We start from the raw sequence: 144179 nt of genomic DNA, 5'->3' as shown, positions 1-144179 counted from the left end.
TAAATGTTTATGAAAAATACATACCTGCATACATATATGCATACAATATATCAAGCTTTAAAGAGCTGGGATATAGCAATGATCTAAACACACATATTTTGTTCCCATGTAGCATATATTCCAGGCAGACAGAGGCAGACAATAAACAAATAATTAGATAATAGCTCATGTGTGATAAATGTTCTCAGGAAGAATAAAGGAGATAAAAGTACACAGAGAATGATGGTAGGACACTATTTTTTACAGAAAGGATGCTGTAGAATACAATATTTATGTAAAGATAAGAAAAATATGCAGAAGCCAGCCATGCTGATGAAGAATTGGGCTTCTAGGTAATGGAAAACAAATACAGAGGTCCCAAGGCAGGGGCATACTTGAAGCATTTGAAGAAGAACAATAAAGCCAAAGGATCTGGAGAAAAGTAAGCACAATGAAGAATGGGAGGAGAGGAAGAGACAGGAATAGCAGGGTCTTATGGTCATAAAAGGCTTTGTAGCCAATGGTAAAGGATTGGCTTTTACTCAGATTTGACTGAAAGGTCTAGCAGGGTTTACAGCCATACCACCCTGAACGTACAGATCTTATCTGAAAGATCTTGCAGGACTTTGAGCAGAGGATGGATATTATTTAATACAGATTTGTAAAGGTTCCCTCCAGCTGCTCTGTAGGAAATAAATCATAACAGAGGGGCAAAGATTGCTAAAAGGAGACCAAAGTGATATATACTGCAATATCCAGGTAGATGGACCCCAGAGAAATACTTGCATATATGTACAAAAAGGTATGAACTTAGCTGTTCATTCTAGTATTGTAACAAGGAAAATTTAGAAACAACCCAGTTATCTGTCTATGAGGAAGTAGTTAAATAAATTGTGATATACAAAATGTCACATATTATCTATTAATAGTATATTAATAAATCAAATACCATGCCTTCAATAAGAGTAGGCAGTGGAGGTGATAAAAAAAAAAAAAAAATTGGTGTAATTCTGGATATATTTCCAAAATGTAGCCCACAGAATTTGCCATTGGAGTGGTTGTGGGAAGTAAAAGAAATAAAGGAGTAAAGATGACTCCAGGGTTTTCTGTCCTGAGCCAGCAAGGATGCAGTTGCTCTACTGAGTTTGTGAACACTAGGGGAGAAGCAGAGGATTCCTGGGGGAGTGGGAGGGGATGTGGTTCAAGAATTCAGCCTTGGACATGTTAAATTTGACATCAGAGAGTATGGATATAGGAGACGGAAGTTCAGAAGAGCAATATGGGCAAGAGGTGAATGTTTGAGACCCATGGTGTATTCATGGTATTGAAGGCCATGGGTTTGGATAAGATGAACCAGTGCAGTGGTTCTCAAACCCAGCTGTGCACTAGATTTTTTTTTTTTTTTTTTTTTTTTTTGAGACGGAGTCTCGCTCTGTCACCCAGGCTGGAGTACAGTGGCCGGATCTCAGCTCACTGCAAGCTCTGCCTCCCGGGTTCACGCCATTCTCCTGCCTCTGCCTCCCGAGTAGCTGGGACTACAGGCCCCCGCCACCACGCCCGGCTAATTTTTTGTATTTTTTTTTTAGTAGAGACGGGGTTTCACCGTGTTAGCCCGGATGGTCTCGATCTCCTGACCTCATGATCCGCCCGTCTCGGCCTCCCAAAGTGCTGGGATTACAGGCTTGAGCCACCGCGCCCAGCCGCTGTGCACTAGATTTTTGATCAACTAAGTCAGAATCACAGGAGTGGGACCTAGGCATTGTATACTTCAAAATCCTTTGGGTTGAGAATCAATGACTTTAGGAAACAGCATAAAAAGAAAAGAAACGGAAAAAATTGAAGAGAAAATGCCCCAAATAGAAAATACTATGGGTTGGAGGGGCACAGTGGCTCACACCTGTAATCCCAGCACTTTGGAAGGCCGATGGGGGTGGATTACTCGAGGTCAGGAGTTCAAGACCAGATTGGCCAACGTGATGAAACCCTGTCTCTACTAAAAATACAAAAATTAGCCTGGCATGGTGGCATATGCCTGTAATTCCAGCTACCAGGGAGGCTGAAGCAGAAGAACAGCCTGAAACCAGGAGGCAGAGGTTGCAGTGAGCCAAGATCACACCACTGCAGTCCAGCCTGGGCAACAGAGTAAGTGAGACTTCGTCTCCAATGAAAGAAAAAGGAAAATACTATAGGTCAACAAATTTGAACAGTAAATTGTCAATACTAAAGTTGAAGATGCACATACTTTTGGCTCAAGAATTTACTTTTAGGTTTATAACCTTAGAGAAATGCTTGCATATATGCACAAAAAGATACAAACTTGGCTCTTCGCTATGGTATTGTAATGGGAAAATTTAGGTACGGTCCAAATATCTGTCTATAAGGAAGTAGCTGAATAAATTGTGATAACTTAAATACTATACATTATATATTAATAGCATGTAAATGCAATATAATTCCATATAGCAATTAAAAATGAATGAATTTGATATATATGTATCAATATAGATTGATATTGAAATCATAGAATGAAGAAATCTAGCTAAAAAACATATAGATATGTTTAATATATTATATAGCTTATATATAAAATATGTAGATTTTTATATATTTAATATATATTAAATTATATTTATATAATTTACATAATTGTGTTTACTATATAAATATATTAAATATGTAATATTTAATACAGATTTTAAATCTATATATTTTATATATTTATAGACATTTTATATTTTACAAATAAAATATATCTTTACATAGGGATATGGCCACTCAGAATTTTTTTCATTTGCTTTAGTTGGATTTTTCAGTTTAGTTTTTTTAGTCAGGTTTACTGAGATATAATTTACATACAGTAAAATTCACATCTTTAATTGTACAGTACAATGAGGTTTAAGAAATGTGTACAGTCATGTAACCATCACCAAAAACAAGTGTAATAGTTTGATCACTCCAAAAGTTTTCCTTGGGTTTCTGTGTAGTGAATCCCCTTACCCAACTCCACCCCTGAAAACCACTGATCTGATTATTTCTCTATTGTTTTTTTTTCAGCATGTTATATAAATGGAATTATATAGTATGCAAGATTTTGTGTTTACTTCCTTTTTTAATTTTTATTTCAGTAGCTTTTGGGGTACACATGGTTTTTTTACATGGATGAATTATATAGTGGTGAATTGTGAGGTTTTATTGCATCTGTCACCTGAGTAGTGTACATTGTACCTAATGTGTAGCTTTTTTATTCCTACCCCCACCACTCTCACCCTTCTGAATCCCCAAAGTCCATTATGTCACTCTATGCCTTTGCATACTCATAGCTTATTTCCCACTTATAAGTGAGAACATACACTTTTTGGTTTTTCCACTCCTGTGTTACTTCACTTAGGATAATGGCCTCGTGCTTCATTGAAGTTGCTGCAAAAGACATTATTTCATTCCTTTTTATGGCTTGTGTTTACTTCTTTTACCTAGTAAATGTCTTTGAGATATATCTGTATTGTCTCAATAATTTATTTCTTTTTATTACTGAGTAGTGTCCACTAAATGCTTGTAGCACAATTTGTTTACTTATTCACCAGTTAATGGACATTTGTGTTCTTTCAAATTTGGGGCCCTCATGAATAAAGCTGCTGTAAACATTCAAGTACCAATTTCTCTGTGGACATATGTTTTCATTTCTTATTTCTAATATAATAATATAAATATTAACTTTATACCAAATAATTTTTTTTCTTTTCTTTTTTTTTTTTTTTGCAAAGGATCTGTCATGTTCCACAGAATTCTTTGGGAATGAAGTAGTCTGACTTCTGACCTGGCAAGCATAGGGCCCAAAAGGAATCTCTCGATACATTATGAAAATAGATTTTAAATACCAAATGGGCATTGTCTTTGGGCTAAATATACAATATCCATGACATATACCTACTACTATTTTCAAGCATAACAATTTTTGTGTTTTTTTTTTTTTTTGAGACCGAGTCTCGCTCTGTCGCCCAGGCTGGAGTGCAGTGGCGTGATCTCCTGTTCACGCCATTCTCCTGCCTCAGCCTCCCGAGTAGCTGGGACTACAGGGGCCCGCCACCACGCCTGGCTAATTCTTTTTTTTGTATTTTTAGTAGAGACGGGGTTTCACTGTGTTAGCCAGGATGGTCTCAATCTCCTGACCTCGTGATCCGCCCGCCTCGGCCTCCCAAAGTGCTGGGATTACAGGCGTGAGCCACCATGCCCGGCCTCAAGCATAACTATTATACTGAACTAAAAGATATAAATTTATTTCAAAGCATTAATACATTCAGGGCAACTTTGCCATTATGTGTTTCCAAATCAATGGATATGAAAAGCATAACCACTATCATATTTGAGTCTACAAATCTTTTTTACTTTATTAATATTTAAAAAGATAGGGAATAAAACCTAGAGCAGAAATGGGTTGCTTCAGAATCACCTAAGGTACTGGTTCTCAGCCTCCACACCGACCTACTGAATCAGAATCTAATATAAAGCAATTATAATAATAGCTACCTTCTATTGAGCACTTACTACTTCTAACAAGGTGCTAATTGGTTTACATAATGCCCTTCATTCCATCCCCACAACAACCCAGTGAGTCAGGTGGTATTATTACTCCTGTGATTCAGGTGAGAACACTGATCCCTCTTGACTCAACGTTAAGTAATTTACCCATGGTTGCAGAGTTTGTAAAAATCCCTATTTTTATTCATCTATCTCTGCCTTTTAAAAAAAATCAGTAGTAAAACCTTTACAATGATGCAAGACTATGAGTAGAACTGAGGAAATTACTTTTTAATCCTTAGATAAGGAATCAATTATGAGTAAAAAAAAAAATGAGTGAAAAATATCAGCTAAATAATGGAAATGAAAACAAAGAGCAAAATCTTCTTCCAATCTTTGTTTCCAAAATAAACTGAAAAGTGAGATTAGGAGGATGCAGCTGACATTGGGTCCACAGGCAAAAAGAAGCTATGCAACTGTGTCCAGTGCAAGAGACCACCAATCAATCGGGAACGTGTTTCAACCTGACAATATCACAGCGGTTATTTCTGTATTCTAACTTATGGAGGTTCCAAGAAAAGAGAGTTGAGAAAGATGGAAGAAGGAGAAGTTGGTCAGGGAAGGGGAAACAAGAGAGATGAGCTCTCAGGCACCATCTGTTCAGATTCCAGTCCAAAAGATCCTTGGGCATTGATGGAAGCGTCTGCTGCAGCCCCAAGGACTAAGTAAACCAAATTGCCCACGGTACCAAGGCAATCACCTTCTATTCTTTGATAAGCTTACTTCCACCCCCAAACCTGATCTTGCTTAACCAAATCCACTTACTCCAATCACTCATAGTTGCATAAGGAAAGAAGACTCACATTAGACTTTGCTTAATGTAGTTTCTTTGTTATGAGTCATGGCACTAATTAAAACTTAACTAAGAATTTTTAAAATATGAATTAATGTAGTGTGAAGCAAGCCATTTCAAGTGTTATTCTCAGGGATAGTTAATCATTTGCATGTGAAGTCTACAGATGAAACAAATGACTTGAGTCATTTACAGGGAGTAATTCCAACAAAAGTGCCTCATCGTGATCAAAGTGATACCTGTTTTTAATCATTAGTATCCCTTGGTAAGGCACTTAAGCATTCTCAACCCTCAGTTTTCTCATCTTAAAAATTAGTCCAGTTAATCTCTAAATAATTCTTTAATTTTAAAATTTATGAAATAACCAAAATATGAACAGTGGTCTTTAGGAACTGGGACAATCGGAAAACGTATTTTATATTTTCTACAAGTTTTAAACTTTTTCTAGTGGACAAATATCACTCTTATAACAGGAAAATCTACCTTTATTTGAATCCATGGTAGTAATTCCACGGCCAGAAAAATATCCCCCAGTCCGAGAATGCATCTTGACGTCATTGACTATTTTCCTAAAGTTTTGAAAATTCTAAATGTATTTATACGGAAAAAAAAAAAAAAAAAAAAAAAAACCTACAAAAACCAAATACTTGGTGCTGGCCTGATACTTCATTTTTTAGTCTATTTCATTGAGGCATATTTGATCATTAGGATTCTTTGTCCATTTCCAAAGTCTCTTCCTTGGTACAAAAGCCCTCCGTGCACACACCTGTGTGACCTATCTGGTTACACTCACTGCCCTAATCGCCATGCATATAGGATTGTAGAGTTTCAGAAAGTCACATATTACATACAGACAATTCATTGATCTTAAACAAGAACTAAAAGCAGTAGGAGTTTTGAGGATAGATTGGCCTGGGTAAAATTCTGATTTTGCCACTTTCTTGCTGTGTGACTTGGATAATCCACTGATTATCTTCATTTAGCTTCCAATTAGCTTCATTTCCACATGTGTAAAATGAGAATGATAATACTGACCTCATAAACTGTTGTAAGGAATAAAATGAGATAAAACATATAAAATACTTATACAATGCCTGGGACATACACAATCAACATTCCCACTACACAATTCTGATGAAATCTTTTAAACTCCCATCAGAAAACAGAAGAGCTAGCTTGGGTTGCACCTATATGATGCCAAACACAGAGGAAAATGAATAAAGTGATATAATTGTCAAAGTTTCTGAACATTTGTGTTACACAAAAAGGATTATTCAATTGTGTTGAGTTGACACAGGATGTATTTAGTGTTTTTATCTTCTGCAGTAGCAAATGGGATTTGTTACTCCTCTGAGATAATATAAAGTCCAAAAATATTTAAGAAATGATAGAATAAACTTAGCTTAACATGTATCTACATAACTTTGGGAAACTGATATACATGCGCCTTTCTCCATGTTCTCCATTCACACAGTATACTTAAAAACTATTTTTCTCCTATCCTACAAGTCAAATAGAGATATTAAAAATATAAATTTTAAATGATAAACATGAGATAATTTTTGAATACTACTGAATTCCTCAGAGATAGGCACAATATGCCTAAAACTGCACATGCTATGAACAATATTGATAACTACTGGGAGACTTTGGCTAACACTTGGCAGCTGGTGTGCTGCAAAAATACCCTCACTCTTTAAAAAATCTGTTTGTTTCTCTCCAGCAAGAAGAGGAATGCTCCTGCACCCAACAGAGGTGGGTTCCAAATTGTTTCACCTTTGACATTCCCCTTCCCCAGTCTTTCACAAATTCTCACTCTCAGCCCTAAGGGAGTGTGTTTGGGCTTGAGAGTTGGGACAGGCTCTGGAGTTGTTGGCAGAGATAAAGAGTGTTGAAACGAAGGCAAGTGAGATAAGAAGGGAAAGAAAACTAAGAAAAAAAATATATCATAGGACAGGCGAAGAAATACTCTCCACTTATCAGTTTAAGTTAATTTAAAAAAGGAAAAGGAGAACCCAAAAATAGGTTCTGAGCTGCTTCGTATGATGCAAATTAATCTCATTCACACCCCCTAATTCGCTGGGCACTTCCAAGCTTCTCCTGAAAAATTCAATATTTTTATAAGTGTTTATGAATAAGGGGCCCATTAATTTTAAATTTGACAGCATGTAGGAAGAGAAGACTCTGGTTAGCAGAATTTAAAATAGAAAGAATCAAAAGCCTAGGTCAGAGTTGTATCCTTCAAGTTTAGACAAAGTTAGCATCCAGCTTTATTTACATTTCAGTGAATACTTGGGACACCTTTTATGATGAATTTACAAGGGTCCCCAACCCCCTGGGCCACAGACTGGTACCAGGGTCTGTGGCCCATTAGCAACCATGCGGCACAGCAAGAGGTGAGTAAGCATTACCTGCTGAATCCCACCTCCTGTCAGGTCAGCAGCAGGCATTAAGTTCCCATAGGAGCACGAACCCTATTGTGAACTGCGTATGCAAGAGATCTAAGTTGCATGCTCCTTATGAGAATCTAATGCCTGACGATCTGAAGTGGAGCTGAAGTGCTGATGCTAGCACTGGGGAGCAGCTGCAAACACAGATTAACATTAGCAGCGAGGTTTGACTGCACAGAGACCATAATAAATCAACTGCTTTCAGGCTCATATCAAAACCCTATCAGTGAGTGGCAAGTGACAAATTAAGCTGCATCTGGTGGCAGGCTTTATAGTGACCAGTGAATTGATGTACTTCAATTGTACAGCTGCATCTAATGGCAGGCTTTAAGTCAGAATCAGACACATTTTAGTCCGCTCATGGCTCGCCCATTGTTTTATGTACCACTTCCATTCGTGCCCCTTTCCCACACTGCACACTTGTCTCAGTCACAGTTTTGGTAAACTCACAAGCTAACCCTAGCCACAGTGAGTAAAAAACAAACATCACTGGAGAGCTTCTTGGAAAAGGGGGTAAGACCCAATGATGAGACAGCAGAAGACGCTAAGACTGCCAACAAAAAGAAAGTTGCATTTAAAAGAAAATACCAAGACTTAAATTATGGGTTCATTCCAACAGTTGATTCACATTCTCCAACCTGGCTTTGTATATGTGGTGACTGGCTACCCAATGAAGCCATGAAACCCTCGAAACTTCTTCACCACATGGATACCAAGCACCCTGCATTAAAAGACAAAACCTTTGAGTTTTTCAAAAGAAAAATAATGTGAACATGAAGAACAGTAGCAATTATTGAAGGCCACCACTTCATCAAATGTGTCTGCGCTGAGAGCATCATTCTCAGTGGCTAACGGCATCGCTAAAGCTAAGAAACCCTTTACTATTGGTGAAGAGTTGATTCTGCCTGCTGCTAAGGACGTTTGTCATTAACTTTTAGGAGAGGCTGCAGTTAAAAAGGTGGCACGTGTTCCTCTTTGGGCCAGCACCATATCTAGATGAATTGATGAAATAGCAGAGGACACTGAGACACCACAGTTAGGATTATTGAGTCACTGTGGTATGCAATCCAAGTTGAGGAGTCTGTCAATGTTGACAACAAGGCAACAATGCTTGTTTTTGTGTGATATATTTTTTTCAGGAGAATGTGCATGAAGATATTGTCATGCGCATCCGTGTAAAGAGACCACCAAGCAGGCTTTGTGTGAGCACTAAAGCTTTTTAATCACCCGAGTGCAGGCGGGCTGAGTCCGAAAAGAGTCAGCAAAGGGAGACGGGGTGGGGCCGTTTTATGGGATTTGGGTAGGTAGTGGAAAATTACAGTCAAAGGGGTTTGTGTTGCCGCTTGGCTGCCTCTTCTCTATTATTGTACGCCTTGAAGGCGAGGTTAATTAAGTTCTGTTGTGGGGTTCGAGGGTCGGAATCTAATTTTCAGAGTTTTATTTAATGTCAGGAGCAGATTGGGTAATAAAATACATATTGAGAATAAGATGGCCTTCTGACCTTTTGCGGTCTATGGCTGTAAAGCGTCTCAGGGTTGCTGCCAAACAAGCCATGAACTGGACTGGGTTTTTATATTTGATGAAGAAGAGCCTAAACACTAATTGATTTGGGAGAGGTCGGATAAAGAAAAAGGAGCATTAACCTTGACTATGCCTTTAGCTCCAGCCACCTCTGTAAGAGGAAAGTGTTGGGCAGGTCGGGGAGGGCCAGTCGCGGAACGAAACTGTAAGCTGGTCTGGGTGTAAGGAGGGGAGGTGATGAAGGATTATAGGGTGGGGAAGCAGAGGCTGAGGAAGAATTGGAGCCTGATTCAGACTGGTGGGGAGTGACCTGAGGAGGAGCAGTCTGGGGAGGAGGGGAGAGGTCAAATGGGTTGGTAGAAAAGGAAGACTAAAAAGACTCAATGACGCATTGGGGTTGGGACTGAGGGGACAGGCGGGAGGGAAGGAAGGAGGATTACGGACAAGTCACATTGGGAACAGAGACTAGGGAGCGACCGATGTGTAAAAGAATGCCTGGACGTCAGACACCTCAGAGCAGTTGCCCATTTTATGACAAGAATTATCTAGATCTTGTAGGATGGAGAAATTGAAAGTACCATTTTTCTGACTCTTTGGAACAATTGTCAAGTTTGTATTGGGGTCAAGTGGCATTGCAGAAGAAAACAAGGCATTTAGGTTTTAGGTCAGGTGTGAGTTGACACAGGCTAAGGGAGAAGAAGGAGGAATGGAGGGTGGAAGGTTGCCCATAGTAAAGGAAGCAAGCCCAGAGAAAAGAGAGGAAAGAGACACAGAGGAGGGGAGTGGTGAGCAGCCAAAGTATGCATCCCCACAATTGACTTGCCACCAAGGGAATGTGGGTGAATGACCAAGGCAGGCATCCCTGCGGTGATCAGACACCAATGGAGTGTGGGTGAATAATCAGGCAGGCGTCCCCGCAGTGATTAAACACCAAGGGAAGACTGTCTTCCCGAGTCCGTGACCGGCGAAGAGTTTTGGGTCCACGGATAAAATGGGTCTCCTTGTCTCTACAAGAGAGGAAAAAGAACTGGAATTGGAAGGACAGGGAGATTGAAGGGTAGTGAGAGAGGGAGATTGAAGGGTAGCGAGAGAGGCTGGAGAAGAGAGTGAAAAGAGCCCGCTTACCCAATTTAAAATTGGTGAGATGTTCCTTGGGCTGGTTTGTCTGAGGACCAGAGATCATAGGTGGATCTTTCTCACGGAGCAAAGAGCAGGACGACAGGGGACTGATCTCCCAAGGGAGGTCCCCCAGTCCGAGTCATGGCACCAAATGTCACGCACATCCATGTGAAGAGACCACCAAACAGGCTTTATGTGAGCAATAAAGCTTTTTAATTACCTGGGTGCAGGCAGGGGCTGAGTCTGAAAAGAGAGTCAGCAAAGGGAGATGGGGTGGGGCCTTTTTATAGGATTTGGGTAGGTAGTGGAAAATTACAGTCAAAGGGGATTGTTCTCTGGTGGGCAGAGGCGGGGGTCACAAGGTGCTCAGTGCAGGAGCTTCTGAGCCAGGAGAAGGAATTTCACGAGGTAACGTCATCAGTTAAGGCAGGAACCTACCATTTTCACTTCTTTTGTGATTCTTCAGTTGTTTCAGGCCATCTGGATCTATACATGCTAGCTTGGGCTCAGAGGCTTGATAGATATGTTGTGTTAACTTTTGTTGCCGACCAACACCACGGCTGCAGAACTATTCAAGTCTTTATATGATTACATATCAGGAAAACTGAATTGGTCATTTTGCAATGGTATATGCATGGATGAAGTGGCTGCCATGACTGGATGGCTTTTTAGTTTCACTACCCGGACTAAAGAGGTCGCTTCTAAATGTGAGTCTATGCACTGCATCTTCCCATAGAGAAGTTCTGGCTAGCCAAAAAATGTCGTCTGAACTTAACCATGCTTTGCAGGATGTGATTAAAATGATCAACCACGTTAAAGTGCATGTCCTTAACTCACATCTGTTCATGCAGCTCTGTGAGGAGACGGATGCAGAGCACAAGCATCTTTTCTTATATACAGAAGTGAGATGGCTTTCTAAAGGTAGATCACTGAACAGACTTTCTCAGTTATGAGAGCCACTCCAGAGATTTCTTTTAGAAAAACGATCTCCACTGCTAGCACATTTCAGTGACACAGAATGGATCACAAAACTTGCTTACTTGTGTGACGCATTGAACCTGCTTAATAAACCCAACCTGCCAGTTCAGGGGAGAACAACCACCATGTTCAAGTCAGCAGATAAAGGGGCTACATTCAAAGCTAAATTGGAATTATGAGGGCAATGAGTGAACATTGGGATTTTTGACGTATTTCAAACATTAGCAGAGATTTTGAAAGAGACTGAGCCAGGGCCTTCTTTCTCCCACCTGGTTCATGATCTCCTATCTCAGCTTTTAAAAGAGTTTGAGCATTACTTCCTAACCACAAAAGACCCTCGAAATGGAAAGGAATGGATCTGCAATCCATTTGTGAATAAGCCAGGTGAACCGACTTTGTCTGTGCTAGAAGAGGATTAACTGCTTGAGATCGCAAATGGCTGTGGCCTTAGAAGTATGTTTGAGACATTAAATCTCCATACGTTCTGGATTAAAGTCAAGATGGAATATCCTGGAATTACCACAAAATCACTGAAAAGCCTGCTTCCATTTCCAACCTCCTATCTTTGTGAAGCAGGGTTTTTTTGAGTGACAGCAACCAAAATGAGATTCCAGAGTAGACAGTACATAGCGACACACTTCAGATGTTACTGTCTCCCGACAGTGTCCCATATGCCACCCCCAGATGGGACCATCTAGTTGCAGGACTATAAGCTCAAGGCTCCCACTGATTCTACCTTATGGTGAGTTGTATAATTATTTCATTATACATTACAATGTAATAATCATAGAAATAAAGCTCACAATAAACATAATGCCCTTGAATCATCCCTAAACCATCCGCCTACCTCGTTCATGGAAAAGTTGTCTTCAGTGAAACTGGTTCCTGGTGCCAAAAAGGTTGGAGATTGCTGACTTTCTGAAGTCCTTTTAACCACCATCAAATTATCCAGTTGTTGCTTGCAGGGTGTAGGATTTTTTTAAAGTTCCTTTTCTTTATTTGATCCAAGCACTACAGTTCTCATCACCTCACTTTTTACAAAGGATGAGATGCTAGAATCCTATAGTATCTTGGAAGGTAGAGCAGATATTGGATGGGAAATGCTATAATCTACATTCGTGATTAATGGTATCATTAGCCCCAGTCTGCCAATGGAGACCAGCCCAAGTCTTTAACATTAGAGTTAACAGCCTGTAAACTGGGTACTCACTCAGTGAATAAGTGCAATAAAACATAAAGGGTAGAAAGAAGAAGAAAAGTATTGATTATAATTTTAAAAGATAAAGAGGCAGACATCTAATCAAATATAGATTACAAACAGCTGTACCAAGGAAAAGATCAAATTTGGGGGAAAGGAGGAACATGATCCTCTCTGGACTGAAAGATGAGAATAGCCTCCGATGTGTCAATGTGGGAGCTCAAAATGGGTCACTGGGCCACTGTAGATCTGGGTTAACAGAGATCAGGGCTAGATCCTTAGATCCTGGAGCAATGAAAACTTTATGGTTCCCCGCTCCACCCACCTTCAAAAATACCATATCATATACTATATGAAAAAAAAAAACCATGATAATCCAATTTTCCACATAAATATTGTTTTTAATATTTTTCTTATTTTATGATGCTTGTTTTGACATAACTTAGCTTGCCTAATAGACACCTCTTCTATAAGGAGGACTTGGTCATATGCCCACAGTCAGGAGGCACTGTTAGACCCTCTGATTCTGAGGAAATTGAATACCATATATTCTCATCGAAAGTGGGAATCTAATTAGAAATCAAAGATGAATTTAAGATTTGAGCACAATTTCTGTGGCACTCACTCCCAGGGCTACTGGACCTTTTTGTTCACTTTTCAAATTGAAAATGAAAGCATGAGATGGTCATGGGGATCTCTTCCTGATAGTTTTACACAGTCATGAATCTAAGAGTACATTTGCAAAGGGTCATGAAAGGAGAGGCAAAGAACAAGATATAGAGGAGAAACAAAAAGGGGTTCTAAATATGCTTACCCATACCCTTACCCTCAAAATAGCATTTTGGCCATAAGCTCACAGTTCTCATCCTAGGGCACTGCCCCTTCACTCTTTCAGAATTCTTGCCCCAGGGCATAGGCATCCACACCTGAAGTTTATTGCAAATGAGAGTTTTAGTCATCCAGACACATCTTCTAGATCAAGTCTGTGGGGCAGAGAATGAGAAAAGTCCCATATTGGAAGTCTGAATTCACATCCCTATAGAATCATTGTTATGCCCCTGGGCTGAGTTTTCTATTATTTCATTGTGTTAAGGATTAAATAAGCATTTGGGAATATAATTTCTATTTAGGAGATTAGTTCCAAAGGAAGCTGTATTCTGAGTTCCAAAACAGTGAAGCTAAGTCACAAAGAAAATTTAAAAATTCACTTTCAGTGAATATATACAGCACAGTTTTAAATTTGAATAATATATAGGAGAGGAAGGAAACAAAGTTTTAATATGGCCCTGCCAGGGTTAGGGTGGAAGCAATGGAAATGCAAAGAAGGTGATGATGAGTCATCATAGCGGTAAATGAACCCCCCAAGACACCCAGAGTGTAGGAGGAGAAGGCAGAGGACGACTCAAAGATGACTACAACATTTAGTGTTTGGTGACTATTACCAGAAAGGGAACACGTAAGTCAGGAGGAAAGGTGTGAGCATATTTTGGACCACAGTAGATTTTAAAATATCTGGATGGAAAAGTTCAATAGGTGGTCGGACAGGAACTTGGGAGAGAAACCAGACCTTCAGGGTCATCTATGTAGTTGTGTGAGTTAAACCTGTATGAGAATGGAGGTGTCTAATACAGAAAATAGAACATCACTAGAAAGGAAGCAATGTTATGTTCCTTAAATGTCATATAATTTTTTCTTTTTTTCATCCTGACAGGATTAAAGCCTTGCTACTTCTCATTATGTGTGTGGGAGAGGACCGAAGGTAGATAATTCAGTGAAGATGTGTGAATGGGAGGCCGAAAAGACAGCACAAGTGTAGAAAAACATTTCTTTTATCATTTGCCCAGTGGCTTGTATGAGAACCTGGATTCTTCCTGAATGCAATTATGCGCAGTCTGTTACTGAAAGGAAATTTGCTTCCAGGATCCGTGGAAAATAGGTTAACATGTTTCTGAAGATGTCTCATTCCTGTGTGTGGGCAGAATATGAGAAGATAACAGAGTGGTCCTAAGGACACTGTGGGAAGAACAGGTAGGCTGAAAGCCATGATTCAGAAGACAACTAAGTCATCACTCAAGTATGGCAGGAAGATGTCACCAAAAGGCCACAGATGAAGACATAAGTGGACCAGAGTCACCTTCAATTGGGGAAAAACCCAAGGGGGAGGAAAAATATGGGGAAAATATATGGGGGTGTTACAATAGCCATGTTACCTGTTTCACAATTTTGTTGTATCATTTTATGTGAAAACATTCTAGAAAGAAGTTTGAGGAGACTGCTTTAGGGGTTGTTACTCTGATGACCACGTGAAGCCTGTCCTAATTTCTTTTTAAATGTCTATGTGATGCAGAATAAGTGAAACATTCTATGAGAATAAAAGTTAGTTGATATTGAAATCTTAGAGGGTTTGATTCCAATTATAAGTCTAATGAAGCTGAACTGAGTGAAAATATTCTATCCTTAACTCCTAGTACACCCTGGCCACTTCCTGAAAAAGAGATGAACTGAATTTAAAAAAAAAAAAGAGAGAAGTATTCTTATTTTTATATTCTTTATCTATGATTCTGCTACCCAGGTTCAGTACCAAAAGAAAGGCTAAAGTCCTTCTCTACCATTTGGGAATGAATCTGGATCCAATGAGCCCAAGCACTAATCTTCCCATTTGCCTCCCTCTACTCCCTCCCTATACCCATCAACCAATTATGTTTCTTCTCTCCATCTTTCTATAATCAGGCAATCCAGAAAATTAATCCAGAAATTCAGCTGACAGAAAATAGTGGGGAATAAGTAGTGACAGCATACTTTCTGAGAAGCGAAGCTCCATGAAACTAATGTCATTGTGAATATAAAAGAAATACCCTAGTTGACGGAGATCGTGGAAATTACTCTTTCCATCATATTATACCTCAAAATACCAAAGAAGCAGATAAAACAAGTAGAAGAATACCAAAACAATGGTTGAAAAAAAAATTACACCAAGATTTATTCAAATCTCTCCTCCAACCCCAAACTTCAATGAAATGTTTTTTTCTGAGCCTAATTTATATGTTAGGAAATTCATTTTTATATGTATAAATCTAACTTTTTCTCCCCTCCAAATGAATAACAAACCACCACTTGTTGAATAATCCAATTTCCTATTAAATGGGATGCCTCCTTTATCATTTACTTTATTTCACATATATGTTGATCAGGTTCTGAATTCTTCACTCTGTTTTCTGTTTTGCTTTCATTCAACAAACATTAATTGAGTTCCTACAATGTGCCTCGTGCTGTTTCAGGTGCCTGGATACATCAGTGAACAAAAAGATCCCTGTCCTCATTCAAGCTTATATTATGGCAGGGGAAGACAAATAATACACAATAAGCATAATAGCTAAGTAATTTACCTGATATGTTAGAAAGTGATCATTGTTATGAAATGCAAAGAAAAAAGATAATGAGAGCAAAGGAATATTGGAGGTGTTGGGGGCTGGGGAAATTGCCATCTGAAATTGAATGGTAAGCCTAGGCCTTATTAGCAAAGACTTGAAGGAGTTGAGAGAATTAACAAAGAAAATACCTGAAAAAATAGTATTCCAGGAAGAAAACATCAAGGGCAAATTTCTTAATTCTGAGTTATGCATGGTGAGTTTAAGGAATAGCAAGGAGGCCAGAGTAGTTGAAGTTGAGTGACAGCGTAAAGAAAAAGAAAGGTAATGATAGGTAAAGCAGTTTATGTGGGGTATTGTAGGACATTAAGAAGATTTTGGCTTTATTCTGGTGAAACGGGCAATTGCTACAGTGTTTTAAGCTGTAGGAATATATAGTCAGACTTACTTTTTCAATGTATCACTGTGGCTAATTATCTGAAAATAATTTTGTATGAGTACCAGGAGAGAAGTAGAGAGACCTATTAGAAAAAAATTGAAGTAACCAGGAAAGAGATGATGGTGGTACCTAGCAATCAGCAATGTAGGCAGTGAGAATTAATTCAGATCCCAGGTATATTTTGAAAGTAGGGCTACCAGGCTGTCTTAATGGATTGGATGTGGGGTATGAATAAGGAACCGTCTAAAATGACTCAAGGTTTCTTGGCTTGAGCAACTGGGATGAGCTGATAACCTGTAATTGCTCAGCTGCAATTGAAAAGGCTGCTGATACAGCAGGTTTGTGTGTGTGTGTGTGTGGGTGTGTGCGCACGCATGTGTGTGTGTGTGAGAGAGAGAGAGAGAGAGAGAAAGAGAGAAAGCAGGAGTTTGTTTAGGACATGTTGAGTTTGAGATGTCTATAAGACATTCAGTTGGAACAATTAGTTGACAGTTGAATATACGAGTTGGAGTTGGAGAAAGGAATCTGAGCCAGAGATATAAATGTGGGGGTCATTGGCAAAAAATATCTAAAGCCATGAGTGAACATAAGATCACCACAGTACATAACGTAGATACAGTTGAGAAGAGGAATAAGGGCTCAACTGCGGAGCATTCGTACACTAAAAGTATGGGAAAAGGAAAACCCTGCAAAGGAGTGAGTGGCTAGCAGAGCAAAAGAAAATTCTGGAAGCCATGTGAAGAAAACTTACCAAAGCAGTAGGAGTGATCATATGGCAAATACTGATGACAGAGTCGAGTAAGATGAAAACAAAGATTGACCACCAAGGTTAGCATCATGAAGTTACCAGTGATCTTGAAGAGAGCAGTTTCCATGCAGTGATGTCAAATACCTGTTGGCATGGTTTTAAGAGAAAAGGGAAGGAGAGAATTTGGAGACAGTGAGTACTGACAATCCTTTTAAGGAGGTATGTTGCAAAGGGAAGCAAAAAAATTGAGTGGTATTTGTTGAGGGAAGTAGAGTCAAGATAGTTTTGTGTAAGGTAATTGGAATGATCCACTAGAAAGTGAAAAAATGATAATGAAGGAAAAAGAGGAAAGAATTGCTAGAATGCTCTTTGAGTAGACAAGTAGAGATAGCAAATAATGAACAAGTAGAGAAACTGGCTTTGGATAGGAATATGGTTAGTTCATCTGAGGTAACAGGTAGGAAGGCAGAGGGAGGTACCAGTGCTTTTAAGTAAGTAGATGTTTTGATGGGCATCTGTGCAAGTTTTCTTCTGATTGCTTCCATTTCCTCCATCAGGAAGAAAGCATGGTCATCAGCTGAGCATAAGAGACATGTTGGAGTTTCAGCAAAATGGAAAAAGTCTGAAATAATCATCCTGAAGGCAAGAGACAGAGGGACTAAGGACATAGAGAAGGCTTACCTGACAGCATTAAGGGCCTACTTGAGATTCGTGATCATGAATTTCAAATGAGATTAAGAAACTTGGTTGAGTGTTTTCCTCTAGTCTCCACTTTAGGTGATCAGGTACAGGTTCAGGATAATAGAGAGCTGGACTTTACTAGAAAGTAGTAATAGTTTTGCCAAAAGAATGGTAAAAAGTGAGAGAAAGGCAAAAGAATTAAGGGTGTATGAAAAGAGAAAAACAGTGAAAAAATGGTGTGATCAGTGGAAATGAGAGTTCCAGAGGGATCAAAGTATTGCTGGGATTAGGAAGCTGGAAAGAGTGAGGTGGGAGAAGAGAAGAGATGGTGTTTAGAGTGAGAGACATGAAATTCAGGTTATACACAAGATGCAGTTATTGGTGATGATAAAAGTCATGAGGACTCATACAAGGAGCATCACTGACTGAAGGAGAAGACATCAAAGAACTGAGTAACCAGTTCTTTGTTATTGAAATCATCAACAACTAGTGACAAGAGTTGTGCTAGATTAAATTATACGATTTGAAGTTAAAAGTATAAAGAAATAAGGAGTGTTAACAATGATGAGTCATATAATTTGATTACAGGAGACTCAAAATCAGTAAGTTTAAACATTTTTTAATGTTTTTTAACAGACAAATAATAATTATACATATTCACCTAGGTTGATTCCATATCTTGCCTATTGTGAAGAGGGCTGCAATGAAAATGGGAATACAGATGTCTCTTCAATACACTAATTTCCTTTCCTGTGGATAGATTCTCAGGAGTGGGATTGCTGGATCGTATGGTAGTCCTAGTTGTATTCTTTTAAGGAAACTCCATACTGTTCCCCACAGTGGTTGTACTACTTTACATTCCCACCAACAGTGTATAAGAGTTCTCTTTTCTTCACATTCTCACCAGCACAAAATCAGCAAGTTTTTAAAAGAGGGAGAATGAAAGAAGCCACAGTGAGCAAAGAGGACAAGACCTGTCCAATTTCCAAGCTCAGTGGGAGGAAAAAATAGCCACTACTTCAGATGACTGGGCAATGTCGTCAGGGAAGAGTCATATTTTCATTAGAGCTAGGAGAAAGAATCATTTAAAAACTAGGTTGCAGACGCAGGAGATTTTACTGATAATGGGCCATAAGTTACACTGTGAATGCTGTAGAAGAGTTGCCAGAGTAGAGGAGAGGTGGAGAAGGATACAAGGAGTCTAAGAGTAATTAGAATGAGGAGGATAAGAGATGAGCTGGAAGTCTGTGGTGTTTCATGGTACATAACTATGTATAAAGAGCATAATGAGCTTAATTCTTCATTTGTCCATTCCACCTCATATCCATATTTGCCTTCCACCTGTCAGTTCTCCATTACAGAAAGTGTGATCTGATAAAAATGCAAATCTGACCACATCATTCTGCTGCTTAAACGCCTTCAACGGCTTCTATTGATCTTAGTATAAAGACCAACATCCTTGGTATAATTCACAAAAACCTGCATAGTCTGGCTACCTCTCCAGCTCAATACATGCATTTGCTTTGTACATCCGGTCATGTTGGCCTTTTTAATGTTTCTAAAGCACCAAACTTTCCCCTCTCACAGCCTTTCTACTTCCTTCTGCCTAAAATACCTTCCTCCACACACAACCCCCAGGTTTTGTCTACTTAACTCCCACTTGTCTTTGAGATCTCAACTCAAACTGTCCCCAAATAGGTCAGGTTCTCTTGTTGACCAGATCACAGGACTCTATTTTCATATACTTACACTGGCTTGTAATTATGTGTCTGTGACTATGACTCATGTATCTCAATCTCACCTAGTTTACTGAATTTACTGAATGGTAAGCTCTATGAAGTCAAAAACCACATCTGTTGTTTTTGCCATTATATGTCTAGAAACTCACTAAGTACCTGACACTTGGCATCGGGTAATAAATATTACTTGGTAATAATATTTATTAAATGACCTGATCCACAGGATATTGTCCTCATCACCACAATCAGATAAATATCCTTATTTTTTTTATTTTTCATCAATAGAGGTTTTATTACTTGACTCAAGTAAGGAGGCCATGGAGAGTATTCTCTAAAGCAGTGCCTCTCTGATGGAAAGTGACAGGAGGGTTTTCTGAGGCCATGGAGAAGGGAGAGCATGCATCATCACATGTAGAGGAGGGAGTTTCAGTGGCACACATGCACTGAGCCATTCTGCCAGAATAAGCTCCCATGAGATGGCCATGAGCTATAGCTCCTCCCTGAGTGGAGATTTTAGCATGGTCATGTCAGAGGCCTTTGAACCAGCACAACTCCCATCTTGAATAGGGGCTGGGTAAACTGAGGCTGAGACCTACGTGGCTGTATTTCCAGGAGGTTAAGTATTTTAAGTTATAAGAGGTCAGCACAGATACAAGTCATAGAGACCTTGCTGATAAAACAGGTTGTGGTTAAAGAAGCCGGCCAAATCCCACCAAAACCAAGATGGTTTTGACAAGTGACATCTGGTTGATGCAAGTGACATCTGGTTGTCCTCAATGCAGATTATACACTATTTATAATACATTAGCATGCTAAAGGACACTCCCAGGATCACCACGACACTTTACAGATGCCATGGCAATGTCAGGAAGTTACCCTATATGGTCTAAAAAGGTGAGGAACCCTCAGTTCTGGGAATTGCCCCCCCTTCCCTGGAAAACTCATGAATAATCCTCCCCTTGTTTACCATATAATCAAGAAATAACTATAAGTATCCAGGCTGGACATGGTGGCTCACACCTGTAAACCTAGAACTTTGGGAGGTCGAGGCAGGTGGATCACTTTAGGCAAGGATTTCAAGACCAGCCTAGACAACATGGCGAAACCCCATCTCTACTAAAACTACAAAAATGTAGCTGGGCATGGTGGCACACTTGTAGTCCCAGCTACTTGGGAGGCTGAGGCAGGAGGATCGCTTGAACTCAGGAGGTGGAGGTTGCAGTGAGCTGAGATCATGCCACTGCACTCCAGCCTAGGTGACAGAGTGAGACTCTGTCTCAAAAAAAAAAAAAAAAAAAAAAAAAAAAAAAGCCAGTGCCATGGCTCATGCCTGTAATCCCAGCACTTTGAGAGGCTGAGGCAGGCAGATCACTTGAGGCCAGGTGTTTGAGACCAGCCTAGCCAACATTGTGAAACTCCATTTCTACTAAAAATACAAAAAATTAGCTGGGTGTGGTGGTGCATGTCTGTAATCCCAGCTACTCGGGAGGCTGAGGCTGGAGAATTGCTTGAACCCAGGAGGCAGAGGTAGTAGTGAGCCAAGATCATGCCACTGCACTCCAGCCTGGGTGACAGAGTGAGCCTCCGTCTCAAACAAACAAACAAAGAGCTGGTTTAAAGAAAGAAGGTCACCACATTCCACCCGGGATTTGGGGAAGAACAGGCTGCCTGGTAGGAGGCTGTAAACCAGACTGATTGCTCAAGTTGATTGAATTCCTCTAATCCCGGGAGACTCTACCTGTCTGCCTACAGAGATTTGAACTCCCTCAGATAAGCAGCTGGCTGCACCCACAGTTCACAAGGAAAACTAGCATTCAGAAGGCAAAACACATTCCCAAGCTTGGAAGTCAGACTCTGACTGCTGAAATGGAGCCCCACAGTGGATCCAGCCCCATTGCCAAGGCAGGGACATGTAAGAATTTAATTCTGGGAGGTCAACATACCCACCTGTCCCTCACAGTGTGGAAATACCCCCTCCTTCAAGACTTCAAGACTTTCATTTTCACCTGAAAGTGTCTCTCACCCACAGAGTCAATTTAAGGTTTTGCCATATGAACACTGTCAAATTCATAAACCCTTTCTCCAGGAGGCAATCCAAAAAAATCTTTGTCTGAAAAACTTCACAGACTTTATATATATACACACACATATATATACACACACACACATATATATGTGTGTGTGTGTGTGTGTGTGTATATATATATATATATTTTTTTTTTTTTTTTAGAAACAGGGTCCTGCTCTGTTTCCCAGGCTGGAGTGGCAGGATCATAGCTCACTGTAGTCTTGAATTCCCAGGCCCAAGCGATCCTCTGGCCCCAGTTTCCCGAGCAGCTGGGACCACAAGCACCCACCACCACACCACACCTAGCTAATTTGTTTGCATTCCTTCATAGACATGGGGTCTTGCCATGTTGCCCAGACTGGACTCAAACTCCCAGGCTCAAGTGATCCTCCCACCTCAGCCTCCTAAAGTGCTGGGATTACAGGCGTGAGCCACCATTCCCAAGTCACAGATTTTCTTAAGGGATATGAAGACTGTGCTTCACTGTGCTGCATGTTATATATTCTGTAAAAAGACATGTAAAACATGTATCTAGGCCGGGCATGGTGGCTCATGTCTGCAATCCCAGCATCTCTGGAGGCGGAAGCGGGCAGACCACTCGAGGCCAGGAGTCTGAGACCAGCCCGACCAACATGGTGAAACTCCATCTCTACTAAAAATATAAAAATTAGCTGGGTATGGGCATGGTGGTGCACACCTGTAATCCCAGTCACCTGGGAGGCCATGGAAGGAGAATCACCTGAACTCGGGAGGCAGAGGTTTCAATGAGCCAAGTTCACACCACTGCACTCCAGCCTGGCACTGCACTCCAGCCTGGGGGACAAAGTGAGATTCCATCTCAAAAATAATAATAATAAAACATAGAGTAATTGTTAAAATTGAAAATGTTCCTGTATTTTCCAAACTACTAACATTTCCATCCAGTGTGCATTCTTCAATTTATGTCATCCATCTCCATGATACCCAGGAGTATCTTCTTATGTTAACCAGGCTGGTCTCAAACTCCTGGGCTCAGGTGATCCCCCTGCCTCAGCCTCCAAAAGCACTGTCTACGCCCAGCTAAATGAGTTTTTTCATGTTGTTGAAGGCAATTTTAAAAAGTAAAGACTTTACCACATTGTTTAGTGTCAAAGGGTTTTTCTCTAGTGTGAGTCATTTCATGTCTCCTTAGGGAATTGCCACATCCGAAGACCATATCGCACCTTTCACAGTCATATGGCTTTTCTCCACTATGAGTTTTTTCATGTCTTCGAAAACAACTGGGATAATTGAAGGTTTTACCACATTTATTACATTCACAAGGTCTCTCTCCAGTGTGAGCTCTTTCATGTGCTTGAAGGGACGTGGGACATCTAAGACTTGGTCACATTTTTGATGTTTGTAGAGTTTTCCTCCACTGTTAGACCTTTAATGTCTGCAAAGGGAACTGGAACAACTGAGTTTCTTCCCACATTCCTGACATTGGTGGGATTTCTCCAACGGGTGAGTTATGATTTCATATGTCTGAATGAAGTTGTACCACATTGCTTACATTTGTGAGGTTTTTCTCCAGTGTAACATGAGTTTGAAATAAACTGGGATGATCAAAAGGTTTTCCACAGTATTTACATTCATAGCGTTTTTCTCCAGTGTGCATTTGTCCATGTTTTCGAAAGAAAATGGAAACAGTAAAGGCTCTCATGATTTCCCTACATTTGTAGGACCTCTCTCCAGTGTGAGTTCTTTCATGAATTTGAAATAAATTAGGAGAATTAAGGGCTTTCCCACACACCCTGCATTCATAAGGTCTCTTTCAAATTGGTGTTACTGTGCGCCTTGGACCACTATTGGGGGAAATGGAGGCTTTCCCACATTGTTTCTGTTTACGGAGCTTCTCTCCCCATTCCCCATCACACTCGTATAGTTTCTGTCTGGCGTGAGCTGTCATGTGCCTGTCAGGAATGAATGAGGAAGGAAGACTTTCCCACACACGCAGTATTTGCGTGGTTTTACCCCAGTATGACTTTTCTTCTTCAGGTGACAATCAGGAATCTAGCTGAAGGGTTCACCACATTGACTCCCTTCTTTATGTCCACAGAATCTCTCACCCAGACTTTGACAGAGGCCAAGTTCCCGAGGGTTTCCAGCATCATATCTCTGTAGAGATTCTTCTGGGAAGGACTCAGCAAAGTCCACTCCTCCTGGATGAAGTTCATAGTCACATCCTCAAAGGCCACTGAGTTCATTTCTAGCTTCTGGGTGTCCTGAGTCCTCCCTGGGGCTGGAGCAGCCACAGCAGGTTCCACGTCACAGAAGCTGCGGTATCTGGACACCAGGGGCCTCCCCAAGGAACTGAAACCCGGACCCGAGTGGGGCCCACGCCTAAATATCCTTATTCTTATCCCATCTATATCACTGCTCCTCCTTCTTATTGATAGGAAAATTGGATGGTAGAAAAGCATTAGAAATAAGATTTCAGCTTTCCTTAGACACCAATATTTGTTAGTATCAGAAACTATTACAAATGAATAACAAAAATATTAACACACCAACAGAAAAATAAGCTAAGTATATGACAGATACTTCATTAAAAGAGAAATATAATTGGCCATTAAAAACACAAAAGATTAAATCCAATAGTAATCAAGGAACATGAAAACACAAAGAATACTACTACTGTAGTGATAACAACTACATTTTATTCTTCTATTTTTCTTGAAATTTGTATTTTTAAAAAATAATTGTTAACCACTAGTAAAACTTGAAAGTTTTTACACTGTAGAAATGAACAGAGAAGAAATTTCAGTGTCTAGTAATGCTGGCCCAGTAGCCAATTAAATCTCAATTTAATTTTCAGAATGTAGTCTCATTTCCTTAATTCCCAAGTTCCAGAAAGCACTTTACTACCCCCCAAACGCTGATAAAACTTCAAAGTAGCAGGGGTCTTTCCAAGATGGTGGATTGGAGGTTTTGTTAGCACATTTCACTTTCTTAGAAAGAGCAAAACAGTGTGTAGAGAGAGATTCACAATGTGAATTTTTATTCAGAAAGGAACATAGGAGCACAACAGAAAAAAATGAAAGAAACTTCAAATACTTTGAAAGCAGCCCATGCCATTCCTGATCCTAATTCATAGGGAGCCTTGCAGAAATTTGCCAGGCAACTTAAGCGGTGGTCACAGGTTGGGAGAGAATCCCAACTGGGATCAGCAATCTAAAGTGAGGACAAACCCTCATGGACAGAACTGAGAGTCAAGTGGGTAATAGGCTCTTGCTGCAGGTGCAGGAGCTGGGGATACCCTCACTTCGCAGGCCCAGACCAGCCAAAGTGTTGCCTAGGAGCCAGTTTCTGTCCAGAGCAGAGTCTTGCAGCCTGGGGCAATTTTACAAACTGAGCACAAACTGCTTGGGACTCAGATGACTTTTTCAGCTTCCTGCCAGCAATGGGCTGTTGGTGGGAGACCCACCAGGTCAAGGCCTGAAAGCTACTGGAGTCCCACTACTGCCTGCTGGGCTGTGAAGCCTGGGCTCCACTCTGTCCTCATGCAGCCTCTTTTGTGCAGCAGAGGTGATTCCATGCCTCCCTTGGAACACTGCCCCAGCAAACAGGAAACTGCCCTCACACCCCTGTTGGGGCTGCTACTGTGCTCACCATTGGGAAACCTGAATGCAGACTCGCCTGATCCAGCTTTGCCCGCCTACCCACCTTGGTGGCAGAACATGGGACAAGGACCCCTAGGAAATCCATGGCCCACGTGATATGCTGGGACTTCTGAGTACTTCTGGCTAACAAAGGTCAAGCATAAATCCCATGGCCACTGTCACAGCTGTCTCTCTCCTGCAAGTGCCACCTACTGGCCAGGAGGCCAACCTGCACAGCCCATTATAACATCTACTGACACAATCACACAAAGCTCAGGAAGAGGAAATCCTTTGTGGGACATCAGCTACCACCATTGCCCACACCTTCCTGGCTACTCAGGAGGCCTTGAGTTCATTCACCTACCTAGTACGTTACTACTATAGCTGGCATTTGAGAAAGCCACCACACTAAGGCCATTTGTAACAAAGGAAATCTCACAGAACCTACACCACTCTCTGACTACCCCAATCAGAGCTGTTGTCTGCACCTGCCATTGATGGACCTAAGAGCAAATGAGCCCAGTGTATCTTCACCCAGTTTTGCCTAGCTCTGAGAGCAGAGCCCAGGCCATTGTGGAGTCCCACAGTGTGGTCCATGGCCTGAGGCATCAAGAGAGCTCCTTCAGGTGAAAAAAGATCAAACACACACCCTACTGCTACCACTGCAGCTGACTCTTACCTGCCAGTGCCACCTACTGGCCTGGAGGTCAAACTGCACAACACAATACAAAAATCTGCTGACACCATGCACTGTGCTTGGGAATGTTGGGAATGAGATAAGTTTCTCAAGACCCTCACCTTCCCATCTCTGCAGGTGGCCAAGACTCTACTTACCTGTCCAGTACACTGTTACTACAACTAGCATTTGAGAAAACCACCACATTGAGGCTACCTATAAGCAAGGAACTCATACAGAGTATTTGCCACCTGACAGCACCCACAAGCAATAGAAATTATCATCAGAGTGAACAGGCAACCTAAAGAATGGAAGAAAATTTTTACAATCTACCCATCGGACAAAGGTCTAATATCCAGAATCAACAAGGAAACTCAAACAAATTAACAAGAAAAAAAACAAACAACCCCCTCAAAAAGTGGGCAAAGGATATGAACAGACACTTCACAAAAGAAGACATTTATGCAGCCAACAAACATATGAAAAAAAGCTCAACATCACTAATCGTTAGAGAAATGGAAATCAAAACCACAATGAGATACCACCTCATGCCAGTCAGAATGGCAATTATTAAAAAGTCAAGAAACAATAGATGCTGGTGAGGCTGTAGAGAAATAGAAATATTTTTACACTGTTGGTGGGAATGTAAATTAGTTCAACCATTGTGGAAGACATTGTGGAGATTCCTCAAGGATGTGGAACCAGAAATATCATTTGACCCAGCAATTCCATTACTGGGTATATACCCAAAGGAATATAAATCATTCTACTATAAAGACACATGCACACATATGTTTATTGCAGCACTGTTTACAATAACAAAGACATGGAACCAACTCAAATCCCATCAATGATAAACTGGATAAAGAAAACGTGGTGCCGGGCATGGTGGCTCATGCCTGTAAACCCAGCACTTTGGGAGGCCGAGGCGGGCGGATCATGAGGTCAGGAGATGGAGACCATTCTGGCTAACATGGTAAAACCCCGTCTCTACTAAAAATATTTTTAAAAAATTAGCCAGGTGTGGTGGCGAGCCTCTGTTGTCCCGGCTACTTAGGAGGCTGGGGCAGGTGAATGGTGTGAACCCGGGAGGCAGAGCTTGCAGTGAGCCAAGATTGCACCACTGCACTCCAGCCTGGGTGACAGAGCAAGACTCCGTCTCAAAAAAAAAAAAAAAAAAAAATGTGGTACATATACGCCATGGAATACTACGCAGTCATATAAAGGAATGAGATCATGTCCTTTGCAGGGACATGGATGAACCTGGAAATCATCAGCCTCAGCAAACTAACACAGGAACAGAAAACCAAACACCACATGTTCTCACTCATAAGTGGGAGCTGAACAATGAGAACACATGGACACAGGGAGGGGAATAGCACACACTGGTGCCAGTAGAGGGTTGCAGGGGAAGGGGAGGGAGAGCACTAGGACAAATAGCTATGCATGCAGGGCTTAAAACCTAGATGACAGGCTGATAGGTACAGCAAACCACCATGGCACACATATACCTATGTAACAAACCTGCACGTTCTGCACTTGTATCCTGGAACTTAAAGTAAAATAAATTAATAATAACAATAATAATAAGAGCCATCTACGTCACACACACAGCCAACATCATACTGAATGGGGAAAAGCGAAAAGCATTCCTCCTAAGCACTGGCACAAAACAAAGATGCCCACTTTCACCACTTCTATTCAACATAGTACTGGAAGTTCTAGCCAGAGCAATCAGACAAGAGAAAGAAATAAAAGACATCCAAACTGGAAAAGAAATTGAATTATTTCTGTTTGCTGACAATATAATCTTGAACCTAGAAAACCCTAACGACTGTTCCAAAAGAATCCTAGGTTTGATAAATGAATCCAGAAAAGTCTCAGGACAAAAAAATCAACACAGAAAAATAAGTAGCATTTCTATACAACAATAATGATCAAACTAAGAAACAAATCAATAACTCAATTCCGCCGGGCGTGGTGGCTCACGCCTGTAATCCCAGCACTTTGGGAGGCCGAGGCGGGCGGATCACAAGGTCAGGAGATCGAGACCATGGTGAAACCCCGTCTCTACTAAAAATACAAAAAATTAGCCGGGCGCGGTTGTGGGCGCCTGTAGTCCCAGCTACTCGGGAGGCTGAGGCAGGAGAATGGCGTGAACCCGGGAGGCGGAGCTTGCAGTGAGCCAAGATCGCGCCACTGCACTCCAGCCTGGGCGACAGAGCGAGACTCCGTCTCAAAAAAAAAAAAAAAAAAAAAAAAAAAAAAAAAAAACTCAATTCCATTTACAATAGCTACAAAAAATCCATTTAACTAAGGAGGTAGAAGATCTACACACGAACTATAAAACATTGAATTTATAGCTTCATTGTAATTCCTATCAAAATACCAATGTCATTATTCACAGAGTTAGAAAAAACAATCCTAAAGTTCATATCAAAAAAGAGCCCAAATAGCCAAAGCACTCTTAAGCAAAAAGAACAAAGTTGGAGACATCATAGTACTCGACTTCAAATTATACTACAAGGCTACAGTAGCCAAAAAAAGCATGTTATTGATATAAAAATAGACACATAGATCTATGCAACAGAATAAATAAAGCCATAAATAAAGCCACATATTGGCCGGGCGCGGTGGCTCAAGCCTGTAATCCCAGCACTTTGGGAGGCCGAGGCGGGTGGATCACGAGGTCAGGAGATCGAGACCATCCTGGCTAACATGGTGAAACCCCGTCTCTACTAAAAATACAAAAAACTAGCCGGGCGTGGTGGCGGGCGCCTGTAGTCCCAGCTACTCGGAGGCTGAGGCAGGAGAATGGCGTGAACCTGGGAGGCGGAGCTTGCAGTGAGCCGAGATCGCGCCACTGCACTCCAGCCTGGGTGACACAGCGCGAGACTTCGTCTCAAAAAATAAATAAATAAATAAATAAAGCCACATACCTACACAAAACTGATTTTCAACAAAATCAACACAAACTTAAAATGAGGGAAGGATACCCTATTCAATAAATAGTTCTCAGAAAACTGGATAGCCATGTGCGGAAGAATGAAACTAGATCCCTATCTCTCACTATACACAAAAATTAACTTAAGATGGAATAAAGACTTAAATATACTACATGAAACTATAAAAATTCTAGAAGAAAACCTAGAAAACTTTGTTTGGACATTGGCTTAGGTCAATGTAACAAAAACAAAAATAGACAAAAGGGACTTTATTAAACTAAAAAGCTGCTGCACAGCAAAAAAAAAAAAAGGTATGAACAGAGTGAACACACAACCCACGGGATGGGAGAAAATATTTGTAAACGATGCAGCCAACAAAGGACTAATATCCAGAAGCTACAGGGAACTCAAACAACTCAACAACAAAAAAGCAAATAGCCAGGCACGGTGGCCTGTAATCCCAGCACTTTGGGAGGCTGAGGCGGGCGGATCACCTGAGGTCGGGAGTTTGAGACCAGCCTGGCTAACATGGTGAAACCCCATTTCTACTGAAAATACACAAAATTAGCTGGGCATGGTGGTGTGCGACTGTACTCCTAGCTACTCAGGAGGCTGGGGCAGGAGAATCGCTTGAACCCGGGAGGCAGAGGTTGCAGTGAGCCCAGATCTCGCCATTGCACTCCAGCTTGGGCAACAAGAGTGAACCTCCCTCTCAAAAAAAAAAAAAAAAAAAAAAAAAAAAGAAAGAAAGAAAGAAAAAAAAGAAAAAAGAAAAGAAAAAAAAAAAAGAAAAAGCAAATAAAATAACCCCATTAAAAACTGGGCAAATGATATGAACTGACATTTTCCAAAGGAAGACATACACATGTCCAACAAGCATATGAAAAGATGCACATCACTAATCATCAGAGAAATGCAAATTAAAACCACAATGAGATACCATCTCACACTAGTCGAGATGGCTATTACTAAAAATCCAAAAAATAATAGACATTAGTGAGGATGCAGAGAAAAGGAAACACTTATATACTATTGGTGAAAATGTAAATTAGTACAACCTCTACGAAAAACAGTGTGGATATTTCTCGAAGTAAAAATAGAACTACCATTCAATCCAGCACTACTGCTACTGGGTATCTACACAAAGGAAATAACTAAATCCAAAAGGTATCTACATTTGTTTGTTTATCACAGCACTGTTCAAAATAGCAAAGATATGGAACTACTCTAAGTGTCCATCAATGGAGATGACTGGTTAAAGAAAATGTGCCATGTATACACCATGGAATACTACTTAGTCATAAAACAGAATGAAATGATGACTTTTGCAGCAACATGGATGAAACTGGAGGCTATTAACTTAAGTGAAATAACTCAAAAACAGTAAAATACCACATATTCTGAATTACAAGCAAGAGCTAAATAATGTGTATGTGTGGACCTAGACTGTAGAATAATAGACACTGGAGAATAGGAAGGTGGGAGGGATGAGAAATTACTTACAGAGAACAATGTACACAATTCAGGTGATGGTTACACTAAAAGACCGGATTTTACCACTAAGCGAAATATCCATGTAATAAAATCCCACTTGTATTCCTAAATCTATGTTTTAAAAAGTTGAACCTAAACTGAAATTCAGTTAATACCTTTGTTCTTTTTTTCCTTCCCTTGTCCCTTTCCCTGAAATAAGCTGTCACTAAATATGAAAAAAGGAAAAATATAAACAGTTTTTTTTTTTTTTTTTTTTTTGAGACGGAGTCTCGCTCTGTTGCCAGGCTGGAGCGCAGTGGCACGATATCGGCTCCGCAACCTCCACCTCTCGGGCTCAAGTGATTCTCCTGCCTCAGCCTCCCAAGTAGCTGGGACTACAGGCGCAGGCCACCACGCCCAGCTAATTTTTGTATTTTTAGTAGAGACGGGGTTTCACCATGTTGGCCAGGATGGTCTCCATCTCTTGACCTTGTGATCTGCCCGCGTCAGCCTCCCAAAGTTCTAGGATTACAGGCGTGAGCCACCGTGCCCGGCCATGAACAGAAATTTTTATATTGTGTTCACAACATCTAATAGTAAGTTGGGATCTCAAGTTGAAGTTGATCCTCATAAACATTTGTTCAAACTACAGGCATACCTCAGAGATATTGCAAGTTCAGTTGCAGACTACTACAGTAAAGTGAATATCAGAATAAGGTGAATCACATAATTATTTTTGGCTTTCCAGAACATACAAAAGTTATGTTTACACTATACTGCAGTCTATTAAGTGTGCAATAGAATTATGTCTAAAAAATATACATACCTTAATTAACAAATACTTTAATGCTTTAAAAAAAAAAAAAAAAAGGTCGGCCAGGCGCGGTGGCTCACGCCTATAATCTCAGGACTTTGGGAGGCCGAGGCGGGCAGATCACGAGGTGAGGATATCCAGAGCATCCTGGCTAACATGGCGAAACCCCGTCTCTACTAAAAATACAAAAAAAAAAAAAAAAAAAATAGCCGGGTGTGGTGGCAGGCACCTGTAGTCCCAGCTACTCCGGAGGCTGAGGCAGGAGAATGGCCTGACCCTGGAGGCGGAGCTTGCAGTGAGCAGAGATCGCGAGCCACTACACTCCAGCTTGGGTGACAGAGCTAGACTCCGTCTCAAAAAAAAAAAAAAAAAAAAAGGTTAGCAATCATCTAAGCCTTCAGTGAGTCAGAATCTTTTTGCTGGTGGAAGGTTTTGCATGGATGTGGACAGCTGCTGACTAATCAGTGTGATGGTCGATGAAGGTAGTAGTGGCACTGGTAATTTCTTAAAATAAGATAACAGTTAAGTTTGTGGCTCTGGCAATTTCTTAAAATAAGACAACAGTTAAGTTTATCACATCAATTGACTCTTCCTTTCACAGAAGATTTCTCTGTAGCATGCAGTGCTCTTTGCTAGTATTTTATCCACAGTAGAACTTCTTTCAAAACTGCAGTCCTTCTAAACCCTACTTCTGTTTTATCAATTAAGTTTCTGTAATATTCTCAATACTTTCTTGTCATTTCAACAATGTTCACAGCCTCTTTACCAGGAATAGATTATATCTCAAGAAACTGCTTTCTCTGTTCATCCATAAGAAGCAACTCCTCATCCATTCAAGTTTTATCATAAGTATGCAGTAAGTCACTCACATCTTCAGGATCCACTTTTAATTCTAGCTTTCTTGCTATTTCTACCACATCTGCAGTTATTTCCACCTCAGAATTCTTGAATCCTTCAATGTTGTCCATGAGGGTTGGAATCAACTGCTTCCACACTCCTGTTAATGTTGACATTTTGGCCTTCTGCAATGAATCATGAATGTTCTTAATGGCAAATAGAATGGTAAATTCTTCCTATGAGGATTTTGATTTAATTTGCCCCGTTCCATCAAAGGAATCACTTTCTATGGCAGCTATAGCTTTATAAAATTTATTTCTTAAGCTGTAAGACTTGAAAGTTGAAATTACTCCTTCATCCATTGGCTACAGAATTGGCTATGTTAGTAGGCATTAAAAAAAATTAATATCCTCGTACATCTCCATGAGAACTCTTGGGTGACCAGGTGCATTGTTAATGAGCAGGAATATTTTGAAACGAAGTTTTCTTTTTTCTGAGCAGTAGTCCAAAAGTGGATTTAAGATATTCAACAAACCATGCTGTAGACAGATGTGTTCTGTTTTCTTCCATTTCTAGAGCACAGGCATATCAGATCTAACATAATTCTTAAGATCCCTAGGATTTTTCAGAATGGTAAATGAGCATTGGCTTCAACTTACAGTCACCAGTTGCATTCACCCCTAACAAGAGAGATAGCCTGTCCTTTGAAGCTTTGAAGCCAGGCATTGACCTCTCCTGTCTAGCTATGAAAGTCCTAGATGGCATCTTCTTTCAATATAAGGCTGCTTTCTGAATTCTGCCAGAGGTAAAAAGAAGAACTGGTACTATTCCTACTGAAACTATTCCAAATAATTGAAAAGGAGGGACTCCTCCCTAACTCATTCTATGAGGCCAGCATCATCCTGAAACCAAAACCTGGCAGAGATACAAAAAAAAAAAAAAAAAAAAAAAAAAAGAAAAGAAAACTTGAAGCCAATACCTTTGATGAATATTGATGAAAAATTCTCAACAAAATATTGACAAACCAAATCCAGCAGCACATCAGAAAGCTTATCCACCACGATCTAGCAGGCTTTATCCCCAGGATGCAAGGTTGGTTCAACATACCAAATCAAACAAGTGTGATCAACAGAACTAAAGACAAAAACCACGTGATTGTCTCAACAGATGCATAAAAGGCTTTCATTGAAATTCAACACTCCTTCATGTTAAAAACTCTCAATAAACTAGATGTTAAAGGAACATACCTAAAATAGTAAGAGCTGTTTATAACAAACCCACAGCTAACATTATACTAAATGGGCAAAAGCTGGAAGCATTCCCCTTGAAAACCAGCACAAGACAAGGATGCCCTCTTCACCACTTCTACTCAACAGAGTATTGGAAGTCCTAGCCAGAGCGATCAGGCAAGAGAAAGAAATAAAGGACATCAAAATAGAACGAGGAAGTCAAAACTATTTCTGTTTGCAGATGACATGATTCTATATCTAGAAAATCCCATAGTCTCAGCCCAAAAACTCCTTCAGCTGGCAAACAACTTGAGCAAAGTTCCAGGATACAAGTCGATGTACAAAAATCACTAGCATTCCTACACACTAACAACAGGCAAACCAAGAGCCAAATCAGAAAAGCAATACCATTCACAAGTGCCACAAGAAGAAGCAAGTACTTAGGAATACAGCTAACCATGAAGGTGAAAGATCTGGCTAGCCATATGCAGAAAATTGAAGCTGGACCCCTTCCTTACACCACATATGAAATTCAACTCAAGATGGATTGAAGACTTAAATGAAAGAACCCAAAACTACAAAAACCCTAGAAGACAACCTAGGCAATACCATCCTGGACACAGGAACTGGAAAAGGCTTCATGACAATGATACCAAAAGCAATCACAACTAAAGCAAAAATTCACAAATGGGATCTAATTAAACAAGAACTTCTGCATAGCAAAAGAAATTATCAACAGAGTAGACAGACAACCTACAGAATGGGAGAAAATATTTTCAAACTATGCATCAGACAAAAGTCTAATATCCAGCATCTATAAGGAACTGAAACAAATTTACAAGAGAAAAACAGACAATCCCATTAAAAAGTGGGCAAAGGACATGAACAGACAGTTCTCAAAAGAAGAGATACATGAGGCCAACAAACATATGAAACAAAGCTCAATATCATTGATCATTAGAGAAATGCAAATCAAAATCACAATGAAATACCATCTCATGCTAGTCAGAATGGCTATTATTAAATAGTCAAAAAATAACAGATGCTGGTGACGTTGCAGAAAAAGGGGAACACTTACACACTGTTGGTGGGAGTGTAAATTAGTTCAAACATTATGGAAAGCATTTGCTCACAGAGCGAAAAGCAGAACTACCATTCGATCTAGCAATACCCAGCAAAATATAAATAATTCTATCATAAAGACAAGTGCACATGAATGATCACTGCAGTGCTATTTGCAATAGTAAAGACATGGAATCAGCCTAAATGCCCATCAATGACTGATTGGATAGAGAAAATGTGGTACATCTATACCATGGAATACCATGTAGCCATAGAAAAGAATGAGATCATGTCTTTTGCAGGAACATGTATGAAGCTGGAGGCTACTGTCCTTAGCAAACTAATGCAGAAACAGAAAACCAAATACCACATGTTCTCACTTACAAGTGGGAGCTAAATGATAAGAACTTATGAACGCAAAGAAAGAAACAACAAACACAGGGGTCTACTTGAGGGTAAAGGGTGGGAGGATGAAAGCAGAGCAGAAAATATAACTATTGGGTACTGGGCTTAATCCCTGGATGACAAAATAATCTGTAAAACAAGTCCCTGTGACACAAGTTTACCTGTGTAACAAGCTTTCACATGCACCCCTGAACCTAAACTAAAAGTTAAAAAATAAATAAATATATAAAAAATAAAAGAATGCTGTAGTCGGCTTGATCTTCTATCCAGACCACTCACATTTTCTCCATATCAGTAATAGCACTGTTTCATTTTCTTATCATTCATGTGTCCATTGGAGCAGCACTTTTAATTTCTTTCAAGATCTCTTCCTTTGCATTCAAAACTTGGCTGTTTGACACAAGAGGCCTAGCTTTCAGCCCATCTTGGCTTTTGATATGCCTGCGTTACTAAGCTTAATCATTTCTGCTTTTGGTTTAAAGTGAGAGAGATGTGATTCTTCCTTTCATTTGAACACTTAGAGGCCATTGTACAATGGTTATTAATTAGCCTAATTTCAATATTGTTGTGTCTCAGGGAATAGGGAGACCCAAGAAGAGAGAGAGACCCGTCAGTGGAGCAGTCAAAATACACACAACATTAATCAATTAAGTTTGCTGTCTTACATGGGCACGGTTCATGGCACCCCAAAACAATTACAATAGTAACATCAAAGATCACTGATCACTGATCTCCATAACAGATATAGTTGGGGGAAAGTTTGAAATAGTACAAGAATTACCAAAATGTGATACAGGGACATGAAGCGAACACATGCTGTTGGGAAAATGGCACCTGTAGACTTGCCTATTGAAGGGTAGCCACAAATCTTCAGTTTGTGAAAAACACAATATCTATGAAGTACAACAAAGTGAAGCACAGTAAAACAAGGTATGCTCATAGATGAACATTATTACATCATATGGGGACAAACTAGTCCTATTTTAGATTGTGAAATAGTCTAATACCTATTGTATTAGACTATTTTGTATTAGACTATTTAGTCCTAATACCTATTGTGTAGGGAAGTTATTCCCAGTGCACATTACAATCCCACAGGTTAAAACCTAGCCTAAAGCTGCAGAATAGATGAGAAAACATGATACAGAGCAAGATATGTCTTTTCACCCATGTAACCCAAATACATAGCATTGAGCATGACTCAGAGTAGATAATAAATACTTTTTGATTGAATGAATTAATGAATGAACAAGCAGATGTTCAGCCTATCTTCAATCTTGCCTCTTCTATTATAATAAAAGGATTCATGTGGTATTTCTAATAGTTCTTTTCTCCTGATATTTACTGATACTAAAATATATAATTCAAAACTTTTAAAATGGTAATCCTGTCACTGGGCTCCAGAATTGCCTACATTTATTTAAAGACATATCTAGAAAAGAGTTGATTTTCCTTTTTGTGAATACATTTGGAAAGACGCTATAAAGATTGTGTGTCCAGATGACTAGATACCAAGTTGCAGATGCTTGGTCAGAATAAATACTGTTTACACTAGCTTATACTCTGTATCATCTTGGAAGTTAGAATTAGCAAAAAGGATCACATCAAGACAGTAGTATAAATTACATTTATGAGCTTATGAAATTGTTATTGGAGGGAAAATAGATTCCCAAAGTTTTCTCAAAATAGCTAAGGAAATATGACAAAACTTTTCCTAAACTTCAAATGTGTTTTTAAAAAAAGTTTTATAAGCCTGATTTCTTATATTTGGATTCAACCAAAAGAGAAAAAGAGAGGTCCAAAAGACAGAGAGAGAGAGAGAGAGAGAGAGAGAGAGAGAGTCTAATACAATGAAGCTTTAATAGAGCAATATTTGTTTTAAGGTTTAGTTGTACAAACAGATGTGAAAGCCACCTGTTTGCTCTATAAGTGCTATTTGAAAATTATAACAAAGGAAAGGACAAAGTGCATTTTAGCAGATAATAGAATATAAACAAACATCACGCAATAGTTAATAGACTAGCAGGACTAGAATCCCAGGTCCCCTAAGTCCAAATCCAGTAGTCTGTTCTCCAACTTACTGCAATATAGAGTTACAACTTTAGAATAAAAGAAAATGCACAAAGTCCACTGTCTTATCTGTGAAGTTGTGTTTACCAACCTTAATAAAATTGGCAAGAAAGTACAGTTCTTAGAATGGCCGTAGAAGCTAGAGTGAGCAAGTTACTCATGGAAGATGTAATGAGGGTACTTAAGTTGGCACACCATTGTTTTAGATTACAAACATTAATTCAAGTAAATTTCTGTCTGAAATCTGAAAGGGTAAAAGGTGTTCACTGTACATGCAATGCATATAACTATTCTATGTGCCCTGAGAGAAAAACTTCTCACGTTGTATCAGTGTGCAGAGCATTCCAAACATGTAAGTTAGATATAGACTATTTCAGGCATAAGATATTAGGAAAGGTCATATTGACATTATTAGAATACAAATACTGATTCCTCATACACTGATATTACATAGGTTATAGGAAATAGTCCCCTCATCTACAGACAGTCTGAAAAACTAGGTTAAGCAGTCTCTCCAGATGTCACTAAAAGGCCAGATTAGAAAAAAATTAAAATCAAATAATTTTTTTTTTTTTTTGAGACAGAGTCTTGCTCTGTTGCACAGGCTGGAGTGCAGTGGTGCAGTCTCGGGTCACTGCAACCTCCGCCTCCCGGGTTCAAGCAATTGTCTGCCTCAGCCTCCCGAGTAGCTGGGATTACAGGCACACACCACCACTTCTGGCTAATTTTTGTATTTTTAGTAGAGACAGGGTTTCATCTTCTTGGCCAGGCTGGTCTTGAACTCCTGACCTAGTGTTCCAACTGCCTCGGCCTCCCAAAGTGCTGGCATTACAGGCGTGAACGACTGCACCCGGCCAAGTCAAATAAATTTAAACTTAAATTACAATACATTTGAAAACACTTGTTGACACAATAAAGGAAGCAGGGAAATGTCAACCAGAAAAGTGACAATTATGAAGTTTAAAATTTTGTCATTGTGTCTGTAGCAGTAGAAGCACGCAGTAACAATGTGATCAAGGAGGTGTGTAATGTAGCAGGCTTGATCTTCTATCCAGACCACTCACATTTTCTCCATATCAGTAATAGGACTGTTTAATTTTCTTATCATTCATGTGCCCACTGGAGTAGTACTTTTAATTTCTTTCAAGATCTTTTCCTTTACATTTGAAACTTGGCTGTTTGGCACAAGAGGCCTAGCTTTCAACCCATCTACAGGCAGATTTGGTTGGTGTCTTAATACAGCAAACCATGTCACAGGCTATCATAGCAAGTATCTTTAAACAACAAATAATTTCCTTCAATACAGTTCTATAGTCAACTAACCTTCTGGTCTTAATTTGGTTTCCTTGGTAAGTTTATCTACTAGGGAGACAATGTATCAATAGGCTGATAGAAATGTCTGGTCTGCTGGCAGTTATAATTGTAAAGTAAATTAATAGATTGTTTTTCAGGTGTACGTTAGTCTCCTGCAAGTTTTATTAAGTTGGCTTAACTACCCAAAGTCCTTATCGCCTTCAATGAGTATACTCAAATCATAAGCTGAAAGGGCAGATCTTGGACCTTGGTAACCTCACTTGGAGACAGCCTGGGAGGCCCAACCTGGATCGCTTGTTAGCCTCTAATCAAAATCATTATAATTACCAGCCCTCAGGGAGCCACTGGATCTCAGATCTCACAGTTACCACTTACTCTTGGCATTCCTTAATAACTTAGCAAAGGTCATCAATGTCTCCTACAAAGCTCCTAATAAATCCGGAGGTAGTTTTTTCATGTAAACACCTCCATTGTACAATTCTGTCCGTAATGAAACTTTTACCTCTAAGAATCATTTTTATGAGAAGAATGGTGGAAGTATATAAAGGAGGTGTGCAGGTGAGCATCACAAGAAATTACTATAAAGAAGAAAGGAGGGCAGGGTGCTGTGGCTGACACCTGTAACCGCAACACTTTGGGATGCTAAGGCAGGCGGATCACTTGAGGCCAGGAGTTTGAGACCAGCCCAGCAAACATGGTGAAACCCTGTCTCTACTAAAAATACAAAAATCGGCCACGGTGGTGTGCACCTGTAATCCCACCTACTCGGGAGGCTGAGGCAGGAGAATCACTTGAACCTCGGAGGCAGAGGTTGCAGTGAGCCGAGATCATGCCACTGCACTCCAGCCTGGGTGACAGAGTGAGATTCTATCTCAAAAAAAAGAAGAAAGAAGGGAAGGATGAAGAATGGAAATGGGATGGGGGGAGGAAGGAATGAAGGAATGGAGGGAGGGAAGAAGTGAAAGAGAGAAGTACAAGTAGTAGTTCAAGTTTGAATTCTAGATCTACTACTTACTAGCTGTATGAACTTGGGCAAGTCACTTATACTTTCATTTTCCTTAAAAATAAGTCACAGACATCCTTCCACGTTAATAGTCATTCATATTCTTTTCAATGACTGCCTAGTATTCCAGTACAACGTAACTAATGTACCCATTGTCTTTTGCTGTGCTTTAGTGTCCCTCATCTGAAGAAATGGGGATAATGTAACTTATTTCATATCTGTGAAGGTTGGAGTTAATGTGCAAAAGTACTTAGGACGCCGGGCATGGTGGCTCATGCCTATAATCCCAGGACTTTGGAAGGCCAAGGTGGGAGGATCATCTGAAGTTGGGAGTTCGAGACCACCCTGACCAACATGGAGAAACCCCGTCTCTACTAAAAATGCAAAATTAGCCAGGCGTAGCGGCACATGCCTGTAATCCCAGCTACTAGGGAGGCTGAGGCAGGAGAATTGCTTGAACCTGGAGGCGGAGGCTGCGGTGAGCCGAGATGGCACCCTTGCACTCCTGCCCGGGCAACAATAGCAAAACTCCATCTCAAAAGAAAAAAAAGTACTTAGGGCAATGTTTGGCACATTGCGAATAGTTTTCTATTTTATTTCTAATAACTTTTTCTAATTGATTGTTTTCGCATCTTGCTACTGAAATTGTAGAAGTCCTAAAACCAATTTTTTAAAGTCAGAAAATAAAGCACAATGCCTATTGATTATGGAGATACTTATTTCCATAAACATAACTAATGAGATTATGTTTGTCAAATTTTAATGTGCATAAATGTAATTTAATCAACTGGGCATCTTGCTAAAACGCAGATTCTGATTCCAATGGTCTGGGGTGGGACTTCAGACTCTGCATTTCTAACAAGTTCTCAGGTTATGCTCATTGCTGCTTGTCTGCACATCACCCATTGAGTACTCAGGATACAGATGGTTTGATTCAAAGGGAAAAAATACATAAAGGAAAAAAGTAGATATTATCTGTAAAATGAAGTTAATACTTACCTCATAAGATTGGTGTGAAGATAAAGTGAAATATATCTAAAACGTTAGAATAGCCATCAATGGGGAACACCCTACAATCATATTTTATTGCTTTATTGCAGGATTGCACAATAAATATATTACTCATATATGAGTATAATATGTAATATACAGAGGAGCTGTGTATTAGACATTAATTTGTCTAATGATTGTAATATGCATGTTGCATATTATGTATGACAAAATTTTATTTGTTGGCTTGCTATCTCTTTTATGGTGTCTGTTGCCTTACAGAAATTTTTAATTTTTATACAGTCAAGTATTTCTCTTCTGGGTTCTTTTGTTTTCTTTGGAGCTTAGGAAGCTTTTCCCTGTCCCTAAATAATAAAATATTCTCCCAAATTTTTTCAAATAATTTCATTGTTTTTGTTTTGTTCTGAGATAGGGTCTCACTCTCTCATCCAGGATGGAGTACAGTGGCTGATCACAACTCACTGCATTCTCAAACTCCTGGCTCAAGGGACCTTCCAGCCTCAGTCTTTTGGGTAACTGGGACTATTGGCATGTACCACCTCCATACCCAGCTAGTTATTTTATTTTTTATTTATTTTTTAAGAGACAGGGTCTTGCCATCTTGTGCACACTAGGCTTGAACTTCTGAGCTTAACCGATCGATCCTCCTGCCTTAGCCTCCCAAAGTACTAGGATTACAGGCATAAGCAACCACACCCAGCCTGTTTTAGTCTTAATGGTTATGATGGGAAGGCGGGGGAGAGTTCAAAATGTTTTTAAAAATACACCTACATGAGACTTTCTCCACTGGTTTTATGGTTTATTCAATATTCTATTATCATTGCTACAAGAATCAAAGAAACATATTACATAAAATATATGGATAAGCTAAAATGTACATAGAACAGTAGTCCTAGCCTTTTCCATATATCTTTTATTCAACCTATTTTCATATTGACACTCCAGATCAACATTCATAAACCATTTAACTATCAAACATAATTGCAAATTAATATTCTTAATTATTGCACATTGGTTCTGCCCATATGCAATCCACTTGTATAGTGCTAGTTGAGTACTAGAGAAAAAATTATCTTCATTTAGGTCTCTACTTAAAGCACATCTCATTAATAATCAAGATACATTCAAGAATTTATCTTGAAATGTTAATGTTATAGGCAACTAGGAGGATTAATTGAAAGTATTAATCTGCATATACCACCGTGGGCATTCTATCAAACCTCAGGTCCTCCCACCCTTTTCCCTACTTTATCTTTTACCATTCACACTACTATTTGCAAAGTGGTATTGTATACTTACTGTATGTCTCACCATGAGAGCTGGGGCTTTTTCCTGTTATACTACCCTCTAGCATCTAGAACAACTCAGATGTACCTCATAAGATTGGCTGAATAAATCACTGAATAGTTTCAAAAAGTTAATGTAATCAAGTCAAAACCAAAAAGTGCCCAGTATGCTAGAAGTGGTGAATCTTTACCACGTCAGCCATTGGAGTTAGGCCAGTTAACAATGTACTAAGGAACAAACTAAATAACGTGTGTCTGACTGATCTAGGAATTCATACTACTCTAAAAAAATGAAGTATTGCTCTAAAAAGATAACTATCCAGTTTGTCTATTTTAGGCATTTAGGCATAGAAGGTTTCACTTTTCTGCATTCCAGTGTGCAGTCATTGGGTGTTACAGCAGTTTCCTCATTCCTTGAACTACTGCAACATGTTCTAACATCATAGTTCCAAAAGTGGACTCCCTGACTGCTGCAAAGGTGAGCAGTTCCCTAGGTACCCCAATACTGTATGTTTAGATGGGAGTAATTTCTGGAGACTCAAGCTTGAAATCACTCCTCCAAACCTTCCAATGATTTTGTAAGAAACTATGTAATTTCAAAACTGCCAATATAAATCTGCATTCCTCTTCAAATAGCTAGAGTGGTTTGTTTCCTGAAAATTTGTATATGATCAAGTTTAAAAATAATATAAACTACACAGAACTATTTCAGACTATGGGGAGGGCAAGCAAGACTAACACACAAAAACATATGTGTACACATGAGGAAAAAGATCACTAAATACACCAAAATGTTAATGTGCTCATCCCTGTTAATAGAAATACGGTAATTTATTTTTACTTATCTGTTTTCTCTAAACGTTTTTTGAGAATACATTAAAAGCCTTTTTAAAAATTATTTCAAATAAACAAAATCCTACAGGATAAAAATATCTAAATGTATCTTGAAATGTTAATGTTAGAGGCAACCAGAAGGATTAATTAAAGTATTAATCTGCATATAACACCATAATATACACACAAATACGTATCATGGTCCTAACTAGGGAAGCAAGTCCCCGTGGTTGTGACTCCCGAGCAAATATTTGTCTATTCTAGTGGCACAGATGACTGCTGTTAGAAAAAGGGCAGCTATCTTGGGAACTAAACATATAAGGTGAGAGTAGCTAGTGCTGCAGCTGTTGGCAAGCTTTTTGTTGATAATACCAGAAGTACATCCCTTAGAACTGGTCATTTTGAAAGGCATAAAATAGAATGGAAGTGCCTTCACCTATTTTGAAAGGCATAAAATAGAATGGAAGTGCCTTCACCTACCCAATAATTAAATAAAATTTTAGAAAAGACTAAATATGAAACGAGCAAGACTTTCTATAAAATATCATTAAAAAAACTTTCCACATAGCATTTATCTATTTATGGGTTGCTCTTTATTCTTCCATTTTCTGTACCCACTAGCTTCATGACTTAGTTTCAAACCAGCAATATATGGCACCCAGACAAAGACAAGTCATACTTCTTTATTCACAGACAGAAGTAATCATGAAGTATCACAAGGGATTTGCAATCATCCAAGAAGATGCAGATAAAATAAACCATTCTTAAGCTATGGAAATTCCTATTAAGGAATTTTGTTAGATTAATATGAAAAAATCCTTATATCTATTAACATGGTCGTTTTACAAAGATATTTTTCAAATGTCATTTGATATTACTTTTGTTAACATTTTCAGTGACAATTTTGATGAGCTCTAATTTTGGATCTTTTATGGCTACTGCTTTCTGTGACTTAAGAAACCTTTGACTAACCCCCAAGTCACAAAAATAATCATCCATGTTTTCAGTTAAAAAGCTCCATATTCTTAAAATATTACATTTAGGTCTATGATTCATCTCCAAGTCATTTTTGTGAGGTAGGGGGTCATGTTCATTTTTTTCTATATGGATATTAAGCTATTCTGGCTCCATTTGTTGAAAAGACTTTCCTTCTCTGTTGAATTGTTTTGCCACCTTTGTCGAAATCAAGTGATCATATAAATGTTGATCTGTTTTCAGGCTCTCTCTTCTATTCCATTGATTTATTTGGCAATCCTAGTGCTAGTATCACACTGTATTGATTACTAAATACAACTTACCACAATAATCCTCACATTGCTTAACAAAATTTAAGCCTCAATAGGAAAGGATATACAAATTAAGCTGAAATAAATGAATGGGATCAAGATGAGCCTTCCTTAAAAATCCATTTTTAAAAATTGTATCATGGCTTTGAAAACACTCCATAATTATTACTGTATCAAGAGCAAAACATATTTACCCACAAATAACTGAGAAACTACATTTTTCATTACCTCCAACTGAAATTATGTATGAAAAATATTTCATTAGTTTTTCTATCAATTTCCCATCAGGTTTTTCTCCATTAGTTCTAAGTCCTTTAATACCACAATCACTAAGCTTAAAAACAATCCTTAAAAATTCATGTGCTGAAACTGGAAGATGGGTACACGTTCTCCCTAATAAAATATATTATGCTAAATTTATTTTACAATAAATAATGCTAAAAAGTCATGTATCAACCTCAGAAATATTCTTGATAAAGAAAAAAGTAGATTACTTCCTTTTAAAAAGAAAGTTTTATAAAGTCTTCTTTAAAGTCTGACTTGCAAAGGAAGATTAAAAGTAAGAAAATTATTACAAAGCAACTCCCAAAATCAATTTTTAAAAATCAATTGTGAGCAAATTGTATATGGCTCTTGGAAACTGCAGGCTGTATGAAATTTATTCAAATTAGCATAGAAAGATCCCCCATCACCACTACTATCTTTTTAAAAAAGCAGATAGCATGAACTGTCAAACCTCCAATTTTTTAATATACAGCTTATGAGCTTGAAAAAGTATTCCATTGAGAGTAACACCAACATTCTTTAAGATTTACAATTTCTTCTTAACCTGAAATTTTGCTTTGAAGCGTAATACTCAAGACCTTCCTGAAACAGTTCTCTACTACATAAACAAATAACCCCAAACACTTGAAGAAAAATTACTAAAATAAAATTGAGATGTTTATTACTTTTCTACTGACAGCAGTGAAAATCACTGGAAATTATACTTTTGTCCTTTTTAAATGATTTACATTTAAATCATACTTTTTCAAATAACTGGTATAGCAGATAAAATTCAGTTTTAAAATCCTCAAAACACTCAGATATCAAAGATAGAAATACTGATTTTTTTCCCATTAATGATGATAAGAAATAAGACATCCAGTTTCATTAAGATCTGACAATTGCAAATTTTAAGTATTTAAATTACAGATAAGGAGTATCATTTGTGCATTTTCTAGGTTCATATGGTAGTTACACATCCAGAAAACTAACAGTTCTCAGACTCAATGTCAAATAATGGAATTTGGGCAAGCACTCTTAATATCACTTTCATTTAATATGCACTACATGCACATGATGCAGGTAGGGAAGAAGTTTATGAATCCATGCATTAAAGACAAGACAGGCTGGCACTACCGCCAAACGTGCACTGAGCCAATTAGGATGTTGCTCAAGGTTCTTTATACATAATGATTTCCATGAAAATATGTGCAGAAGCAGAAATGTGTACACATCCCAAAACATCCTCTTCATTTGGTTTCCTGAGCTTTCTTTGCGTTCTGTTTTTCTTTTGCCTAAAAATTAAAAATAGTATGTTACAAAATTTTAAAAGTCAGTTTTAGACTATATTAAAATAAAATGTGCCTAAGAGGGTATTCTCAAGATGAAAGGTTTGAAATACATTGTTTCTAAGATTTCTAAAGCATTATGTTTTATAACTTGAGACTTATAACAAACTTTTCCTGGACAATTACATAGTTATTTGCTCTAAGAAAGGATCTTGTTTGGTTTGCAGTTCTTTCCTATCTGAAGGTAAAATGAATTATTATAATTATAATAATTTAAAAATTCCATAAAGTCAAACTCATTCATGAGTATTCCAAAACAATATATGTACACATATTTGCCTATTTCCGATTCAAATGAATATAAGAAAAATCTTACATTAGTTTCTGCAAATGTGAATAAATGAGTTTAACCTAACAGTTTAAGTGAGTTTAACAGAATGTCACTAAAGGATTATGTATCCCTGGTGTCAACCAAACTTTATTTATATGACTTAAAACCATGTTCTTCATGACAATTATATAGCTTGAACACAGTACTTCTGTCTTATTCTTTAGCAAATGAAGCCAGAGCTTATAGATGTTATCGGCCGGGCGCGGTGGCTCAAGCCTGTAATCCCAGCACTTTGGGAGGCCGAGACGGGCGGATCACGAGGTCAGGAGATCGAGACCATCCTGGCTAACACGGTGAAACCCCGTCTCTACTAAAAATACAAAAACTTAGCCGGGCGAGGTGGCAGGCGCCTGTAGTCCCAGCTACTCGGGAGGCTGAGGCAGGAGAATGGCGTAAACCCGGGAGGCGGAGCTTGCAGTGAGCTGAGATCCGGCCACTGCACTCCAGCCTGGGTGACAGAGCGAGACTCCGTCTCAAAAAAAAAAAAAAAAAAGATGTTATCAAGCTTGACCAAAGTCCCACAGCTAGTATACAGTAAGTCCTCAACACAGATCAAAGACATATGCTTTATAGCATTGCTTCTCAATGTATATACCAAAGACTTAGAGATCCTGTTAAAATACAGACTGATTTAGTAAAATGCCTGAGGTTCTGTATTTCTAACAAACTCTCAGATGATGCCAGTTCTGCTGGTATTCAGAAGACATTTCTAAAGCAAGATTTTAGAGTACTACAACACAATATTTTCCACTGTGCACTACAGAAGAGTCAATAAATTTCTACATTATACAACTTTTTAAAACTTCCTTAAATAAAAAATAGAGCAATTAAAACAATTACAATCTTTTTGTGATGTATTAGGTACTATAATTATTACTTAACAGTAAGATAAAACTTGAGTGTTGTGCCTTAGAATAAGAGCAAATAGTCTGCATGCCATATTAAACATTATAAAATTAATTGCCAACATCAATGTTTTTAGTTAACAAACATAATTTGTAATTTGGTATGTGTATCGCATCTCAAAGTTTTCTTTCCTCAAATAATAAACATAATTTGGTTTTAGGCATAATTTAAAATAAAAGTATGTGCTTCTTTCCTTATTGATCTCGGAGCATACTTAGTAGAATACTGAGAAGGATTAACAAGAAATACATTTACTGGTTTCTGATATAAACGATATAAACTTTACAATGTAATTAAATGAGTAAACATATAAGGCAGAGTGTTCATACATTTATTAAAAAGTTATCACCATTAATTGAGCATTATGGTGAGCACTAATTTATATACTTTACAGATATGATCTCATTTAATCATCAAGAATGTGAAGTAGGTATGATTCCCAGTTTACAGATGAGAAAGAGGTTATAAGAAAGTACGGGCCTAAAAGCACTAGCTAGTAAGTAACATACATAAGATTTAAATTCAAAGCCTGTATTTTGGTCTGCTTTTGTTAAAAAAAAACATATTTACAAATAGCATGGAAAAATATATACTGTTAAAAATACTTTCCTTCTATACAGTGTACCAATGATATTAAAAAGTACTGACTTAAATCAGATAATTCTGCATTAATAGATATTAATGTAGATACTGTTGTGATTAGCCTTAACTATTCTTCTACCTTATTTCTATTAAGAAATAGAAAAAGATCTGAAGCTTACTTATTAGCAATCGAATCATAAAGTCATAGTAAAATGTGGACAAAATTCAATATTGTGAAGTTTCTGTGGATTCCCCCATAGCAATGGAATTTATGATTTTATATTATGTTAAGTTATTGATAGTCAAAAACTTAAGATAATCATTCATAATTACATAATGTGTAGACAAAAATTTTTTAATCATAAATATACTCGAATAAATGGAAGTCTCACAAATATAATCTTAAATTACATAATTTTATTTTATATTTTAAGAAAGAGATTTGGTTAAAACACAATACAAGAAGTTTTACAACTATATATTTTTGGATTACCTCCTATGCAGTTTTTTAATGTGGTATATATTCAATGAATTCATTAGTTAAAAAGTCTCATATAACAAAAACACTTATAGGTCCAAGTTCATTACAGCCATGCCAAGGGAGAATCACTTTTTATTTATTATGTTGCAAATAAAAAGATTTTAGCTCAAATACTTTTATGTCATCATAGACTATAGGCAACTGCCTCAGCTATTCAAAAATCTGATCCTGTAGAATCTCGGCATATAGTAGCACTGCATGGGGTAGCCACATCTTTCCTGTTTGTTTCCTTCTATTCCTTCTCACACCTTGTTCTTTTATCCTATTTTCCCTGAAAACAAAACATAATAAGATCCACTATTCCAATTTATCTATTTCTGAATTCTATAGGTAATTTTTCTTAGAAGTATTACTATTAAGTAACCATCACTGGTCAAGATTTTATATAATTATAAAAGCTAATATTTAGCAGTATTTTAACATATTTTATTTTTAAATTTGCATTTATCTGCAGAAAATGATATTTTAATATGACAAAATAAGATGAACAAAAATATATTCTTGCAAAGGAAACTGATATATTGCTACAGATTAAGTATTCCATTCCAACCACGTATTTAGAACTTTATGGAAGTGAAATTTTAAGTGGCTATAAAGTTATTTAGCAGCTACCTTGTGCTTGCTGGGGATCTTCAGCCTGACTTTATCCTGGCATTCATCAAAATAATACTATTTAGCACAGTAACATAATTGTTCATTTATTTCTTTCCTAAATCGTATCATGAGTTGCTTAAGAGAAAATAACACATCTCAGTTATACATACATCCCTAGACCTTAACAGAGTGCCTGGAATATCCTTGCAGCTAGATAAATGTTTGATGAACAATTTAAAACATTTCAACAATTCCAATTAAATGAGTCTAAGCTCCTTCAGAACCTAGGAGAATAATAGTTATTGCATGCATACAAGAAACAAATCTATCTCAATATTGTTTCTGGAATATTAATAAAAGAACAACTTAGAGAAATAAGCCACTAGAAAGTCAATAACTACTTTCCCTAAGAAAATGAAGGCAAACACAACAGAGTTGGTGTTCCACTAACATCAGGTATTCATATGCTGCCACCTTGTGTCCAAAAAATGTGAACTAAGGAATAAAGATTCTAATGTTAAGCTGACAAGCTGTTGTTCTCTAACTATGCTCTCAAAAAAAATCTGGGGATATAGTGTAATTAAAAATCAAACAACAGTGGTCCTTTTACTTACTAATTTGCACACACAAAAAATTCCGTTCACAGATCAATTTTAATGCAAAATTTATACATTTAAAATTTGTCTAAGGGTCCTGGTCCCTAGTAACATTTATCTAACTTAAAATATGATGCATCACATATTTAGCACATTGTATAGTTATTTTAATATTTTTAACAGAAAAATATTTGATAGGGTTAATAACATATCTAGGTATTCTTGTTAATCAAGCAATTTTGAGAACCACAGGACCCTGTATTAATCTAAAACTTGGAATACAACCTGAGATGCACGAACAGAAAAAAACCTATAGTGGAAAAGAGATTTAGCAGTCTTCTACAATAATTTTTACATGTAATGCTAAAATTTGGGTCACATGTTTCAATCAATAAGGTATATACACAAAAAACTTATTAGCTCACATCTCATATTATTTAGAATGTATAACACAAAACAGCTTGGTTGAAATGTATCTTTGCTTTGTAAACTTAAAAATTAATAAGGAAAATATACCTACCATGTATTCTCGTCTTTAAGTTAATGGTCCAAAATTTTATTTGCCTAGTAGTGTCTTCTCAAAGTGTTTCTCAAACTGTGGTACACAGACCAGTTGCATTAGAATCACTTGGGGAACTTATTAAAGAATCCTTCCCCTATATCAGAATATCTGGGGAGGGGCCAGGTAACACGTATTTTAAAGAATATCCACTGATGTTCACTTTCAGAAACACTGATTGACAGTATGAACTTAAAAACAATTTAACTGCATTTTACTTACTCAACAAATATTTTATTGTTACTTATGAAAAAAATAATAATAATCAGATTTTTTCACTAACTTATGCTAGTTTTCCCTCAGTGGAACGGATGCTAGATTAGAAATAAGAAAGCCTGTTTTGTAGTACCGGCTATTTTTTTTTTAATCCAACAATGTCCATTCTACTTTTAAAGTCTGTTATATCAACTCAAATTTTTGCTAAATAGGAAAATATCTATTATTTCAAGTATTAGCATTAAAAATCTATTTTTGCCTAAAGAAAGAATAGTGTTTTAAATTTTATTTTAATATAGTACAACCTGAGGTCTTGACACTAAGAATCTGGAAGGCTAAAGCAGTGGGGTAATTCTTTATTTTTGTTTTACAGTCTCAGTTGAACTAATTCTTATAGAATATAAAACAAGAATCAAAAGCAAAAGAATAAAAATGTACAAGCTTCCAAAAATTTTACCTCTAGTCATGCAAAAAAAAAAAAAAAAATACATTTTACGTTTTTGGAGAATCTAAACCTAATTTAAGTATCTACGGATAAAATACTTACCTTTTCTACTAGTGGTATTAACTGCTGGTGTTCTGCTAAAGTCTTTAACAATTCCATAATGAAAGGCAGATAATTATGCTTCCTTCTGATATTCTCAATCTGAAAATAAAACAACATCAATCCACACTAACTACATTTCTGCTAATTTTGGTATTTTACTCTTTGCATCCAACTCAAAATAGAAATGGTATAAAATATCCACTCTCATAAGAAAATAATTTTAGAAATAATGAGACTCCACTCCCACTGAGAATAAAGATTAACACAATACAACACGTGGAGGGAGTTTCTTGGGCGGGGCTTCCTGCCCCTGACTTAGCAAATAATAGACGCCTTTAAAAGTCCAATCTAAGATTACTTATGAAAATGTCATTTATAAAAACAACTAAAGGTCTACATGCTAAATTAACATTTGCTACTTCACCTAATCAGGCAAAGTCTAATGAGACCAGCTTTATTTTGTGATCAAGCACAATCTTTCCTTCAGATTATTTTTTATCGAAAGGAGGTACATTGCAGGAAAAAATTTATACTTCAGTGGAAAACTATGGACTGTCTAGATAACATCCTCTCAAGTTATGTGATTCTAGGCTCTCACTGCCACTGAGCTGTTATATATTCTGCCTGGTAGAAGTATAATTGATTGCCCTTCTTCCATAGAAAGTTTCCATCTCTTATAAATTTATTTCAACTTCATATAAATTTGAGCTTCTCTGACTACTTCTTTAACTAGAGTTCCTTCAGTTAATTAATTAAATTAAAGCTTAACACGTTTGTTTTATAGCAGTATGAGAATCATTTGATCTTTTTTTAAACAAAGCATTCCCAAATAATAAAACAGGAAACTTTATGGAAGTTATGGAAACTCTGTGTTGTATTTTGGGCGGATATTAAAAGTTAATTACATAATAACTACATAAGTATATATAAAGATGGGTAATTTACTTTTTTAATATCATGTGAAATGGAAAATAATTGGTAAAGCTATTATTTCTTCCTTTCCTATCTCCACAAACTTGGCCCTCCCTCTTTCCTGCCTGGAATACCCTAGAGCCTGCCTGCCTGCCCTTACCACTTTCACCTGAAGAAATTCTACTAGTTTAAGGCCCATTCATTTCATTTAGCAATCATCTGCTGTCTGATAAGTATGAGGCAAAGTATCTGTTGTCTGTTAAGTATGATGCAAAACACTTTACTGACACTGTGGGGAGCAACAAAAAGGATAGTTCTTGCCTTACACTGAGGTTCAAATGAAAAACAATCCTTTTACTACCATAACACACGACAAATGACATATACATTCCACATCCAAAGTTAACACAAAATTCACTTTCCTCCACTCTTTCCGCTTTTCTGAAAAAAGGTTACCAGACGGATTGCAAGTGAAAGACAATACATTATTAAAAATAACTTTGCCTTTATATTTGATTCTGAATTATATAAATGCTTGTCATGATTAAATAAAATTAAATCAGAATTTTTAACTCTAAAAAATCTGAAAGCAAAATCAACAGGAAAAAGTTTTAAGTGAATTTAAAATACAGTGATTTGATTATATATTCAAAATAGGATATACCCTAAGGAACAAGAAAAACAAGAAAAAAACTATTCACTTGTTATTATACTATTGGCTATTATTCTGAACCTTTTTATATAGATGCATACACATATATACACAAATACGTTATATACATACTACATGTATATGGCATAAAACAAATAAGTAATTACATTAATTTTGTTAGGAACCCAAGATTTTCAACTTAATAGAAGAAATGCAAATTATTAACTTCCTTATGCACAAAGCCCTTTAATCCTAAATTTGAGTATTAATATGAATACATGATGTACTTCCTCTTCAAAAATAAAATATGAAACAAACAAAAGTGTACTTGCAGTGCTAAAAAGGCCTAGAAACAATGATCAATCAGCAGCACTGAGCCCGAGTGCCCAGATAGTGGTTTCTAAACACCATTTTGCACCAAGGGAACAAAGGGCTTATTTATGAAACGGCTGATTCTAAGCTTAAGCAAGAAATGTACAAGAAAAGTCTAAGGCAGGCATGGTAGCTCACACCTGTAATCCGAACACTCTGGGAGGCCATGGTAGGCAGATCGCTTGAGGTCAGGAGTTCGAAACCAGCCTGGACAACATGGTGAAACCCTGTCTCTACTAAAAATACAAAAATTAGCTGGGCATAGAGGCAGGCACCTGTAATCCCAGCTACTCGGGAGGCTGAGGCAGGAGAACTGCTTTAACCCAGGAGGCAGAGGTTGCAGTGAGCCAAGATAGTGCCCTGCACTACAGCCTGAGCAACAGAGCAAGACTGTGTCTCAAAAAAGAAAAAAAAAAAAAAGGGTCTGAAACATTTTATATCAGAAAGCAAGGAAGCTGGCTGGGCATAGTGGCTCACACCTGTAATTCCACCACTTTGGGAAGCCAAGGCAGGAGGATCATTTGAGGCCAGGAGTTTGAGACCAGCCTGGCTGACATAGTGAAATCCTGTCTCTACTAAAAATACAAAAATTAGCCAGGCGTGGTAGCACAGGCCTGTAACCCCAGCAACTCAGGAGGTTGAGGCAGCAGAACAGCTAACCCTGGAGGCAGAGGTTGCAGTCAGCCAAATTCGCCTTACTACACTCCAGCTTGGGCAACAAAGTGAGACTCCAACTCAAAAAAAAAAAAAAAAAAAAAAAAAAAAGCAAGGAAGCCATCAGAAACTAAGGGGGTTATGTCAAAAGGACTCACGAGACAGCCTGAAGTGGCTCCTATTGGCCAAAAATAGGATAATTTGAGCATCAATAAGAATGATAACGGGCCGAGTGCAGCGGCTCATGCCTATAATCCCAGCACTTTGGGAGGCCAAGGCAGGTGGATCACTTGAGGTCAGGAGTTCGAGATCAGCCTGGACAACATGATGAAACCCGTCTCTACTAAAAATACAAAAATTAGCCAGGCATGCAGGCAGGTGCCTATAATCCCAGCTTCTTGGGAGGCTGAGAGGGGAATTGCTTGAACCCAGGAGGAGGAGGCTGCACTAAGCCCACATCATGCCCTGCACTCCAGCCTGGGCAACACAGCAAGGCTCTGTCTCCAGAAAAAAAAAGTCTGAAATATCTTATACTACAAAGCAAAGAAGCTGGCTGGGCGTAGTGGCTCACACCTGTAATCCCAGCACTTTGGGAAGCCAAGGCGGGAGATTCATTTGAGGCCAGGAGATCGAGACCAGCCTGGACAACATGGTGAAACTCTGTCTCTACTAAAATTACAAAAATTAGCTGAGTGTGCTGGTGTGGGACCATAATCCTAGCTACTCAGGAGGCTGAGGCAGGAGAATTGCTTGAACTGGGAGGCAGAGGTTGCAGTGAGCCAAGATTGCCTCACTGCACTCCAGCTTGGGCGACAAAGTGAGACTTCATCTCAAAAAAAAAAAAAAAAAGTAAAGAAGCTATCCAGAAACTAATCAATAAGAATAATAACAGGCCGGGTGCAGTGGCTCACGCCTGTAATCCAAGCACTTTGGGAGGCTGAGGCGGGCAGATCACTTGAGGTCAGGAGTTCAAGATCAGCCTGGCCAACACGGCAAAACCCTGCCTCTACTAAAAATACAAAAATTAGCATAGCCAGGCATGGTGGCGCACACCTGTAATCCCAGCTACTTGGGAGGCTGAGGCAGGAGAATTGCTTGAACCTGGGAGGTGGAGGTTGCAGTGAGCCAAGATTGCACCACTGCATTGCAGCCCCGGCGACAGAGCGAGACTCCGTCCAAAAAAAAAAAAAAAAGAATAATAACTACAGTGAACTGAAACATCAAATAGGTTAAAATTCTGTTCCTAGTAATATTTTACAAAAATAAAAATGAAAGACATCTCACTACTTATCTTTGTAGGGTATCAGAGAATCAACATATTATTTGAAATTTGGTAAATGATAGGAGGGAAAGCCATCAGATATTCAATGTACCTTCATCTTGAAATATACTGCTCTACATTAAAACATTAAAGGAACACATTTTTAAAAACATACCTTGTATCTTTTTAATTTTTGTACTTCTTCTTCAATAAGCATCTGATTTTTGGCAACTTCTGACTGAATAGCACTTAACATACTATTACCTTGATCTGTATCCATGGGTTCCTCCTTGGGGGAAGGAAAAGAAATAGCACACCCTAATAATTGAGGCTTACATTCAGAATATTTTAAAATAATAAACACGGTATGACTATTTTTGAATTTCTACTCTTCATATTGATAGCAGCATGCCAGCCTAACAGCAGCATTAAAGGATAAAAGCTCCAAAATTGTACCTTCCATATTTCTGTTTTAATAATATGAAATTTCATCTAAAAACAACCTACATTGTAATATACTATATTGCCATATTCTCCTAATACACTATAAAATAAATTTTCTTAAATATATTCTTAAGAAAATGTGATCAAAGGATGGTAAATAAACTTTTGTCTACTAAATCTCTTCTCCAATGACATTTACTACGGAAAGATAACCATAGACTAGTAAAGACTACATGTGACTCTAAATGTACTCAGTTAACTCTTTGAGTATTAACTTGCTTAATTATATAATAAAATCACAGAAAATAGTTAAAATAGTTCATTCCTAACACTTATTTAGCATTTACCATTTGTTAGTCATTAAGTGATTTACATATAATACCTCATTTACTCCTCATGACAGTCTTATGAGGTAAATACTACTTATTACCTTTATGCTATATGAAGAAACTGAGGCACAAGGAAATATACTCAAATTCCTATATCCACTAAGTGCAAAGTGAGGAACCAAATGAATCTAGGCAGCCTGATTTCAGAGTGTGTATTCGCTTAATCACCATTCAGACCACTTGATTATATATATATATTTAAAGTAAATACTATTCCTGAGAGAATAACCAAGCTAGAACTTTGTACTTAGAAACATGGCCACGAACCTCTGCAAGTTGTCGTTGTAACTCTGCTATCTTCTGTTCATATATCATTTTTCTGTCAGACACAATGGCCATTAAATTAAATCGAATTTCACCTTCACTGTACCTAAAAGAAAATTATTTAAGTTTATAATGCAATAAAGAATTGTACAATTATTACCATTAAGATAATCCATTGTGATTCCTCTCTTGATTTTCTAGTATAAACAAAAGTATATCAATTGGCTAACAATAAAAATGGACACTTTTAAAAAGTGTCAGGCACATAGGTGTGCATCTGTGGTCCCAGCTACTTGGGAGGCTCAGAAACGGGGAGGATCCTTTGAGTTTAGAAGTTGGAGGCTGCAGTGAGCTATGATAGAGCACTATACTCCAGCCTGGGTAACAGAACAATACCCTGTCTCTTAAAAAACAAAAAACAAACAAACAAACAAAAAAAAAGCTTTCATATAGGAAAGACAACTATAGCAAAAAAAAAAAAAAAAAAAATTAGTTAAATTTCATCAATCACAAATGTTTTTCAAATGTTCTAAAATAATGTTAGTATCACTTAAAACATGTGAAATAAAAAATACTTTAATCAGTTTCCCTACCTTTATAAGAAATATGGCAACTCATTAACCTAAGAGCTCAGAAAAACACAAATGAATACTCCACATTTGTTAAATTAATTAGACTGGCATCTTGATTGGAATTAACTATGCTCCTTTATATAATTTTTCCCAAGTCATGATGAACTTTCTATTTTTAATTTACATATTTTAAATTTTATCTTATCATATGTAAATAAATATAACATATTTTATTAATATAATGTATAATTATATCATATAGTAAAACTTCCAAATGTTTGATTTTCACTACTCTGGTGTCAATGAAGCATTTCATAACATAAGCTTGTTCATGGTAGCAACTGACATTAAAAGCATTATTTGTAACACTATGTAAATGGCACTGAGATGAAAATATATAGAAAATGTAGAAAATGTAAGCCCATTTTGCATTAGTTTATCTCTAAGAGTTTCTCATACACAGCTCTATTCACTGAAAAGAACATGGCCCAATATAACTATAGTGCTTTGAACTATGTAAAAATGTTTTTAAAACACTGATTGTGGGACTTCATGTCCCTATTCCTGCCATTAAGTACAACTAAAAACCCTGGACATAATATGTTTTTTAAAAAGAGCAACCAAGAACATTCTGAAAGATAGAAAAAGGCAGACAAGGTGGGGAACTCAGGAACCAAGAATGATACAATAGTGAATTCCCTGAGGTTTTTTTCTGCCTCATATATCCCAGACTTGGAGCTGAAGAAACCAGCAACCCAGAAATACCAACAGATACAGACAAAAAAGCCCCAACAAAAGTCTGCTCTCTCTAGCCAAATAGAAAAGGTGCAGCCTCAGAAGACAGAAAACTTTTAGACAATAATCATTCTACTATAGCCAAACATGACTGAAAAATCTGTGACCTCACCCCTACTCAAAACCAGTAAAAGTAGAATAGTGAGCCTGGACTTCCAACCTTGTTTCCAACCTATAACAAGACTCCTAGGTTGGTATTAAAAAAGGCTGGGTAGGGAATGGGGACTTTCATCCCCGCCATGTGGTAATGACAACACCCATTTGTGGTATCAGAGGACACAGAATGGGAAGCTAAAATTGCCACTACCATCCAGTGGCAAAGCAGCCTCTCCCACTTCAGTATGAGTGGAAAGCAATAGCAAGGCACTTCTACCCCTCTCAGCCAGAGTGGTATCAATAGAAACCCTGCTGGGGGCTAGAACTCCTATCTCTGCCCAGCAATAACGAGAAGCCTTATTCCATTTCAGCTGTCACTGAAGGCCTAATAGGGAAGTTGGACTTCTACTCCCATCTAGCAGTAATGAGGTGGCACCCACAATTTACCCTGTCAGAGCCATGTCCATAAAAACCAGCTCACACAGAAATTTTAAATAAGATCCAAAGTTGAGGGGGGCACCCAAGATGGACGAATAGAACACCTCCAGCCTCCAGCTCCCAGCGTGAGCGACACAGAAGACGGGTGATTTCTGTATTTTCAAGTGAGGTACCGGGTTCATCTCACTGGGGCATGTCAGACAGTAGGTGCTGGTCAGCAGATGCAGCCTGACCAGCAAGAGCTGAAGCAGGGCCAGGCATCGCCTCACCTGGGAAGCGCAAGGGGGAAGGGAATTCCTTTTCCTAGCCAAGGGAAACTGAGACACACAACACCTGGAAAATCAGGTAACTCCCACCCTAATACTGTGCTTTACCAAGGGTCTTAGCAAATGGCACACCAGGAGATTACATCCCACACCTGGCCCAGAGGGTCCCATGCCCACAGAGCCTTCCTCATAGCTAGCACAGCAGTCTGAGATCTAACTGCAAGGCGGCAGTGAGGCTGGGGGAGGGGCGCCCACCATTTCGGAGGCTTAAGTAGATAAACAAAGCCTCTCGGAAGCTCAAATTGGGTGCCCACCACAGCACAAGGAGGCCTGCCTGCCTCTGTAGACTCCACCTCTGGGGACAGGACATAGCTAAACAAAAAGCAGCAGAAACCTCTGCAGATGTAAATGTCCCTGTCTGACAGCTTTGAAGAGAGCAGTGGTTCTCCCAGCACGGAGGCTGAGATCTGAGAACGGACAGACTGCCTGCTCAAGTGGGTCCCTGACCCCTGAGTAGCCTAACTGGGAGACATCCCCCAGTAGGTGCAGACCGACACATCACACCTCACACAGCTAGGTACACCTCTGAGACGAAGCTTCCAGAGCAAGAATCAGACAGCAACACTCGCAGTTCAGCAATATTCTATCTTCTGCAGCCTCCACTGCTGACACCCAGGCAAACAGGGTCTGGAGTGGACCTCAAGCAAACTCCAACAGACCTGCAGCTGAGGGTCCTGACTGTTACAAGGAAAACTAACAAACAGAAAGGACACCCACACCAAAACCCCATCAGTACATCACCATCATCAAAGACCAAAGGCACATAAAACCACAAAGATGGGGAAAAAGCAGGGCAGAAAAGATGGGAATTCAAAAAATCAGAGCACATCTCCCCCTCCAAAGGAACGCAGCTCATCGCCAGCAACGGAACAAAGCTGGAGGGAGAATGACTTTGAGGAGTTGAGAGAAGGCTTCACGCCAAACTTCTCAGAGCTAAAGGAGGAACTATGTAACCAGTGCAAAGAAACTAAAAACCTTGAAAAAAGAATGGATGAATGGATAACTAATCAATGCAGAGAAGACCATAAAAGAACTGATAGAGATGAAAGCCATGACACAAGAACTACGTGACAAATGCACAAGCTTCAGTAACCGACTCGATCAACTGGAAGAAAGAGTATCAGTGATTGAAGATCAAATGAATGAAAAGAAGCGAGAAGAGAAGTGTAGAGAAAAAAGAGAAAGCCTCCAAGTAATATGGGATTATGTGAAAAGACCAAATCTACATCTGACTGGTATGCCTGAAAGTGACGGGGACAATGGAACCAAGTTGGAAAACACTCTGCAGGATACCATCCAGGAGAACTTCCCCAACCTAGTAAGGCAGGCCAACATTCAAATTCAGGAAATACAGAGAACGCCACAAAGATACTCCTCAAGAAGAGCAACTCCAAGACACATAATTATCAGATTCACCAAAGTTGAAATGAAGGAAAAAAATGTTAGGGCAGCCAGAGAGAAAGGTTGGGTTACACACAAAGGGAAGCCTATAATACTAACAGCAGATCTCTCGGCAGAAACTCTCCAAGCCAGAAGAGAGTGGGGGCCAATATTCAACATTCTTAAAGAAAAGAATTTTCATTCAGAAATTCATATCCAGCCAAACTAAGTTTCATAAGTGAAGGAGAAATAAAATCCTTTACAGACAAGCAAATGCTTAGAGATTTTGTCACCACCAGGCCTGCCCTACAAGAGATCCTGAAGGAAGTACTAAACATGGAAAGGAAAAACAGGTCCCAGCCATTGCAAAAACATGTCAAAATGTAAAGTCCATCGATGCTAGGAAGAAATTGCATCAACTAGAGAGCAAAATAACCAGCTAATATCATAATGACAGGATCAAGTTCACACATAACAATATTAACCTTAAGTGTAAATGGACTAAATGGTCCAATTAAAAGACACAGACTGGTAAATTGGGAAAAGAGTCAAGACACATCAGTGTGCTGTATTCAGGAGACCCATCTCACATGCAGAGACACACATAGGCTCAAAACAAAGGGATGAAGGAAGATCTACCAAGAAAATGGAAAACAAAAAAAAAGCAGGGGTTGCAATCCTAGTCTCTGATAAAACAGACTTTTAAACCATCAAAGATCAAAAGAGACAAAGAAGGCCATGACATAATGGTAAAGGGATCAATTCATCAGGAAGAGCTAACTATCCTAAATATATATGCACCCAATACAGGAGCACCCAGATTCATAAAGCAAGTCCTTAGAGACTTACAAAGAGACTTAGACTCCCATACAATAATAATGGGAGACTTTAACACCTCACTGTCAACATTAGACAGATCAACAAGACAGAAAGTTAACAAGGATATCCAAGAATTGAACTCAACTCTGCACCAAGCGTACCTATTAGACAACTACACAACTCTCCGCCCCAAATCAACAGAATATACATTCTTCTCAGCACCACATCACACTTATTCCAAAATTGACCACATAGTTGGAAGTAAAGCACTCCTCAGCAAATGTAAAAGAACAGAAATTATAACAAACTGTCTCTCAGACCACAGTGCAATCAAACTAGAACTCAGGACTAAGAAACTCAATCAAAACCGCTCAACTACATGGAAACTGAACAACCTGCTCCTGAATGACTACTGGGTACATAATGAAATGAAGGCAGAAATAAAGATGTTATTTGAAACCAATGAGAACAAAGACACAACATACCAGAATCTCTGGGACACTTTTAAAGCAGTGTGTAGAGGGAAATTTATAGCACTAAATGCCCACAGGAGAAAGCAGGAAAGATCTAAAATTGACACCCTAACATCACAATTAAAAGAACTAGAGAAGCAAGAGCAAACACATTCAAAAGCTAGCAAAAGGCAAGAAGTAACTAAGATCAGAGCAGAACTGAAGGAGATAGAGACACAAAAAACCCTCCAAAAAAATCAATGAATCCAGGAGCTGGTTTTCTGAAAAGAGCAACAAAATTGATAGACCCCTAGCAAGACTAATGAAGAAGAAAAGAGAGAAGAATCAAATAGACACAATAAAAAATGATAAGGGGATATCACCACCAACCCCACAGAAATACAAACTACCATCAGAGAATACTATAAACACCTCTACGCAAATAAACTAGAAAACCTAGAAGAAATGGATAATTTCCGGGACACCTACACTCTCCCAAGACTAAACCAGGAAGAAGTTGAATCCCTGAATAGACCAATAGCAGGCTCTGAAATTGAGGCAATAATCAATAGCCTACCAACCAAAAAAAGTCCAGGACCAGATGGATTCACAGCCAAATTCTACCGAGGTACAAGGAAGAGCTGGTACCATTCCTTCTGAAACTATTCCAATCAATAGAAAAAGAGGGAATCCTCCCTAACTCATTTTATGAGGCCAACATCATCCTGATACCAAAGCCTGGCAGAGACACAATAAAAAAAAAGAATTTTAGACCAATATCCCTGATGAACAGCGACACAAAAATACTCAATAAAATACTGGCAAACCGAATCTAGCAGCACATCAAAAAGCTTATCCACCATGATCCAGTGGGCTTCATCCCTGGGATGCAAGGCTGGTTCAACATACGCAAATCAATAAACGTAATCCAGCACATAAACAGAACCAAAGACAAAAAACCACATGATTATCTCAATAGATGCAGAAAAGGCCTCTGACAAAATTCAACAGCCCTTCATGCTAAAAATTCTCAACAAATTCGGTATTGATGGAATGTATCTCAAAATAATAAGAGCTATTTATGACAAACACACAGCCAATATCATACTGAATGGGCAAAAACTGGACAAATTCCCTTTGAAAACTGGCACAAGACAGGGATGCCCTCTCTCACCACTCTTACTCAATATAGTGTTGGAAGTTCTGGCTAGGGCAACCAGGCAAGAGAAAGAAATAAAGGGTATTCAGTTAGGAAAAGAAGAAGTCAAATTGTCCCTGTTTGCAGATGACATGATTGTATATTTAGCAAACCCCATAGTCTCAGCCCAAAATCTCCTTAAGCTGATAAGCAACTTCAGCAAAGTCTCAGGATACAAAATCAATGTGCAAAAATCACAAGCCTTCTTATACACCAGTAACAGACAAACAGAGAGCCAAATCGTGAATGAACTCCCATTCACAATAGCTTCAAAGAGAATAAAATACCTAGGAATCCAACTTACAAGGGATGTAAAGGACCTCTTCAAGGAGAACTACAAACCACTGCTCAGTGAAATCAGAGACGACACAAACAAATGGCAGAACATACCATGCTCATGGATAGGAAGAATCAATATTGTGAAAATGGCCATGCTGCCCAAGGTAATTTATAGATTCAATGCCATCCCCATTAAGCTACCAACGACTTTCTTCACAGAATTGGAAAAAACTGCTTTAAAGTTCATATGGAACCAAAAAAGAGCCCGCATTGCCAAGACAATCCTAAGCCAAAAGAACAAAGCTGGAGGCATCACGCTACCTGACTTCAAACTATACTACAAGGCTATTGTAACCAAAACAGCATGGTAGTGCTACCAAAACAGAGATATAGACGAATGGAACAGAACAGAGCCCTCAGACATAATACCACACATCTACAGCCATCTGATCTTTGACAGACCTGACAAAAACAAGAAATGGGGAAAGGATTCCCCATTTAATAAACGGTGCTGGGAAAACTGGCTAGCCATAAGTAGAAAGCTGAAACTGGATCCTTTTCTTACTCCTTATACGAAAATTAATTCACGATGGATCAGACACTTAAATGTTAGACCTAAAACCATAAAAACCCTAGAAGAAAACCTAGGTAATACCATTCAGCACATAGGCCTGGACAAGGACTTCATGTCTAAAACACCAAAAGCAATGGCAACAAAAGCCAAAATTGACAAATGGGATCTAATTAAACTAAAGGGCTTCTGCACAGCAAAAGAAACTATTATCAGAGTGAACAGGCAACCTACAGAATGGGAGAAAATTTTTGCAATCTACTCATCTGACAAAGGGCTAATATCCAGAACCTACAAAGAACTCTAACAAATTTACAAGAAAAAAACAAACAACCCCATCAAAAAGTGGGCAAAGGATATGAACAGACACTTCTCAAAAGACATTCATACAGCCAACAGACACATGAAAAAATGCTCATCATCACTGGCCATCAGAGAAATGCAAATCAAAACCACAATGAGATACCATCTCACACCAGTTAGAATGGGAATCATTAAAATGTCAGGAAACAACAGGTGCTGGAGAGGATATAGAGAAATAGGAACACTTTTACACTGTTGGTGGGACTGTAAACTAGTTCAACCATTGTGGAAAACAGTGTGGCGATTCCTCAAGGATCTAGAACTAGAAATACCATTTGACCCAGCCATCCCATTACTGGGGATATACCCAAAGGATTATAAATCATGCTGCTATAAAGACACATACACACGTATGTTTATTGCAGCACTATTCACGATAGCAAAGACGTGGAATCAACCCAAATGTCCATCAGTGACGGACTGGATTAAGAAAATGTGGCACATATACACCATGGAATACTATGCAGCCATAAAAAAGGATGAGCTCGTGTCCTTTGTAGGGACATGGATGCAGCTGGAAACCATGATTCTCAGCAAACTATCGCAAGAACAGAAAACCAAATACCGCATGTTCTCACTCATAGGTGGGAACTGAACAATGAGATTGCTTGGACACAGGAAGGGGAACATCACACACCAGGGCCTATTATGGGGATGGGGTAGGGGGGAGGGATAGCATTAGGAGATATACCTAATGTAAATGACGAATTAATGGGTGCAGCACACCAACATGGCACATGTATACATACCTAACAAACCTGCATGTTGTGCATATGTACCCTAGAACTTAAAGTATGAAAAAAAAAACAAAAGATCCAAAGTCTTACTTTTATAGATATAGAGATTATAATAAAATTTATATGGGAAGGCAGAGGAACTATAATAGTTAAAACAATTTTGTAAAGAAGAATACAATGAAAGGCATCCATCTACCTGATTTCAAGACTTACAGTAATCTACACAACGTAGTACTGGCAGAGGAACAGATAAATGGAACAATGGACAGAACAGTGAGCCCAGAAATAGACCCACACAAATATGCTCCATTTTTGCAAAGGTGTAGGAGGAATTCAGTGGAGGAAGGATAGCCTTTTCAACCACTGGTGCCTGAGTAATTGAATATGTACAGGCAAAAAGAAAAAAAAAGACCCTTGACCTAAATGTCATACCATATACAAAAATTAACTCAAAATACATCATACACTTACATGTAAAACATTAAACTATAAACTTTTAAGAAAATAACACAGGAAAAAAATATATGGTCTCTACATCGAGACAAAGAATTCTTAGACTTGACAACAAAAACACAATTCATTGTGTGAAATATTGATAAACTGTACTTCATCATGATTAAGACCTTTTGCTCTGTGAAAGACCATTTTGGGAGTACGAGGGGATGGGCTACAGACTGGGAAAGAATATTTGCAGGCAATGTGTTTGATGAAGGATTAGTATCTAAATTACGTAAAGAACTTCAGGCTCAAGAGTCAAAAAAACAATCCAATCAGAAAATGAGCTAAAGGCACAAAAAGATTTTCAACGTCATTAGTCATTGGGGAAATGCAGATTAAAACCACAATGAAGTATCACTATACATCTGTCAGAATGGTTAAAATAAAAATGGTGATAACACCAAATCCTAAAAAGGATGCAGAGGAAGTAGACCATTAATATATTGCTGGTAAAATATAAAATGATACAGTCACTCTGGAAAAGAGTTTGGTAGTTCCTTAAAAAAATAAATACCCATTTACCATGCAACCCAGCAATGACACTCATAGGCATTTATCCCAGAGAAATGAAAACCTGTAGTCACAAAAAATCTGCACAAAAACATTTATTGTAGTTTTATTCGCAGTAGCCAAAAAATAGAAAACAATCCAGATGTCCTTCAATGGATGAACAGGCAAAAAAATGGTATATCCATATCACAGAATACCATTTACGAATAAAAAATGAACTACTGATACACTTAATAACTTGGATGAATCTCCAGAGAATTAAACCGAGTGAAAAAGCTAAGGCAAAAAGGTTACATATTGTAAAATTCATATATAGCTTTCTTTAAATCACAAAAATTATAGAATTAGGGATTAAGGAGTGAAGGAAAGGGAAAGGCAGTAGGGGAGACAAGTGTTTGTGCCTAAAAAGAACAACATAAGGGATCTTTGTGGAGAGCAAATTTTCTGTATCTTGACTACATCAATGCCAGTATCTTGGCTGTGATATTATACTGTAGTTTTGCAAGATGTTGCCATTGAAAGATAAAAAATACACATGATGTCTCTGTATTATTTCTTACAACTGAATGTATATAATTATCTGAAATTGAATATATAATTACCCAAAAATAAAGGGCTTAATATTAAAAATAAACCCTCAAAAACAAAACTCTATAAAATAGCTGTACAATTATCCAACAGTACAAAATATCTAGCCGGGCACAGTGGCTCATGCCTGTAATCCCAGCACTTTGGGAGGCCAAGGCTGGCAGATCACTTGAGGTCAGGAGTTTGAGACAAGCCTGGACAACATGGTGAAACCCCATCTCTACTGAAAATACAAAAATTAGCTGGGTGTGGTGGCATGTGCCCATAATCCCAGCTACTCGGGATGCTGAGACACGAGAATCGCTTGAACCCAGGAGGCAGAGGTTGCAGTAAGCCGAGACTGCACCACTGCCCTCCAGCCTGGGCAACCGAGTGAGATACTGTCTCAAAAAATAAAATAAATAAATAAATAATTATTTAACTTAATGGAAATCTGCATGTTTAACTTCTCTAAAGACAAGATGACATACTACTACATGAAATTCAGAGATTTTCTGAAATAGACTTCTTAAATGCATTAACCCAATCAAAAGTAGATGTTTGGCTGGGCACAGTGGCTCACGCCTGTAATCCTACCACTTTGGGAGGTCGAGGCATGCGGATGGCTTGAGCTCAGGAGTCTGAGACCAGCCTGGGCAACATGGTGAAAACCCGTCTCTACAAAAAATTAAAAAAAAAAAAAAAAAAAGTAGATGTTCAATGCACACTGCTAAAATAACAATAAAATACAAGTTTAAAAAATACTTAAAAAACAGAATATTATGCCAATAAGATTAGCTGAGCATTTACTTTTGTATCCTTTTTTCTATGACAGGCCTTACTGCACTGATCCAATCATCTTGATTGCATGCACCTAGAAAGAAATTTTAAAACAGTTAACACAAATAAAAATAAGAACAATCAACTTTAACATGCAAAAGTTTGGCCCCAAATATTTTTCTACAAATACTTTAACAAATTTAGAGCAGTAAAACTCTTCTTAGTATAATTATGTTGTTTCAATTCCATAAATAAATTTTTATAACAGACATAGAAAAGTAAGCATTTTTAAATATAGAGGCAGCATGTAAATCTGCATTAGATAAACTATTGATTGGTTCCACGCATGTGGAATGGCAAAAAGTACAAACAAAATGAACCCATGTTAATTTTTTTAAAATCTAAAACAGTTTTAAAATCGAACAGTTTTATGAATAGCCTGTAACATTAGATTCAACTAAAACAAGTTGTGTTGGACTTCAAACCTAATATTAAAAAAAGAAAAACAAAATTTAATGAAGTCAAAATAAGGAGTTAAAATTATTTTGTGAACCTATTATTTCAGTAATCTTTCAGAGCCACAGATTGTACCCTCAACCTTGATAAGTGTTTATCATTTTTTGCTCAGCATTAGAGATGGGGTGGGATCAGAACAAATCTATGCTTTGGCACAAAGGATAACATATTCATGCACTATTTAAAGAGAGAAGTTTTAAGAAAAATATTTTCTTGATTGCAAAACAATAAATTATACACTTCCAAATGAAAATACTTCAATACAGATGACAAGAAATGTTTGCTATCCTTTATGAATGGGTTAAAAATGACAAGAATAACTATTTAAGTTCACTAAGGGTAGTTTTTAAATGCTAAATGGAAAATAAAATATAAATTATGTAACCTATAGGTTAAAAACTAATTTTACTTGGGAAAAACTCAAAGGCCTCAAATGAACTATGGTAGTCAACATGTCCTTCCTGTATATTAATATAACATACTGAAGAGCTTAAGGCCTTCATTATTTTATGTTGCCTCATAGTCACTTTTACCTTGAAAATTTAAGCAGCACTGTGACTAAAATGAGGGTGAATACCCAACAGATTTTCCTCTGTCAAAAGTGAAACATCAGGAACAGGAACTGCATTACCTAAATCAATCGGTCCTTCTCTTAATCCATCTAATTCATACAGTCTTCCATTAACAGGAACATAACTGACAAAATGAAAAGCATCTTCTTCTTTTGCTGATGTCTTCGTATCAAATTCAAACATTTGCTGTCTATAGTAGATAAAAAAATAGTGAGACTCAAAGAAGCAAAGAAAGAAACAGTATTTATTTAACATAAAGTCTCTTTACCTGGCGAAACTGTTGTGTACTTGTCGAATCACATCTGAATTGCTCAGTGCCAAGCCTTTCATCTAAAATAATTTTTTAAAGTAGCCTATTAATACACAAACTTTCACAAATATGACATTTTAGGAATAAGAAGGTTGTACTCACAGCTGCATCAAAACTTTGTGAAAATTCTTTAAACTCTGATAATGTCTCGCCTAAATGGACATCCTGGTGGGTACAGTTCAGTAACACACTCACTATGGCTTGAGTGGCACAAGCATTATTAATTACCTAGAAAATATAAAAGTGAAGATATCAATGTGTTTAAAAAAAATAAAAAATGGTTTTTAACCGGTGACAATGATCCCAAAACATGAACAGTTTTCAAATTATATTTTATAAAGTCTCAGCATAAACAGAATAAATATGTTTAATGTCTATCTTAATCTATTTTCAGAAATTTGCTGCAATTCTGGAGTTGAAGATTCTAGGAAACCAAATGAACTCAATGAACTCATTACCAAAAACCAATCCCGTTAGGGTAACAAAACCAATCATCCTGATCGAAAACATAGCTGATTAAGCCAACAGAGCTTGTCCTCCTCTACTATTCATTTCCTCCTAGACTCATTTCTACCTATTCAAATTCAATTCGTATTTTACTACTGAGCATAAGCTTCAAGTCACCTATGTGATTTTAGAGAAATTCTGAAACAACTCACATTAGTTTCTACCCTCATTTGAATTCCCAAACAGGGTATATAATGTCCACATATTTTTTTCACTCAATCATGTACAGTCTTTACATTGCTATCATCTAGCTGTTAATTGTTCATTTAACAAATTATCTGGACCTTACATTCTAGCCAAAGGAAAAAACATTTAGATAGCATTTACTATGTGCCAGTTACTTTTCTAGGCACTTCACATGTATTATTTCTTTTAATCCTCTCAACGACTTATGAAGAAGGAGTAATATTATCATCTTCATTTTAAATTTGTAGAAGCTGAGGCACAGAAGTTAAGTGCCCAGGGGCACACAGCCAATCTGGTTCTAGAATTTGTGTACGTAGCCATCATGCTACGCTGCCTCTGCACATACATGTGGTCTCTCCAACAAGATTATAAACCACTTTATGAACAGCAGTTTCTTCCACACTGCCTAAGCACCTACAGTACTGATCATGAAGCTGGAAAGACCCTCAGATGATCAGTGTGAACACCAGCAAGGTTAATCATAGAGCTGAATAATTTTTTAAATTACAGCTTAGTCCTACTACAGTATTATGCTACTATATTGTAATTAGTCTTTCCAATAATGCTAATTAGCTTATGACTTTACATTTTAGTAAATTATCTATTTTTATCCTGCCTGATTTCAGAAGAAAAAAATTCAGTTATTTTCCTTCTTTAATTCTTATAGTTCTCTATTTCTCATGTTGGTAGAGGTTTTTAAGGTCTTATGACTATCTACCAGTTCCTGAACTGCTGACTGAAGTATATTTGAGAAATTCCTTGATAAGACTGCACTCTCCATTACAGAACAGTCTCGTACTCCTACTTCTCAATAACTATAATAACATCACCATGCTTCTATAATTCTTCTCTTTAAGTATTTTGTATTCAAAACTGTCTTAAAATTGATAAATTAGGAAAAAGTAGTAATAGATCCAGAATCCAATTAACATTGCTGCTGACTTAAACGAGTAAATATTTTGACCTGAATCACAGTTTTTTAGTAAATTTGGATGAAAACTTTAATGATGAAAGAGGACTTCATAAATGTGGTTAACTAAAACACTGTAACACTTAGTACTCCCTTATCTTAGGTCAAAATTATCTAAGATGAAATTATCTGAGGATAGCAGAGTGGGAGGAGTAAAGTTAGAAGTTACAATTTATACTTATTAACACATTCTTTCAAAATCAAGACACCTTAAAGATATATAATATATGCCCAATGCTAAACTAGGCAGTGAGGCTACAGCAAAAAAATATTATCAAACATTTCTATAATCTAAGGACTTCGAATCTGTAATCCATTATTTTAGGATTTTAAGAAGTAGAAAAAATTCTTGTGGTTACTAGGTTTTTTGATGTCAATAATAATTTACACTGTCCATGATATATTAAAGCTCATTTTGTATGTGTGTGTGAGAAGAAAAGTTACAATGTACAAGGGTATGAGAATATTGTCTTCAAGTTTTAAAATGAGTTTAGTGCCATCAAGTGGTTATGCTATACATAGTACAAAATTAATAAAAAACAGAAAAAAAAATTTTAAAGTGCATAGCCATTCATTCATTCGTTCAAATAATACTTACTGAGCAACTACTATGTGCCGGACATTGTAATAAATGCTGAATAGTGAATAAGAAAGATGTGGTCCTTGTCCTCATAAATCTCACATAAAAATAATCTTATATATAGTCAAATAAAGTTCTATTTGAAAGAACTTTAACTCATGTCACAAAAAATCTATTGCAGTATGAACTATTTAGGTAGTTCTCAACTTTAAAAATCTTTAGCTTATCCTAAGTGTCCTACTTTAACTCTCGCTTTTAAGATATTTTAAAATAAAGCAGTAGAGTTCAATAGAAATGAGGCTAGAGCACAGGGTCTCAAGGAGGACTGACCCAGAACCTTAAGAGTTTGGTTTGCATTCCTTTGCCAGGATATATAGTCTTTAGTTAATCAGGACACTTCTACTCCCTATTTCTTACACACAATCCAATTCACACATTCATGATGACAACCTGATACTGAAGGCATTTGATTTTGTAATCCCCAGACTAGAGAATAATTTCTTTTCAAAGCTTATACAAAAGAAGAGTAGATGTCTGGAGGGATAATACAAAAATAGCTTAAAGTACTGCCTATATAGATTATAGTCAATCAAAAAACAAGCAAGGAGAAAGGATTCCCTATTTAATAAATTATGTTGGGAAAGCTGGCTAGCCACATGCAGAAAACTGAAACTGGACCCCTTCCTTACACCATATACAAAAATTAACTCAAGACGGATTAAAATTTTAAGAGCAAGACCTAAAACCATAAAAACCCTAGAAGAAAACCTAGGCAATACCATTCAGGACATAGGCATGGGCAGACTTCATGACTAAAACACCAAAAGGAATTGCAGCAAAAAACAAAATTGACAAATGGGGATCCAACTAAACTGAAGAGCTTCTGCATAGCAAAAGAAACTATCATTGGAGTGAATGGGCAACCTACAGAATGGAAGAAAATTTTTGCAATCTATCCATCTGAAAAAGGGCTAATATCCAGAATATACAAGGAACTTAAACAAATGTAGAAGAAAAAAACAACCCCATCAGAAAGTGGACGAAGTATATGAACAGACACTTTTCAAAAGAAGACATTTATGTGGCCAACAAATATATGAAAGAAAGCTCATCATCACTGGTCATTAGAGACATGCAAATCAAAACCACAATGAGATACCATCTCACGCCAGTTAGAATGGTGATCATTTAAAAAGTCAGGAAACAACAGATACTGCAGAGGATGTGGAGAAATAGGAAAGCTTTTACATTGTTGGTGGGAGTGTAAATTACTTCAACCATTGTGGAAGACAGTGTGGCAATTCCTCAAGGATCTGGAACTAGAAATACCATTTGACTCACCAATCCCATTACTGGGTATATACCCAAAGCATTACAAATCATTACTATAAAGACACATGCACACATATGTTTATTGCAGCACTATTCACAATAGTAAAGACTTGGAACCAACCCAAATGTCCATCAATGTTAGACCACTTACATACCATGGACTACTATGCAGCCATAAAAAAGGATGAGTTCATGTCCTTTGTGGGGACCTGGAGGAAGCTGGAAACCATCATTCTCAGTAAACTAACACAGGAATTCTCACTAAACTAACACAGGAATAGAAAACCAAACACTGCATGTTCTCACTCGTAAGTGGGAGTTGAACACTGAGAACCACTGAGTGCGAACCACTCAGTAAGAACATTGAGGAATAGAAAACCAAACACCGCATGTTCTCACTCGTAAGTGGGAGTTGAACAATGAGAACATATGGGCACAGGGAGGCGGGTGGGGGGCTAGGGGAGGGATAGCATTAGGAGAAATACCTAATGTAGATGATGGGTTGATGAGTGCAGTAAACCACCATGGCACATGTATACCTGTGTAACAAACCTGCACATTCTGCACATGTATCCCAGAACTTAAAGTATACAAAATATATATATTAAGTTAAACACAAAAAAATTATTGTCAATCTTGAGTCATAGCTACTGCAATATAAATTCATAAATTTTTAATTTTTTTAATAGTCAAGGAAAAAGTTTGAGATTGTAACAGTAGCTTTCCCACAAGAAAGTGATACTGAAAAAAAATATAAATGTTTTGCTCATGAAGACTCTATAAAGAAAGATACACAGAAAAAAGGGATGAACACCAGAAAAATAAAATAGTAAAGGAAAAAATCATTTTATACTGGAGTATCAGAGAACGTTTTTTTACAAATGTGAAATTTTAAAAGGGGTTTGAAAGCTTGGTAGGAGCCAGAGAATAGAGAAGTAAATTCATTTTAAAAAGTGAGAACAGTTTGAACAAAAGAACAAATTAAGATGTTTGATGTGCTTGTTGTTCAAGAGACAATGAGCACATTGGTCATTTGTACTAGTGTGGTTATAGTCACAGTGGGGGTTATTCTTTACCTTGTTAAGTCACTGGCCTTGAGGAATTAGGAGTTTACCCAAAGAGTAAGACATTTTGAATACAGAAATAAAATAATCAAAACAGTGGTTCAGAAAGATTCAGTTTAAGTCAATTTACAGGAAGGACTGAAGGTGGCAAAAAGGAGAAACAAGATTAGCCAGGTTCCTACCCTAATAAAAGTATGAAATAATAAAGAGTGGTAGGCTAATATAATACATAAAACCACTATCACACAAACATGCAAGTGAGAAATCTAGGAATGAGAAATATAACTGAAAATAAAATAAGATTAAAAACAAAAGACTATTAATAACCACCATATGAAATGATTTTGAAAATTTAAGCTGAAATGAAGAAATCTTTTTAAAAAATACATCTTACCAGAACAAACTCAAGAAGAAATAAAGAACCACAATAGTCCCTTACCTATTGAACTGAAGCAGTATTTTAAAACATTCTCACAAAGAAAATACCAGGCCTACATGGATATACAGGTCAATTCTACAAAAATTTTGAAGAAATATATCACCTTAATTTTATACGAATTCTTCAAGACAATAAAAATAAGAGAAAATTCCAACTCATTTCATGAAGCCAGGATAACCTTAATACTAAAACGACTCAAAGCCATTACTCAAGAGGAAAAATTAAGATACATTTCATTCAAAAATTTAAATGCAAAAACTAAACAGAATACTACTACATTTAACCCAACAGTACATAAAAAGAGAATACACCCTGACCAAGTGGGCTTATCCCAGGTTTGGAAGAATAATTTAATATTAGAAAAATCCAAACATAATTAAATGCATTAACCTATAACAGGAAGAAAATACAGAAGATCATCTCAATAGAGGCAGAAAAAGGAATTGAAAAAATTTAATATACTTTCATAATAAACACGCTAATTAATAACAGAACATTAAAAATAAAAAAGCTGGAGTAAACATCATCCTAAATGGAGAAATGGTAAAAGGCATTCCCTTTTAAGTTGCAAATGGTTTTACTGGAGGGTCTTAGCCAGGAACTAAGACAAGAAAAATAAATTAGAGTCAAAAGGATTATAAAGGAGGAAATAAAACTAACATTATTTATACCTCATATGGTCATTTTGATAAAAACACACCCACTCAAGAAAAAAAACAAATTATTAGTGATAATAGAAAAGTTTAGTAGGATGGCTAAATATAATATTAATAGATGAAAGTGAATTGCCTGTCTTTATGGCAAAGGCAACAACCTAAAAAAATAAAACTACCCAAAGAAAACTACTCTAAGTCATATAATAATCAAACTCTCAAAAGTTAAAGACAAAGAGAGGATCCTAAAGGCAGTAAGGTAAAAATAAGCAAACAAAATATAAAGGTGCTTCAATTCATCTAGCAACGGGGTTCTCAACAGAAACCATATAGGCCAGGAGGGAGTGGGATAAAATTTTCAAATTCTAAAAGAAAAAAAAAAGGCCACTCAAGAATACTCTCTCCAGCAAAGCTATCCTTCAAATATGAAGGAGAAGTAAAGTCTTTCCCATACAAAAGCTGAGAGAAGTGGACACAAGACCTGTCTTACAAGAAATGCTAAGGGCAGTTCTTCAATCTGAACAGAAAAAAACACTAATGTGCAAAACCAAAACATTTTAAGGTCTAAAATCCACTGGTAAAAGTAAATATACAAACAAACTCAGAATAATATTGTCACTGTGGTATGCAGTCTGCTCATAACTCTGGCATAAAGCCCAAAAGACAAATAATAATACCAATATTATTTGTATATTGCTGAAACAGACAATATAAGAAATATGCATATTGACAAAACAGAAAGTCAAAATATAGGGGGTAAAAAGTTAAAGCATAGAGTTTTTTACTTTGCTTCTATTCTTCTCTTTATAATCTAAGTTGTTGTCTCTTTATAATAACATGTTATATGTATATATTTTGTAAGCTTCATGGTAAGTGCAATGCAAAAACCTGTAATAGATTCACTAAAAATAAAAAAATAACAAATTAAAACATACTACCTGAGAAAATTTCTTAACAACAAAGGAAGACTGTAAGAAAGGAAGAGACCAATTACAAAACAACCAGAAAACAAGCAACAAAATGGCAGTAATCAGTCCTCACTTATCAATAATAACACTGAATGTAAACGGGCTCAATTCTTCAATTAAAAGGCATAGAGTCTCTCAGTTCATAAGGATATAAAACCCCACAATATGGTGCCTACAAATAGTCCACTTCACCTATAAAGACATATAGACCAAAAGGGAAAGGGTGGAAGAAGATATTCCGTGCAACTGGAAACCAAAAAAAAAACAAAAACAAAAAAACAAAAAAAAAACAGGAGTACCTATCCTTGTATCAGATAAAACAGACTACAAATCAAAGACTATAAAAACAAACAGAGAAGGTCACTACATAATGATAAAGGGGTCAATCTAGCAAGAGAATATAACTATTATAAATATGTATACATGTAACACCTGAGTTCCCAAGTGTATAAAGCAAGTGTTTATAGATCTAAAGCAAATACTATCTACTCTGACAGATCATGCAGACAGAAAACCAAAAAATAAACATCAGAATTTAACTACAAACTAAACCAAATAAACCTAACTGACATTTACAGAACGTTTCACCCAGCTGCTGCAAAATACACATTATTTTCATTATTTTCATCAGCATATGGATATCCAGCATATATCCAGGATAGACCGTGTTAGTCCACAAAACAAGTCTCAATAAATCACTGAATGGTATGATTTATAGTAAAAAAAAAAAAAAATACCAAGTTTCTTTTCAGACCACGATGGAATAAAACTAGGAATCAATACAAGAAACCTTGGAAAATACACAAACAGATAGAGATTAAATAACATGCTACTGTATAATGAATAGGCCAATAAAGAAAATAAGAAAAAATTTTAAAAATGCATTGAAACAAATAAAAATGGAAATACAGCATACCAAAATCTGTGAGACACGGCAAAAGCATACTAAGAGGGAAATTCATAGCAAAAATATCAAAAAAGTAGAAAGACTCCAAATAAACCAATTAATTATATACCCCAAGGAACTAGAAAAGCAGGAACAAACCAAACCCAAAATTATTAGAAGGAAAGAAATAATAAAGATCAGAGCAGATATCAATGAAATCGAGACTTAAAAAAACAATATTAAGATCAAGGAAATGGAAAATTTTCAGGAAAGGTAAACAAAATTGACACACCTTTACCCAGGCTAAGAAAAAAGAAAGATGATCCAAATACATAAAATCAGAAACAAAACAGGACACATAACATCTGAGACCACAGAAATACAAAGAAGAATTAGAAACTATTATGAACAGCTATATACAAAAAAATTTGGAAAACCTACAAATGGATAAATTCCTAGACACACACAACCTACCAAGACTGAACCAGGAAGGGATAAAAAATCTCAACAAACTAATAAGTAATGAGATCAGAGTCATAATTAAAAGTAAAGCAAAGCCCAGGACTTGACAACTTCATTACTAAATTCTACCCAACATTTAAAGAATGAATGCTAATTTTACTCAAACTCTTCAAAAAAATTGAAGAAGGAGGAATGCTTTCAAACCCATTCTACAAAACCAGCATTATTCTGATACCAAAACCAGGCAAGGCCACAACAAAAAAACTACAGATCAATATCACTGATGATAACAGATGCAAAAATCTTCAACTGAATAGTAACAAACCAAATTAAATAGTAACAAACCAAATTCGATAGTACCACATTAAAAAGATCATTTACCATGATTAAGTAAGAGTCATCCAGGGATGCAAGATGCTTCAGTATATGCTAATCAAGAAATGTGATACCAAGAAAAAAACTACCCAATTATTTCAACAGTTGCTGAAAAAAGCATTTGATAAAATTTAACATCCCTTTATGACAAAAACCCTCAATACACTGGATATGGAAGGTACATACCTCAATACAATAAAAGCCATATAAAACAGATTCACAGCTAATATCATACCAAAAAAAAAAAAAAAAGAAAGTCTTAGGCCAGGTGTGGTGGCTCACACCTGTAATCCTAACACTTTGGAAAGCTGTGGCAGGTGGATCACGAGGTCAGGAGATCGAGACCATCCTGGCTAACACGGTGAAACCCTGTCTCCACTCAAAATACAAAAAATTAGCTGGGTGTAGTGGCGGACACCTATAGTCCCAGCTACTCAGGAGGCTAAGGCAGGAGAATGGCACGAACCAGCAAGGCAGAGCTTGCAGTGAGCTGAGATCGTGCCACTGCAGTTCAGCCTGGGTGACAGAGCAAGACTCCATCTCAAAAAAAAAAAAAAAAAAAAAAAAAAAGGAAGTCTTTTCTTTAAGATCAGGAACAAGACAAGGATGATCATTTTTACCATTTTATTCAACATAATACTCCAAGTCCTGCCTAGAGCAACCAGGCAAGAGAAGGAAATAAAGGGCATCCAAACTGGAAAGGAAGAAGTCAAATTAGCACTATTGATAGCTGACATAATCTTAGAAAAATCTAAAGACCACCAAAAAACTCTTGGAACTGATAAAAAAGTTCAGTAAAGTTGCAGGATATAACCAAGCACAGTAGCTCACACCTGTAATCCCAGCACTTTGGGAGGCTGAGGCAGGAGGAATGCTTGAGCCTAGGAGTTTAAGACCAGCTGGGCAACATAATGAGACCCTGTCTCTACAGAAAATTCTAAAAATTAGCCACGTGTGCTAGTGAACACTTGTAGTCCTAGCTACTCAGGAGGCTGAGGCAGGAGGATTGCTTGAGCCCAGGAGCACGCGGTTATAGTGAGCTATGACTGTGCTACTTTACTCCAGCCTGAATGACAGAGCAAGACCCTGTCTCAAAAACAAAAAAGTTGCAGGACATAAAGTCAGCATACAAAAATCAGCTGCTATCATATATACCAACAGTGAATCTGAAAAAGAAATTAAGAAAAAAAAATCCTATTTAAAAGACCTACAAAGAATATAAAATAGGCCAGGTGCAGTGGCTCAAGCCTATAATCCCAGTACTTTGGGAGCCCAAGGCAGGCAGATCACTTGAGGCCAGGAGTTTGAGATCAACCTGGCCAATATGGCAACATCCTGTCTCTACTAAAAATACAGAAATTAGCCTGGCATGTGGCACATGCCTGTAATCCCAGCTACTCAGGAGGCTGAGGCACGAGAATAGCTTGAACTTGGGAGGTGAGGCGGAGATGAGCCAAGATTGTGTCACTACACTCCAGCGTGGGTGATTGAGTGAGACTATGTCTCAAAAAAAAAGAAGAATATAAAATACCTAGGAATCAATTTAACCTAAGAAGTACAAGATCTACACAAGGACAAGTATAAAGTACTAATGAAGAGTTTACCAAAAACTGGATATTCCATGCCCATGAACTGGAAGAATTAATATTGTTAAAATGACAATTCTACTGAAAGCAATGGACAGATTCAATGCACTCCCTATCAAAATACCAATGGCATTCTTCACAGAAACAGAAAAAGCAATTCCAAAATTTATACGGAACACAAAAGACCCAGGATGGCCAAAGCAATCCTGAGCAAAAAGAACAAAATTGGAAGAATCACATTATCTGACTTCAAAATAGACTACAAAGCTGTAATAACCAAATCAACAGGATTGCAGCATAAATAGACACATAGACCAATGGAACAGAATAGAGAATCCAGATATAAATCCATGCATTTACAGATAAATCATTTTCAACAAAGATGCCAAGAATATACAATAGAGAAAGGGTAGCCTCTCCTATAAATGGTTCTGGGAAAACTGGATAACCATTGCAGAAAAAACAAACTAGATCCCACTACCCCACCATACACAAAAATCAAATCAAAGTGGATTAAAGACTTAAATATAAGACTTGAAACTATGAAACTACTACAAGAAAGCACTGGGGAAAATTTCCAGGACATTGGTTGGGGCAAAAAATTTTTAGTAAGACCTCAAAAAAACACAAACAACAAAATCAAAAATAAATGAATAGGATTATATCAAACTAAGAAGCTTCTGCATAACAAAGGAACCAATCAACAAAGTAAAGAGACAACCCACAGAACAGGAGAAAATATTTGCAAACTACCCATTTTACAAGGGATTAACAACCAGGATATATAAGAAGCTCAAGCAACTCAATAGGAAAATATTAAAAAATCAGATTTAAAAATGGGCAGAAAATCTGAATAGACATTTCCCAAAAGACATACAAATGGCCAGCAGGTATATAAAAAAATGCTCGGCCGGGCGCGGTGGCTCAAGCCTGTAATCCCAGCACTTTGGGAGGCCGAGACGGGTGGATCACGAGGTCAGGAGATCGAGACCATCCTGGCTAACACAGTGAAACCCCGTCTCTACTAAAAAATACAAAAAAACTAGCCGGGCGAGGTGGCGGGCGCCTGTAGTCCCAGCTACTCGGGAGGCTGAGGCAGGAGAATGGCCTGAACCCGGGAGGCGGAGCTTGCAGTGAGCTGAGATCCGGCCACTGCACTCCAGCAAGGGGGACAGAGTGAGACTCCGTCTCAAAAAAAAAAAAAAAAAAAAAAAAAAAGCTCAACAGCATTAATCATCAGAGCAATGTAAATCAAAACCACAACGTTATCATCTCACCCAAGTTAAAATGGCTTTTAACAAAAAGGGAATGACAGGTTAAGTGGTGAGGATGTGGAGAAAGGGGAACCCTCATAAACACTACTGGTAGAAATGTAAATTAGTACAGCTACCATGGAAAACTGTCTGGAGGTTATTAAAAACTAAAAAGAGAACTACTGTATAATCCAGCAATCCACTACTAGGTATACAGATCCAAAAGAAGGGAAATAAATATATCAAAGAGATATCTGCACTCCTATGTTTTTATTATGGCACTATTAGTAATAGCCAAAATATATAATCAACTTAAGTGTCCATCAATGGATGAATGGATAAAGAAAATGTAGCATATATATACACACACACACACATATATATACACACACACACACAATGTGAGATTATTCAGCCATAAAAAAGAATGAAATCCTGTTATTTGGAGCAATATGGAAATGGAGGTCATTACGTTAAATGAAATAAGCCAAGCACAGAAAGACAAATATCTCATGTTCTCACTCACATGTGAAAGCTAAAACAGCGAATCTTCAGGATAGAAAGTAGACTGATGGTTGCCAGAGGCTGGGAGGGTGGGGTGGTGAAGGGGATGAAGGGAGTTTGATTAATGGGTACAAATATACAGTTTGATAGAAGAAAGAAGACCTAGTGTTTGACAAATCAGTAGGGTGCCCATTGTTTACAATAATCTATCATATATTTCAAAATAGCTATAAGAGGATAATTTGAATGCTTCTAGCATAAAGACAAATATTTAAGGGATTGATATCCCAATTACACTAATTTGATCTTTATAAATTATATGAATGTATTAAATTATCACATGTATCCCCAAAATATGTACATCTACTATGTATCAACAAATTTTTTTTTAAAAAAAAAGCACAATTAACCCCACTGAAAAATAACATAAACAAGAATTTCACAGAGGAAATACATATTGGCCACTAAGCATATGAAGAGCATTTCAACATGATTAGATCAGGGAGACATAAGCCAAGACAAAAATGAAGTAGCATTTTGGAACCAATTAGCTGACAAAAATTTAAAAGCCTAGCAATGCCACGTGTTGTAATATGTGGCTTTGTAACAACTCTTACATATTGCCAGTGGAAGTGCAAATTTGAACAGCTACTTCAGAAAACGTTTGGATATTTCCTCCAAAAGTTGCACATTTACATATTAGATGAAATAGTCATTCTACTTCTAGGTATATACCAGGAGAAACTTGCACATGTACAAAAAATGTTTACAGCAACACAATTCACAGTAACTCAAACTGAAAACCCAAAGAACAAACTACAGAAGAGTAAGTAAACTGTAGCATGTTAGTGCAGTTGGTATCATACAGCATGCAAAATAAATTAACTATCATAATAAACTTACAGATGTATCTTAACAATATAATATTAAGTGAAAAAAGTAGGCTAGGCATAATGGTTCACATCTGTAATCCCAGTATTCTGTGAGGGCAAAGGTGGGAGAATCATTTGATTCTAGGAGTTAGAGACCAGCCTGGGTAACAAAATGAGATTCTGTCTCTACAAAAAATATAAAAAATTAGCAGGGCATAGTGGTGTGCATTCGTAATACCAGCTATTCAGAAGGCTAAAGAACGAGGTTGAGGCTACAATGAGCTGTGATCACACCATTGCACTCCAGCCTGGGTGACAGAGCAAGATCCTGTCTCCAAAAACAAACAAACAAACAAAAAACACTCCCAAAATTTATATAGAGCACGATACTTTTATCAAGTTAAAATTTTATTTACAAACACCTTTTTCAGGATTACAAAAAATATACATAAAAAGGAAATGGTAAACAGAATTCAACATAAGGGTTACTTACACTGGATGGAGAGAGGGAAGATGAGAAGTACATTGAATGATGGGTGGGACAGAAGGAAATCACATAGATAAAGTTTATTTTGGTGGTAGGTTCTTAGGTACTTACTTTGTTTCTTAAAATAATCAAATAAATAAAAGGAGATGGTGAGTAAACCAATCATATATATGTGTTATTAACCAAGGATTCTTATAATCCCATTCTGGGTACCTTAAGAGTAACTTTTTAGGAAAAAAGAAAAACAGCCATCATCATAATGTCTTCCTCCTCTGTCCTCACATCTAATCTATCACACATTAAAGGCGCTAATAGTTGATCTCTAAATATTATCCAAATCTATTCACATCTCTCTTTACTTCCAGTTTTTTGTTTACTATCACATGGACTTCTGCAAAAGCCTCCTAACTTACATCTACTCATGTCCTACACTACTTCTCAAATGTAATCCCAACACTGGAGCCAAAATGGCCTCTTCTAAATGAAAATCTGTTCATGACACTCACTTCAGTAACTTTCTATTACTCTAAAGATACAAACAAAAGTCTCAATCACAGCCTAAAATGCCCTGTAAAATCTGACCTCTGTCTGCATCTGTAGGCTAGAGTATATAAATTTTATCTAGGCTCATGACCACCTGGAATGAAGACAACTTTCTTAGTGTCTTCTACTGCTAACTCAAATGACTGAGTTTTGGCCAGAGACAAGTATGCATGTGACATGGGCAAATTCTATAAAAGGGAAGGGAGTGTGCTTTCCCCTTCCTCCTGTCTGAATACAGAATTGAGAAAGAATGGCTGAAGCTCCAGAGATCATCTTGGACCATGAGATAACCTTTGGAACAGAAAACATACACAAAGGAGCAAAACAAAAGTGCCTCGAGCCTTGACAGCTCTTAAATATTACTTTAAAAAAAACAAAACTATTTCTTATATTGTTTCTCTATGCCTATGCCTAACTGTACCTAATCCTGGCTAACATTATTTCCTGTTCTGCTTCATATCACATGACATCTCCCCTTTGCTGTGCACAGTTCAGCTACATTGGTCTTCCAGTACCTTTTACTAGTCTTATTCACTTTTGCTATAAAGCTATAATTAATCTGGAATGATCCTAAACCTCTCTCCCCTAGTTAATACCTACTTAACCTTTAGATTTCAGCTGAACTGTCACTTACTCAGAGAGGCTTTCTCTCTGACAAGGTGAAGTCCCACTTTTATGAATATAGTAAAGAAATTAACCTTGCCCAACGAGAGGTCAGGGCTTTGCCCTTGGTTTCTGCGAGATGAGCTCTAAGTCCTTGAAAAGTCATGCCTAAGAGTGTCTTTGTTTACCTGGGAGCTTTGGGCCACAATGATAGTCTAACAATGTGACTTGGGTGGGGGGGCCGTATTGGGTCAAGATTATCAGCTCAACCTCCTGTGGGGCTGGAGACTAAGGTCAGCCACATGGGTGGCCAACCAGGTCTATGTGACCAAGGCCCAATAAAAACTTTGGACACCAAGAATCGGATGAGGTTCCCTGGATGGCAATACTCTGCATATTGTCACACAGCATTGCCAGAATAGTGAGCACTGTCTGTGACACTACTGGGAGAAGACAACTGGAAGCTCTGCACATGGAACTTTCCTGAACTCTGCCCCACGTGGCTCTTCACTTGGCTAATTTAAATCTACATTCTTTTGTTGTAGTAAGCCATAATCACAAGTACAGCAGCTTTCAGTGACATCTATGAGTCTTCTAACCAATTATAGAACCTGAGGATGATCTGGGGACCCCCCCATCACAAGGCTGCAATGCTGTCAGAAGTGAAGGTGGTCCTGAGGATCCCGAACTCTACGGTTAGTGTTCAAAGTGAGGGTAGTTTCGTGGACAGTTCCTAAACTTCGTAATATAGTTCTCATTTCACTCCATTCAGCACTTAGCATCATTGTAATTTTATATTTAATTGATTAATATCAGTTGCTTCCACTAAACTTTAAGCATATTTGAGGGCAGGAATCATGGCACTTTTTCATTCTCGAAGCACCACAGTATCTGGCACATTGTAGGTATTCAATCATTCTTTTCTGAAAGACTGAACAGATGGAGTCACACAAATTCAGTACTACTGCAGCATGATTTTAAGCAAGTAAATCACACCTCAGCTCTCTCATCAGTGAAATAACAAGACTACAATATTTTGTGGAGGGAGAACAGTTATCAAAATTTCATTTCGGGATCCTTATATACAAATTGCGATTACTAGGATATATTTCTTTCCTCAATATTTTATTAACCAACGATACACAGACACACAGACACACAACCCCCTTGAATTAGAGTATATGATCAGCACAAAATACCTCTCTATATTGAGGTAATCCCATTATAAATGCCATTTAGTTAATCTGTATAACCTTATCAAATAAATATGATTTCATTAAATTTTTTCAAATTTCTGAAAATACTCCAGACATCCTGGATTGGAAATTATTACTGTTAAGTCCTTGAAACCTAAAATCAACTATTACATATTCATGTAATATATATTATAACTCTCCTAGCATAGGCTTATAGGAGGCATATACTAAAAAGACTGACAGATATTAAGAGGGAATTACTGACCTGTCAATTTAATATGAACTATTAGCAAAATAAAGTACCAACAATGATACGGGGAATCACTAATCTGACACTTTCATAAACACAACTGGAATAATACAAATAAAACACTGTAAGAGAAAAATGTAACACAGAACTAAAAAATATCAAGGGACTCCAGAAATTATAAAGTCAGACTCTACTATCATTTTTTTCTTTGTGTATAGAGTACCTTCTTATACCTTAAAAATAGCTAGGTCTCCATAAATCAGACATCATTAGTATCCCAGTGTTAGTAAATTCTAGCACTCTTTAACAATAATATTCTTAGAGATGAACAGTTTGGTCTGCATTTATTGGATACCTATCATGTACCAAGGACTGAATATAAAAACAAAATCCCTAACTCCCAGTTTTACAGTTTAGTGTGGAAGAAACACAATTAATTAATTTACTGATACAGTTTGTAAATTTGTCCCTGCCCAAACCTCATGGTGAAATGTAATCCCCAATGCTGAAGGTAGGGCCTGGTGGGAGGTGTTTGGATCAAGGGGATAGATCCCTTATGAATGGCTTAAGCCATCCCCTTGGTGTTAAGTGAGTTCTTGCTCAAAATCTGATCATTTAAAAGTGTGTCCCCCATTCTCTCTTTCTCTCTCGCTCCAGCTCAGCCATGTGAGATGTCTGTTCCTTCTTTGCCTACCACCGTGAGTAAAAGCTTCCTGAGGCCTCCCAAGAAGCTGACCAGATGCCACCACCAGGCTTCCTATAAAGCCTGGAGAACTCTAGGTCAATTAAACCTTTTCTTTATAAATAACCCAGTCTCTGGTATTTCTTTATAGCAATATAAGAATAACCTAACACAAATATACACAAACATACATGGGAAAAAAACCTGTAAAAATATAAATTGTTTTCAGTAGTTATGTCTAAAGCAGAGATTACAAGACACTTTTATTTTCTACAGCATCTATTTTATAATGTTTACAATTTTTATAATGGCATATATACTTATATACATTGAAAAAATAACAACATTTTTAAAAAGGAGAAAAATCACCTGACAGACTTTTAAACTCATCTGCCCCCTAGCTTTTCTCTACTACCTAGATCTTAAAATTCACAAACAATTGTAGATTTAAAATTATAGTTACTATATATATAATGATACATAAGTACAAAAATATTATATAAATGGACTAGTTGGACTTTTTGTTTTGTTTCTGAGACAGGTCTTGCTCTGCTCTCCAGGCTGGCGTGCAATGGCATGACCATAGCTTACTGCAGCCTCAACCTCCTGGGCTCAAGCTAGTCTGGACAGTCTCCAGACTAGCTAAGACTTGGTAGGCGTGTGTTACCAAGTCTGGTTAACTTTTTACTTTTTTTAGAGACAGGGTTGCCTATATTGCCCAGCCTGGTCTCAAACTCCTGGACTCAAGTGATCCTCCCATCTCAGCCTTCCAAAATGATAGGATTACAAACATGAGCCACCATGCCCGACCAGATTATTTAGATTAGGGAAATAATTGGAAACTCAAAATGTTGACTACTAAAAGATTAATCAAATTATAGGATATCTATATCAAGAACACTAAAGGAGGCAGTGCTGTGATAAGGTTAATAGTACAGACTTCAGAGCCACAGTGCCTGGGTTTGCACCCTAGCTCTGCCACTGACTAGCTACATAACATGATCAAGTTTCTTATCTTCTCTAGGACTTGGTTTCTACATCTGTAAAATGATGAGGAAACTGCAAAACCAGATAATTGTTGTAAGGGATCAGATTAATAATTTTAAATATTAAATATATTTAAATATAATAATTTATTTATAGAATATATAAATAATAATATAAATTTTTATATAAATTTATAATTTAAAATATATAAAAGTACTTAGTAAACCTTCAATAAATGTTAACCCATATTTATTACGTGTATTGAAATGAAACAAAGTCAAACTTTCATTACTAAGTAAAAAAAAACTCAAAATATTTTGCATAATAATCCAATTTTAGCAAACAAAATTGTAAGGAAAACATGTTAACATATGAATAGAAAACGTGGGAGGAAGTATGACATATAAAATCACAAACCTGGGTTTTATACTTGGGATTTGAGTTCTAGATCTACTAAATATTATCTGTGTGATCTCAGGCAAATAATTTTTCTAGGCCTCAATTTCTTCATTTGTGAAATAAAGACAACCTCATGGGGTTGCTGCAAAGATTAAATAATATACCTAAATTACAATATCTGGTACACAACAAGAGCAGTAAATGTTGCCTACTATTGTTGTATTATTACTATTATTATTATTATAGTTGTTGAGCATGCCTCTCTTGTCAACTATTATATATGTAGTATCTAAAACAATGCCTAGCAAAGTAGGTGCTCAATGATTACTTGTTGATTAAATGGATGAGTCAAACTGTTAAATGGTTAGTAGAGATGGGTGTGGGATTACAAGGATATTCATGTTCATCACTATGTATTTCTGTAATGTTAAGTTCTGCTATCAGAAAAAAAACCAAATGATACATTTTTAACTACACTATAAAAAAACCCTATTTTCCTTAAAGTAAAAGCAAGAAGTTCTAATTTCTCTAAGAATGCTCAATTCAAAAAAGTCAGGGGAAAATGGAAAGCAGCAATAAAATAAAAGAAAAAGGAAAACAAGCTACTTTAAGCAAAGGCTTTATCTCAAGGGCAGTAATGAGAATAAGCAGTTTTATTTTCCACCTTTCCAAAGGTTATTCAGATTATTCTAAGCAATTTTTTGGGTCTCAGAAACAAGTGCAATTTTCAAACAAATGCAATCAAAGTATTATCTATGGCTCTCTAAGAATCCCTAAGACCCTTTTCAAGGAGTTTGTGAGCTCAATATGGTTTCCACCGTAATTCTAAGATAGTTTTAACCTTTTCCTCTTCTTTTCCATCTGCACTGTTGGCACAAAAGCAACAGTGTGTAAAACTGCTGGTATTTTAGCATGAATCTAGGCAATGACATTAAACTATTTCACTGACATACATAAGAGTTTCAAAAAAAAGAAAGAAAACAAGAGCAAGTTTTACTAAAAAAAAGTCTTTGACAAAGCAGTAAAACTTATTTTTATCAAACTTTGACCTTGGAGTACAAGTCTTTAATATTCTGTGGAATGAAATAGGAAGTACAAATAAAGAACTACTGCTGTATACCAAAATATGCTAGTTATCTTGAAGAAAGTACTTCAGCAATTGATTTGTAAGCTAAATTGTTAGCTTTTTTCCTTGGAACATCATTTTTGCTTGAAAGAACAAATGAGAGACAAATGTGGTTTTCCAGACAAGGATATCTGGCAGATATTTTCTTAAAAATGAGTTAAATCAGTCTGTGGCTTTGTGAACAAACACCTAATAGTATTTGTTGTTGTTGATAAAATTTGAATTTTCAAGTGCAAATTTAAAAATTAGAATTTTGTAAAACTTAGATCTGCCACTGTGAGCTTAAAAGGTTTGCCGTAGGTAACTTAACTTCTCTGATAACATCATATCTAATGTGTCAACACTTAGACATTCACAAATCAGTAAATGTACAATGTTACAAAATCATACAGGAATAAAAGATCCATTTGAAGGGGTCCAAAGGATTTGACCATAACAAAGTACAAATTTTACATTACAACTAACCTTTGAGAAAGCAATACTTTTAAAGTTTTGACATATTGTCAAAGAATATCATATTTACCTGAAAAATACAATATTTCTCCTTTTCCAACTACACATATGTGTGAGACAGAACTTTTTTCATTGATTTCAACCAAAAGCAAAACAAAACAAAAACACTGCAACAGATTGAATGAAGAAGTATGCAGGATCCAGCTGTGGTATTAAGGCAGACATTTAAAAGATTTGCAAAAATGTAAAACAATGCAATCTTCTAGCTAACTTTTTTGGCTAACTATAGTTATTTTTTCATGAAAAAATGTGATTATATTAACATATAACAAGTTTATTATTACTTCAAATCTATTCATAGTTCTTATTTTCTTTTTTTTTTTTTGAGACAGGGTCAAGATCTGTTGCCCAGGCTGGAGTGTAGTGGTGTGAACATAGCTCACTCAGCCTCCATATCCTGGGCTCATGCAGTCCTCCCACCTCAGCCTCCCAAGTAGCTGGGACCACAGGCATGCCACCACCATGCCCAGCTAATTTATTTTTTTGTTTTTGTTTTACAGAGATGGGTCTCTTCATGTTTCCCAGGCTGGTGTCAAATTCCTGGGCTCGGCCGGTCACGGTGGCTCACGCCTGTAATCCTAGCACTTTGGGAGGCCAAGGCAGGTGGATCACCTGAGAGATCAGGAGTTTGAGACCAGCCTGGCCAACATGGTGAAACCCCGTCTCTCCAAAAATACAAAATAGCCTGGTGTGGTGGCGTGTGCCTGTAATCCTAGCTTCTTGGGAAGCTGAGGCAGGAGGACTGCTTGAACCTGGGAGGTGGAGGCTGCAGCGAGCCTTACACCACTGCACTCAAGCCTGGGCGACAGAGCAAGACTCCATCTCAGAAAAAGAAAAAACAAATTCCTGGGCTCAAGGGATCCTCCTGCCTTGGCCTCCCAAAGTGCTGGGATTACAGTTATAAGCCACCATGCCTGGCCTAAATATTAATAAAATGTTTTGGTTTTAATGTCTAATATGGCAAATATTGATAGATAATCCTAGAAACAAAAGCTCTTTTGGGATGTCAATAATTTTTAAGAGTGTAAGTGGAGATGTCAATAATTTTTAAGAGTGTAAGAGTTTGAGGACTACTATACTAGTAGCAAATAGTAGTAAACTAGAGTCTTGTTTATAAAAAGGGTTGCTCTTGAGACTTTTCAGAGTATCCAAGGACCATACCTGCTTAGCAAAAAATATCGTGTCAAGTCGGGAGTCCTGAACCACAGAGCCTGCTGGTTCTTCTCCTGGCTGCCACTTGAAAAGAAAAATTAACCCATGAACTGGCCTACAAAACAAAATACAAATTAGTGACAAACCCTGCTCCTTTCATAATACATTGTTAATCTATAAAATGTTGGCAGTTATTTAACAAATATAATGCAAATGAAGTAAATATGGGAAATTTTAAAAGATCACTATTGCCATTCATAGTCACTGGACTGTTGCCTTAGAAGACGCTAATACAAGTTAAAATTATATCAGTTAAAATAAAATTATAGTGAAAGGTTTACTTTCAAATCTGTAGACTATTCATTTCTACCCAATATCGCCTCAATTAAAAAATAAGAATATGGTAAAACCAGAAGCTGGCTGAACTCCAAAATATATAAAGTTCATGTAACATGTTTATAGATAAACGGCTGATAGCATATATTCTCTATATTAAATATAGGAAGTAACCTTCATATACTATTGGATTCATGAAAAATCCTCATATTGCAGTATGAATTGATGCTACCATCTCATACATAATGAAATCATCCACTTTCCTAAAGAAACTGTTTTTGAGCACAAAACATTAAATCACTACTTTGAAATTCCTTCTAGTCTATCTATCACAACTGCCTCCCACCCCACAAAAAAACTTTTCCTGTCCTCAGGGCTGGGCGTGGTGTCTCAAGCCTGTAATTCCAGCACTTTGGGAGGCTAAGGTGGGCAGATTACTTGAGGCCAGGAGTTTGAGACCAGCCTGGACAACATAGTGAAACCACATCTCTACTAAAAAAACAAAAACAAAACAAAGCAAAGAAATTAGCCAGGCGTGGCAAAGCGTGCCTGTAATCCCAGCTACTTGGGAGGCTGAGGCAGAAAAATCACTTGAACCCAGGCGGCAGAGGTTGCAGTGAGCTGAGATCACACCACTGCACTCCAACATAGGTGACAGAGTGAGACAGTTTAAAACAAACAAACAAACAAACAAAAAAACCCCCAAACTTCCCCCTTTTTATTTGATTCAATTTTATTTTAGACACGGGGTCTCACTATGTTGCCGGGGCTGGACTTGAGCTCCTGGGCTCAAGTGATCTCCCCGCCTCAACGTCCTGAGTAGCTACAACTACAAGCATACGCCACCATGCCTGGCTCCTATCTTTTTAAAGACAGTTCAAATGATGCATTTTTAATTCACCTTCCCTGATGTTAGCCACAAATGATCTCATTTCATCTAAAGTGATTGCTCTTTTAAGGGGAGAAGAAAGGTAGGAAGAAGAAAACTACCTATCTCCTTCTTACTATTAACAACAGTTGGCATATCCCTAAGTTCCTATTTTCCCTTTTAAAAGATTATTCCTTGACCCCATTCCAAGACTCCAAGTCTCCCAGCAGTGAAAATTCTTTTAGCCCTCCATTTGCAGACACAGGGTCAATGTTTGAGGGCATGGTGGTCAGGGGTAAGGAGAAGTTAAGAGAGGTGATTCTGGTCAGAAAGACAGGGGAAGGATAAAAGCTGTTTCTGGCATCAACATTTGGAACTTTAAATATAACCTTCCCAAGAGGCAATGTGATAGTGTGTAGGCAAGTTCTGGATTATTATAAATATACATTATGTATTAAATATGCTTTAGTACACTGACCTATTGTTCTTGCTTTTTATGTTAAATGTGTTCCATGTTCTAACACTATTGATATATGACTGAATTTTGTAAAAAAAAAAAAAAAAAAAAATCAGCCAACCAGTACTTTGTGGATATGGAACTACAGAGACTTAGGTTTGACTCCCTTGCAAGTTACCTATCAGCCTCAGGTTCTTGGTTATAAAAAGAGAATAATAATATCTATCTCACAGGATTGAACAGACTTAAAGGACATAATGTATTAAACCTAGAGTAATCCAAGTAAAATAAACAAACAAATCTGAATATCCTTTAAGTTTGCTAAAGAATATACATATTATTAACGCAACTAAAATTATACTTACTTTAATTTTTCAAAATTCTCAGGCTCTAAACTCCATATTTCTTCTACTTGGGCTCCTCGGCAACCTGAAATAATAAATTATTTTCTTCAGTAAACAGAATAATTCATTTTTTCTTTCAACATGAAATAAAATATTAACTAAAGGAAATGCAAGACATGACAAAACAAAATGGTAAAACCAACAAAGCTCACAGCCAAATCTCATTACTTCCTTTAATATATCCCAATTATTTATAGTGGGAGTATATTTATAATTTAAAGCATTTCAAGAGTTTATTTTCATTGAATTACCACTCTATGACGGTTCCTTCTCTCTCTCTCAATCTCTGGCTCCTCTATCCACTCTTTTCACTCAACTGTTCCATCTCTCCAGCTCTGTCTTTAGCCCTGTATTATTATTATTTTTTTCTTACTGTATACTTTTTTTTCTGGGAAAGTAAATAACTACCACTTAAGAGTAACTTTCAAATACATCTCTACTTCTGATCCTTATCCTGAATTCCAACTGTATATTTTCAACTACTTCAGAGTCACGTCTCCTTCTCCCCTCCCAAATGTCCTTCTAGGACAGCAGTTCTCAACTAGGGTGGTTTTGCTCCCCAGGGAACATTTGGCAATGATAGGCTTTTTTTTTTTAATTGTCATTATTTTCACTGGTGTGGGGGGTAGGGGACATGCTACTAGCATCTATTTGGTAGAGGCCAGGGATGCTGATAGATATCCTGCATTGCACAGGACAACCCCTGACAACCTTGAAAAAGAACACGATTTCTTTGAGCCTCAACTTTTGCCATGCATATATAAAACAAGGATATTTACCTGCTTCTTCCAAGGTACAAAATTTTTGCGAGGTATGTAAGATTATCAAACAGTAAACACCAAGAATCATTTAATACAGACTCCCCAATAATATATATTAAATAAAAAGTTGAGAAGGGGGGAAGGTTTTAAAACGGTATTTACCAAATATCTTTTGTGTGCCAAGCATGCTACCAGGCCCTGGCAAGGACAGAAATTAATATTGTCACAATACTTAAAAAGTCACAATCTGGTAGGAGACAAGCACATGCAATGCAAAAACTATATAGTATGCATAAATTACATATGAAGCATACATAGAACATGTTCTGGAAGTTCGGAGGTAAGAGAGATTATTACTACCTGTACTGGTTACAAAAAAAAAAAAAAAAAAAACTGTCATGGATAAATGAACTAGGTCTTTTAAAAAATGATCATATGATTTGTCATCTAAACCAGAACACTGCTCCAAAGCGAAAGGGGATGCTAACGTTAAAATGCTTTGAAATATTTATTTATTAACTAACACATCTGCATTATACCGATGGGTCTATAAAATCATTCAATTCAGAAACAAATTTCAAAAATAACTGTCTTAAAAATCAACGTGGAGCCCCAAGGAAAACGCTCGTGGAGTTCTCCCAAACTGTTGTCAATGTGTTAAATTTCACTGACTGCTAGGTATGCTATCTTCCAACAGACAGTTTTGACAATTTGTCATTCCCCTAACCTTACCGATAAATCTATCAGAAGCAGCAAGAATGGCCCCAGCTTCTGCACCTCTGCAAAAAAACACTCCCATATGTCTTCCACAACCCCACTCTCAGTCATTCCATGGTACAGATAAACTCCATTTGGCTGATGATGTGACCAAATAGGAAAAACTGGATTGACAGCACTCAGGTAGTCTCTCCTTAAACAAATACTATACCCAATTATTTTAACTAAAGTGGGAGCCCTAAATTGCAGGCACTGTTACCTTGTACCCCTAAACTTAGCTGGTACCATTTTAGGAGCCGTAACAATTGTAAGCAACACTTGCTTACAGGGGCACCATGTGCACCCCTAGACTTCTTGTGTGAAAGCCAGGCATTATCTCTCTCCTCAAAACAAGGTGAAATGTACCTTAGGAGCAGTCATAATAGAGCTTCATGTTAAGGAAACACCGTGTTGGACCCAAAAGTCATTCAAATCAGCCCTAACTCATGGGTCAGAGTTGTTATAGATGATGGAATTACTCTTCTTCCTTGCATGACAAGGTAGAGTCTGCAAAATCACTTATATATCTTGCTGTCCCGGGATTAATGCTTTGAGCCAAGAGGAAATGTCAATACAAAAATCCAAGAAAGTCATCTGGTTTTTTACTGTAAACATTATAAAGACACAAATTAAACAGATTTGGCACCAACCCTGTTGGTCAGATCATATTGAGCAGAATGGCTGAGGGAATGGCTATTTGGTGTAGAAAGAAGGCTGGATATTGTTGGAAGAATTGTCTTCCAATGGGTTTCTCCTGTTTCTGCACATCTTCTGCAAGGAATTACCAGCTTTGCTCTGGACCATCTTTTCAAGGATGTTCATACAGTAACAGAGTTGGAAGACAGAGATAGCACCTTTTTTTGAGGCAGAGGGAAGGCGGATTTGCTGCTCAGGATAATAAAGATAATGTGTCCCTAAAGGCAAAAGTTGAGCAGGTTTGCTAGCAGCTTCCTTGTAAGATTAGTTCTCTATCTCAGAGTTCCTCAGCTGTAATACAGCCTCACTACTTGTGCAGCATCTACCAGAGCCCACCTCCATCCTCATGGACTCGGAGGAAATGGGAACCAATGTGAAAATGAATCTCCTGTTGCCTACTATGCTATGAGTAATACAACCCTTATCTCTAAACCAAAAGTTGTCTGCTAGCATCTATGAAACTGGCAAGCCAACTTATTTGCTGGCAAGCAGGATAAAATCTAACACTTCATAATTCTTAATAGATGTTAGATTTTGTCAAACGCCTTTTCCATCTATTGACATAATCATATTTTTGATTTTTGATTTTTTTGGCTTATTAATATAGTACATTATATTGATTTTTAAATGTTAAACCAATCCTAAATTCCTGGTAAATTCCTGGGGTAAATCCCACTTAGTCATGATGTATTGTCCACTGAATGAAGTATTAAATTCAATTTCGTAAAATGGTTTAAAATTTGTACATTTAAGTTAATGATGGATATAGGTCTGTAATTTTCTTTTCTAGTAATATCTTTGTCTGGTTTGGTGTCAGGATAATGCTGGTCCTCAGAAAATGAATTGGGAAGCATTCCTTTCTCTCCAATTAGTTTGGAAGAGTTTGTATAGAATTGGTATTATTTATATTATTAAATATTTGATAGAATTTACCAGTGAATCCACCTTGGCTAGAATTTCTTTGTGGGAAAATTTTAAACTACAATTTCCATTTCTTTAATAAATACAGGGCATATACTGGTTATCTATTTCTTAAGTGAACACTGGTAATTTGTGTCTTTAAAGGAATTTGTACATTTCATCTAAATTGTCAAATTTATTGGCATAAAATTGTTCATATTATTTTTAGTATCTGTAGCATCTGTAGTGCTGTCACCTCTCTCATTCCTACACTGAAATACAGGAACATTTCTTTTTTCTGATCAGTCTGGCTACAGCAATTCTATTGATCTTCCCCAAAAAACAGCTCTTAGTTTCATGTATTTTCTCCATTTTTTTTCTCTTTTCTGTTCCACTAATTTCAACTCCGATTTTTATTATTTCCTGTCATCTGCTTACTTTAGGTTTAGTGTGCTCTCGTCTTCTACTTTCTTATAATAAAATGAAAGCTGGGGTCATTGGTTTGTTGTAAGAAAAATGAATCCAGTCCCCATTACTCTATCTTGACAGTAACCAAATGTTTATAACTTCTGTTTTTATTAACAGACCATCACGGTTTGTTTTGGCACACATTTGTTATTATGTATGGACCATACCAATTAAAAGTACAGTTCTGCTCCGCCAGTTTCTTAATTTAAAGATACTACATTCCACCAAACTGTATTTACATACTTACTGCATCTACAATTTATTTCCCTTTCAATGATGGAACTTTTGAAATGAATTTATGACAGCATTCACAATACAGATATTTCATTTTTGAAAGACTCAACAGCCAAAAGCTTTTTAAAATGTATAAATTGAGTGAAAAAAATGAAAATGATGGAAATAATTGGAATAAATTGATTTTCTCTTTGAAGCATCCGATGGTGACATAAAACTACCATCATTTAACTTTTTGCAGGTTCTTCTGCTAATGAAGCCAATTTATTAATAGTTACTGCTTTTTCATATGTGCATGTACAGAAGAATTTATATATCATTCTTTCATGCATGATCTCCAATTTTTCTGCACATATGAAATTGAAGGAGTAAACAAACTACCTAGTACAACATTTCTGAAAGTTAACTTTAACATATTGTTAAGGTTTTGAGGGTGAAATATATGGCTAAATCTGCAGACATGTGAAACTCAGTGTCTGTCCAAATCTGAATCCATTTTCTTGTCCATCAAGCCTGCTTTTCACTTGTAATTGTGTTTCACCAGCCACCCAGGCTAGAAACCAGGGAGTTATTTTTGCCTCTTTTTTTCCCCCAACGTCTAGTAAGCAGTCCTTTTGATTTTTTTTTCTCTCATGTAGGAGTAATATACTACCACTCAACCTCTACTGTAAGGTTGGCAGCCCTGAGAAGTCCTTTTTTAATTTAGCATGTTATGGATGTATTTCTGCTCCCAAAGGAATAAAGAGCAGACATTTCCACATGCAACTGCTGATTTAAATATAGTAAACTTATGGAATCTAACTCCTCCTTCCTAACCCACTAGTTTAGCCAGTCATCTCGGACTCCAACCATTTTAAGAGATGTCTAGCTTCCCTCACTTTATTCCAACCTGTCCTGCACACTTACAAGCACAATAAACCTTAATTATGAATGTCATTTCAGCATTAAAATATATTTGATAGGTAAATTCCCAGTCACTACAGGGTAATTCAACCTATACAACATGGGATACAATCTGGCCTCGGTTTATCTTTTTAGTTTCAGATGCAAATAAATATTCCTCCAGTCTGTTACATTACGTTCTAGTCACTTTGCTAGCTGTTCGCTAAGCCATATACTTTAACATCACTACTGTTTATGTTTTTCCTTCTGCCTGTGCTCCTCCACGACCTGTGTACTTTATAACATTTTGTACATACTCTAATACAGCAATTAACACACCATATTATAGTCTATCAATTCTTCAAAACAGCAGTTATGGTTTATTCACACGGAAATTTTCCAATCCTTGGCTGGGCGCAGAGGCTCACGCCTGTAATCTCAGCACTTTGGGAGGCCGAGTCGGGTGGATCACGAGGTCAGGAGCTCGAGACCAGCGTGGCCAGCATGGTGAAACCCTGTCTCTACTAAAAATAGAAAAAAATTACTCGGCCTGGTGGCGCGTGCCTGTAATCCCAGCTACTCGGGAGGCTGAGGTAGAAAAATCGCTTGACCCGGAGAGACGGAGTTTGCAGTGAGCCAAGATCGCGCCACTGCACTCCAGCCTGGGCGACAGAGCGAGACTCTGTCTCAAAAAAAAAGAAAAGAAAAGAAAATTTCCCAATCCTTACCACTGTGCCTGAGATACAGATGAACAACATATGCTTGATAAATGACATTCCAAATATTAAGCTATGTACAATAGGCAGTATCTCCATCAACGTTTGTTATCCCGCGTGAAAGTTTTAACATCGTAGAATCAATAATACTTGGGAAATGTAACAGATAAAAACGTACTGTCCAAAGAAGAGACTAAAGATAAACAGGGAATGATAAAAAGTCAAATGTGCTGATTATTTAGGACGGAAGGCACTAAACACAGCCAGAGAGAAACTGTGAGGAAAGCATGTGGCCTCTAGTCTAGAACACTAGCTCAAGAAAACTCACTTCACCGGAAGACAGAAATGAGCAGAGAGCGGAACCAGTGAAGTGGCCTTTCAGGCCCACGCAGTCGGCGTGTGTGGACGTCCCGAAGAGCTATTCACACATTCAGGGCGTTCTGCTTTGAGTAACCAGAATCTCGAGTTCCTGGGCGGCTTAGGCCGCAGACACCTCACCCTTGAGAAGGCACACCCTAGGGTGGCTCCTGCAGGACTAATGGCCTGAGCAATGCACTTGACCACACCAGCCCGGGATAAGGTGCGCGCCGCAGAGAAGGGGCAGTGGAAAGGACAGTATGTGCTTTAAGAGCTTGGGGAGCGAGGGTCCTCAAGTCAATTACAGGATTTGGGTGCCAGGTCCTGAGGATATAGCAGGCACAAGACAGACACGATCCTTGCCCTCGTGGTGTGGCTCTTCAAATTACTGTGGAAACGCGACTGTCTCGAGAGCAGAAAACCTACATTTCCCCCACCCGGACTCCAGGTTCCTGAAGTCACCTCTCCAGATGCGGGGCGGCGGTGGCCGCAGGGAACCACTCCATGCCCAGCTTGGGCCTCCTCCCGTGACCCCAGGCCCAGGACGGTCCCCTAGGTTCTCACCGAATCCTTTAATGAGCTCGGTGAAGACCCCGGGGTCGCTTTCCATGAGGCACCACTCCCCGGCATTGCCCGTCATGGCCCCGGCCACACACCGCCCCGATCCACCTCTCGCTCTCGGCCGCCCCCCGCACCAGCTGCCGCCAGCCACAGATCTCAGCAAACCCGCCGCCGAGCTCGTCCACCACACGTCACCCCGCCTACTTCCCGACAGCCTCCGGGCGCCGTCACCTGCAGCGCGACGGAGCGCGCGAGGACGCTCTAGCCACCCTAGAGACATCGAAACTCTTCCCAGGCCTTGCAGCACCGGTAGCGGATTCGGAAGGGCTGGGGCCTGAGAAGAAAGGGCGGAGATTCAGAGTGCCGAAGGAGGTAACATCCGGGATCCTCGCCCCAATGGGGCGGAGGCGGGGCAAAAGAAGAGGGGCGGGACTCGTTCCCGGGAACCGAACCTGGAATTCCCCGGCGGCAGTGGGGCTGTTGCTGTCGCTGTCGCTGCCTATCGGTCTGCCGTCTCTTGTCGTTTCCCAGCGCTGCGCAGGACTTCTCCTGGCGGCGCTGCGGGTCCAGGTGGGGGTCGGCTGCCAGGCACAGGTGAGGACATTGCGGGAAGCCGACTGGGAGCCTTTTGTGCTGTGTGAGCGGCCCCAGGGACGCGCAAAGTCTGACCAGTCCTCCATGTCTCTCACCCTCATCCCAGGGGCTGAGGCTGGGCAAACGCCGCGAAACTATCGCTCTTCGCCGCCTCGCTTCCGCGCCTGCCCACCCTGGGAAACGGAACCAGCATCGCGGTAGGGACATCCTCGCTAGGCCTGCCCGGACCATTCCTGAGAGTGGGCCCTTTCCGAAGCCGGGACCGCTCCTGCTTGTCGGCATCGCTCCCCGCAGGCCGACGTCGAGAGGGCCTGCTTTACTCCTCCTCTTTCTCCTCCTCCCGCGGCTTCTGCGCGGAGAGGCGTCGCCCGGGATCTGGGTTTTGGAAGAAGGATCTTTGTGGGAAGACAAGGCGAATTTGTCATAGAGGGAATAACGAGGGAGAGGAGAAAGGTCTGTCCTACAGTCCATGGGGCTGCTAGACTGGTGGAAGGGGATGCGATGCGTCAAGGGAAAATTAGGTTGAAAACAAATGTCGTGTATTAATCTAAAAACATTTGGAATGGTTCTAAAACTGGATGATGAGTTAAAACCCAATATTTACTAAATTGCCCTCATTCAACAGGCTCTCCCAGAATACTGTAGTGTTAAGATTGAAGTTTTTAAGAGTGTATTTGTTAAAGGCTTTAAGTTGCATATTCCTTAAAAGCTGCATATTCCGAGAAAGACCCTTGGCTTCCAAGGAAAAAACAAAAAAGTTTTAGTGGATAAAACTCTGACTCCTTCCTTCTCAAATAGGTGACCTGTGCCATGGAGTTAGGGAGCCTTGTGCTACGGATTATGTGAAGCCTCGAAATAAACATGGTAAATTTTATGAGGGAAGCAACAGAGCAGCTTTTGTATTAAAAGAAGCCTGAGTACTTTATGGGGTAGAAGCCAAAATTTGTATGAAGTGTTGGTTTAAAAAAAATTTTTTTGTAACTTTCTTGACGTTTATCTCCGAAAACTCTGCCCTCAACTTGGAGAGTGGGGGGATTCTGTTCAGTGTATTTCCTTGAGATACTTAATTGGAAAGGTTTAAGAGGCACAAGAGTCCAGAATGATTGGCATCAGAGCCCGAAGTAGTTTGTGGTATTTTTTTAAATCTGTAATATTGCGATGAACTTGAAACTGTTTTCTGTGCAGAATGCATCAAAACTAAAATTTATTTGATACCCAACTTAATTAACATGGTACCTATTGTAGACCAAACTGAAAATTTAGCCTTTGGCACAATCTAGAAGTAAGCAGAGGAGGGGGTTAAAATGTCTTTCATTATGTTAATATTTGATCCTGAGAGTTTCCATAAAAAGCCAGATTTCTGGATCTTTGAGAAAAATGAGATCTGGCAACTACTAGTTCCATACCACGTGGCAACCAGTTGGCAGCTCCCCTCAGACTAGCATGCTGTCATTTTTGCCACAGTTCCTTCCTCATCAGTTTTTATAGCATCACATTGATCAGTGGATTCAAATACCTGTATCATGGGTAAGCAAACCTCTATCATGGGCCCATTTTTGTAGTATTGTTTCTTTACATTTGTCGTGCACTATCATAGATTGACAAATCTTTGACTTAATTTAAAAAGGAATAATCTGCAAATGTCTTTGACTTCTTGAGATGAAAGGCAGCATTTTCAAATTATCAAGAGACTTTGGAAAGATGTTGAGATGTGTAAATTCAAGAAAAATGTAGGATTCCTTGGAAATAACATATTAGTACTGATAGAAGATACTGTACATGCTGTAGTTCTGATGATTGTGAAACAAGTGCTATTATATAATGTGTTATTAGCATTTCCTGATTTTGCATTCTAAATTAAATTTTAAAAGTAGAGAAATGAATAATGCATAAAATATCCACAACCAATTTAAAATGTGGCCATGCTTGGCCGGGCGTGGTGGCTCACACCTGTAATCCCAGCACTTTGGGAGGCCCAGGCAGGTGGATCACGAGGTCAGGAGTTCAAGACCAGCCTGGCCAACATGGTGAAACCCCGTCTCTACTAAACATACAAAAAATTAGCCAGGCACCGTGGCAGGTGCCTGTAATCCCAGCTATTGGGAGGCTGAGGCAGGAGAATCGCTTGAACTTGTAGGGCGGCGGTTACAGTGAGCCAAGATTGCGCCACTGCACATCAGCCTGGGCGACAGAGTGAGACTCTGTCTCAAAAAAACAAAAAAGAAAAATGTGGCCATGCTTTTAATATTATGGCATTGTAATATTTAACTTCTCAAGAATTTAATTTATAGAGATTTAATACATTAGTTGTATGGTGTGTTTTAAGAGCACTAGATAGATAGGTCAGGCCCATCCAAAGAATTAACTATATATTTTTTGTTGTTAATCTGGATTTACAACACTTGATTATCCAGGAATGGATTAACTGATGACCAGGTTCTGACCTCACTCACTGCCCAATTGCCTTCTAAACCACTGATAATGGAGCTTAAGCTTTGAGGCAGGAGATGATGGCAGTTGGAGAAAGAAGAAATTAAGTTGCTGTGTATGTCTGTGTGTATCTCAAATTGCTTTTAAAAGTCAAATATAAAAATTGTAAGGCTAAATATAATTTTCGTGTAATCAATTGTATTGGTGCTCTCCATTATGATATAGATAATAGCAGGGTTATTTAAGTGCTTGTTTATTTAAATAACTTTCCAAATATATTTCACCTGGCCAGTTTTTGTGTTTTTAATAATAGATTTTTAGAATATAATTCACATATCATGAAGTTTACCATTTTAAAGTATCCAGTGCATTGGTTTCTAGTATATTCACAGAGTTGTGCAGTCATCACCACTAATTTCAGAACATTTTCATCACCCAAAAAGAAATCTACCCATTAGCAGTCACTTCCCAGTGTTCCTTCTCCGTGGCCTCTGACAACCTTAGACTAATGTACTTTTTATTTCTATGAATTTACCTACTCAGGAAAATTCATATAAATGGAATTGTAATACAATATGTGGCCTCTCGTGACTGGCTTCTTTCACCTGACATAATGTTTTCAACGTTTGTTTACATTGTGTCATATATCAGTACTTCATCCCTTTTTATTGTCTAATAATAGTCCATTGTGTGGATGTACCATATTTTTTCATCCCTTCATCAGTCGATGGACATTTGGGTTGCTTCTACTTTTTGACTGTTATGAATAATGTTGATAAAAACATCTGTGTACAACTTTTGGTATAGATACATGTATTCCTTTTTCTTAGGTGTGTGGTGGAATTCCTGGGTCATATGCTAACTATATTTAACCTTTTGAGAAACTGCCAGACTGTTTCCCAAAGTGGCTGTGTTATTTTACATTCCCACCAGCAGTATATGAGCGTTTCATTTTCTCTAAATCCTCACCAACACTTATTATTATTGTTTTGATTATAGCCATCCTAGTGGTTGTGAAGTGGTATCTTATTGTGGTTTTGATTTGCATTTCCCTGATAACTAATGATGTTTATCGTCTTTTTATGTGTTTACTGGCCATTGGATAATCTTCTTTGGAAAAACACCTTTTCAGATTCTTTACCCATTTGTATGTCTTTGGAGTAATATTCACATATTTTGCCTATTTTTACTTGGGTTATTTATCATTTTATTAAGTTGTAAGTGTTCTTAGTATATTCTAGATACAAGTCCCTTATCGTATGTATGATTTGCAAATATTTTCTCTATTCTTGGATTGTCTTTTCACTTTCTTGATGGTGTTCTTGGAAATACAAGTTTTACATTTTGATAAAGTCCAGTTTATTTTTTTATTTTGTCACTTTTGCCTTTGGTGTCTACATTCCAACACTAATTCTGTAACACCAGCTGGGTGCCCCCCACTTCCGTTTAGTTCTGACACTAGCTACCCAGGGTTGGCATCAGATCCCACAAATTAAAGGACAAGGTCCCCACTAAGAATGCCGTTAATTTGGATGCCAGCTGTAAATGGGGTCCCCAGGCTACTCACACTTCTGCCCTGTGGATTACAATTTCAAGACTCCCCATAATCCCCTCAAGGCTGATAATTCACTAGAATGAGTCACATAACTCACTGAAAGTGCTTTACTTGCAATTACAAGTTCCTGATACAACTCAGGAACAGCCAAACAGGAAGTAGACACATATGGCAAGGTTTAGGGCAAGGAAAGGATGCAGAACTTCCATGCCATCCTTGTGAAATGTGGGCACATCACTTTCCCAGCACATCAGTTTTTGTTCACCAAGGATGCTCCACTGAGTATTGATGAACAGAGTTTTTATGAGGTTTCGTCACATGGGCGTGATTGATTAAATCATTAGCTGCGTGACTGAACTCGATCTCAAGTCCTCTTCCTTTCCTAGAAGGTTGGCCTGACCAGTTTATTCCTCTAAACATATGGTTGGTCTTTCTAGTGACTAGCCCCCATCCTGAAGCTACCTAGGGGCCCATGTTGCCTCATTAATGTAACAAAGACACTCCTGTTTCTCAGGAAATACCAAGGGTTTTTGAAACTTTCTGCTGGGTATTATGTACAAAGACCAGATACTCTCTTTTATAAGATGCCACAGTATCATATCACTTTGCCAAATTTTGAGTTTGTGTATCACACTCAGTGACAAGAAGGAGAGTAGCTTGGGACATGTTACTCTCTTTTCTGTTTTTTAAAATATGAATATGACCCTGGTAAATTTATACAATAAAGTAGAAAGGTGTCCTGGCTGCTAATAATGTTATCTGTTCCACTGTTTTATGTTGCACTCTGGAAAGTACAGTTGCAGAAGCATAGGAAAAGCTAAGCATTTTCTGCTGCAGAAAAACTGAAAGGGTATGTCCTTAGGGTTGTCATTTATATCATAATATGCAAAAGGAAGAGTCTGTGAATAAATAACTTGATTTCTTCTAATAGGGATTATAAGGATTACACTTAGAGATTACCTCTTAGACATCCTTTATAGATTTAGAAGTTCATTTTGCTGCTTGCTCTAGAAAAGTACTTGAATACCTAGTATTAAATATATTAGAAAAATGGAAATATTGTTCTTAGATGACATTTTTACTCAGCATTCACTACTTTTCTTTAAAACTTTGTTTTTTCTTGATTATATTCTTCACTACCTGCATATAGTACATTTATCATTCTGATTACAGAGTTTATCTTAAAGACTTGTATTATATATTGAATTACACATACTGAGGCTTTTATTCTCAAAATGTGTTATGGGAAAGAGAAACCAATTGTGCATGATTATTTGGGAAATGATTCAGAAAGTCAACTTTAATGATATTTGGCTTTAAGTATGTATTACTAATTACATAAAAGCAATACAAAAGAGGAGACAAAAATGATAAGATTTGGTTTCTACTCTCAAGGGAACCAATAATGTAGCTACATGTGGTCACAATGAATAATACAAAGAAAAGAATTTGAAGGGGAAGGGAATTTTGAGGTTTGGTTTGGGACCTTTTAAATCCCACCAGTTGGTCCTTGGTGCAGGAAAGCAGGTGTAGTAGAATTATCTGATATTAGATGTCATTTCAGTGTTACTCATCTAACAAATATAACTAATAAGTAGAAGTAGACAGGTTGAAGTGCCACCAGAGACTGTTTTTATGAAAGCTAAGGGAGAGACTAGCAGAGTCTATGCAATGTGAAGATCAGAAAAACATAGCATTTTCTACTGGAATTGGCAATTAAGGTATCAGTCTTTGTGAAGCATGTTAGTCTTCTTAAAGTGTTTTGGATCGAAAGGTAGAGATAAAAGCCAAATTGAAAAGAGGATAATAATAAATAGAAGAAGAGGCATCCACTACACCAGGAGTTCCAGCCTGTGCTGTATTCAGTAACTATAAATTTGTCCCTAATGACTAATATGATCATTACATCTCTGATACCACCTGAGACCCAGGCTTCCACTAACATAAGCAAATTTGTACTAGAATCTTTTTTGGAATATTGACACTAATATTCCCAACACAATTCAGATCACTGTACCCCTCAGTCACAGTCACATTCACAATGTGAGGTTCTCCATTCTTCCATGCACTTATCCCCCTACACCACTATGTGTTCCCCTCTCTGAGACCCAGTCTTTCATTCCTCCCATCTCTACCAAATTTCTCCACATACCATTTGGCATTCTACATCTCCTGTCAGAGGGGAATGTCTTCAATTTCCTTATCCCTCACTCCCTCAAATCTCTCTTTACGTATACTCTTCACCCTTAAAAGATAAAGGAAGTATCTCTTTTGCTGTTAGTAGGCCAGTCTCAACCTGGATGCTCTAAGCTCATTCTGTCTCATTTCTTTCAGGAATCTAATTCCTTCAGTTATCCCCCTTATCTTCACCTCTCCAAATTGAATCTTTCAATCTTAGCATCTTCCCGTTGAAAAAGGTAAAAAGATTTTTCCTCGAAGTCCCATCCTCTCTCTTACTTTCATTCATAGTTTTTGTGTCTACAAAGAGTAGTCTAGCTGTGAAGTTTCCTCACTGCATATCTTCCTGATCTCACTGTAATCAAGCTACTTCTTGTACCACTCTACTGCAGTTACTCTCACTAGTCACTCCTACTTGGTAAATCCAATGATCATTTTCTAGCCTTTTATTTACTTTTCCTCTGACCATTTGAAATTACCAACCATTCACTCCTTGAAGTTCTCTTCCTCGTGGTCCATTAGTTTTCTTCAACTCTGTGCACCTCCTTTTCTGCCTCTTTAAAAAGCCCTTCTCTCATTAGCTCTTAGTTGTTAATATTCACCAAGATTTTATCCTTAGCCTTCCTCGTAATATATAAACATGTTCAAGTAAGGATGGTCTTCAAAACAAAACTTCTTAATTACCTTGTGTTCCTCTTTAAGTTATGGCCATATCTGTCAACATGTCTGTGTGGCTCTACAGGATGCTTAGACAGTTTCTTTTCTAGAATATAAAGACAGATCAGGATTTCAGAAACCTCTTCCTGGAGCGCCTTCCCTAAACTTTATCAGTTTTTTAGTTTGCCTTCTCTCCTCAAATCTTTCTGGATTATTTAGACAGTATTATTTTATACTCCCTTGCTCACTCATAATACTTTTCTACTACAGCACTTAATTACAGTTTGCATTGTGATTCTATCTCCACAAATGAGTGTATTTCCCTGCGATCAGGAGAACAATTTTTTTTTTCAGTTTCTTTAATGGCAGAGAAATTGCCTTCATGTCTCACACATAGTATCTATTCAGTAAATGCTGGTTGAGGTTTTTGTTGGTTGTGCTGTTTTGTTTGCCATGGACAGAAGCCCAGTGCACCGAAATAACATGACAGATTGAAAGACCTCCATAAACAGTGATACTGTACTAAGAATAGTGGTGGACTGATGATGAAGTGACAATTGTTGGTCCTCCACTAGAAGGATAAAGAGGGATATTGTTTCCAGATAGCTAGTTCTAGGAGTTTTAGAGCTAATGGAAGGAGTAGAGTGAGGGTAGTTACAGATGACATAAAACAATAAACCTAAAAATGGCTTAAACAGTAAGATACATTTATGACATAATAGGAAATGTATAAGCAGGGCAGTTTCAGGTAACCCAATATCAAGGACCTAGGTACTTTCTGTTTTTTTCTATTCTGCCATCTTTATATATTGGTATGCCATTTTAAGCTGGCTTATCTCAAGGTCTCAAGATGGTTGTTACCACTCCAGGCATGACTTGCAAATGAAAATTTCAGAAGGCAGAAAAGGGAACATTTCTTTTTAAGAGCCTGAGCCCCCTTTTGAGAATGAAGAAAACCTCAAAAGTGTTCTCAGCTGATTTACGATGTCGTGCTGGCCAGAGTCATGACACATGCCCAACTCCCTATACCAGTCATGCGGCAAGGAGACCACCATGATTATTGGGCCTGGGTCGAGCAGCAGCAGCAGCAGCATCACCTGAGACTTGTGATAAGTATACATGCTTAGGCCTCACTGGAGACCTACTAAATTATGAAAGAAACTCAGGGCAGTGCCTGGGAGGGCTGACCCAGCAGTCTGTGTTTCAGTTAGAACTTCTAGTAATTTTGATGTACACTGAGTTTGAGAACCACTGGCTTAGAGCAATAAAGATCCATCCCTTGGGGCTAGGGAAAGGCCTAGCCTCCTTTGAAGGATATGAGGCCAACAAGAGGAGAAGAGAGAAGGGGGAAGAATGAATGTTAGATCGGCAACCAAAAATGTTTACACAATCCTTCAAGGAGTACGATCTTTCTTAGTACCCACTACTATTGCTTCCCTCCCTTCTTTTATTCTCCCTTCTTTTATTGTGGGCCTCAAGACGCCATACTGACCTGCCTGCTTAATCTCTGAAGCAGCACACTGTATCTCAAAAAGGTGACTCCTCAGTTGCTTCTGATTATCACACCACTGTGGCTATAATCTTGTTTGTTTGCTGTGAAGGGCTTTCAGTTTCTTTAGGTTATAAAAATAGGAATATAAAACAAAAACATTTTAAAAACTTAAGATACCGGCCGGGCACGGTGGCTCAAGCCTGTAATCCCAGCACTTTGGGAGGCCGAGACGGGCGGATCACAAGGTCAGGAGATCGAGACCATCCTGGCTAACACGGTGAAACCGCGTCTCTACTAAAAAAAATACAAAAAACTAGCCGGGCGAGGTGGTGGGCGCCTGTAGTCCCAGCTACTCGGGAGGCTGAGGCAGGAGAATGGCGTGAACCCAGGAGGCGGAGCCGAGATCCGGCCACTGCACTCCAGCCTGGGTGACAGAGCGAGACTCTGTCTCAAGAAAAAAACGAAAAAAACAAAAACAAAAAACTTAAGATATTACCAGTAGTCATTTCAAAATATTCAGATATGGTTTTTTTCTTTCATTTTCTGCCTTTCCTGATTTTTCTTCAGGACATTTATATTGATTTTGTACTAAAGGAAAAACTATCGAACTTAAAAGATGTTGTTAAAAGAGTTAATAACATTTCAGTAAACCTACATTTTGTTTTCCTTTCTTAATTTTATTGTGCCCATCTAGTTGTAATAACATTTTGCCTTTTTGATAGGTTTCCTAAAGACAAAAAAATGGAGGAATCCGTAAACCAAATGCAGCCATTGAATGAGAAGCAGATAGCCAATTCTCAGGATGGATATGTATGGCAAGTCACTGACATGAATCGACTACACCGGTTCTTATGTTTCGGTTCTGAAGGTGGGACTTATTATATCAAAGAACAGAAGTTGGGCCTTGAAAATGCTGAAGCTTTAATTAGATTGATTGAAGATGGCAGAGGATGTGAAGTGATACAAGAAATAAAGTTATTTAGTCAAGAAGGCAGAACCACAAAGCAAGAGCCTATGCTGTTTGCACTTGCCATTTGTTCCCAGTGCTCCGACATAAGCACAAAACAAGCAGCATTTAAAGCTGTTTCTGAAGTTTGCCGCATTCCTACCCATCTCTTTACTTTTATCCAGTTTAAGAAAGATCTGAAGGAAAGCATGAAATGTGGCATGTGGGGTCGTGCCCTCCGGAAGGCTATCGCGGACTGGTACAACGAGAAAGGTGGCATGGCCCTTGCTCTGGCAGTTACAAAATATAAACAGAGAAATGGCTGGTCTCACAAAGATCTATTAAGATTGTCACATCTTAAACCTTCCAGTGAAGGTAAGCATAAGATCTTCATTGGGAACAAGGGTGGATAAGGGATATCCAATAAATAGCAAATTTTTATTTAACATAAGACAAGTGTGTAATATTTTCTAGAAATAGCCTTTCTTTCTCAAAACATGCATTAATTCAAATATGTTTAATGCCTTCCTGGGATTACACACCTACCACAGGCAATCCAGACATTAATAATCAAGAATCAAATGACGGGTTTATAGATTAATAATCTGAATCTTAAAGTGCCACCGTCCTAACTGGAATGCTCACCCAAGTGATTATGGACTGCGTAAGTAGCATGGACAGATTAAAAGTTGCAATAATCCTTGGATATGGGTACGATCATTAGAAGGAACTGCTTTTGAGTTCCAGCTTTGCCAGTTACTCAGCAGATATTCAAATTTGGTCTCAGTATAATCATTTGTAAAACTTAGGTAAACTGTACACAACTATTCCATAAGATCATGTATAGAAAACTGCTCTGTAACCAATGAAATGCTAAGTAGAAAAGTAAAAAAAAAAAAAAAAAAAAAAAAAAAAAGTTGCAATAAGCAAAACAGCTCCTTGCCAGTAGGTGGCAGATGGCCATGCTGTACCCACTTCTCTAGCCCATTCTCTTTTTTTCCTCCCCATCTTCCTAGGACATGTGTTCCTTGGAACCTAAAGGGATATACCTTGTACAGTGCTGAACTTAACAATTCAGGAAGTTAATTGTTTTCAGGCAGTCAGTCAGGGGACCTGATAACTTGGGGCAGTGTTTCTGTATCTATGGAAAGAGACTTTTGAAAAGTTAGTTGACTCTATAATAATTACTAGTCCTTTTAAGGAAAGAAATAAGAAAAACTCTTGGGCAGGAGTAATTTGAAGTGTGAAGTTCCACAAAAATCAACATGTACAAAATTTGACATTTTTTTTTTTTTTTTGCACCAGAAGTGAAACTTGAAAAGACAGCCACTCAGAAGGGTGGGTTCACGTTTCAGTTCTGTGGCCTTAAGCCAAGTAACAAGCTGAGTTTCTGTACCTTCATCTAAAAAGGAGGGTAAGGAGAATAAGCTTACAATTATTGAGACTAAATGTCCCAGCACCTAACATATAGTAGAAGTATACTTTGGTTCTTTCTCCCTTCCACACATATCTTTATGTACAGAATCTCTTCAGTAATTCCTAACTTATCATTTTAATTATAAGTGGAATTTTTCAAATGAAATGTGAACAATAAATTGCAAGTATTTATATGTACAAGCATTTTATTTTGATTTTATTAGATTACATGTTTTAAAATAGTTGAGTAATATGGAAAAATATGACGCAGTCGTACTCTTCAAAAGAAATAACTGCATATCAGCAGTCCCCAATCTTTTTGGCATTAGGGACTGGTTTTGTGGAAGACAGTTTTTCCAGACAGTGGGGAGGGCAGGGTGGTTTCAGAATGAAACTGTTCCACCTCAGATCATCAGGCATTAGATTCTCATAAGGAGAGCGCAACCTAGATTCCTCACATGCACAGATCACAGTAGGGTTCGCGCTCCTATGAGACTAATGCCCAGCTACCTATCTGACAGGAGGTGGAGCTCACTTGCCTGCCGCTCACCTCCTGCTGTGCGACCCAGTTCCTAACAGGCCATGGACTGGTATCTGTGTATGGCCTTGGAGTTGAGGACTCTTGCTGTATATGATATGTTGTAATTTACTCCAGATTTTTCCTAAACATGTATTACTGTGTTTCACTAAATTTTGTTATATGCCTTCTATGTTTCAGTAAAAAGTATATTATTGCTATTGCTATTGCTATTGCTGTTTTTTTTTTAGGTCAGTTGAAATAGTTGCATGTATACCTTTGTATGACTGTAATTTATTAGCTAGTCTCTTATTGACAAGAATTTTTTCTGTTTTTTTAATACTGTTATTGACAACAGTTGTTTCTGGTTTTTTGATACTGTTACAAAAATACTACAGTGCAAACTCTTGCATAGAGTACATACTTTCATAATGGTTAAATCCACAAACAGTATGTGAAGGATCAGTGTACCCACATTTGAACACTGACTGTTGTCATTATTTTTTAATCTATTTCAGTAGAATCATGAAAGATTCTTTGAATTTACATTTTTGGGCAGAAGCTCATCTTTTCATGTGCTTATTTTTATATATATACACACACATATATTTATATATACACACCTATATATAATATATGTATACATATATGTGTGTATATATAGGTATATATATGTATGTGTATATATACCTATATATAGGTATATATATATTTTGTATTTTTATATATAAAAATATTTATTATATACATTTTGTATTTTTAGTAGAGACAGGATTTCACCATGTTGGTAATGCTGGTCTCAAACTCCTGACCTCAGTTGATCCGCCTGCCTTGGCCTCCCAAAGTGCTGGGATTACAGGCATGAACCACTGTGCCGGGCCCTCAGCAAATATTTATTGAGCACCTACTATGGATAGACACTGTTCTAAGAACTTGGGGTTCATATTACAGGAGTTGATTATTATGTACAGTGCATGCATTTTTTCTTCTTTTTTTCCTTTGTCTTTTTTTTTTTTTTTGGTTGGGGGACATTTCTGGCACACTAAAGTTTGGAATTTTAATGTAGTCAAACTTATCAGTGTCTTCATAGGTTTATGTTTTGTGTTAGGATTAGAAGGGCCTTTTCCAACCTAAAATACTTATCTGTGGTTTTTTCCTAACATTTTCATGGTTAAGAAACATTATTTTTTATATTTAAATTTTTTATCCAAATATTTGATCCAACGTAAGAAGGACTTAGGCATCCAGCTTTATTTATTTGTTTGTTGAGATGTGTCTTGGAAGTGTGGAGCAAGTACTATAGACTAAGAGAAAGACCGCCCATTACTAGTCTGATTGGACCAGTTTCTGAACTTGTGAAAATAATTATTCTGTGCTTTGTTTTTTTGGTCTATATAATGAGGAATTAGTACATGTTCCCTAAACTTACTTCCACACATAGGATTCTTTAATTTGAAACTGTTGAGGGCAGAACTCATAATTGAAACCATGTTAGTAATAGTAATATCACATTGGACATGGAGAATCCCTAGCATTTTGAAGTTTAAAAATTTGGAAAAACTGTAAGCAACAGAATTAATAGTATTTTAATATTGTAATGTGTACAATACACTGTAATGTGTATTTATAACCAATAAAACAAGTCAAAATGTGATTCAAGTAATCAGGTATGGTATTTTTATTGTGCACCCACTGTGTGGCCAGCACAATTACAGAACTGGGTAGGATAAAGCTGCTTTAAGGAATTTTTATTTTCATTGGAAAAACAAAATAGAAGATATACTCACATGAAACATTTACTCATTTAAGATGATTTTGTACCAAAATCTGGAAGATAGCAAGAGTCACAATACTTGAGAAGTTCCTGCATGTTAGTGTTAACTTTTGATCAAGTTATTTAGAATTCAAAAATAACATAATAGGCTCAATTGGCATAGAGATGTGTTTCATATGGCCTATACAATATTTTAGGGTAAAAATGAATTCTTTGTCATCATCTTTAAAAATCAGAAGACATAAAAACTCGTATTCTGGCTTCTCTTGAAAGTAATTTTTTTTTATTTTGGCAGCACGAAGTCGATACATGGCTACACCACTTGTCAGGGCACACTCTGTTCAGTCACCACACCCTCACAACTGTCTGTTACATCACCGTGGTGGTGTTTTGTTTTTTTGTGTTTTTTTGAGACAGAGTCTTATTCTGTTGCCCGGGCTGAAGTACAGTGGCGTGATCTTGGCGCACTGCAACCTCTGCCTCCTGGGTTCAAGTGATTCTCCTGCCTCAGCCTCCTGAGTAGCTGGTATTACAGGCATGCGCCACCACACCCAGCTAATTTTTTAATTTTAGTAGAGACAGAGTTTCGCCATGTTGGGCAGTCTGTTCTCGAACCCCTGACCTCAGGTGATTCACACACCTTGACCTCCCAAAGTACTAGGATTACAGGTGTGAGCCATGGCGCCCGGCCTCACCGTGGTGGTTTTATTTCTTTATTTTATTTGCCCTTCCCTCATAGACATTTTAATGTTGTAATCCAATCCCTGCTGTGTTACAGAAGTGGTGAAACTAAGACCTAGAAAGACCACCATTTATTGGCAGAGTATAGGCTAGAACCTAGAACCCAGATTTTCTCACTCCCGATCCAAGGCTCTTTTCTCTTTCTTCTATTGGAAGAAATTATGGAGGGAATCAACAAGTTACTGTTTTCTTCTTCTTCTTTTTTTTTCTTTGGATCAGTAATACTTCTCAGCTATTAAAACACAGTGTAAAAGAACCTACCTACCTGTCCACTTCTATTTATTTCTGCTGTTTGTAAATATACATATTTTATTCAACAGCAAAGAGAGACAAATGAATATAATTAATATAAGATAATACAATATAATACAATATTAATTGAGATATATCTGTACTCTTGTGAGTTGTTCTGAGATTATGGACCTGAAACTTTCTAATGCTGGTGTCTTTGAAAAGAAAGAAAAGCCTCTGTAATAAAACTACTCAGGATACAGATTTTTTTACTCCAAAGTCTCATATTTAAATAGTAATAACTGAATAAGAAAATTAATTCACACCATTTGCTTAATAGTTATATCATGGAAAGCAGCATCCCAGTGTAAGGGCATTAACTCTTGTGTGTTGTTCATATAATGCATTTTGAGGAAACATGTTCTATTTTTTTACTTGGTAATCCTGCATGCTTTTTCAATTCTTTATCTTGTTAAAGGACTTGCAATTGTGACCAAATATATTACAAAGGGCTGGAAAGAAGTTCATGAATTATATAAAGAAAAAGCACTCTCTGTGGAGACTGAAAAATTATTAAAGTATCTGGAGGCTGTAGAGAAAGTGAAGCGCACAAGAGATGAGCTAGAAGTCATTCATCTAATAGAAGAACATAGATTAGTTAGAGAACATCTTTTAACAAATCACTTAAAGTCGAAAGAGGTGAGTGAATTATATGTTACAGCATGTGATTAGACATGAGTAATTTACTGTAGGTGCTAAAAGGATAAACTTGGGGTAGCTATATATTTATACTTCTAAAAAGAAAAATTATTTAAAATGTATCTTGAAATTAATGTCTATTTAAAACACCTACCATGATGTTCAACATGATGTAGGTGGCACTTGTGTTAGTTTCACTCCAGAAAATCTACTGCCTTGCTAATTAAAAAAAAAACATCTACGCATTTCCTTCACAAAATATACTTCACTTCCTTTTTCTCGTAAAAAAAAAAAAAAAACTTAGCTTATTTGATAAGTCTTTGACTTAGACATTTTCATTCTGAAAGTACTCTGAACCCCAAATGAAAGCCTGAGACTATATTATGAATATTTATTGATATAGGTGTGTTATACTGATTTATTTTCCCTTAATTCCTGGTATTTCTATCTATGTTATTGCAATAGGTATGGAAGGCTTTGTTACAAGAAATGCCTCTTACTGCATTACTAAGGAATCTAGGAAAGATGACTGCTAATTCAGTACTTGAACCAGGAAATTCAGAAGTATCTTTAGTATGTGAAAAACTGTGTAATGAAAAACTATTAAAAAAGGTAAGCATTATCAGTGTTCTTTGTTAGCTACTACTAACTGAAAAAGTGGCTCCTAAATTTTAGAAATGCAGTCAGTGCATTTTTAAGGTATTTTGAGATGTTCATTATACCAAATTGCATTATGGCTCTTAAGTGTAAGTTTAATACGTTTTCATTTTTCTCTTTGCTCTATGAAATGTAGTTATTAGCTACAATAACACAAAAATCTAAGGAGTATACATAATCACTATTTTTTGCTAAAATTTTCCTTATACTTTGTTTTGTTTCTAGGCTCGTATACATCCATTTCATATTTTGATCGCATTAGAAACTTACAAGACAGGTCATGGGCTGAGAGGAAAACTGAAGTGGCGCCCTGATGAAGAAATTTTGAAAGCATTGGATGCTGCTTTTTATAAAACATTTAAGGTAGTGATATGATTTTTGTTTTAAAACAAATGACTCAAGACTTAATATCTTTTGTAATAATACATTTTAAAGGTAGTATTAATAGTTTAATCATTTTTTAATTAGGTATTCATTTGTTTTTCTTTAGTTCATATGAGGTGGGTATATAATTAATATCGTGTAAGTTTATGAGTAAAGTATTTCTCTTTACCTTTGGGTAGCAACTAATTATTCTAAGATCATTTTGGTAGCTTTTAAGTTACTAACTGTATTAGTTTGTTCTTGCAGTGCTATAAAGAAGTACCTGAGACTGAGTAGTTTATAAACAAGAGAGGTTTAATTGGCTCATGATTCCACAGGTTGTACAGGAAGCACGGTGGCTACTGCCTTGCTTCTGAGGATGCCTTGGGAAACTTAAAATCATGGCAGAAGGGGAAGCAAACACATCCTTCTTCACATGGCGGCAGGAAGAAGTGATGAGCAAAAGTGGGGGAAGCTCCTTCAGATCTCGTCTGAACTCATTCACTATCACAAGAACAGTATAGGGGAAATCACCCCTATGATTCAATTATCTCTACCTGATCCCACCCTTGAACACGTGGGGATTATAGGAACTACAATTCAAGATGATATTTGGGTGGGGACACAGCCAAACCATATCAACAATCATGGCAGAAGGGGGATATGGTGCTAAGCTATTAGACTGCCCCCATGATCCAATCACCTCCCCCCAGGTCTCACCTTCAACACTGGGGATTACAGTGAACATAAGATTTGTGTGGAGACACAAATCCAACCCGTGTCACTAACTTTAGAAATTTGCCTTCCTATCAGGTCCTTTGACTTGGTCCTCTGTTTTCCCCATTAATTGGTAGATACATCTCATCAGTCTTGATAAAAAATGAGGTTTTTAGTAATGGAAATCTCACATCAAAGACAGAAGCTAAAACGTCTTGCTGTATAACAAAATACTAGCAACCAAATTCAGCAGCAAAATAAAAGGATTACACACCATAACCAAGTGATATTTATCCGTGGCATACAAGGATAGTGCAACATATGACAGCCAATCAATGTAATACATCACGTTAGTAGAATGAAGTGATAAAAACCACATGATCATTTTATTGATGCAGAAAAAGCATTTCACAAATTTCAACATTCCTTCGTAATAAAAAGAAAACCACTATATAAACCTGAAATTAACTCCCTCAACATGATAAAGGCCAGAGATTTAAAAAACAAAAATGTTTAAACCCCATAGCTAATGTCATAATGGTGAGTGATTATAATGTTTTCCCCTAAAATCAAGAAAAAGACAAGGATGCCCAGTTTTTCCACTTTAATTCCACATAGTATTGGAAGTTCTAGTAATAAGGCAAGAAAATGAAATAATGAAAGACATCTCAATTGGAAATAAAGAAGTAAAATTATCCTCAGATGCTATGATCTCGTATTTAGAAAATGCTAAAGAATCCACCAAAAACTCTAAAGTTAAAAAATGAATTCAACAAAGTTACAGGGTATTAAACCAACACATAAAAAATCAGTTGTATTTCTATATACTAGCAATGAACAATCCAAAAAAAGAAATTAAGAAAACATTTCCATTTACAATATCATCAAAAAATAAAAGACAAGAGTAAATTTAAGAAGCTGCAAGACTTACACAGTGAGAACTACAAAACACTGCTAAAAGAAATTAAGTCATGAATAAATAGAAACACATCTGTGTTTGCAGATTGGAAGACTTAATATTGTTAAGATGACAATACTATCCAAAGCAGCCAATCTACAGATTTAATGCAATCCCTTTCAAAATCCCAATGGCATGTTTTACAGAAATAGAAAAACCCATTCTAAAATTCCTAAGAAATTTCAAGTGACCCCAAATAGCCAAAACAATCTTTAAAAAAAGAACAAAGTCTGGAGGACTCTTCAGTAACTCTTTCAGTTACCACAAACCTGCAGTAATCGAAACAGTGTGGCACTGGCAAAAGAATAAACATATAGACCAATGAAATAGAGTCCAGAGTTAAAACCTTGCGTATATGTTCAGTTGACTGTTTTTTTTTTGTTTTGAGACAGAGTCTCACTGTGCCACCCAGTTTGAAGTGCGGTGGTGCAATATCAGCTCACTGCAACCTCCGCCTCCTGGGTTCAAGTGATTCTCATGCCTCAGCCTCCCAAGTAGCTGGGATTACAGGCATGCACCATCACACTCAGCTAATTTATTCCATTTTTAGTAGGGACGGGGTTTCACTGTTAGCCAGGCTCATCTTGAACTCCTTGCCTCAAGTGATCCACCCACCTTGGCCTCCCAAACTGCTAGGATTACAGGCGTGAGCCACTGCACCAGGATGTCAGTTGACTTTTGATGAGGATGTCAAGATGATTCACTGGGGAAAGGACAATCTTCAACAAATGGTGTTGGGAAAACTGCATATTCACATACAAAAGAATGAAGTTGGACCATTATCTTACACCAAATACAAGAATTAGTTCAAAGTGGATCAGTGACCTAAATTTAAGAGCTAAAACTAGAAAACACCAAAAACACAGGCAGCAGAAGAAAAAATAAATTGAACTTCATCAAACTTAAAAATTTTGTATATTAAAGGATACTATCAAGAAAGCTAAAAGATAATCTACACAATGGGAGAAAATATTTGCAGACCATATATCCGTTAAGTGCCTAATATCCAGAATACTGAAAACTACAAATTCAGCAAAAGTACAAACAACCTAGTTTAAAAATGGGCAAAGTACTTGAATAGACATTTTTCTAATGATATACAAATGAGTAATAAGAACATGAAAAGAGCCAGGTGCCCTATAATCCCAGCACTTTGGGAGGCCAAGATGGGTTGATCACCTGAGGTCAGGAGTTCGAGACCAGCCCGGCCAACATGGTGACACCCCATCTCTACAAAAAAAAAAAAAAAAAAAAATACAAAAAATTAGCTGGATATGGTGGCGGGCGCCTGTAATCCCAGCTACCCATGAGGTTGAGACAGGAGAATCTCTTGAACCCAGGAGGCAGAGGTTGCATTGAGCTGAGATTGTGCCATTGCACTCCAGCCTGGGCAACGAGCGAAACTCCGTCTCAAAAAAAAAACAAAAAAAAACCATGAAAAATACTCAACATCATTAATAATCAGAGAAATGCAAATCAAGATGACAGTGTGATACCACTTCACATCTAGTTGGATAGCTAATATTAAAAAAGCAGAAAACAAGAACTGGGGAAGATGTGGAGAAATTGGAACCTTAGTGTATGGTGGGAATGTAAAATGGTGTAGCCCCTGTGGAAAACAATTTGGCAGTTCTCAAAAGGTTAAACGTAGAATTACCATACCATCCAGCAATTCCATTTCTAGGTATATACCCAAAAGAATTGAAAACAGGTATTAAACAGATATTTGTTTACCAATATTCACAGTAGCATTATTCACAATAGCCAACAGTTAAATGTATTCTTGTCTTTTATTTTTGATGCTATTGTGAACAAATGTTTTCTTTTCTTTTTTGTTCATTGCTAGTATATAGAAATACAGCTGATTTTGATGAACAACCCAAATGTTCATCAGCAGATGGATAAGCAAAATGTGGTATATATAATGGAATATTATTCAGCCTTAGAAAAGAAATACATTTGATACATGCTACACCATGGATAAATCTTGAAAAGATTACACTAAGTAAAATAAGCCAGACAAACAAGGACAAGTATTGTATGATTGCATTATATGAGGTATCTACAGTAGGCAAATTTATAGAGACAGAATGTGGAATAGAAGTTGTCAGGGGCTAGGGAGAGACATGGCACTGGGGGGTTATTACCTAATTGGTACAAGTTCTATTTGGGATGATGAAAAAGTTCTAGAAATTGATAGAGGTGATAGTTATACAACATTGTGAATGTGCTTAATGCCACTGAATTATACATCTAAAAATGGTTAAAAAGGTCAAATTTATGTTACATTTTACCACAATAAAAATTTTTTACTAAAAAACTCTGATTTTACTTCAATGAGGAAAGATTTTAAAAATAGGATGGTAACTTATTTAACTAAAATTATTGAATAGGTTCTTACTTCGTTTGTTTTGCCTGTAAAAGCTAAGCATTTTTATTTATTTATTTTTTAATTTTCAATCATAGCTGCTATGCCAGATGAGCATTTTTAAATAGTTGTCAATTGGTATATCAAAAATCTGAAGGCCTTTTATTATAGTCTTTTTAATGTAAGATGATAAGTAAATATGATTTAGAAATTTAATCTACTCATAATTTCTATTATGCTTTTGATGATTGTTTTGTTTTCTCTGTAGACAGTTGAACCAACTGGAAAACGTTTCTTACTAGCTGTTGATGTCAGTGCTTCTATGAACCAAAGAGTTTTGGGTAGTATACTCAATGCTAGTACAGTTGCTGCAGCAATGTGCATGGTGAGAACACCTAAGACAATTTTGCCACTCTAAAAACATGTTTACTGTAGAACAAAACTATAAGTTAAATAATGATTAAGAATTATGTTTTCACTTTTTTCTGTCCTTTCAGCTTGTCACATTTTTTATTTTATATTTAAAGATAATGGTGTAAAGCCAAAGTGTTAAGTGTGTTGAAAAAGTATGTCTAGAGAACAAGCAGAATAGAAATTTTAATTTTTACAACAAAAGATTAAATATTAATGGATTTTTTAGGAAGTAGATAATGCTTAGATAAAATGAAAAAAAGACATAAAAATTTTTTTAAACTTATTTTAAAAATAATGCTTAAATTATTTAATGATATGAAACTTAAAAGATCTGGGAACTAATAGGAGTGTCTAGGAGACTTTAGTTCTATCTTGACTGTCAGTGAATAACAAACAGATGAATAGTAGGCAAACTTTTTAGCTTCTTTACTGGGGCTTTATTTCTTACCTAATAAAATGAGAAGAATATTTACTGTATTTGCTTCAAAGGATAGTCATGACAGCCAGTTTTTTTGTGAAAGTACTTTGAAAGCTGTACTACTCTTACTGTATAGTTCTAAAACACACTAATAAAAAGTTAAGAAATAAACATCAGTGTTTCTTTTAAACATGAAGTTGGATAAAATTCAAAATATTGTTATTTCCCCCAAAATTTGCTGAAAATTACTGCCATTGAATTTTTCAGGTTGTCACAAGAACAGAAAAAGATTCTTACGTAGTTGCTTTTTCCGATGAAATGGTACCATGTCCGGTGACTACAGATATGACCTTACAACAGGTTTTAATGGCTATGAGTCAGGTAAGAAACTGTGCTTTTTAAGTTTACTTAGTTAAGTTTACATAACATGTAGAATGATTTTATATTGATGTCATGTATGGTATTAATCTGTGAGAACAAAAATTTTTTTGTCTTAAATTTCTCATGACAAGTACAAAAACCGAAAATATATATGCAGGCTTTGGGAAGGCTGTATATATTGGTGCTAAACAAAATGATACTGTAAAAACTAGTATTTTTAAGGATTTATTTACTTATTTATTCATGCTTTTGTTCTGAATTAGATCCCAGCAGGTGGAACTGATTGCTCTCTTCCAATGATCTGGGCTCAGAAGACAAACACACCTGCTGATGTCTTCATTGTATTCACTGATAATGAGACCTTTGCTGGAGGTGTCCATCCTGCTATTGCTCTGAGGGAGTATCGAAAGGTAAAACAAATTCTAATATGGTTTCTCACCCAAATAATATTTTAATACTTGATTTTTTTTTTTTTTTTTTTTTTTTTGAGACAGGACCTCATTCTATTGCCCAGGCTGGAGTGCAGTGGCTCAGTCATAGCTCACTGCAACCTCAACCTCCCAAGCTTAAGTGATTGTCCGACCACAGCCTCCCAAGTAGCTGGGACTACAGGAGTGTGCCACCTTGCCCACCTAATTTTTTGTGGGGATGGGGTTTCACCATGTTGCCCAGGCTGGTCTCAAACTCCTAGGCTCAAGTGATTCTCCAGCCTCGGCTTCCCAAAGTGCTGGGATTACAGCCACACCTGGCCATTCTTGATTCTTATTCACTTAAGTTTTTCAAAAAATGTTACTACAAGTAGTTCTGTGTCTTATATAGGAGCCAATGTCTGTTATAGACTCAGCAGTACTTAAGAAAAAGTATTGGTCACACATATATAATTTAACCAGTTTCCATTGTTAAACATTACTAAGAATATCCTTTGCAAACAGTATTTTTGGTAATGATCAGAATATTTGTTTTACCTTAGCTGTAAGTTTTTTTTAATAATTCAGTGTGCTCCTTGAAAATTTGAAAGTATTATTAGTGAGTTTTGCAAAAGGATTACATAAAATTAAAGCTATAATCTATGCTCTACGTTTTATGGACATATCTGTGTTCTAATCAGTATCCTCCTGTTGAGCTTTCTGAAATGGCATGAATCGTCACTCTCCAATGTGTTGCCACTAGTCACATGGGACTTTTGAGCACTTAAAATATGGCTGGTATGACTAGAAGTAGAAATAGAACTTGTTGATGAAGAGTAGTGGTTCTCAAAGTGTGGTTTCCCTACCAGCAGTCTTAGCCTCACCTGCAACCTTAATAGAAATGCAAATTCCTGAGGCCCGACAAAGATCTGCTGAATCAGAAACTCTGACATTGGGACTGTGTTTTAACAAGCCCTCTGGAGCATTCTGATGCAGGCTTAAGTTTGAAAGCTACAGGTGAGGGAATAGATTTTTTTTTTTTTTTTTAAGAAATGGGGTCTCCATCACTGGAGTGCAATGGTGCTATCATAGCTTACTGTAACTTGAAATCCTGGCCTCCCAAAGCACTAAGATTACAGCCATGAGGCACTGCCCAACCAGGATAGAATGTAAAGACTGTTAGGTTATGAGTCCCGAGTCTTTCTCTTACTCTGTGTGGACCTGAGCAAATTATTACTGATCTACATCATAGTAAGTTATAGTCCCTACCTCTTACATTTGTTTTAACAATTACGTTAGATGTATTATTTAAAGAGTTCATTGTAGTTTCTCACGTGTATACATTCAGCGATTGTAGGTTTTTCTCAAAAACTCAATTATTTTAATCTTACATGTAGCTGTAGAGGACAAGTTCTTACATGGAACATGTATATATCGCACATATCAGTCATCAGCCAAAAGTTGATCATCCCAGAGAGATATTTCCTTATATTTATATATACTCATACACACTGCCCCAGCATTTGATATGTTGATAAAAATATCTGGCACCCTTAATACCCTGACAGGTTTTGTAAGTACAGAGTGCCTAGGCTGCTCAATAATGTATGCTGCAGCCGATAGAACAAGTAAAGTAATTGATGAGAGAAGTAGAAATTTCAGGCAGATTCTAATACAATTTTATTGTCCATTCTTCTAAAACTCCCATATTCTAGCCTTAAAAGATTGACCCTCCCCCCCCCAAAAAATGACTTTGTAATTAAAAAGCTCTGGTAGAGAAATGTTAAAGTGATTTAATTTTGGATGTATTTTGTGTTTCCTTACATACATGTTCTTAGTATGTATTTTGGTCTTTTTCTACAGAAAATGGATATTCCAGCTAAACTGATTGTTTGTGGAATGACATCGAATGGTTTTACCATTGCAGACCCAGATGATAGAGGCATGTTGGATATGTGTGGCTTTGATACTGGAGCTCTGGATGTAATTCGAAATTTCACATTAGATATGATTTAACCGTAAGCAGCAGCACGATCCAGAGATCCATTGCCATCAGTGATCTCACTAAAAATATACAGCTACTTCCCAGCTAATCCCCACCCAATGAATGATGATGGTATAGTATGTGCATAATGGAAAGTTACCTTACTGAAAAAAAAAAAAAAAAAGAAGGAAAAATAAGATGGGCCCAAAGGTCTGTCTACTAAACTAGCTCTTGGGGAAATAGCTTCAGGATACTGTAGTTTCCTCTATCTGATAGAGAACTTTTTGTTAATAGATACTGTAAAATAGTTTTGCTTTGTTGAATAATACATGTGTACTTAAAAGAGGTAAGAGCAAACAGTGTAATTCCACATCATGTCACTTGAGAAGTGCTTAACGTTTTCTTAAACATTTCCATTGGGAAAGGACAGCTTTGATAATGTCCAAATACTCTGAAATGCACTAGACCATGTAACTGTGATGGAATATGAAACTCATCTGTAAACTTTTATACCAAGGGGGTAAAAAAAAAAAAAAAGACATTTGATTAAATTATGAATGAGTTTTACAAATTCCTGTCAGAGTTTTACTAAGATCACACAACAGCTTTCTTATTCAGTGAAAAAAATATTTTATTTCTGATGTTTTATTTGGACTTGTAGAACGTGTTACCATTAATCAGAAACATCATGGCAACCCCTAAGAATAGTTTGTGTTGGCTGAGGAATTCTGTTTGGTTTGCTTTTTTTTGCTTTGTTATATTTTATTGCCACAAGGGGTGTGACTTGATAATGATTTCCTCTGAATTATAACAACATAGCCAGATGTAGTCTCACACTTTTTTTCATACTCTTAAGTGAAAATAACATGAAATGTTTCAAGCGCTTAACTCCCCCTCATTCACGAAGTATAACAATTAAAATCTCAGCTATAACCAGTTTAGCTTTTTCCTTACTTTTAAAATAAAAATTTTTACTTTTAACTATTTTTTTAGTCAATATTTTTAAATTGTATACAGGTCAATGGCCTATCTCTTTGTCCATTATTCATTTCATGGCAAAATATTCTTCTTTGATAGTATAAATAAATAATAAAGCAATCTAGGTCCTTCAGGTTTGAAAGGCAATTTTTGAGTAGCATATTACCAGCTAGCCAATCACTAGGAATTTTTTTCAATATTATTTGTATATATTAAACTTTTCATTACACTAAAGTGCATTATTTTCTTAAGCAGGTATCCTTCATTGTGAGGTTTAACATTAAAGCAATCTGTTGAAATGCCGTTATCTTTGCTCATATTTTTATTACAGTCATCTAAGGTAGCTTACACATAAAACCTGTTTGCATATCTGTTGTTCTCTAAATATTAATTGAAGATTTACTGAGGGTTTGTAAGATCCTTCTTGCTGTTATGTGAAAAGTCAAACTGTAGTTAATGTAAATTATAGCCTTTTAGGTGCTTGGGGGTCAGAGGTTTTATGTTTTTTGGGAAAGGGGGACTTTAGTAGTCTGAGGATTTCTGTACATATTTTCTACTGTTTTATGTGAAGTTTGGGCTCTGGGAATAAGAAAATGTCCTTTTCAAATTTATTTGACATATTAATGCTGGTTGTGATACAAACCCATTCTTTCAAGGCAACTGGTATCAGTTTTTAAGTGTGATTTACCTGAGATATTTTTGTTCAGCAAAGCTCATCGTAGCACCCCCACCCCTACTTCAGATATGCATTGCTTCTGATGTTGTTCACATCTTTAACCCTGTCAAGCATTGAACTGAATATATTAGCTACTTTTGACACATTGAAATATTATGTTCAGATTGAATTTAAAGTTTAAAGAAACTAATAAAATTATGTAATAGTTAGTGAATTCTTTAAGTAAACCCAAGATCTTTAAAATTGTAACATGATCATTTTATTCCTAATAGAAATGTTAAATAGAATATAGTACAAAACTGCATTACCTTCAGTTGTGTACTATTTCCATAATACTTTTAGACAGATATATCTATGAGTTAATATTAAATCCATCAAGGATACAAGATTGGATGACCTTTCTGAAGTATTTAGGTAGGTCTAATTAAATGGACTAGGGTAACATTTAAGAAAGAAAGGATAATTAGGAGAAGCTACCACAAAAGGTAACTTTTCAAATCATGGCACATTAGAGCTGGAAGAAACCTTAGAAAGCTAAAAGCTAATTTTTAAATTTTTGTTAGAGAGCTGAAGTCCAAGACAAGAGTGTGATTTTGAAGTACTATGACCTAGAAATCTTGGTCTCTTCATTCATGTGCCAGAATTTATTTCCCCACAACATGGGAACACATGGTCTCAGAAGAGTAGAGGATAAAATAAAACTATTTAAGACTTTTACCTTATTGGGTTATTAGGAAATAATGTATATACATGATTGCTTCAGGAGTAGAGAAACAGAATGGGAACATGTATAATTTTGTAATTCATAGGAATCCTCAAGCACAACTAACCTGTGTTGCTATATATATCCACATATATAGAGAAAAAACAAAAAGTTTACCTCATTATGAATAAAATGTACTGAAGTGATAAACAAGTTTTTTTATTTCCTGAGTTACTTTTAGGATTACTGTTAAATTAATATTTGGGAAAATACTGCTTTTAAAAAGAATCCTACAAGAATAAGCAAACTTTATTTCCTAGGTAATATGTAAATAGTTCCAGGATATAGTTGTAATTAGTAAAACAAAAACTAATCTTATAATCCCACCCTTTATTAAAGTTCTTGGAAATTCCATTTATTAATACTTATATTATTAGTAACCTATTTTATGAGAGTGTTAGTGAGGCAACATGCTAGTGAATGGAATTTAGTGTTACCCTTTGGAACCTCCTTTGCTTTATCTAACTTACTGTGTGACTGTAGACAACCAATTTAACCTAAGTGATTTGATTTTTTTATCCTTAAAAAGTAACATATCTGTGCTTGGATCATAGAAGAATCAGTGATTTAATATTTATATAAAAATTGAAACTGGGGGCCGGGCGTGGTGGCTCACGCCTGTAATCCCAGCACTTTGGGAGGCCGAGACGGGTGGATCACGAGGTCAGGAGATCGAGACCATCCTGGCTAACACGGTGAAACCCCATCTCTACTAAAAAATACAAAAAACTAGCCGGGCGAGGTGGCGGGCGCCTGTAGTCCCAGCTACTCCGGAGGCTGAGGCAGGAGAATGGCGTGAACCCGGGAGGCGGAGCTTGCAGTGAGCCGAGATCCGGCCACTGCACTCCAGCCTGGGCGACAGAGCGAGACTCCGTCTCAAAAAAAAAAAAAAAAAAAAAAAAAAAAAAAAAAAAAATTGAAACTGGGAAAAGGGATTGCAATACAAGTTAGAATTTTTTTTTTTTTTTTTTTTAGTTAAAAACATTCTTGTTAATAGGGTATGTATTTTGAAAGATAAAATGTTTTAGAAAAATAGGCTACTCAACAGGCCTAACAGTGTTTTAAAACATTCCTGTTCAGAGTGGAAAAATTTAGAAGAAAAATTTTCATAGCTAAAGTATTACCCAAAAAGTCACTGCTCTCTACTGAAGAGGGAGAAAAAATATATTCCAACTCTAAGATCTTCTTGGATAGACCTAGTAAAACAAGCTTATACTCTTAAGTGAGAAAATGGTGTTAACAAACTTTTTTTTTTTTTTTTTTTTTTTTGAGACAGGCTATCCCTCTGTCACCCAGGCTGGAATGGCATGATCACGGCTCACTGCACCCTTGACCTCCCAAGCTCAAGTGATCCTCCCAAGTAGCCAGGAACACAGGCATGCACTGCACTACCATGCCAGCCTTTTTTTTTTTTTTTTTTTTTTTTTTTTAAATTCTTAGAGAGACAAGAATTTTTTTTAAATTCATAGAGAGACAAGTCTCACTATGTTGCCCAGGCTGGTGTCGAACTCCTGGGCTCAAGGGATCTTCCTGCCTTGGCCTCCCAAAGTGCTGGGATTAGAGGCATGAGCCACTGCACCCAGCCAACAAACATTCTCTTAATCTTTCAAAATAACCAGTAAATCTACAAATAGTAAAGTATTTTTTCATCAGGGATTTTTTTTTTATTATTTTTCAGATTTTGCAGAAACAATGTGAAATTGTTTTGGAAAGATAAGGTAGAATTTTTGAATAAATTTGAACATCTCACAGTTAAGTGAGAAACACCTTTAAAAGCACAGTAAAGCTACACCTGAACAATAACTAAAGGCTAAATCATTGTAATGTTTTGTTGGACTGACTTTAACTTGACCTATTGTAGCCACAAATAACAAATTTCTTTGTAACTGATGCTATTACAGTAGGTAATCAAAAATGAAAAATTCTAGTCTTATATACTAGTTTTGGGGTGTTAAGGCATTATCCCCTCTGGAGAAATGTCATACAGCATCAATGTAAACATGTACAAGAAAGAATTTGAAAAAAAAATGACAGGTTAATCGATGAAATTCGTTGTATTTACTGTTTGGATTTTATTTAGTGTTTCCTTGATGTCTGTTTCCTCATCTCTTATTTGTTGGTAGATGACTTTTCTGCCTCTTTTTTCTTTTAAAATTCCTTTCTTACATTTCTGTCCTCTTTTTCTAGTCGTTCTCTATCTGGATAATAAAATGAATGACAGGAAAGTCACCCACATAGTTTGGGATGAGCCTTTTGCAGATTGCTTTTTGTTTCATACAAGTATAAGATCATATTTTCTTTTTCAACTTAGTAATAGGCAGGCTTCTTGGAAAAATCAGTAGATTGATACAGTCTCTCCCCAAATCAAATTATATTGTATATCTTTTATATTAGATGTTTGCAGAAATTCTGTGGCCTTTAAGATCAGTTATTCAGCCTTTGTAATTATGTTATCTAGCTATGTTGAAAAGATAAGTGCTTACTATATAAGCACTCTTTGAAAAATAATTAACTGATTACTCTTTCAGAAAACAGCAGGTGTCTCAATGCTTTTATTTCCATAATTATAAAGACCATTGTCAAAATCTTTGGTTTACCAAGTATTTCAGTGAGCATATATAGAGATACATTGCTTGTAGCATAAAAAGTCTTGTAAATAACTTATTCACATTTGGCTTTTTTTTAATTCATACATTTTTATTTGCTTTTTTGAAAATTATGAAGTTAAAATTTAATTCTAAGGTAGTATTTTTCATGTATAAAACTAATAATGCAGTTTAGCATACTGTTTGAATAAAATTATAATAAATGGCACAATTCCTTAAACCCTGAAAATACCAAGTTATATTGGAAAGTAGTAGAAACAAACAAACTAGTGGAGAACATCTTAGAAAATTCTATTGTGGAAATAAAGATGATTATTTTCAGTCAGAATGAATTTATATATACAACAAAAATACACAAAAGCTAATTTTCTCATCCTAAAAAGATTTTTCCCTTTGCGTCTATTTTATTTAGCCCTGCCATGCACCACATTAATTTTATGAACATAAATGATATTTAACTTTTCTTTTTTGAGACAGAGTCTCACTCCGTCACCAGGCTGGAGTGCAGTGGTTGCGATCTCAACTCACTGCAACCTCCACTTCTTGGGTTCAAGCAATTCCGCCTCAGCCCCTCAGGTAGTTGGGATTACAGGCGCGCACCACCATGCCCAGCTAGTTTTTGTAGTTTAGTAGAGACAGGGTTTCACCATGTTGGTCAGGCTGGTCTCAATCTCGTGACCTCGTGATCTGTCCGCCTCAGCCTCCCAAAGTGCTGGGATTACAGGCGTGAGCCATGGCACCTGGCCACCTTTTCATTTTAAATTGTTTAAATTTATGCCCTGTTAGACATCAGAATCTATGCTTGAACAAAGGAAATAGTAAATTAGCTATATGTCTGCTGGTTTCACTCGGATGTGGATATGGATATGTGGATAAAGACAGTGAATGAAATTAAAACCTTGGTATTTTAAATATCATTACCAGATATAATTGATGGAATGTTGTATCAACAAACATTGAAACTTGGCTTTATTTGTAACGTAAACTATATAGAATCCATACATAGCCAAATTAGATTTAAAATATACAGTTAATGAATGGTACTCAAAGTGTTCTTGTTGCACTGTTACTCTGAATGTGGACTCTCTATATTTGGTATGGCGTGACTAGGCATAACTTTTGTAATGTATTTCAGTTGTATGTTTTTCCTTTTATTGCCAGCTTCTGATAATGAAATTTTCCAAAGGGATGGGATATAAGAATCATCTTTTATAAAAACCAGTGGGGAGTTGGGTATTACAATCTAGTTCTAAACTGTCTATTTGCTTTATATAAAGGCTTTGATTTCTATAACTGACCATTTGATGAATATTTAAATTACACAGAATAATGTCTACATAGAATAAACTTAAGTATTCAAGAGCCTTAAAGTGAAAAAATGAACCTTTTGACTGCCTTAAAATATGACTTGCTCTGTAATTCAGGCATACTAGTTACTTTCCTTGGGATCTGTTTAATGCCTTAATAGTGTTCTAATGTTTCTGAAGTACAGAACTCAAAGGGTCTTTTAGAGCTTTTAATTTTACATAGTGAATGGAAATTTAAGTATTAAGTTTTAAAACCTGGTTGTACATTAGTAATTTAAACATCCAAAAACTGGAAAATCTAGGTACATTGATGTGTTATATACATGACTGTTAACATCAGTAATATTTTTTGATAGTTTAAGGTTTTTTATTGTTTTGTATAACAAGTTATCCAACAAGTTGGACTTTATAACATAACATCCTAGGACCAAGTTGCATATTTAACACTGAATGAAAATGCAGTTGTACAGTTCCAAAAATAATTAATTTTTAAGGGAATTTTTCAAGACAAAAGGCAAATATTTTGTTTCAAACCTAGAAGCAAATTCATTCCAAGAACTGAATATAGTAGTAAAACATAAAGACTATTGCAATAAAAAGTTTCCAGGCCAGTGACTTGTTTAATTACATTCACATTTTTACATTCACTTTGCCTTTCAAAGCAGGAGTATTTTATAAAACTGAAAGAATACTTTAAATTGTCAAGCTGGTGCTTAACAGTATATGTAAAATTTAAGTTTATTTCATTTCCAAGGAAAGGACCCTGAAGGGAGGGCACAGGGAGCTTCCTAGGTCTGTTGATAAACTAACTGATGCTTTGTCAAGTCTTCCAAGTTTTCACTGTAAATAATACACCTAACAATGTAATTTTGCTGTTTTCTAATAGGGAATGAATGAATATATTAATGTATTACATTTGTTTCATGATAAAACAGTTTTCACCAATACTGTGAAATCCTTTCTCTCCTTTCTAGCCTTGCAAAATACCCTACTAAATAAATCCTTTTAGACATGGAGTGCAGGTGGACACTGTGTGAACTGTTGCTGGTCAGTTATTGTAGAAATTGATAGATGTACCAAATAAACTCTATGCACATTAAATAAGTGTCTTTCTGTTTCTTTTAAGATATGAATTTTAAGGTTATAATATGCCTTATAAAACCTAAAGCCTTTAGTAATCTTTTGTATTTGAACAAGGTAAAATTTAAGTTTTGATCATTAACATTGACCTTTTAATGTATCTAATTTTATGTAAGTATTAAAGTATATGAAGTTAAAGATTCTTTACCCATGGAATTCATTTATAACAAAATGATTAGATTTAATGAAAACAAATTCTTTAAAGTTTTAAAATAGGATTCTTTTGTAAAAAAATCTACTCAAAATTGCCTTTGGCAAAAGTTATCATCCAAACACAAGAAGTCAACTATGCAAATAAAAACACTGTTTCAATGCCAATTTGCAGAATTTTTTCTCAATTCCCATAAAAATTTTCTGAAAAGTTCTAAGATCTAAACTGTAGGTAACTAAAAGCAAGTTACGTCAGAATATACTCACCAAAATTCAAAAAATTTGGTTGATTTTACAGAAATCTACTTATAAAAGATGAAGTCAACAGTTGTATAAGGATCACAAATTATATTTATAGATACCAGATTTAATAAATTTTAACAATATTAAACTTATCAAGAAAACCTGACTTTAAAAGATGTTGTTCAAATGGTAATTTTTAATTAGTAAACAGTAAAATCCAGGTACAGAAGATCCCTTTTTTCTTCAACAGCTTTTCAATTAGATATTTTGGCAATTAAAATGTAAATTGATTAGTGATAAAGTGAAAAATGGCCTAGTTTTTTATATTAATGAAGTCCAGTAAACAGCTCGTATTTCAGATCTTAAAAGGCCGGGCATTGTGGCTTACACCTGTAATCATAGCACTTTAGGAGGCGAAAGCAGGAGGACTGCTTGAGCCCAGGAGTTCCAAACTGTAAATAAAGTTGTAAATATGGGGATCTTGCTGGGCAACACAGCAAGTCCCCCATATTTACAAAAAACTAAAAAGAATTAGTTGAGCATGGTGGCATGTGCCTGTAACCCTAGCTATTCAGAAGGCTACGGGAGGAGGATCACTTCAGCCCAGGAGTTTGAGACTGCAGTGAACCATGATAGAGTCACTTCACTCCATCCTGGGCTACAGAGGTAGACCTTGTCTCAAAAAAAAATGTAAATAAAAAATGTAAAAATGAGGACTGAGGAAAAAAGTTAGAAGTTAGTCACCATTCTCTTACTTTTATCCAGCTGTAAGGTATGGAAAAGCAGAAGAAACGGAAATCAATATCCAAGACAACATGAAATCCCAGAGGCTTCCCCTGCTCCCTAAATTCTTGGCTGGGTACAGGTAGGAATCTTGGAAAACCCTGATGGGTCCACAAGAAAACACACACATACCTGAGCCATTGTGATTAATAATAGCCATTATGTATTGTCTATTAAAAACCACTCTGAATGATTGACATATATTATCTCCATTCCTCAAAAAATAAACCCTAAAGGAAAGTACTATTACCTACATTTTATAAGAAACTTTAAGTTCTGAGAGGTTAAGTCACCTACCTAATGGTTACACCTTTAGTGATGTGAACGCTTGTCTGTCTTGACAAATCATCAGCTATGCTCTGAAAGTATGTTACGAATTTTTTTTTTAACTGAAGGTTTAGTGGTGTTATGCTGTGGTCTCCCATCTAAATCCTGCTCCCTTAACCCCTAGCTTTGTAACCAGCCTGTTGCATACAGTTAAAACTAAAGTTGTTGGCGTTCCACGATTGGCAGTGTCAGTAAGGGAGCTGCTGGCTTCAGTGCTTCCCTACATCCTTGGATTCTGCTCCTCGTTTTGTTTTCCTCTTGGAGAGTCCCTATACTTTTTAAAACCTGCTAAGCCTTGCATTTTTAAAAATGTATTATTGTGTCCAATATTTTAAACGTTTTAGAGTGGCAAGTTTTTTGTTATTGTTTTGGGTTTTTTTCCAAAGATATTTAATGTGCCATATGGCAAAAAGAGGTCAGATTTCTTGTATTTTATTTCATCCCTTAGCGTTTAACAAATAGGGGAAATCTGCTTCCTTTTTGATGCAGTGCTAAACCCTCCAAAGTAAAAATCTTTTATTAGTCAATGAGTTTAAGTTCAGAAGACTAAGAGGCAGGTATTAGTGGGGTTTATTTCTTCCATTTTAAATAAAGCCATACTGAGAATCAGATATCATATTACCTTCAGTAGAGTTTTTGAGGCTTTTGATGATAAGGCTTCTCTCCCTAATACTGAATTCTTTCAAGATCTGAACATAGTCAAGAACCACCCACCACTCGCCTCTCACCCTATGTCCTACCAGTCTAGGAAGAGTTGATAAAAGATGTTTCTTCACAGGCCAGGCGCAGTGGCTCATGCCTGTAATCCTAGCACTTTGGGAGGCCAAGGCAGACGGACTGCCTGAGCTCAGGAGTTTGAGACCAGCCTGGCCTACATGGCGAAATCCTGGCTGTACTAAAAATAAAAAAAGTCAGCCGAGTGTGGTGGTGCTCACCTATAGTCCCAGCTACTCAGGAGGCTGAGGCATGAGAATCGCTTGTACCCAGGAAGTGGAGGTTGCAGTGAGCTGAGATCGTGCCACTGCACTCCAGTCTGGGCAACAGAAAGAAACTGTTTCAATAAAAAAAAAAAAAAAAGGTAAAGATGTTTTTCACAGTCAAGCACTGGTGTTTCTATACCTTGAAGTAACTTGCCTCTACCCTTAATATCTAATATGATGAACAATTATAACACAATTTTACCTTTCTCAGGTAATAGACTTCCTCAACTCTCGTCAAGATTTTTTTCAGAATCCCCAAAAGCCTGAATCTAACAAAGATTTTACAACATAGCAAGAACTTTCTTATGACATAATGCGAAATAAAGAACTAAAGACATTCCACTTTTTGTTCCATTCTAGTGCTATAACCTAAATTATCACAAGGGAATGAAATTCTTGTCTAAATTCTTGATCACGAGGTCTCCTAATGGCAGTTTAAATCCAGGTAAGAAGCATCACTGATGGCAAAAGGCCAAGGAAGCCATCAGCTGTATTCTTCAGGACTGTTCCAGATTCTCTGGTCCATCCTGACAGAAACCAGAAGCACTTTTGAAATCCATTTTTCTTCTACCTCTGATGGAGGATTTTTTCTTCTCAGCATCTGATAATCTGGCCCAACTGACTCTGTGAGATCAACTGAATTGAAATCAGTTTGAATAGTATTCCCAGTATTGAACACATTAAGTGTTCAAAGGCTCTTGGAAATTGAGTTAAATTGTGAGGTGGAGAGTTCTGCTTTCCAGAATTTATATATATATATATAAATATGTATTAAAATACATATAAGGCCAGGTGCAGTGGCTCACCCCTGTAATCCCAGCACTTTGGGAAGCCGAGGCAGGTGGATCATGAGGTCAGGAGTTTGAGACCAGCCTGGCCAAGATGGTGAAACTCCGTCTCTACTAAAAAATGCAAAAATCAGCTGGGCGCAGTGGCGGGCACCTGTAATCCCAGCTACTTGGGATGCTGAGGCAGGAGAATCGCTTGAACCCAGGAGGCGGAGTCTGCAGTGAGCCGAGATTGCACCATTGCACTGTAGCCTGGGCAACAGAGCAAGACTCCATCTCAAAAAAAATAAATAAATAAAACACACATAAATTCTGGAAAGCAGAACTCTCCACCTCACAATCTAATTCAAGTACATTTAATATAAAAAGTGTGTGTGTGTGTGTGTGTGTGTGTATATATGAAATGTTTATGAGGTGGAGATGTCATAAATTATGAGTTGATCTCACAGAGTCACTTGGGGCTTTCCAAAAAATATATATATGTGTGTGTGTGTGTGTGTGTGTGTGTGTGTGTGTGTGTATACATAAAACCTCAAAATGTATATATATATTATATATGTAATTATATATAATACATATATAAAAATATATATGTCCTCAAACTACTGGGCTCAAGAGATCCTCCTGCCTCAGCCTCCTGAGTAGCTAGGACTCCAGGCATGTGCCATCACAACAAGCTAATTTTTGTTTATTTTTTGTAAATATGTGGTTCTTACTATGTAGACCAGGCTGATCTCGAACTCCTGAGCGCAGATGATCCTTGCACCTCGGCCTCCCTAAGTGCTAGAATCACAGGCATAAGCCTATCATCCCATGCCAACTGAAGTACATTTCTATACTGTTTCAAAAGTTCATCCTCGTACAATGCTGACATCATCTCCTTTTAATTTCTGCCCATAGGTATAGTTTTGTTCCCTGGAACTATTAAGTCATTAAACGAGTAATTTAGTTTCTCTAAGATAAATTTCATTCCATGCTAAAAATTTAATATACTTCTATTACTCTACAAGTACAAAGTGTGAAGGCTTTTCACAATATCGTACAAGATATTCCTGCCGAGTTCACAAGTGTATCAGCAAAAGCCTTAAATTTTAAAGAGAAATCACACATCAGTCTTACCACTTAAAAACTATTGTAGATAAAGAGTTAACTCCTGAATAGGAAATAAAGAATTCTAAATGCTTACCTTCTAGCTCTTGGTTATAAAATTCATACATAAATTCCTAAGAAAATACATTCTTTCCTTATCTTGATACAACTCCAACCTTTCATTTTTTAAATATCATCCCTTTTTCTCAAGAATTGGCAGGTGGGAAGAAGAGGTTTCCACTGCAATTTATTGTTCATTATTTTTACATCTTCATGAAGACAATGCATGTATTTAAAACATCCTCAAACATTTAAAAGACATTATTGGGCATTACCACTTTGACACTGTACTAGCAAACTTATTAGGATAAACATCACTGAAATTCTTTCCTCTTACTTTTTTTTAAATAACACTGATGAACTAGTGGGAGCAATTTTCCTTCTTTGTGAAGCCTATAAGTGTCAGTTGCACCTCCAATAAAAGTACCATTGACAAATATTCTTGGAACCTGTTGGACAAACAAAAGAAGAATTAGGCTTCACTCTAGTATCAGAACTAATATTTCATATAATAATAGACATTTGAACTCTGGGTACTTTTATGAGCCTGGCACCACAAAGCTCTTTCACAAATTAAATCTTAAAATCTTTACCCTTTGAGGTAGGTATTATTTTTAGCCCTATTTTGGAGGAAAATGAGGCACAGGAACTTGTGCAAAATCACAATGATGGTAAAAGCCAGACTGCGATTCAAATCCAAAACAATCTGATTCTAAAACCCTTCTTCCTAATCACCATGGTACGTAAAAGATAAACTAAAGCAGATAAACTAATAATATTTAGTTATTTTCTTACATTTGTTTACTGAAGGGAAAGAGTGCACTATAAACTTCTTTCAATAAACTTGAAAGTGGCAACACTGCACATTTTTCTGATTATGCATATTATGGAAAAATCCAAATTTCAAGAATCTAAAAACATGGAGCACTAAAGCATTCCTATTAGAAAAGTAATTGAAGACCAACCCCTGTATTGCCCAGGTAAAGGGAGGAAGAATACTTTTATCTTGCAAAGAGCTCCAAGAGGAACTCAAAGATCCATAGACAAGCACTCATAATAACGCTACTCATCAACCTCAATCAAAACACACACACAGAATAAAAATAAATCAACTCCGCCGTTTCCTATTCTAAGAATCTAGTTCCTAGATCTGCAGCTGCTTTTTCTATCCTCAGAGTATGTCTGGCTCATTTTCCAAACACAAGGGTCTAGGCTCTGGGTGATCCGGTTTACAACCTATTAAAGAGGAACAGCACCACAGAGGATATACTCACAGTTCTTTCACCAGTCATTTTGTAAAGAGCATCTTGGAACTGGTTTCCATATTCAAGCAGGTCCAATTCCACCACTTTATAGTTAACATTCATGTCATGGAAAAGCTTTTTTGCCATTGTACAGTAAGAACAGGATGTTTTTGAGAAAATCACCACACAATTATCAGAAATTGTTTCCTGAAATAAAACCACAAAAAATCACTTTAATTCTAGACATTACCAATTGGAAAGAAATTAGGATATAATGGAAAGGGTATGGATTTTGGTCTCATGATTCCGGGCTCAAACTAAGCATCATCTATTTTTTCTCATTTGCAGATTGAGGATATTTTTCATTTCAAAGCAATGTTATTAGGAAAAAAGATGTAATAAAAAGTGCCTGGCATAGAGCAATAACAATAAATAATAATCATAGCCAATTCATATACAGCAACCATTTCTGTGTGCCAAGTACTATTCTCAACACTTTTATCTTCACTGGGTTATTTAAACCTCACTACAATCCTGAGGTAGGTCCTATTATTGTCCCCACTACACAGATGAGGAAAGTGAGGTACAGATAAAGATCAACAATTTGTTCATGGTTCTCAGCTAATAGGTGGAAGAGCTGGGATTAGACCCAGGCAAATCTGGCTCTACAGTCCAGATATTTAATCTCCATTATACTCCTTTTTCAGCTGGATGCAGTGGCTCATACCTGTAATCCCAGCACTGGGGGAGGTTGAGGTGGACAGATGACTTGATGTCAGGAGTTCCAGACCAACCTGGCCAAAATGGTGAAACCCCATATCTACCAAAAACACAAAAGTTGCTGGGCATGGTGGCACATGCTTGTTAACCCAGCTACTCAGGAGGCTGAGGCAGGAGAATCACTGGAACCAGGGAGGTGGTTCCAGTGATTCTCCAGCCTGAGGAACACAGTAAGTGGACTCTGTCTCAAAAAAACAAACAAACAAAACAAACAAACAAAAAAAACCCAAAACATTGTACTTCTTTTTCTGTTTTTTTTTTTTTTTTTGAGACAAAGTCTCACTGTGTCCCTCAGGCTGGAGTTCAGTGGCGAGATCTAGGCTCACTGCAACCTGCGCCTCCTGGGTTCAAGTGAGTCTAAAGCCTCAGCCTCCCGAGTAGCTAGGATTATAGGCACCTGCCACCATGGCCAGTTAATTTTTGTATTTTCAGTAGAGACAGGGTTTCACCATGTTGGCCAGGCTGGTCTCAAAGTGCTGACCTCAGGTGATCCACCTGCCTCAGCCTTCCAAAGTCTTGGGATTACAGGTGTGAGCCATCGCGCCCGGCCCCAAAACATACTTCTTTTCAAATATTCAGTAGGTATTCAGGAGTTAACTCCTTACCTTCTCTTCTATAACTTTCAATGGTAAGGAATGGTATATGATTTCTTCTTAAAATGTAAGGCTTACCCCTCTACTTCTATCCCTTCCTATATACCTTTATAGTACAAAAGCTGTCATTACTCTATTGATAAGGTATTCTCATACTCTTAATTCAGGAAAAGCTACTTCCAGAAATGCTGATTCAATGAGTTTGAGGTAGAAGTTGAAAACTGTATTTTTTCAAAAACTTCTCCATATAATTACGATATCAGCCTGGTTTGAAAACTACCCTCCAGGCCTTTACCACAATGGCTATGAGACTCTGCTATGCATCTACACAGCCTATGAAGTTTTTGTTTTCGTTTTTTGTTTCTAAACATAGGAATGCCTGGGTCCTTCAAAAGATTTTGAATGGATAGATTTAGCACCCAGACATTTGTCTAGGTTTTTTTGTTTGTTTGTTTTTTGAGACAGAGTCTCACTCTGTCATCCAGGCTGGAGTACAATGGCACGATCTCAGCTCACTGCAGCCTTAACCTCCTGAGCTCAGGCGATTCTCCCACCTCAGCCTGCCAAGTGTTTGGGACTACAGACACATGTCATGACACCTGGATATTTTTTGTAGAGACAGGGTTTCGCCTTGTTGCCCAAGCTGGTGTTGAACTCCTAGGCTCAAGTAATCTACCCGCCTTGGCCTTCCAAAGTGCTGGGATTACAGACATGAGCCACTGTGCCTGGCCTGTGGAGGATCATAAGCAGCACCTTCAAGATGAAGGCCAAAAACCAGAAAGTATAACACCCATGCTTCAGAAGTTATACCCACCCTTGGGTGTCAGAAAGGCCCTGAGTTTTAGTGCAGCTGTCTGCAAGTTGGTCTATTTTTATGCTTCCCTTGTGTTTACTAATAATATTCAGTATAAAAGTCTATCCTAGGGAGGGCCTGCCATACCAGAGATGTATTAATGAATCCATCTTACGGAGGACAAAACCAAGGCTGAGTGGTTTGCAATACTGGGATTTGACTCAACCTTGTTACAACACCAAAGCCAGTGCTCTTCCCTCCACCATGCTGCCTCAGGTTACAGACACGCTGACACCATCGTGTAGGGAGAGATGAGCTTCCAGGGCTCTGACATATATTAGACATGGTTGAAGAGTTTCCAAAGTGAGCTGAAACTAAAGAAGACAGTGTTAGGGTTTCTAGAACCCTCTTCTGACTTTTTCTCAAGCTCACCCTTACTGTATATTCCATGATGTTGTAATTTTACTTTAAAACAGGCAATTCGGGCCAGGCATGGTGGCTCATGCTTGTAATCCCAGCACTTTGGGAGGCTGAGGCAGGCAGACTGCTTGAAGTCAGGAGTTCAAGACCAGTCTGGCCAACATGGTGAAACCCCATCTCTACTAAAACACAAAAATAAGTTGGGTGTGGTGGTGGGTGCCTGTAATCCCAGCTACTAGGGAGGCTGAGGCAGGAAAATTGCTTGAACCCAGGAGGCAGAGGTTGCAATGAGCTGAGATCGCGCCACTGCACTCCAGCTTGGGCAACAGAGCGAGACTCTGCCTCAAAACAAAACAAAAAAGCAATTCCCTCACAGTTATAGCCAATAGCTAGGAGTTTAGCCAAATCAACTAAAGGCAGAAATTTTTTTTTTGTTTGTGGTAGTAGTGAGTGGTAAGCAAGAGAGAAAAAATTGATGTATCTTGTAGGTTGCAAGCGAAGAAAAACATACATGTAAGGGAGATTTTCTAAGGCAAAATTAACGAAGCTTCTCAGTAAAAGAAAAAGGAAAAGAAGTCCTATCCCTGAGAGGATGGTTTATGGAGTAACTACTGCATAGTAGGTTCTGTACTAACAAAGAAAACTGTTAAACTGCTGCCCAGGCCAAAATCAAATAGGATCCCTAGCTAAGGGCAGCTTGACTGGTATCAACACTGGATCTCAAGTGGGTATGATGAAAAGGAGCAGCCAACCTCATTATCCAACTTAGACGGAGTGAAGACTTCATTAAAAAAAAATCTCATACATTTTAATTACCAAAATGATCTAGGACTTCTTAGTCACAAGGATGATTTTCATAGCAGACTTTTAAATAAATATGAACCTCTTAATTCATTTGCTGAACTATCTCAAGTTTGGATACTGAATAAGCATATTAAATATGTAGGGGACAATTCTTTCTCTACAGAAGAAAGTTCTTCAATCATCTCCCACATCACTCACTTGGATCTGGTTCAGAGGCGCCGTTGCTAAATTCTCCAAAGATGATGATGAGTTGCTCTCCATTCTAAAAGGAATTTAAAAGAACAATGTAGTTTATTAAGCATTAAAGATAATTTACCACGAGTTCTATTTGAAAAAAAACTTACAAACATAGCCAAACTTACAAAATAGAAAAAATTTTTTACTTATTATCAGTATAAAATGTCAATTTACAAAATGTTTGTTTCACCAAAACCAAAAAGGTCTGTGTGCTTATGTAACTAGCTTCCCAACATCCTTAATTATTTGATAAAATCATATTTACTGTGTTTAAAGTTTGACACACTCTTATTTATAACTGGCAAATTTCAAATATTCCATCCTACGCCGTGTGACCTGACCATTGGTTTAAAAATATAGTTTCTACTTTCTGAGTAAAACATGCCAAAACTCTAGGAACACACTGTGAAGCAGGGAACCTTCAAAGATTTTTGAGGAAGCTACGGTATCTCAACCGCAATGGGCCGTAGCTCCAAATTTCCTAGTGTGCAAAGTGGAAACAATAATCACTGGCACCTCTCAAAGGATTTTGTGAAGATTAAATGAATTCATATGCAGAAAGCAGGTAAGTGCCTTCCACATAGTAAATGCTCAATAATGTTTGACATTACTACTAGAATTTCCTGAATACAGGACCTCTCGGTATTTTTTTTTTTTTGAGACGGAGTCTCGCTGTGTCGCCCAGGCTGGAGTGCAGTGGTGGGATCTCGGCTCACTGCAAGCTCCGCCTCCCGGGTTTTTACGCCATTCTCCTGCCTCAGCCTCCCGAGTAGCCGGGACTACAGGGGCCCGCCACCTCGCCCGGCTAGTTTTTTGTATTTTTTAGTAGAGACGGGGTTTCACGGTGTTAGCCAGGATGGTCTCGAACTCCTGACCTCGTGATCCGCCCGTCTCGGCCTCCCAAAGTGCTGGGATTACAGGCTTGAGCCACCGCGCCCGGCGACCTCTCGGTATTTATTATCCAAAACCTAGCTGTTGGGAGCTTGTAAAAGGAAGCATTCATTGTCAGGAAAATTATCACTAAAAAACAAAAAAAACTCAACCAGTTTATCATCCTCAAATCTTTTTATCCCTGGAACCTTTCCTTCCCCATGCACTCATCTTTCTTGGTCAACCAGGCCCTATTGCACTGTTGGAACAATATCAAACACCATGATGCAAACTAACTGCAGAGTAAAATTACAAATCTTACAACAGGATTATGAGATATAATAGATATTTCACAAGAGAGTTGCTCGAATATCTAAAGAATAAGAGAATTTTTGAAACTTCAGATATTTAAAAAACTGTTATCCTTATGATTATGTTATAAAACTCAAATATTCTGCTTTCAAATCAATAGTGTATTCATGGGGGGTGCATTTAAAATTTAAGTGTTCTTAAATATAAAAGCTACTTTTTATGTTTTAATTTTTGCAAAAGTCCCAAGCAAAATTTTTTAAACTGGATAGCATGAAATATTAGTCTTTTTTTTGAGATGGAGTCTCACTCTGTCACCCAGCCTGGAGTGCAGTGGCGTGATCTTGGCTCACTGCAACCTCCACTTCCCGGGTTCAAGCGATTCCCCTGCCTCAGACTCCCGAGTCGCTGGGACTACAGGCGTGTACCACCACACCTGGCTAACTTTTTGTATTTTTAGTAGAGATGGGGTTTCACCATGTTGACCAGGCTGGTCTCGAACTCCTGACCTCAGATGATCCACCTACCTTGGCCTCCCAAAGTGCTGGGATTACAGGTGTAAGCCACCGCGCCTGACCTGAAATACTAGTCTTATTTTAAGTGAATCCACTTTAAATAGCTTTTTCCATTACATCTTATCCTTGGATAATGAACATCTGCCCTACACAGTAGTCTCCCCTTATCCACGGTTTCAGTTATCCAAGGTCAGCTATGGTCCAAAAACATTACATGGAAAATTTCAGAAGAAAATAGTTGGTAAGTTTTAAGTTCTAAGTAGCATGATGAAATCTTGAGCCATCTAGCTTCCTCCTACCCAGGGTATGAATCCTCCCTTTGTCCAGCACCTAGACCCTCTATAAGCTCCCCACCCTTTAGTCAACAGCTGTCTTGGTGACCAGATCGACTGTCACAGTGTGGTGATGCTTGTGTCCAAGTAACACTTACTTTACTTAATGGCTCCAACAAGAGTGAAACTCCATCTTTAATAATAATAATAATAATGGCCCCAAACCACTATAGTAGTGATGCTGGCAATTGAGGTATGTCAAAGAGAGAAGCCCTAAAGTGCTTTCTTCAAGTGAAAGGGTGAAAGTTCTCCACTTAATAAGAAAAAAAAAAAAAAATCGCATGCTGAAGTTACTAAGGTCTATGGTAAGAACAGATCTTCTATCAGTGCAATTGTAAAGAAGTAAATAGTTTTGATGTCACATCTCAAACTGCAAGTTACAGCCACAGGCTATAAGTGCTTAGTCAAGCCAGAAAAAGGTATTAAATTTGTGGAGGCGAGAACAGAAAAAGTGTTCCAACTGACAGCAGTGTGTTACGCCAAACAGCACTGGGCCTATAAGAAGATTCAGCAAGGGATTCCTTGAAATGAGCATTTTGTTATTAAAGTGGTTGGTCTTTTATTATTGTTGTTAATCTCTTACTCTGCCTAATTTATAAATTAAGCTTTATCATAGGCATGTATGTATAGGAAAAATAGCATGTATAGGGTTCAGTACTATCCGAGGTTTTAGGCATCCACTGAGGGTCTTGAAACATGTCCACCCCAGTAAGGGGGAACTATTATGATATCGGCACACCTAGAGTGAGGAAGCTACAGCAAACATCAGTTTGTTCAGTAACAACAAAGAAGAGTAAGAGACAGGAACTAAACATTATAACATTATAACCTACCCAATGTTTACAATCTATTATTCCTTGCTTCCCAATAGATTAGCAAGGAACCCTTTAAAACAAAAAGTCCTGCGCGCTTAACTCAGGAAGGAGTTAGGGGCAGGGAGCTAGGAAGACTGCAGCCAACCTGAGAGGAGGGTGAAGCTTTAAGATAAAAGGAAGTTGAGTTCCTGAAGCCTAAACCAGAAAGGTTAGGCAGCGCTGGCCTAGCCCTAAGGAAGAGCATTGGTGGAATCAATCAGCAAGCTGTATTTGGTTTATCAACTAAGAAAGCAAGTCCTTTCATCTCAGGTCCAGCACTTAAAACTGGCATACCCAAACCATTTACTTCACTACTACTGAAGGAACTCCAACTGAACACAAGAAAATGTTTTCTTGGATAGTGAGAGGAGGTAGGAGGTGCATTCTGAAATATTACCCCCCTACCCTACCAAATAAAAGTGTTTCTGGAAGGCACCCTTCCCCTTCAATTTCTGGTTGACCTCGGTAAAATCTGTCACGAACTATGAATAGAAACATGCACGGAGGAAGTAAGTGCACAATAAACATTTCGTTTCAACACGGATGAAGCACCTAGTCACGCCATATTTATGGAGTGCCTACTGTGTGCTAAGTAGGCAAGGTGCTATATTGACCCCAGGGATACGCAGAAAAAAACACTGCAGGGCCTCAACGAGCTGTCAAATATTTAACAGCCTGTGATTAGGACCTTCAGGAGGGGTGTCCAGCTTGATCTGGAAAGTTAAACTTGAGGTTCCTGGAATCTTGCAAAACTGATATAAGTTCCCAGATTAAGCAGATAGGGAAACAGACTCTCCGGCCAAGTGCACAGTGGCAGGCGCGGAGGTGCGAGCCGGCAGCACAGCCAGGGACTAGCCGCGCAGGCGTGGGCGGCACAGCCGCAGGTCCCTTCCACTGCGGCTCCCGAAGCCGCGGATATTCTAAACTACTGTAAGGCAGTCACAGCCTCTATCCTAAAAGCTCTGGCCATTCAGCAGGAATCCTTGCCTTCACTTCCTGCAGTAGGGTGGCTAAGTTTAGTAAACAAGAATGCAGGACGCCCGGTTAAACTAGAATTGTAGACAAACACCAGAAAACTGTTCCGTTTTTCCTATGTCCAGTGCAGTATTTGGGACACACTTGGACTAAGAATCATTCACTCTTTAAGTGAAATTCCAACTGATCGCGGCGTCTTGTATTTTTACCTAATAATTCACAGAGGATGGTCTAAGCGAACATGAGTCAAACATTTTCAACACGAGAGTCACAGGCTCCTGAAGTCAGCACAGCCGCGGAGGCACCCTTCTCTGCCCATCCCTCGAGCGCCTCCGCGTGTTATGATTCAGAGCCCACGCTCTAGCCCGCCTAGCCCACCAGGGGCCGGGGCAAAGGGGCGCGTCCGCCCACCGCTCCCTCCAGACTCCCGCAAGGCCAGCGCACCACGCAGGGGCGCTCCCGCCCGCCAACCCCGTACCCAGAGGCCGCAACGGCCGCAGCTCTTGCAGCTCCCGCAGCTCCCGCCGCCCTGTCAAGCCAGCCTGCCAAGCCGCTCCTGCTCCGAACCAGCCGCGTCCCCGCCAGCGCCGGGCGGTGCCAGAGCATGGTCAGAGCCCTGAACCGCAGCAAGCTCTACGGCCGGCCGGACACCGCGGATGCTAGGAACCCGCCTCCTCCCGCCCGGACCCCGCCTTGCCCCGCCCCATCCCGCCCCTTCGGGCTGCCCGCGCCGCCGCCGGTCACCTCCACTCTGCCGAGCGTGTCCTTTCAGGGCGGCCTGGAGCTCGGATTCTGGCGAGTGCCGCCCACATGTAAACATCCTTCAGAGGGGATAGGCGGCTCCCTTGCTTATCTCGAGGGTTCATCCAAGCCCCGCCTCTGGTTTCTTTTAGGTTTAGGGACGCTCATAAAGGCTCCCAGGCACGTGGAAGCAGTGCATGAGGATGGCAGACATGCTGGGGAAACGGAGAAGGAAAAACATGACTATCCAAAAAAAGAATCAAAGTGGTGCCTCAGATGTTTCCAACTACCTGTTAGACAACTTTTTGTGTAGGTGAAATAAGAGCTTAAATATATCCTCTTATAATTAGGCAGTTGGTCGAGACCCAATATAAATTATGGGGATACTGGGGTTTACACCCATAATCAAAAGAAAAAATCCAATGTTGAAGGTTTACTCCTTTGTCTTTAAAGAAGACAAAGATTATTTCCCACCACCTTAAAAAAAAAAAAAATTAGGAAACAAAACAAAAGAAATTAGCACAGAGATGTTTCACCATGGCTTTGAAAATGGGCGATTGCTGCTGACAGGGTTATCTAAGCCACACAGTGATGGTAATAATAGCCTTTGTGCGTCACTATTTAAGGTTGGGGGTAAGCCTTTATTTACTGAGGACACTGAAATTCATCTTAAAGTCAAAGGTCAAATGGTACATCTAAAATTCTAAACAATTGCTACAACAATCCAAACCTTTTTTGATTCTTCATGTTCAACCAAGTGTAAAATTCATGTTACCAAAGTACAAAATAAGAACTTCTATTTCTGACAGTTCTTTTCCAACATTCAAATGGGCTATGTTTGATTACTTAATAAAAGGATGGAAGTTAGTTGCAAAAACAAATACTCCCGAAGGGTATGAATTCATTCTTTATAAAGACAAATTTGACTTTAAAAATTAAGGTTGTGGCCGGGAGCGATGGCTCACTCCTGTAATCCCAGCATTTTGGGAAGCTGAGGTGTGCTGATCACCTGAGGTTGGGAGTTCAACACCAGCCCCTCCAACATGGAGAAACCCTGTCTCTACTAAAAACACAAAATTAACCAGGTGTGGTGGCGCATGCCTGTAATCCCAGCTACTCTGGAGGCTGAGGCAGGAGAATCGCTTGAACCCATGAGGCAGAGTTTGCAGTGAGCCAAGATCACACCATTGCACTCCAGCCTGGGCAACAAGAGCAAAACTCCATCTCATAAATAAAATAAAATAAAAATTAAGATATATTATCTATAGTGTTGTGGACTTTTAAATTTTTTTATAAAACTATTTTGGAAATTTACAGCGTTATGTTAGTTTTGAAGTCGAATTTTACCTCATTATCTCAAATTGTTTTACAAAATAAAGATCATTATGAGGTGAACTGATCATGTTACAATTTAATTTTAATACAGTATAGATGGACTATATCAAGCACAGAATTCACTGTACAGATTTTTTTAAGGATTTCAGAATGTAAGTACTTCAGAACAAAGTGTTATGCTTGAATTCAGCATAATATATTAATAAATATATTGATAATTTTCAACGTATTTGTGCTTCATGGGGTAGCTACAGAAGTGATAATTATTTTTGGTCACAGTTGTGATGACTGCAATAGCAAGTTAAGAAATATGTCAGCAGACAGTAGAACGGTGGTTGCCAGGGCCTGGGGGAAGGCAGAAGTGGGGAGATGTTGGTCAAAGGGTACAGAGTTTCAATTATATGAGACAGGTAAGTTCTACAGAGCTAAAGTACAGCAATATGACTATAGTTAGGAAAATCGCAATGTATGCTTGAAATTTGCTAAGAGGGTAGATCTTGTGTTCTCACACCTGCCCACAAAGAAAGAAAATGGGGCTGGGTGCGGTAGCTCACACCTGTAATCCCAGCACTTTGGGAAGCTGAGATGGGCGGATCAGCTGAGATCAGGAGTTCAAGACCAGCCTGGCCAATATGATGAAACCCCATCTCAACTAAAAATACAAAAATTAGCAGGGCACGGTAGCACGCGCCTGTAATCCCAGCTACTCCGGAGGCTGAGGCAGGAGAATCACTTGAACCTGGGAGGGAGAGGTTGCAGTGAGCCAAGACTGCGTCACTGCACTCCAACTTGGGCGACAGAGTGAGACTCTGTCTGGAAAGAAAGAGAAAGAAAAAGGAAGAAAGAGAAGAAAAGGAAATAGAAAAGAAAATGATAAATGTGAAAGGTGGTGGCTATGTTAATTAGCTTGATTTTGATAGTTATTATACAGTGTATCATGCTTGGGAATGAATGTTTGTCCCCTCTGACGCATATGTTGAAACTCTCCAATGTGGCAGTGTTGAGAGGTGGGGCCTTTGAGAGATGGCTGGGCATGAGAGCTGGAACATGAATGAATGGATTAACGGGTGATCATGGGAGTAGAACTGGCAACTTTATAAAACAGAGTTCTCCGCTCCCTTGTCCCATGATGTCCTACACGGCTTGAGGAATCTGCAGAGAGTTCCCACCAGCAAGAAGGTCATTACCAGATGTGACCTCTTGACCTTGCACTTCTCAGCATTCAATACTGTAAGAAATACTTTATATACAAATTGTTCAGCTTCAGATATTCTGTTATAAGCAATAGAAAATGGACTAAGACATATACATGTATCAAAATATCAGGTTGTGCATTTTAAAAGTGGTGGCTCATGCCTGTAATCCCAGCACTTTGGGAGGCTGAGGCAGGTGGATTACAAGGTCAGGAGTTCGAGACCAGCCTGGCCAATATAGTGAAACCCCGTCTCTAGTAAAAATACAAAAAAATTAGCCAGGCATGGTGGCACATGCCTGTACTCCCAGCTACTCTGGTGGCTGAGGCAGGAGAACTGCTTGAACCCCGGAGGGGGAGGTTGCAGTGAGCCAAGATGGCGCCACTGCGTTGCATCCTGGGTGACAGAGTGAGACTCCATCTCAAAAAAAAAAGGAAGTTGCTGGCATGAAGAAGTGAAGGCAGGCCAACTGGAAGGGAAGCATCCTATGTAACTGGTTTGAGGCGCATATTTGGAAAGCTGGTAGTCATTAACCAAGTTCTAATTGTTCTGGTCTGTTTGCTCGAAGTCAGAGTTTTATTGTCATATATGTTCTGCCCATTATCCATTTATATATTCAGTCCCTCACCATTAAATGATGGGATTCCATAGTTACCCTCTTGTTCCTGCATTCTATAAATTTTATGTGCCCAC

At 37.6% G+C, this 144179-nt stretch overlaps 3 protein-coding genes, 1 non-coding gene and 1 pseudogene across 24 annotated transcripts; 1 reads left to right on the top strand and 4 right to left on the bottom strand.

Annotated features, from left to right (window-relative positions):
• Positions 1-22653: 22653 nt before the first annotated feature.
• On the bottom strand, positions 22654-23881 carry LOC126949962 (zinc finger protein 101-like; annotated as a pseudogene).
• Positions 23882-42902: 19021 nt separating this feature from the next.
• UCHL5 (ubiquitin C-terminal hydrolase L5) lies at positions 42903-96580 on the bottom strand. Of its 15 annotated transcripts, none has more exons than XM_050782874.1 (13): positions 96157-96580; positions 89335-89398; positions 87318-87423; positions 66836-66961; positions 66692-66753; positions 66483-66613; positions 65366-65429; positions 65153-65233; positions 54958-55060; positions 54033-54146; positions 50007-50105; positions 49205-49279; positions 44985-45080 (listed from the first exon to the last, which is right to left on the bottom strand). In XM_050782874.1, the coding sequence occupies exons 1-12, from the start codon at positions 96578-96580 to the stop codon at positions 49241-49243; spliced, it is 1413 nt and encodes a 470-aa protein (XP_050638831.1). In that variant the 3' UTR covers positions 44985-45080; positions 49205-49240. The 15 variants fall into 15 exon arrangements, with proteins under 15 accessions (XP_050638810.1, XP_050638821.1, XP_050638873.1 ...); XM_050782886.1 differs by lacking the exon at positions 44985-45080 and adding an exon at positions 47351-47765; XM_050782853.1 differs by lacking the exon at positions 49205-49279 and having other exon boundaries at positions 42903-45080.
• On the bottom strand, positions 93819-93953 carry LOC126945765 (small nucleolar RNA U109). The gene has a single exon (XR_007722543.1). It is a non-coding gene; the product is annotated as a small nucleolar RNA U109 (small nucleolar RNA).
• RO60 (Ro60, Y RNA binding protein) lies at positions 95978-120882 on the top strand. 3 transcript variants are annotated; one of them, XM_050782814.1, is made up of 9 exons: positions 95978-96076; positions 105333-105931; positions 110714-110934; positions 111400-111546; positions 111817-111954; positions 116266-116382; positions 117097-117210; positions 117474-117620; positions 119481-120882. In XM_050782814.1, the coding sequence occupies exons 2-9, from the start codon at positions 105352-105354 to the stop codon at positions 119631-119633; spliced, it is 1617 nt and encodes a 538-aa protein (XP_050638771.1). In that variant the 5' UTR covers positions 95978-96076; positions 105333-105351; the 3' UTR covers positions 119634-120882. The 3 variants fall into 3 exon arrangements, with proteins under 3 accessions (XP_050638771.1, XP_050638754.1, XP_050638765.1); XM_050782797.1 differs by lacking the exon at positions 95978-96076 and adding an exon at positions 96165-96298; XM_050782808.1 differs by lacking the exon at positions 95978-96076 and adding an exon at positions 96657-96751.
• On the bottom strand, positions 117580-141567 carry GLRX2 (glutaredoxin 2). 5 transcript variants are annotated; one of them, XM_050783034.1, is made up of 5 exons: positions 140696-140946; positions 136324-136387; positions 132766-132942; positions 131829-131940; positions 117580-117602 (listed from the first exon to the last, which is right to left on the bottom strand). In XM_050783034.1, the coding sequence occupies exons 1-5, from the start codon at positions 140821-140823 to the stop codon at positions 117595-117597; spliced, it is 489 nt and encodes a 162-aa protein (XP_050638991.1). In that variant the 5' UTR covers positions 140824-140946; the 3' UTR covers positions 117580-117594. The 5 variants fall into 5 exon arrangements, with proteins under 5 accessions (XP_050638991.1, XP_050638968.1, XP_050638967.1 ...); XM_050783011.1 differs by lacking the exons at positions 117580-117602; positions 140696-140946 and adding exons at positions 123488-124216; positions 140962-141525; XM_050783010.1 differs by lacking the exon at positions 117580-117602 and adding an exon at positions 123488-124216.
• Between the last annotated feature and the right edge of the window lie 2612 nt (positions 141568-144179).

Source organism: Macaca thibetana, chromosome 1, assembly GCF_024542745.1.
Source record: "Macaca thibetana thibetana isolate TM-01 chromosome 1, ASM2454274v1, whole genome shotgun sequence".
Taxonomy (NCBI): domain Eukaryota; kingdom Metazoa; phylum Chordata; class Mammalia; order Primates; family Cercopithecidae; genus Macaca; species Macaca thibetana.
Note: the sequence above shows the minus strand (reverse complement) of the source record. Positions and strands in the feature narration are given on the sequence as shown.

Coding starts and splice junctions, on each gene's coding strand:
- RO60 (XM_050782814.1), top strand. CDS start 105,352: ATGGAGGAATCCGTAAACCAAATGCAGCCATTGAATGAGAAGCAGATA. Junction 111,547..111,816: donor ATGAAAAACTATTAAAAAAG/GTAAGCATTATC, acceptor TTTTGTTTCTAG/GCTCGTATACATCCATTTCA. Junction 117,211..117,473: donor TTTTAATGGCTATGAGTCAG/GTAAGAAACTGT, acceptor GTTCTGAATTAG/ATCCCAGCAGGTGGAACTGA.
- UCHL5 (XM_050782853.1), bottom strand. CDS start 96,580: ATGCCGACAAGCAGGAGCGGTCCCGGCTTCGGAAAGGGCCCACTCTCA. Junction 66,754..66,835: donor CACAAAGTTTTGATGCAGCT/GTGAGTACAACC, acceptor AAATTATTTTAG/ATGAAAGGCTTGGCACTGAG. Junction 66,614..66,691: donor GTACACAACAGTTTCGCCAG/GTAAAGAGACTT, acceptor TATCTACTATAG/ACAGCAAATGTTTGAATTTG.
- GLRX2 (XM_050783010.1), bottom strand. CDS start 140,823: ATGCTCTGGCACCGCCCGGCGCTGGCGGGGACGCGGCTGGTTCGGAGC. Junction 136,388..140,695: donor GCGGCCGTTGCGGCCTCTGG/GTACGGGGTTGG, acceptor AATTCCTTTTAG/AATGGAGAGCAACTCATCAT. Junction 132,943..136,323: donor CGCCTCTGAACCAGATCCAA/GTGAGTGATGTG, acceptor GTTTTATTTCAG/GAAACAATTTCTGATAATTG.